The 141,896-nt window shown below is 45.9% G+C and overlaps 3 protein-coding genes across 9 annotated transcripts; 2 read left to right on the top strand and 1 right to left on the bottom strand.

Moving 5' to 3' along the window:
- Positions 1-22,063: 22,063 nt before the first annotated feature.
- Positions 22,064-77,018, top strand: BOC (BOC cell adhesion associated, oncogene regulated). 7 transcript variants are annotated; one of them, XM_042031820.1, is made up of 22 exons: positions 22,064-22,531; positions 32,259-32,364; positions 32,480-32,576; positions 33,279-33,447; positions 53,452-53,619; positions 53,994-54,272; positions 61,978-62,124; positions 62,396-62,539; positions 62,954-63,247; positions 64,056-64,328; positions 64,870-65,171; positions 67,858-68,020; positions 68,910-69,020; positions 70,234-70,440; positions 71,256-71,437; positions 72,568-72,673; positions 72,859-72,981; positions 73,639-73,860; positions 74,265-74,491; positions 75,073-75,152; positions 75,789-75,982; positions 76,316-77,018. In XM_042031820.1, exons 5-22 carry the CDS (start codon positions 53,535-53,537, stop codon positions 76,498-76,500), a joined length of 3,324 nt encoding a protein of 1,107 aa, XP_041887754.1. In that variant the 5' UTR covers positions 22,064-22,531; positions 32,259-32,364; positions 32,480-32,576; positions 33,279-33,447; positions 53,452-53,534; the 3' UTR covers positions 76,501-77,018. The 7 variants fall into 7 exon arrangements, with proteins under 7 accessions (XP_041887754.1, XP_041887753.1, XP_041887755.1 ...); XM_042031819.1 differs by having other exon boundaries at positions 32,480-32,590; XM_042031821.1 differs by lacking the exons at positions 32,259-32,364; positions 32,480-32,576 and adding an exon at positions 32,383-32,479.
- A 1,090-nt stretch (positions 77,019-78,108) lies between these two features.
- CFAP44 (cilia and flagella associated protein 44) lies at positions 78,109-120,327 on the bottom strand. The gene is given in 35 exon segments (XM_042031817.1): positions 78,109-78,406; positions 78,409-78,516; positions 79,013-79,147; positions 79,930-80,090; positions 80,780-80,981; positions 81,581-81,697; positions 82,843-82,973; positions 84,443-84,553; positions 85,546-85,741; positions 86,140-86,343; positions 87,761-88,246; positions 89,326-89,503; positions 90,801-90,966; positions 91,359-91,573; positions 92,506-92,636; positions 92,962-93,124; positions 93,552-93,607; positions 95,534-95,828; positions 96,699-96,841; positions 97,760-97,978; positions 99,737-99,889; positions 101,545-101,655; positions 102,586-102,792; positions 104,432-104,526; positions 105,790-105,889; positions 106,651-106,698; positions 107,350-107,505; positions 108,602-108,766; positions 109,301-109,415; positions 110,910-111,126; positions 111,439-111,541; positions 112,566-112,728; positions 113,747-113,924; positions 115,580-115,662; positions 120,244-120,327. Coding segments are annotated over 34 exon segments (5,436 nt in total). The 5' UTR covers positions 115,638-115,662; positions 120,244-120,327; the 3' UTR covers positions 78,109-78,256.
- An 818-nt stretch (positions 120,328-121,145) lies between these two features.
- Positions 121,146-139,426, top strand: ILDR1 (immunoglobulin like domain containing receptor 1). The gene is made up of 8 exons (XM_042031816.1): positions 121,146-121,250; positions 124,157-124,327; positions 126,418-126,567; positions 127,175-127,294; positions 127,440-127,586; positions 131,820-131,951; positions 132,959-133,764; positions 135,245-139,426. Exons 1-8 carry the CDS (start codon positions 121,196-121,198, stop codon positions 135,284-135,286), a joined length of 1,623 nt encoding a protein of 540 aa, XP_041887750.1. The 5' UTR covers positions 121,146-121,195; the 3' UTR covers positions 135,287-139,426.
- The last annotated feature ends 2,470 nt before the right edge of the window (positions 139,427-141,896 follow it).

Here is a 141,896-nt window from a genome sequence, read left to right as displayed (position 1 = left end):
TTCCTGGCTCTGAGCCGTGCCACTGCCAAAAAGGCAAAGGACTCTAGTGTCTGAAGGGGAGGGAGAAGGAAAAGAGGAGGTGCAAGTGTGCGCGCGCGTGTGTGTGTGTGTGTTGGGGGGAGATGGAGACATCGGGTAAGAACAGCCCAGCTTTCAGAGTTTGGCTAACACCCTCTCCAGCCTCTCACTCAGCGTACACGGGGTCCCATGATCTGAGTAGCAGCCCCTCTCAAGCCATTGTGTGCCTGACCTGCTTAAATAAACGGTGTTATTTTAAGCAAGGGCAGTCGAGCATTTGCCGAAGGTCCTTCTCTTTCTTGCTCCCTTTCTCCCATCCTCCTTCCCCCCCTTTCCCGCTGCTTCAGTTTCCCCTCCCACCCCACTTTCCTTTACACAGCACGATTAATCCATCAAACCGAATGGGGGGGAGGAGGAGGGGCAATGAGCCCGCACTCCACTGAGCACTGAAGAGGCCCCCATTCATGGGTCAACAAAACCAGGGAGGACTCTTGGACTTAATCAGCCAAGGAGCGCTCCAGCCCTGGAGACAATTAACATCAAAGCAATGCAGGAGAAAGAGGAGACGGGACAGCCAGGAAGCCTGGAAACCCACATACAAATCCCGATTAAAAAGGGAGGGAGGTTAGGGAGGAAGTGGAGAGAGGGAGGATGCTCGGCAGCATGCGAGAGGAACTGATCCATGTCTGCCTCCAGGAGTGGGAAACTGAGGTGCGAGGAGGAGGCAAGACTTGCCCGAGGCCGATGTGCAGGGCAGCAGCATGGGCTTGCTGAGGGCAGGGTCCTCATCTCCTAAATTCTGCAAAAGCCCCTTGCTGAGGCTGCCCTGGGGTAGGAACCCGCATCCTCAGCAGCTATGGCACGTATCCCTTACACCAGCTGAAGTTTCATGAATGTCAGTGGGACTAGGATTAAGAAGCAACATGTGGCCGGGTGTTGCTAGCCTCCCACACCTCATTTTGAAGGTTGTTTCCAACAGTCTTGTCATAGTATTGTCACAATCCACATAATTGAAAAAACTTAATAATACTTTATTGTTACCTTTGGGCACTACATCAAAGACTGCATGCACCTAAACACAATAATCATATTTTGCCTTTGTACCAGATGGTCACTTGGCTGCTAATGTAAACTGGCAGTGGTCCCACTCAGTCCCAGGGAGCAGCAGGGGCTCCGTGGCAAGAGCCTGGCACGCAGGCTGCATTGCCTATGGGGAGGGACAGCCGAGCCTGGAAACTCTCCTTGCACTGAAGCTCGGGGTTTAATTGCGGCTTCCTTTGGAAATAAAAGCGGCAGATGAAGTTATAGGTGAAGAAGGAGCAGCTCCTGCCCCTGTGGCTGCGGGCCCCTACGCACACGAGTGCGCTGAACCGAAAAGAAGGGGTTGCACACTGCTGAGAGGAAGGGTAATGGCAAAGGAGGCTGCAGGGCAATTTTCCAAAACTTTTGCTGCACGCTTCCCCCCTTCGTGGGCCTCACTCTGCAGAGATCTTTCCACACCTCAGGAGCACCATGAGGAAATGTTAGGCTGCTAGTGAGCTGTTGCAGTTGCAATTTACCATCTTCTTAAGTTACTGTGGGATTATTGAGTGGAAAATCAGATCTGTGCCACAGCTTGCTAGCACATTCTCTCTTCTCAGCCCCAGACTGTTACAGTCTCCTACCCAGAGCTCTGCAACAGGTAGTGCTGTCACCAGCCTGCAGCTGCAGCTACGGCTGTGCTGAGATCTTACAGTCTGTGTGAAAGCATCAGCTGTGATGGGGTTTGCATTACCTCCCTACCATCACCCTGACAAAGCACCACAGAGGTGCCGGAGCCCTCCTGGAGGGGAGCAGGGTCTGTGGGCATTGTCTCGTTAAACCCTAGCAGCTCAGGTGTTCAGAGAGCAGAACACATGGTACACGTGGAAATGCCACCTCTCTTCCTGGTGATTCCATTGGCATTTTCCCTGATTGTACTTGCCTGTTTCGACCAGTAAAATCTCCAGGACTGGGACTTTCTCCTGTGGTGGGAAAGTATAAATCCTTAGAGCTCAAAAGGTGGCACAAAACCACTTGATTAAAATATATAGGGGGGAGTCCATGGTGCTTCATGATGGTTAGGCTTCTGATTTGGGGGTACAGGGCATTCTGGTTCATGGCTTTTGAGGAAACTCTTAAGAGGTACAATTCCATTGAAGGCTGTGAGCAGAAATCATGGAAAACAGAGTATAGAGACCAGGAAAAGCTCGGCAAAAACACTGCCAAGAGGACCTACCTCTTCTAGCTGAAAGATGACTTTCATATAATGAATTGCTAGGTGGCCCAATGAACCACTATGTTTCCATACCAGTATTTACCTCAGAGTCCATCACCCAATTCATACTATGTTTCTCAGTGTGTAAATGTTTGCTCCGTCCTTCTGTACACTTGAAGCCCTGATCTACACAAGTGTCACTGTTCAGGGGCAGGCAACTGACAAGCTTTCCTGATGCTGATCTCCATAGCTTTGAACTGCGAGTGAATATCCCTGCGTACAGGGATAGAGCTAAGTGAATCCCTCAAAAATTGGGACCCTGAACAATGGGCTTGGGTCAAGATCAGGGCCCTGGGCCAGTTGCAAGTGGTGCACCAGATTCTGCAGGAGTAAGGGCTCTTTCCAGAAGGGTCGGGGCCACAGAGGGAGCAGGACATGAGTTGGGTCCCACCACCTCATGAACACATAGGTGGCAGCATGGGCAGGTTCATGCAGATAGTTATTCCCCACAGGAGAAAGGGGAACTTGGAAGCAGCCCACATTTCACACCACTAAAATTCGTTGTTCTGTGGGTTGCTCTGGCAAGGTTTGGCTGCTCTGGCTGAGTTTGGTAGCCATGCAGTAGCTCTGCACAGCTGGCTTCATGCCTGGCATTGTTGCCACCATGGGCAGACAGGCGAGGAGGAGGTGAGGGAGCACCGGCATGGGGGACCAGCTCTCAGTGTATCAGTTACATCTTAATTGCAGCTGTCTGGTTGCAAGGAAGAACAGGAAGGGGAGCAGAGAGCCACCTTTGGCTTTTGTTTCATGCACTGAACTTTTGGGCTCCTCTTTCCTTTCTTCCACCCACCCTCTTTTGCTCAGATACAGCCACCCACAGGCTTGCACTACACTCACTCATGCTTTCTTGTTTTGTCCTGTCATGGCTCTTCTCCAAGAGCTCGGAGAGTCTCTTGAAGAAAAGGAAAGGGGGAGACAGGGTTGTGTGGAGGTAAAACACTATGCAGCACATTCCTTCACCTTCCTCCTCCTCTGCGCTGTCTCCTGAGCATCCCTCCCTTTTCCTCAGCAGGTACCTATGGAAAGTGACACTGTCAACAAACCCCCAGCAGGATCAGCCTTTGATCTTGCTCAGGCAGCTGGTTCCCATTAAATGTTCTCAATCATGGAGAATTCTTTCTCTCTCATCTGAAATATTTTATTATTGCTTTTCCTTTCTTTCAGTTTCCTAAAGAGAAGGGAGGGAATTTGCATGTGCGCATGCAGTGAACTAAAGAAAGGGAATTTAGAACTCAGTCTTACCATGCTCATGTGAAAGGGTATGTATTAACCAGCTGCTGTAACATTTATTCTTTCTTACACACCCACTGAACTATTGCTCAGGTTTTCATTCCCCCACTACCTCAGGTGGAGTCCCCAAGGATGAGAAAGGTGCTGTTTCTTGAGCACGAGCCCCTCCATTTTCTTGGCTGCAACTAAAGGAGGCCAAGATTTAAACTGGGTTGGGTTGCCTGCAAGGCTGAGAGGTTTCATAGAAGCAGCTGAGAGCTGTGGCATTCCCATTTTGCCCAGGTGCCACTGGTTTTGGGGTATAAGAGGAATTACTTGGCTGAACAGTTTGTCAGCACCCTCTCTCCTGAGCTGACACATCTAAGACCACTGTCTGGTGATGCACATAAGACCAGTGTCTGGGCTCTGCCTAAATCTGGTGAGGACAGGTCAGCCCAGCCAGGTGGGGACTGGTCCCAAGGTTGCTCCTCCAGCGAAAGGCACCCGGGGAAGCTGAACACGTGGGTTGGGCACTGCGTGTAGCTTCCCTGAGCTGTGTTGGGCAGAGGCTGTGCTGAGGCTCCCCTGAGGCAGAGCAGGGACTGTCCCTTGCTCTATGGCTGCTTCTAACACTGGGTTTAACACATGTAGGCCTGCTGAGGACTTGGAGACACAGTCGTGGGAGAGCACAACAGGACTGAGAGGCAAAGCACCCCAGGTGCAAGAGAAGACATATACCTCAGTCTTTGCCCAGGGCACCCCAGTCTTACCCCTCTGCCTTGCACAGTGATTCTTTTGGCCAGCAAGTTTTCCTGTTCACACTGAGCACAGACAAGTGTTTTCAAGCCTGGGGCACCTACTTGCTAGGTGATTCCTCCATGCCTGTAACTCCCAGAGCTGTCCCTTCTTGCTGTGGAGCTACCGCGTTCTGGGACCTCCCCCAGGTCAGGGGCCCCCTCGCTCCATACCTCAGACCCTGCGTGGGGTGGATCATGCAAGATTGCCAAAGTTTGCCACAGGCTTCCAGCACTGTTTCCATGGGGAGATGCTGAAAGGAGCAGTAGGCTCTAACAAGGAGGACCATGGATGTGAGTGGTTAGGAGACAAAGAAGAGCTCCTTAAGAAGAGAAAAATGTATATGATTGCATAAAACCACGGTTTTGTTGAGACTGACTCATGGCCTGAGCAGCATAGCTGATCCTAGGGCTTGCTGCAGAGCTGTCTCGGCTCCAAATGACAGAATGGGTAATGCAAATTTTCCCTGGTAATTGTTCAACCTCTATTGCCTTTGAAAAGACAAAGAACACATGAAACCCCCTGCTCTCTAATGAGAAAATGCCTGCACTTGGTTTTCTCCTCTGAAATTTCAACTCTTTCTCTCTGCTGTTTGTTTCTGCCCTGCTGCCTGGCTGTGGCCTGGTGTGATGCCTGCAATCTTCCTCCTGGGACCAGAGACATGTTTCTCCTCACAGCTCATTAGCAGCAACCACCATATCATCTTCAGCCATCTGAGAAAGTATCCTCATCTCCTTGCTTGCAACTGGCTTGCCAACAATTTCCCCGCAGGGCTGGATGGCAAAGGATCCTGCAGCTCTCCTGCCTTAACATGGACACATGAGAAGCAAATCAATCCCAAGTGCTTCGCAGTAGGGATGTAGCGCTGGAAGGGATCTCCTGTTTTACTATGTCTTGCCCCTTGCTATTGTCAGCAATCACTTCGTGCAATCTTCCGCACAAATGTGAAGATCCAAACAATCCTAATAAGTTTTAAGATTCTCCCACTACCCCAATTAGTAGACTCTTCCAGAACTTGACAGCTCTGAGGCTTAAACCATTCTGGTATTTCCAGTCTCAATTTATTCCTGGCTGGAGCATGCCCACTTGTTCTTGCGCCAACATTGTTCCAAGGCTTAAATAGCTCTGCTCCCTCCCTGGTGCTTATCCCTCTGATGTGTTTACCAAGAACAATCATATCCATTCTCAGCCTGCATTTCACTGGGCAAAATAAATCAACAGTCTCCTGCCTCACGATAGGCACTCTCTTCCCCTGACCACGCTGCTAGCCTTTGTCTGCATCCCCTATCAATGTTTCTCTTTCCAGTGCAAATGGCAAGAAGTGGAAACCATTCTCCATCACCTGTGCCCTGAATAGGGTCCTGAGCATCACTCCAGTTTTTACTGGTGCCTCAGTGGCCTAAGAAGGTCTGAGTGTGGTGATTTTTATAGGCACAAAGTGCTTCTCCCAACGGATTCTGGTTTTGACCCTTGAATGCTGAGTAAAGTAGTGCCTCATGGCAGTATTTTGACACCACTTAGGAGCCAGCAGCCTTGCTATGCTCTGAAGCTGTCATGCATGCTTTTGGTAAAGCACGCAAGACTTGCTCGCAGAACTGTAGGGATAAAGTTACTCTCGAGGTTTTGACTCATTTGGTGGCACTGGCTGTTGAAGTTGGGTCTCTGATTTCCCAGCGTAGGGAGGCACCCTGGGCTGTATCACTGGATGGGCTTAGCTGAAGGTTTTGTTACCTGGTGGTTTTCTTACAGTGCAAGAGGTCCACATAGGTTTTGTCAGTGATGCTTTCCTGGACATTTGGAATTCCTGTGAACACGATAGTGAAAGGCCGAAATAAAATTATCTGGGTGTGAGTGTGCTTTTTTCATAATTTAGCATGTTATCTAATCACTTCATTTTTCACTTGTAAAAGGTGTACAAAGTGCAGACGACAGATTTTCAGGCTAGGATATGCTGCAGTAGAAAGAAACAAAAGGTCTACTTTTCAGTTAAGCCAAACCTGGACTTCAGGGAAAAAAACAATCACTTTTGGCTTCTCAAAGTATAGGAACTCAGCCATGCTCTTAACTTTCTCTTACTGACAGCTGTCCTTCAGTTTCATTCAGTTCTGTTCGGTAGATCTGTAACAGCATTTCTTGTATCTTGGTGAAAATCCTGTTCTGATTTTGCTCGGTTCCAAGATCTCAGCAGACACGTTGTATAGAAGCAGCTCAGCAGAGTGATCTCCCTCTTGATGGATTGACTCCCTGCTTGAGAAAATGTTATTCTGACAGAGCACCTGTGGCCCAGACTGATTTGGGTCCTTCTCAGCACCAGACAAGTGTTGGTGTTGTACCATGGCATGCTTTGTGTCCATACAGAGAGGCTGAGGTGTAACAGGGAAAAAATACTCAAAAACTTAAATGGTTTCTTCCCCCCATTAAAGTCTTTTGTTTCTGAAACCAAAGCACAGTAAATCAAGGGGTTCTGCCTTAAAAGAACTTCACGTGCTCTTTATTTTTAAAAGAACAACCCCCAAACCAACCAAATCCCCAAGTCCCCAAAAGGAAGAGGAGGAGGAAAAAGATGGGACCTCAGAGAGGATTCATAAATCACATTGCAATGGACCTGGTTCCTTCATTCAGCCCACCAGGCAAAGCGCAGCACATAATGGGACTGGTGGGCCACGTGTGCAAGCAGACAGAACGCAGCTGACTTGGAGGAGACGTGCTCTCTCTGGCACATATAACACATGCTCAGTCCCTGCCGTGGCCTCACTCAGTCCCTCCTGCCAAAAAATAAACAAGCTGGATCAAACCTGTCATGGTCTGGAAGCCTTCAGCTCTCCCTTTATTTTAACATGGTGAGCATGGTCTGGTTTCCCAGCATTAATGCTTTGGCATAGTGCTGAAAACCTGTTCATTCTCCAGTTCTTGGACTGTGGCTTCCCACCTGGTCATCCAGGGTGTGCCCAGACCCCAGGCAGCAAGAAATTGGAAGGAGGGGAAGAAAAGGGCCACGCATTTCCCCAAAGCCAGACCTTTCCAAGATTTTTCCTGGGGGACTTCTTGCGGAGTTGCCCAGGAAGCCCCAGGAGGACAGCACCTGAAGTCCAGAACACCACTGCATGACCCCCACGCCCTGACACAAGCAGCCAGGGGCTGAGGCAGCATTTTGGGCACACAGAGCCAGTGAGGAGCCCTGCAGGCTGTGGGGTGGGGCATGCCCATTCCCACACGGATCCAGAGGCACGTCAGGCTGTGCGCCCACCTCCTGGGGCACAGGCTGCTGGGTGCTGCCACTGCTTTGCCCGCATACCGACCACAGGTGCAAAAGCATGGTCTGCCCCCAGATCCTCAATCCCAAAGCGTCCACATTCACATCCAAGCGTTTTGAGGCTCCTTCTCCAGTTATCCAAGCAACCAAAAGGTCACAGATGATAGAAGGTAACAGCTCATGTGTCACCCAGCAGCCGTGCCCTCTATCTGGGAACAAGGGCAGTAGGTGGCAGATGAAATTAAAGGCCAGGTTTCTCTTTAGCTTCCTTCAAAATACAACTTCTCCTATTGCTCTGCTGAAGCCTGAAATGCTTCTGTTATCAGAAATGGCCTCAGGATGTTCACAAGGCTTTCCTTCAGTGTCCTTTGGTGGATACCCACAACAAGAAGATTGGAAAGAAGCTAAATCTAAGTCCTAACTGTTCTGCAACAAGCTGCAGTATGCAAGTATGATTTTGTTTCATGTGCATCTGGGTACTGACCTGACAGTATCCCAGGGAACTGATGAGTTCAGAGGGTTACTCACCTTGCCTTTGGCACCCCAGAGGCACAGAAACAGGCAAGTGTGATGTGATTTGGGCATTGCAGCATGGGATACATTGTTTTTCTTTTCTTTTTTTCTTCTTTTCTTAATTTGTCCTTTTTTCAAATAAAGGAGGAGGAAGGAATCACTCTCATTGGGACTGTTTCATCCTTTGTGTAAGGAAAGGGAAAGACAAATAGGGAATTCCAATGGCTTTTGGGACAGCCAACACCTGGGTGGTTCATTGTGCTTAAAATGGTCTCCAAAAATAACTAGGACCACAAAGGGGGAAAACTTAATAAGGATAATTAACTGGTTTCCATCTCCAAATGCTTTGGAGACATGAGCTAATCAGTCTGTAGGCGCATCCAAGCACACACAATGTCTGTAATTAGTTTGCTCTTCTACTTCCTTACCTCTTGCCCCAGAAGATTGCCCACCAAGATTCCTATCAGACAGAACAGGTCTCTTTCTGCCCTTTCTGCAGAGGCCTGACAGTCTTGCCTCCTCTCCTCAAAGTACACTGTCTCTCTGTCAGTCTGTCTGTCTACTTCCCTCCCCTGCTGGCCATGATCAAATTTCACTCAATGAATCACAGTCTACTGGAAACTCCCTCCGATCTTTGCCAAGAATTGCAAAGTTGATGAAAATGGGACTTGGAGCCAAAGGCATTTTAGCACAGTGTCTCACCAGTTCCAACCAACTGCATTCCCATTGCAGTTGGTTGCTTCTGGTTGTCCTGTTTCCGCTTTCAGCTTGGCACCTCTCCACCTGGAGCATCTTTCCCAGGATTATCATGATGATTACTTGATGCTGCAATACACCTCCAGGGCCCTGCTGGCAGATTCAGGCTTCCTTCCACCCCAGTGTTCCCTGGTTTGGGTTGGGTTTTTTTTCAAGGAAGAGGACTTGTTGAGACCAAGTGCCCATCTATCCAGATCACTTGTGTGAGTTTAAACATCTTCTCTGTTCCCAGTTATCTGGTACAGTTCTGCCCTTGAACCTTCCTTCCCTCTCTGACAATTTCATGGCTCTGCTGGTTCTTCATGCTAGACCTTCACAGTCTAGCAGAGCAGGTACCCCTTGACTGACAACCACAAGTCCTCTCCCAGGTGGGACCTGGATTCTTTGTGGAACCCAAGGCAATGTTACTTCACTTTTCTCCACCACTAAAATGAGCATAATAAACTCCATTAGGGGAAGACACTGGATTTAATGCTGGAGAGGTATCTCAAAATGGAGAGGAACCACTCTGAGTTCTCCTGGGGCTCTCCAGCACACAGAAAGGAGGTTTCTTCATGCCACCCTTAAGCTAACTCCCAAGGACTTAGCAACAACCTCTTCCTCAGGCCCAGGCTGAGATGCTGAAGCAAAGTCTCTTTGTGTTGATGTCGTCCCCATGTCCAGAAACAGACCTGTCCTTGGGCAGTTAAGCCTGGTGAGACACTGAGGAATAGTCCCTAGACATTTATGTGTTGATAGGAAGATTTTCATCCCTGAGGCTCTGCAGTGAGGTCCCAGGGCTCCCAGGCAGGACAGCATGCACAGTTCCCTTTGGGGCTCTCAGAGAGGCTGAAGCCCTGTCTGGCTGCTAGCACAGCCTCCCCAGGCCACAGTGTGGCTGTTGCAAGCTGTACAGGAGCACCATCTCCTTATTCTCCAGCCTTCACTTCTCCCTCTTGCTTTTCCACTTCTGCCCCTTGCTTTTGCTGTTTGTCGTACTTCCTATTCTATTTCCTCTCCAGGGCTCTTTTCTTATCCTGCCTGCCATCACCTCCCCCACCCCCTTCCCTCTTGTTTTCTCTCCTCTCCACCTCTGATCCACATCCAATCACCCCAGCTGGCTCCTCTTCTCCTGGAAGCCACCAGGGATGTGAGACAGATGCCCTGGATCAACAGGGAGCCACAGTTCAGTCCCAGCCCCCAGCTGGCTCCCAGCTCTCATGTCCCAGCTTCCCATCAGGAAAGCTCAAGCCCTGACCAGTCTGGGAAGTGATAAAGTGCCTTGCTGCCCCCATGCAAGGTTAAGTCCTCCCACAGGAGTAAGGAGCAGTACCCCAGCACAGGCGTGGGCTCTCTGACAGGAGAATGCAACGCGCCTCTGCCGCCTGCCATCCCGCACACGACCACCTAGCCTTGGGGGACAGCCACAAGCACTTATCAGTATTCGGCCCCTTGCCGTGAGAAGGAGGGATCGTTTTCCTTTCTGGGTCTCCCTGCTCCCCCTCTAGCCCTCTGCTCTCTCCTTGCCTCTCATCCATTTCCTTTGACACTGGTCCCAGGCCCACTGCCAAGTCTCAGATCCATTAGCGAGGTGCCTTGCTGACTGAAGCACAAATCAGGATGGATCCGGGTGCAATTAGCAGCTTCTAGCACCTCATCTGGAAGGCATTAGCTTGGCGTTTGGGAGAAGGGGTTATGGGTTGGGAGGAGAAGAGGGAATGGATATAGATGCCAAACAGAATAAATAAGCTATTTCTACCACTCCTAGGAACAGCCATCGAGAATCCAACAGCAACACATCCATGCAATAACCATCTGTGGGGGACACAGTTACTGTACCAAGCTGGCGTGACCCATAGACCTTTCCTCCTGGAGGATGTGGTTATCATGTACAAGAAGGTACCGAGATGGCATGAAGGTATGCACTTAGCTAACAGCTTGTGGGTGATAGCTCTCCTGGAGCTAACAGCTTGTGGGTGATAGCTCTCCTGGTTTTCCCTCACAAACCAAGGCTTGTGGTTATGGTGTCTGTAAGTGGACTTGGTCTACTTTGCCTTCCATCTGGCTCCCAGTGCACTAAAATCCCTGATAACATGATGGCATGGTGTCTGTCTGACGTGTGATGAGCCAAGACAGACTACCAGGTATTAGTTATCACAGCCCATTTGTGTGGTAGACACAATCCCCAATTAAACAGTTCTCATCAAGCCAGGGTTCTATATAAAATATATTGGCCTTAGTTTTCCTCACCTAGCCTTGTAGATACTTTTTAGGAAAACCTTGGCACTGCTCTCAGCAGAGACCCAAGCCATCCCCTGCTCTCTTATCAGCTTGCTCCAGGCTACAGCCAGGGTGCATGGATGCACAGGAGGCTGTGACTCCTGGGCAATCTCAGTCCCAAACAACAGGACAGAGCAAACATACTCAAAGCCTTTGTAGTCCCAGAAAGGTTCTGCTCTTTCACAGGCACAACGATGCTGTCACAGAACATGTCTCTGAGGGATTCCAGTATTACTGACCATTAGAAAAGGTGACTGCAAGAGTGAGAGAACCAAAGCCAGCCTGTTCATTATCTTTGCTTTTCCTTTCCCCTGGATCTCAGCTTTGGGGAGAAGGCAGGGTGGGAGTGGGGGACCTGGGGGCTGTCCTGGGCCCCTCTGTGGTAACAGAGCAGTCTGAAGGGAAGTTGGACCCAGAGGGAGACAGGGGGCCGCCAGCGGCAGGTGACTGGCATGGCTCTGAAACAGTGCGTGTTGAACTGGGAGCATTCCAGGGAAAAACCAAACACCGAAACCCAGTCATCTCTGGAAGGAGAGCCCACCAGCCAGCAAAGCAAGGGGGCTGGCTTTTATTTGTTCATCTGTGTATTCATCTGTGATCCCCGTGCCCATACGCCAGATCCCCCTTGCCATAGCATGCACAGGCCATTCCACTTCCTGGGGCCACCTGCTGATGGCCAGGGGCTGGGGAAGCCAAGGCTTCCTCTGAGCCAGTGATCTCATGTTATTTCTGTGCAGGCAGCAGCTGGAAGTAGCTGGAAACATCTCTAACAATAATTTTTCCTACACCGGCTGTTGCCAGACGATGGTCTGTGAAGCCCTGCTGGTTAATGAGCTCATGGAAAGTGAGCTGCACCTGGGCTCCAGGGCCAGCCATATTCTGAAGACATCCAGCCCTGAAACTGTGGTGACATAGGTGTGAGAGTGCCTTGTAGAAATGTTGAGGACTGATGATATTTATTGGTTCAAAGAGTTTGGCACATGTTGTTACATTCTCTGTTCTCTGCTGGTTACCCTGGTAGGTACAAGGTAAAGTTGGTGATGGTTTATGCTGTCAAGAGAATGGAGACTGGCAATGCATGATGCTGGACTAGCTTAGAAGGACAGTGGCTGGAAGGACCCTGTGACTGTTCTCTCTGGTTTTGGTACAAAGAGGCAAAATTGCAAGGCATGAGAGAAAGCCTGCACCTCCTCCTGCCCCATCTATGCCTCTTGCTAGCAAGCGGTGGCCAAAGCCAGGGATGGTAGAAACTGGGACATTCATCCTTTCAGCATCCTTGTTCACTGACCCAACGTGACAAGGAGGCAGCCCTGTGGTACTCAGTGTTTTCCAAAGAGCAGATGCACAATGCCTGGAGTACAACAGAATGTGGGAGCCTCCTCCGGGTGAAAAACACCAAGTAAATGTGAGAGGGGCAGAAAGGGGGGAGCGGATGTGCAATGAAGGGTGTGAGTGCCAGGGTGGCGGGAAGTGCACCCGTGCTGTGCTCTGGGGGTGCCACATGAGCAATTGTCTGCCCTCCCTCTGGCTGTGAGTGGCTGTGCCTTGCCTGCATCCTTGGAGGCAGAGAAGGACACCCGTGCACGCTCTGCCGGTGGCTGCCTGCACGTACTCTCTCGTTTTCCTGGCTGAGGCAGAGAGAGAAGGCCTGGTTTCAGTTAAGCCTCGGTCACACAAAGATGCCTTTCCTATTACTCTTTTGTTTTTCATTCTAAGCAATGTTCCTATTTAACTCTTGCAACTCTCCCCTGTTAGTGTAGCCTGCCCTGCCTGAGGGCTAGCCCAGGTCAGAGATAATTCAGGAACAAAGAGGAGTTGTTGGACTGTGGGGCTGGAAAACCCTCAGCCCCACCGAGAAGCTTTGGGAACCTCAGTATGTAAGAGGGATAATGCTGTTGAGAAGATCCGGGAGGCCAGGATGAAGATACTCCAGTGGTGTAGTGCTGAGCATGATAGAAATACCTAAAGAATCAGTCATGGCATTATCATGACTGAATTTGGCACCAAACTTCAAATCCACAGAGGGGGAGTGGGGGAGGCGGAAAAGAAAACATGCAAAGGCCTTTTCAAAACCCAAGACCACAAGAAAAAACTTCCTATAAACAAATCAAATGGAAATATTTTTTTAGTTCTATAAACATTTCCCCTTGAAGCGTTCAACCCAAATATTGCATCACTGTGCTAAGACATAAACAAATCTTGCAGTGAAAGAGATGCGCACCAACAATAGACTGCCCTGTTTGCCTTGTCCGGGCTGTGAGAAGTGCAAAAAACAAACAAACAGGGCAAAGAGTGACAAGCAGAAGAGAGATGTCTGAGGAGTACTTGTTTGAATATTCAAGGGAGAGAAGAAACACCACCCCACCCCCCCAAATCCCACTGAGCTTCAAGAAGGAAATTCATCTCCTTCAGGGTCCTTAGAAAGTCACAGCTCTGGCAGGTCAAGGACACCAGCCAAACTTGTCTTTCAGAAAGCAAGGTAGCTTCTGATTTTCCCCAAATATATTATTTAAAAATATATATTCTTTGACATAAGTATCTCTTGGGTAAAGATGTATTTATTTTGCAGCGATTGTAATGGTGGTGTCAAGAACTAAACTGGCCAAACCGTGCTGTGATTTACACCAGTGTTGTACTTCCTATACAAGGAGCCCAGTCACACACCTATGGGAGGGTTGTCCTCTGAGAAGCATTTAGCAGGACTTCAGCAGGAGGCAGGGGTCTGGGGCCTGGCTTTTAGTTGGTAAAAATCTTTAGAGGCAGTCCAGGAAGAAGAGTTTGGCACCAGATTAGAAAATGTGAAGTACCCCACAAGAAACACACCCCCAAGGAACAGCAGCAAAAGGTGATGCTGGGACACTCAGGACTGCCTTTTGCTCTGTCTTCCTCATGTGTAGGAACCTCTAATCCAGCTCTACCTCCTCCATTTCTCACGTTTTTTGGAATGCAGTTTGACCCTGTAGACATCATACTTCTGAAAGCAAACAAAGAGATTTGCCTCCAGTCCCTCCTCCTGCTCCTGTGCCAGGGAGAGCACTGTCCCTGCGTGGGAAAGGAGAGTGGACAAGGACATGCTGAGTGGCAGCAGCAGTGAGGGACATGGTGTATTCACCATGGCACCATTGCACTCAGCAATTTTGGTGCTGCCTGGTGTCGTGTGTTTCAAGTCATAGTACCGTGCTGGGATCAGTGTTTGGCTCATACCTCAAACAGACACTGTAGGAGCTGCCAGGGACCTACTGGCTTTGTCTCTCTCATCATGAGACACAGGCGAGGAGCTGCACAAGTCACTTGGGTGGGAGGGAATTTCATTCTTGTTCCAGCTCACACAAGAGACACTGTAGAAAGGGCCACCAAAAAAAAGCTGCTTGGTTTGGTCTAATGGGAAAGTTTCACTACCAAAAAGCTAGCATCAATTGAAAACTCTTGGGCAGGTAAACTGGCTCCATATTCAGCTGAGATGAGACAGAAACACAGTTATCCATGATTCTTCGGCTGGGATCACACTACAACAAGCAGAAACAACCACAATTTCTCTGGTGGCTTAATGCCCTCCTTCCACAAGCCCTCCTGGCGCTGAGCAATGCTGTGCGGGGTCCTCACGCTCAGCAGCCCTGGCCGAGCTGCCTGCAGCACTGCAGGGAACAGTAAACCTTCTGAGACCATTTGATCTCCCTAGACTCTTGACAAAACCTTCTCCATGCATGCTTTCTTTGGTCTTGAGAAAATGACTTCAGGTGCTGCTGTGGGAGCTGATTTATGAGGGGAGGCTGACAGAATAAAGGGCCTCACACACTTCTCATGTTACATTGCATCTAGCTGGTGTGAATTCAGAGACATTTACACCCAGCTAACCGAGGGAGAATTGGGCCCAGACCCAGTTTATCTGTCTGACAACAGAGAGAATTAAAGACCTGTAAATGCTAAGCAGGGGTGGTCCAAAAATATTAGAATCAGAAGTAATGGAATGAAGTATACAGGAGTAAAATTTAAGTTGAAGAGAAAAGATTACAGCTGACATACATTCCCTAAGCCGAGTGTTCTGCCTTCCACAAGATGCTTCTAGGTATGGCTTACATCAGTCAGAAAAAGGGATTAAATGGGTTTTGGGTTCAGCGTGGTCTGGCACGCAGCAGGCAGACTAGATTGGGAGTATTTTGAGTACTGGTGTCTTGCAAGACATCAGAAGGCAGCCTGCAAGTGGATTACAGCATCCTTCTCCAAATTCCCACCCATACAGTCATGCTTCATGCAATATCTAACACATGCAGTCAAATGAAATGGCGACAAATAAAAGCAGCTGGTAGAAATGAAAAACGAAGAATTTCAAAGCTTTGCCTGATTTTTATTTGTCTATAACCGCTGGCTGCTGCTTCGTATCACGCCACGAAAGAATGTGTGGATTTCTTTTTTTCTTCCCTGAAAGATTAGTTTGTTCTTTGGCTTAAAAAAGGATCAGAAACACTAAGTTATATAACCTTTTAAAGTTCACCTAACCCTTGTTCTCAGAGACTGTAAATTCCTGAGCACCATGGCCTTAGCATCAGCCATGATTCTTTTTTCTAAGAGAAGACCTAGTTCCTAAAGTTTCAAAGAAATGACTGGTAGGTGCTTTGCTGTCCTGCTCTTAAAAATGCAGTAGAAGTGTATTTGTGCACAGCCTAATGAAAAGACAAAGCAGGGCATATATGCCCAGAGGCATGGAGCTGTAAGACCAGCTCTTTCTTTTTTTGCCTTTTACTGAGTGTCCAGATTGCAGTGGAGTGATGGTATCCAGTGGACACCATATAAAATAGAGAGGAGAGTATTAGGAGGACACTGCAGATAGGCAATGCATAGCCTGGCTGACCAGAAGGACAGGGACTCATAATGGTTCAAACATAAGCGTCTGCAAGGCTTAACACCAGAGAGTTGAAGATACTGAGGAAGATGATATTAAAGGTCCATATGAAGAATAAGGAACAAATAATGGAAAAGTGCAGGTTGGTAAAATAATGCTGTTCTGAGAGACATGTCCTCCAAGTCAAACAAGAGCAGCCTCCTTAAGGCTCCCCTAGCTGGGCTAGCCACTGGGACAGAGCAGGGGAAGGTAGGTCTAAGGAGAGTGACCCCTCTGACATTGCTTGGGGTGTCAGGAATGTCCTTTGGCCAGCTGGTCCCTCTGAGGAGAGGGAGGTTATCCCAGGGTGCATCCTCACAACTTAGGGGCTTAGCCCTCCTTGGGCTCCATGAGCTCTTGGATGACCCCAAGAAGCAGCAGCTCATGCCTGGGACCAGGGGCTTCCCCACAGGCTGAGCCCAGAGTGGGACCTGCCAGTGCCGCGGGGGCTTCCCCGCGCTCCCTTCGGTGCCTGGCTGTCTCCAGGCTGCGGCTGCCAGGCTGGGATGTGGGTTAGCAGATTTTTTCCACGCTGTTTCTCCGGGATCCCTGACAGAGCCCATCAGAGCTGCCTTTTATCAGCACTGCACGCCTTAGTGAGCCTGTCATGACTCACACACAATGTGCTCTGTGCCGGATTAATCCGGCTGGCTTTCATGCTCAGGATGTGGGCGCCGGATGGGAGGGGGGCATTGGGGGCACAGGGACAGATGTAGGGCTAGTGGGGGCCCGGGAGACTGGGGATCCCCAGCCTTTTCACTTCCTGAAGTTAAGGACTTGTTTGAGGCTGTTCCAGAGGACAGGGTAAGCACAAGCCTTAAGCAATGAAAAAGAAAGATGGAAAGGCAACAGGTGGGAAAGAGCTACGGGAAGAGAGATTATAGGTGAATAATAGGTGAATAAATGGACTACAACAAAGAGAGAATGTGATGCAAAGGGAGATCTGTGTGCCTTAAAAGGTAAGCTCCCTTGTTGATAGACATGACAGGCAGCTATTTCCCACAGGTGTAATTACCCAGGGACTGCGCTCCATCTAAAGGGATCTTTTCAGTTTTCAGCATTAACCTGGAACACCTTTAAGATGCCTCCCCATCTTCACAGTTGTGGTCTGTAAACCACAATGACCTACTACAGATTAAGGGAATCATAAAAAGTGTGAAACCCTAAACCCAGTGGAGTCTGTACTAATAGGAATAAGCTTCCCATCAACTACTGTAGCACCAGGTTTCCATGCAGAGTCTCCAAAGAGAAAACAAATCTCACATGAGAAGAAAAAACCTGCTCTTTCCAACAAACTTCTACAAAACTAAAAATGGATAGCAGGGGAAAAGGATGAATCAAAGCTACCTAAGCCAACACCACTGAAACATCTTGGACTCTGCCATGATTTCCAGGTGAAGGGGTGCACACACACAGAAAAAAAAACCAAACTGATTTTTGAAGAGGTGGTGATGTTGCAGTTTTATGTACATACATATAATTTGAATGCATATGCTAAAACATTATATATATAATCTCCTCCAATGTGAGATTCACAATGTTCACTTGAAATTATCTGTTCTATCTAATGCATTTCACCCATGAGAGTCCTACTTTCAGCACCTACTGCCCAAGTTCCCATCTCCACTTGGAAAGGTGAACTATTTTATAGACCGCTGTACTGTCTATCCATTGTACATGCATCCAAGAGTTTCCAGATAATTTCCTACTCAAGAATGAGAATAAGCTTGCCTGCCACTGAAATATCACTGTCTCTGGGTAAAATACAACAGCTACTTAACAGCACAGAGCAATATTGTCACTGCAAAAGATGACATGCATGGTCTTGTTTTTACATCCTGTCCATCAGGGGAGCATTTCTTATCATTATTCTGAGACGGATTTTGGCAGTGAACCCAAAGGCAGGAGGGCATGTCCTACCTCTTTCTGCACACAGCAGGTTCCTGGTGCTCTTGTATCCAGTCTCAGGACTTCCCACATCCAGCACTGGCAGTGAGGTGTTTGGTCATGATCACAAACGTGGTTATATTTGCTTTCACTGCAAGAGAAGTTTTAAACTGTAGGAGAGTAGTTGCTGAGTTCTGAGGAAGGAAAGCACGATTCTAGGGTGGGGGAAGCTATTTATTTAGTGCATTTGTCTGATCTCCTTGCTCATGCAAAAAGCTTTACCAATTACCTTTGATAATTTCCCATTAACAAAACATTTTCTTAAAGACCCTGTCCTCTACTCAAAATGTTCAGTGACGTTGTAAAACACTTGCCAAACACAACGGGATCTCTCTGACTGCTGATCCCTGAACACTTTAAGACAAGGAAACAAATGGACCTGAACCAAATCTTCTCATAGACTCACTGATTCTCCAAATATTTCCTATCAATGACCTGACTACAAACAGAATAGTAGTTCTTTACAACATCCCCTGTGGGTATGTGGCACAGAACATAGGCACAGCTGTACCCACCATATATAAAAGATGTAACACCTTTTATACCCATATACGTACCACTGCAAAAAAAGAGAATGATACCTATGCGGGACTGTGTTTCTTACATACTGTTTTTACCATGTCTGAAACAGGAACAGTACTAATAAAACTATCTTGCTGCCAACCCCTCTCTCAAGAAGGAAAAGCTAGCACTGGTTCACCGCGGGTTTTTTTTATTTCAAAATACATATGTTATCCCTTGTGTGTGCTTTGTTCATGCATGAGGGGTAACATATATTCTGAAATGAAGGAAACGCCAGTGAATGTATGATATTTCTGTCTGACATCAGGATGAGCTGGTCACAACCCAAGTCTATGTCCCTGACTTGGACCCTAGTGGTAAAACTAAACTGACATCAAGCTGGTTTAGTTTATGCCAGCAGAGATTTCCTAATATAGACAGGTCCTATCTCTTGTCCTTTCATCCCACCCCCCCTCTTTAATTTGGCTGAGTTCTGATGACTGAATCACTTCCCCCTTTGTTTCTCTGATTTCTTTCCTAATCTGCTCCTGAAAGATGCTTAGTTCCTGAATCCCTATACAAATACACTTTCCTTTCTAAGCTTCTCACCAGCCAAACAAGGTTTTATTTGTTTATCTAATTTGACATGCCAAGAGAGAAATGATCCCATTTCCTATGGATTATCAAAGTAAAAAATAGCTTTACAAGAGGGTAAACAAAGTAAAACTCATGCTGAAACTCTTTTGAACTGGGGGCTTCCCAGTTCACAGCCCTTCGTAATGTGAGTCTTTCCCCTCTCCTCTACACTGTACACAAGATGACTTTCTGGTCACTTCGGACCATGGCCATTCCTAGAACTTAGCTAGTCATCACTGCCTCATCCCTCCTTCCACAAACTTACCTTGAATTTCCAACAACATGGCCAGACAGCTTTGAACTCGCTCTATGATGGAGCATTTTATCCACCTTGTCTTTGCTTCCACAGCCTAATTCCCCCCATCAATTTTTCATTTTTGCAAAAATGCAGAGCTGGAAGAACCTGGTGGTGAGCTAAGAGCCTCCATGGAGGCAGGGATGCAGAACTGATTTTTGTTGGGAGTTTTGCCTAACTCAGGCGGCAGACATGGTACACCTAAAGCAGCACTCTGCAACACACCTCCTGCAATGTACATTTCTGGAGAATAATAGACAAAAGGACAAAACTCAGGCACGAATCTGGGCTAAAATTCGTAAGGACTCAGAGTCAGAGCTGCTGATGAGCTCCTCCCAGGACGGCAGACCCCAGCAGTGCGCAGCTTACATTTTTTCAGGGCACTTAGGTTTGGTGGCTGGGGCCTGGCTGGCTCCCCCCCCACCCCCAACATCCCTTTCTGTTTATTACTCCTGCCGTAATTGGAAGGCATGTGTGGATGAATTAAACATAGCAGGACAGATGAGAAAACTCTCCCTCTTAGCTGGCTGAATGAGCAAATTTAACTGAGCCTGTTACCCACTGAGTATCGTGCCGACATGCCAGGGTCCGGTTTCCTTTGAGCTCGCCCTTTCATGCGGAGTCCCTCTGTGCCCCCTGCCTTGCTCCTCACAATATCAAACAGCTGGAGTTTCAGCGGCCCCGAGGAGAAGCCTTTGCATCCGACAGCAGCAGCAGTGGGAATTTTGTCTGGGATCAGAGAGGGACAGGGCCAATACGGGCAAATTGGTAGCTGAGGATCAGGGGGGCCCTGGCATCTCCAGAAGGAGATGGGACCCCCCCACCCCCCAGCCATGGGGCTGTGCTTGGTCAATGCCCAGAGTAAAAGTTTCCTTGTGCCTAAGGAACTGGGGTTAATGAGGGGGTTTCAGCTTTCATACTGCTTCAAGCTTCAGACAGGCCAGTGGCATCCAGAAGTCAGTTCTGGTGGGGAGTTTGAAACAAATGCGTGCCAGCCTAGAGCAGGCATCCCCATACAGCAACAAGAGAGCTTCCTGAAAGCAGGACTGCCACTGGCTTGTCCAGGGATGCCAAGGGGACATGGTTGCACAAACCAGCACCCTGCTTTGTCCCAAGGCATTTCTTTTGGGAAGCAGGTGGGAAGAACAGCACAGGGAGGGCACTGCTGCATCCATCTATTCCCTCAGCCGCAGGGATAAACAGGGAATGTAATCCTGCAGGGCTGCAATCTTTTTTTCAAACTCTTTAACAAGCCCTGGGGCACTTCTTCGCACAAGGTAGCTCTAATTGTGCTCCCTCGCCTTTTTCTTCCCACCTCTGTAAGCCTAAAATCAGTTGGGGCTAATTCAATTCCGGCTTTAATTTAGGAGAGTTTACGACTGCTTTAAATTAGGAAAGCAGTGTTTTTCAGACAAGGCAGGTGCTAGAGGTCTTAGCACTTGCAAAAATTAGGCCACTTAGAGGGTGTCTACATATGGATTTAGCACCTGAGGGGTGTGTTACTGAGCAATATAAGGAAAAACTTGAAATCTTCGAGACAATTCTTTAAAAGATAATTAGACAACAAAGTTACCGTTTCAGAGGAAGGAAGTTTGTGTTTAACCTGATAAGTCTTTGTGTTCAACCTGATAAGCTTACCCATTGAAATGAAAGGTGAAGAAGCCATCAACACACATTCCCTTGGAACTCAAAAAATCCTACAGAAAAATCAGTTTTAATCTTTTCAGCACCCACGTAATAAAGCAAGGAAGAACCCCAAATCCAAATACAAAAACACCAAATCCTTTGCATCATCCTTATGTTCTCTTATGTGTGAGAAATGAGTAAGCCAAGAGATCAGAACTCTCCTACAGTGCCACTAAGCAGGAGTAACTCTGAAACCCAGTGGTGACATGATGAAAAATTTCAACTCTTTCACCTTCTTTGAAGACTGAAGGACTTCACGTTTAGAAACTACAGATCATGTTTGTCATCTATGCTCTTTTGTACATGGCAAAAAGGTGAGAAACCTATCCTGACCTTTCAGTGACAGGTTTGTTTCAAGATAGTCTTTACTGAAGGGCCTTGAAAGACCAAAGATTTCCCTGCACTTCTAGCTAAATTTAAGTTTTGAGGCAGGATTGATGCAGGGAAATGCAGTTAGGAGGAACTGGTTTGGTTTAATCTTAGGGAGTGCTGTCATTGCTTCTCCTGAAAATTTGTGCCCGAGACACCTTCCGTGAGAGCAAGCACCTGCCAGGAAGAGATGGTTGGAAGAAAAGACCTTTCCATCCTTCTGGTATTTATTACAACTGAGGACCGCCGAGGATGGGGCGGGATGGCCGCCCAGGAGGGGCGCCCGGGGAGCTCCGGGAGCCGCTGGTGCCACTCCGGTGTGCGGTGCCAGCCCCGGAGCCCCGCGCCCGGGCGCCCCGGACCCGCACCCCTCACCCCGCACCCCGGGCCGGCGGGGCCGCCTCCCCCGCCCACAACAAACTTTTCGTCCCAACTTTCCCGCTTCCGCCGGACGGGGAGCGTGGGGCGGCGGGGAGCGGCCCTGGGGGTCCGCGGCTCCCGGTTCGCCGTACCGGGGGGACGGGGATGGTGCGAGGAGGGGTACGGCGCTCCACCGCTATCCGCCTTTGGGGAAGGGGTTTTACTTTGAGTTTTCTCCCTCCTCTGGCTCCTCCTCTTCTTCCCTCCTCCTCAGGGGGAGGGGAAGGAGGGAGGCTCTTGGGGCAGGAGTAGCTAGAGCAGGGAATTGTTTGGGAGTTCAGTCATCCAAAAGCCGTCTCCCGTATGGAGGGTCTGGCTTCCCGCATCCCGGCGCCTCTTCCCTCCTCCTCCTCCTTCTCCTCCTCCTCCTCCTCCTCCTCCTCCTCCCGCCGCGTCTGAGCTCAGCGCGGCCCCCCATCCCCAGCGCTAACCCGCAGAAAAAGCACAACCACTACCCCCAAACCAAGGGCCCCCCCACTTTCCCCTTCCTCCAAAATAGGCTTTTCCCCCCTCTTTTTCTCCCTTTTTTTTTTTTTTTTTTCTCTCTCTCTGTGTGTGTGTGTGTGTGTGTGTGTGTGTAGTGAATTCCCCGCAGATCCGGCCTGGAAGTTCCCAGCTCCTGGAGTTAAGCCTCTTTGTTGCTTCCCTTCGTTTGGGGCATCTTTGTGTTTCCCCCCGCCTGCTCCACTGGAGACTGCGGTGAGTGAAAGAGAAGGGGGCCCGGGCCTGGTGGCCCTGGCGAGGGGCTGGGAGGACGCACGGTGGTGGCGGGCGATGGGGCGCAGGGCTTTCGCCCCATCCATCTTCAGGCAGCGGCAGAGTTCGGGAAGTTGGTGTGGGGATGTGAGGAAGGGGGTCTGCCTAGGGATGTAGGAGACATGACAGGGGAATAGTGGAGACCCGCTGGTCCCCACCGGGACGGGGCTTGTTTTCGCGCAGGCAGGTGAGATGTGGGGGGCTCGGATGTTTCCCTCCAGCTCTTCCTCCTCGGCGGGTCGGCCAGAACTAATGGTGGGCCCATGGAACGCACACGCTCCGCGGTGCTCCAGGGCTCGCCTGGAACTTCTCCCGCAGCCTGGTCCACGACCTTGCCCCGTCCTCACTGCCGGCTGGGCGAGGAGGGACGGTGAGCAGTGGAGAGAGGGAGAAGCTGTGCAAAATAAGCCGCAGATCCATCCTCCATTGCTCGAACTCTTGTCAAAAGCTGCTGGGAGTTACAGGCAAGAGCTGTCTCTGGCAGATGCGAAAGCATTTTGGTTTGTGCTCTGTGAAGGGGCTGCTGCTGCTGCAAAGAAAAGCAGGGATGGGTAGTTTGTTAGTAGAACTTTTGTCCTGTTCTGTGACCGTAGAGTTTGTAACCCTGGTGCAAGGATTAGGAGCGATTTGGGTCAGGGGAAGTAATTTTCTGCCTGGCAGTGGGATGTTGTAGAATTTGTGCACGCGTGCTTCCCTGCTTGGACTGCAACTTTGGCAGGTCGTCTGGATGGTGACTGTAAATAGAACATGTGCTGGGGAGAAAGCGGGGTGCTGAATCTGTAGCCATGTCCGAACCAGACTTTTTGAAGTGCTCTGAACATACTAATACTTACTTTGAAAAATAATAATAGACTTTAACCAATACCCCTGGCTGGCAAAAGGTACTTAATACAAATCTATCTTTGGGCATTTCCCCAACTAATTCTGGTATCCCAAGTGTTATTTCACTGGCATTGTGTGAAAGGCAGTTCACGTCTATTAAAGTTGGGCTTTTTTGTCCTTGTTTGTTTTATAGAAACTCTCTTGACCTCTCTGCAGCATTATGTGAGTGGGATAACAGGAATCCATACACACACTCAGCACCCGCATGTAATTCCCAGCATGTCTTAAATGTTTTTCTTGGTGCCCAATTCTCTTAATTTCTACATTGCTACCATAGTGTCTTTTTGATATGTTCATTTGCAATCTGTCATTAAAGTTTCTTTTCCCATGGGCTAAAAAACTACCATGGAAAATATTAGAAGAATGTGGGCGTTTTGTAAGTAGAATTTTATCTCAGTTTTCTTTTGAAACTAACTGACTCAGTGTGCCTACAATTAAGAGGAGGGTTCCTCCATATTTATGCCTATGTACTTATATGGCAGACACTTCAATTTAATGGGTTGAATATTGACGTTCATGGCTCAGGGAAGGATTTCAGCAGAAACACATCATGGGTTTGCAGTGAAGATTTGTTCTGTTTATTTAAGTGACCTAAAGAAATGAAGGTGAAATAACTTCCCATGCTACTAGGAGTCACGTGGGGATCTCCTGAAGTAAATAGGACAACTAGGAAGAGCTGTGAGCTCCCTGCAGGGTGCATGGTATTCTCACAAGAAATAAATGGAGTTTTTTCCCATGTCCTTTTCTTAATCCTCCCCTTCAGATACCGTTACAGGGACTCATCCTGCATATCCCAAGCAGAAGAGGTCCCAGTAGGTGTTTGCTGTGAGGGTTGAAGTCAGACACAGTGCAGTCCTCCCTGCTTCCTGCTGGGGAATGTGAGGCAGGTTCATCAGAATGGTGCACAGAGGTCCTGTGCAGATGGGAAAGGCAAGTTCATTTTTCTCCCACTCATACACACACACCCCCACAGGACCTTTATTTGAGAGGTAGCACAGTACAAGTAACTACCACACATTTCTTCTCTGCTTGGCACAATGAAGAAGTATTAGAGCTGCATAATTGTGCATGTGTGTGCTCCAAACTAGTGTGTAAGGTGTATGAGTTCTGTGTATCCCTGCAGTCTGGAGAAGGCAGCTTTTCTGTACTTTGTACTGGCATGATACAGAAGCACAGAGCGAGAGGTTCTTTGAGATTGCAAAGTGAAACCCAGTGCCTGGTGTTTGCAGAGGTCTTTCCAGCCTGCAGGGTGTGAGACTCCTGGCTTGGAGTTTTGCTCCCTTGAAGGACAGGTGAATCATTGCTCAGTCCACTTCACTCCATGAAATTCTTCTATATCCTCAAAACTAGCAGCAGACAGGTCCCTCCAAATCTTCACTACCAAACTGGCAGCCCTGCAATGCCTTCAGGATGCTGATACAGCTCCTGCTGTCTGACTGGGGCCAGCAGAATTGCCTCTTTGGGAGCCAGCTGGAGCCTCCTGCAGAGCAAGAAGCATCTCAGGAGGGGCTATGAAGCAGGCAGCCTGCTGTCCCCACGCTCCACAGTGCTGCAGAGGAGAAACTTCCTTTCCAGAGTTAGGAAAAGTTACTCATTTACGGCAGACCTGAATTTTTGTAGTTTCTTGTCATTGTTAGTGAAACACTTGACTGAAACACCACCAGATCTACCTGCCAGTGTTTCCTAGCCTCTTCCTGAACAATTATTGCTGCTTCTACCTGGGCTGTGGGAGGGAACATGGATGACAGGACAGGAAAGGCACTTCAGTTGGAAGGATGTATTCGGATGTGGAGGTGTTTGAGCTGGGTCTTCAGCCCATGCACATGCCTTGTGTGACCTCACGTTTTCTCCACAGCCCTGTGCCTTACTGTTCCCATGCAGAAAATGGAACTGGACCCTGTGCTGGTGGGTTGAGCACTGGGAGGAGGGGCAGATATTGCTGTCTGTGTTGACTCTTAGTAGCTGACCTGTACCCACCCTCCTGTCTCTCAGAGCAGAACTCAGGTGCACTGGTGGGGACCCTCTCTGTTGTGCTCACCCTCCTAAGGACTGCCACAGGGGCTGGAGAGGCACCTCTGTGCCTCCAAAATCGCTCTCTTCCCAGGCAAAGGCAGACTGTCTTCCAGCACCCCACCTTGTGTGCCTCATGAAGCAGGGGAGCAGTGACAGGGAAGAGTGTATTGGGAACCATGCTTTTTGTTTTAGCCCAGTTTGGCCTGCAGGTGGATTTTCAGAGACTTGGGCTCAGCTGGGCTCAGTTTAGTCACTCAGCCTGCATGATGTTACAACAGCAGTAGGCCAAGGTAACTCCAGGTTAACAAAAGTTCCTTTGGTAGTAAATAGTGGTGGGTTGTTCATTTTAATATCCAATGCTGAGTGCCTCAGAGACATGAGGCACAATTCCCTTGGACTTCTTTAATGGGCAAAGGTGACTTTGATGTATTACTGCTGGTGTGTTACAGACCAAGGCTTGCAAATTTCTTGGTTTAAACCGTTACCTTCCAGGCTAAAAATTTGCAGTGTGAATTCTGCTGTTAGGCTGGGATATCCCACAAGGAAAAAGTTCTCTTGCTAAATCTTTGGAGACTTCCTGTTTCTGGTTAGACTGAAAACATCCCGAGGGAAAAAACCTGCTGCTGTGTATTTTGGTGCTCCTGTGGTCAGTCTCAGTTTAAGAGGCTGTTATGTATTCCAGTTCCTAGGCCACAAGAACAGTTTAAGGTGAATAATGACTAAATGAATTGCAGGTCCTTAGGTAGAATGGGGGTGAATATCGTCTTTCAGGTTTCTAAATGTACTTTGGGTAATTGTTCAACAAAGGTATTGCAAGCATCTTTGTCTGTTTCTTGATACTGGGTTTAGTTCCTCTTGGCTCCAAATCATACAGCATCATGTCTGCTGCTTCATTGGCTGAACGTAGTGCTTGAGGCTGGTTTTCTGGAGGGAATGCTTGCAGAATGGGAAGCTTTCAAAATTTGCTTTGTATGCATATTTGTGCATAAGTCTTCTAAAATCTCTCCACAGGAGCATGTGCTCCAGCAACACAGCTGTTTGAGTGTCCATGGGAAGCTAAGACAAAAGGAGTATGGAGCTGTAGAAGCAAGTTGGCTGAAAAGCTCAGAAAGATATTTATTGCAGGGAAAAGAAACCACTTGGTGCTTACACAGTCCCAGAGCTGCTGCAGGCGGTGCGGAGCTTTCAGCTTAAACAGGGAGAAACAGATCCCTGCCCTGAGGATGTTACATGCTCCTTTTATTAAAATGGCCTCTCTTCCCTGCAAAAGGACAAATGGGACGGGAGGCTCAGCTCTGCCTGATGGAGTTGGTAGCAGAGCACCTGGACTGGGTGCCTGTGAGGGCCTCTGAGGGCTGCCATTGTGTGTTGTAGGAGCTTTTGAGTAAGAGGCAGTGCCAATTTATTTTGGCTCTAGTGGCATTGATGGAGAGAGATGTGCGTCAGGGAGCGTGTGGGACGTGCTTGAGCTTCTTTGCCCTCCTTGTGGGCAGTGTGCCAGCACAGAGGTGAGAGCCAAACTTTATCCTTGCTTTCTGCTCAGCTGCTCTTGAGCTGTGTCCAGTCATCTTCCGTGAGCAGCCATTAGATGTGAGGATGGCAACTGCGCCTTGTGCCTGTGCAGAGTGTTGGAGGATTGCTGGGCAAAGTCCAAACCACACCACAGAGTGTTACCCCTATGGAAACCTACCGTTGTCAGGTTCGCAGAGGTTTTGGGCTGTGGTGTCTCTGTATTTGTGTGTGAAAGCCAGATGGTGTTTTGGAAAGAGGTCATTTTTCATTAACTTCTGTGCCTGGCATAGGCAGTGAATCTTTCACCCCGAGCCCTGCAGTGGCAGTGCTGTTTTGGCTCTCTCAGGTCCACTCTGGCAAAGAGATTAGCCAGCAGGTTGTACTTTTATGCACAGCCATAGACCCAGGGCCCTGCCAAATGCGAGGATGTGTTCACTGGTTGTAATGTCAGCGAGTCTGAACAAGCTTTTATATCTGAAGACTGTGCATCAGGCCCTTCTGCTGCTCTTTAAATCACAAGTGCAGGGGAAAAGGGTGTAAAGATCCCTGTCAGAACTGTGTCGTCAGCTTTTGAATACCAGAATGAGGTTACTTTTTATTTTTCTTTTAGTTGACAAAAGGACAGGTTAGACAGTGCCCTGTGAATTAATGTGTTGAGTTTAGTGTGGTTTAGAAAGCCTGTGGTAATACGAACATATTGAAGTAGCCTTTGAGAAATATACTGCAAATATGGATACATTGGCCTGGAATACAGCATTTATTTCTAAAATTCAGCTTCTTCTGATAATGTCACTATAATTTATCCTGGTACTTTTAGGGAGAGCAGCCACCTTGCTTAGTGATGCCAGTGTTTCAGGGTGCAAGCCTGGGATGTGAGGGCAGCTGCATTTGATTCTCTACACCACAGATTTCCCCCCAGGCTGGGGCAAGCTGCTCTTTGCCTCAGTGCTCCACCTGCAAAGCTAAGTGGGACTTCCCTGCCTCCTTGTGGTGTTGAGGATAGCTCTGCTGGAGATCAGGAGAGACCATAGATTTGCTGGCCCTCAAAAAACCTCTTGGATAAGGACCACAGTTGGTTTCAGCAAAGAGCCTCCTGCAGCACTGACAGCCCAGTGGGAGGCTCCTGTGGTTGCCTCTGGGGACGTGTGCCCCTGCTCGCTGGGTGGATGTGGGCTCTGTAGGGGCTGCAGGATGCTTTTGGTTTGGAGGGCAGGCTGGATGTGCAGCTATAGCAAAGGCCCCCTCTGAGCGTGACCCTTGGGGAGCCTCGCGTAGGTAGCAGCAGTGCAGCTGCAGCGAACTTCTGGCTCCAGCCAGTGGTGGTACAGAGAGGCCATTGTAATCCTCTGTGCTGTACAGTGTACATCTCAACAGGCAAAGTGGCTCCAGGGTTGGTTGTTTCCCCCCACCTCCCCCTTCTCCATCCCTTCAAATCTACTTTATGAAGTTCCTCCCCTTAAATTGAAAATTTGGCCTTATCTTCAAAGAAGCCTTTTAGTGCCAAGCTTTTAAAGGTGGGGAGGAGGCGAGAGCAAAAACATCACATCCATTAACAGCCCAGTTGCCAGAGAAAATGTTTTTTAAATCATAATCTGAAACCTTAGTGTTTGGGAGCCAAAGCTGAGATTGAATACAAGTATGGGCCTTGTCCCTAGAGAGTCGCAGCGCTGGGAACATGCTGGCACAAAGACAGACCGTGGAGCGCGGATTCTTGTGCATGCACGCACACAAATAGACAATTATTTGGAAGCCAATAGTGGCCTGGATGCTGAAGAAATTTAATCTAGTGCCTTCTGCCCCAAGTTGCTCCCTGAGCTGTAGCTGATGTGGAGAGCATTCTCATTACTCCAGTGCTCCTCTGGATGGCAGCCCCCTCTGGAGCAGGAAGATTCCTGCTATTTGTTGGCCATGGGTGGTAAAAAGGACTGGCTGGTCCAGCTTCTTTAGAGCCTGGTGCTGTCCGTGAGAGATTTCTTTGGGGCCCCTGAATGGTGATGGGCATATGATTTTTATGTTTTATTTCCCCAGAAGAAAGCTGCTTGTGTAACAAACCCAACCAAGCACTGTCAGATTGAAGGGTTAGGTCTGAGTCCCAGTGTCAAGAGATATTCTCAGAAACATGCTGGGTGGGATATTTCAAAAACACCTGGGCTGACTTCGATGATGTGGTGAAGAGCCAATGAGACTTGGGCATTGAGAGACCAGACAGCTCCCCTCCTCACTTTTCAGTACAGGCTCACACTTGGTGGGTGTGCAGGACGGTCCCACTGTCACCACTGTAACAGCTGCCCACTGTAGTAGATTAGTCCTGACCATCTACTCCTGCATGGAAGTGGACCCTATTTCATAAGTGGCTATCAGGCAGATCTTGGCTTGTGAGCAATTGAAGTGCAGCTTCTAAGCCAGAGTCATCTGGGCAGAAGGAGAGCAAGATGGCCCAATTACCCAGTTGTAATGGGGTTTGAATCCCATGAGGAGCACCCCATGACTGACTTCTTCTGGGACCTTATGGCATGGCCAGCCAGACCTTGCAGGAGGAGGGCTTGATATCTACTAGCTCTTGAGTACCTGTGGGGACTTCCTTACCCCTCAGCTGGCCAAGCAGGATATCAGGCTTATAGCTTACAGGCATTTCTGGAGGCTTTGTAGAGTGAGACAAGCCTGTGAGAAGCTGGTGCTCAGAGAGCACCTCAGAGAGGCATGCCAGCTGCTTTAGATGTGTCCATCATCACTTCCTCACTCTGACTTTGCCCTTGAGGTGTCTGGGACTGGCCTGAAGGGAAAAGATGTTTGCTTTCCAGCAGATGAAGAGCTGAGCTCCTGGTTCCATGCAGCTTGTGCCTGAACACCTCTGTAATGCTGTAGAGAAAGAGTCCAGGGCCACGCAAGGACTGGTTGCCTTTGAGGACCTTGCTGCTCTGGGTGCCTGAGGTACTGTAAATGTTGCAAGAGTAGTTCAGCTAATGTCACCCCAGCTCCAGATCCTGTCAGAGGTGGCTGCCCAGGCAGCAGAGAGGAAGAAGTCTTGGGGTCATGATCAGCTATGCTGGATGACCATGCAGCCCATTGGTTTGATGATGGATGCTGAGAAAGGGAGGTCAGTACCAAGGTACAGAGCTGGAGCTGCTGGAGCCTGGGTGTGTTTGCTGACCCTACTCACCTCTTGGTAGGGAGGTATGGAGCCAGTTTCAGGAAGCCTTAGGGAGGAGTGATCTGGTTTACATGGCTGCAGCAAGACAAGCCAGCCCTGTGTCTTAGGACAGGTACCAGTCCTGCAATACTCCTGCTCCCACTAGAGTTGGCTGTCCTTGCCTGGTATGAAATGTGCTGTGGAAAATAAGAAATACGGGCTGTGGGATCCTGCTGATGGCATCATGAACCCTGTGGTCTTTTGTGGAAGGAAGAGTCTGCTACTTATATCATGTAGCAATTTAAGCTGGAACATAGTTGCTAAATATACAGTTGTCCTGTTTTCCTCCCAATTGCCTGGGCTGCAGATTTGGGGAGAAGGGAATAGGAGCACAAAGAGAACAACATCAAGAGCAAGTGGCAGGCTGTGTTTATCATTGAGGCCTGACCCTATAATCTCCCTGGGGATAGCTTTGGACATCCCTAACCTCTGAGCCACTTGAAAGAACCACCTTTAAAAAAATTTCCCAAACTAGTGACCAAGCAAATGAGTGCAAATTTCCTCAGCCACAAAAATGTGACTATAACCCAGTTTTTGCATAGCTTCAGCACTGGAGATAAGTACAGGTTTCTTGACTCTCTGGATGAAGGCCTGAGAAAGGCCTGCTGTGCCATCTTCCTCCATCACCATATTCCAAAACCTAAATTATTATTTGTATTACAGTTGTGTCTACAAGTTTTAACCAAGGCTGGGACACATCTATGATAGACACTATGTTAACTTGTAGTGAGAGACTGTTCCTACATCCCCATTCAAAACAGTGAAGCAAATGCGGAAGAGGAGATAAAAATAGAGCATGAGAAGGACACGTGTGCCTTGGAGTGACTTGGCAGGTCAGGACTGGAGCTAAGTACAGGTCCCATGTTGCCTGGTACTCAGTCCCATGCTCCATCCTCCACCTTGCCCTGCTCCTCAGAAGAGGTCGAAGTCAAGCATCACTAGATCTTGGTTGAAAGTTGTCTGCCTTGAAGCTGGGAGTTGTCCATAGCAGAGTCTGATCTTCCTCAGCCCTTAGCTCACATCAGTGGCTACATGAGCTCCAGTGAGTGGCTTCCCAGAGGGGCACTTGGCACTGCAGCTGGTGTTGGTAGCATCCTGCTGCTGTGCATGCCTTACATTGGAGTAGGCAGCGGGTCTTGCAGAGCTGGGGAGCTGCAGGGGGAGAGCAAGAGCTTGTGGCTGCAAGGAAAGAAAAGGAGCCAGTTACGTCTTTAATTCTCTCCTGTCAGCCAGTTTTCATTTGTGGCATCATGCTTTGAAAGATAGCTGGAAGAGGAGAGTGCCAGTGTAATAACAGTGTTTTGCTTGCAGCGTGCAATCTCAAGTAGAACAGTATCATTACATAAATATTTTGTGCCTTCTTTCTACAGGGGGTCTGGGACTGTGCTTCTCCTGCTCTGGAGGCATTGCCTTTCAGTGCACAAGCCAAGAATAAACTCTAACAGATGCTGCTAAGGCCAAGTCCATGGCTTGTGTTGTGCCCAGGTGCAAGAGGAGATGTTCAGATCTCCATGGTCAGCAGAGGTACCTTACACTGTAAGGAGGTGCAGGAACAGCAGGGAGGGACAGCAGGGTTAAAGAGAGTTGCTCTTCCTGAGCACGTTGAGCATGTGTCTGGGGACATGCAGGGGTACCTGAATGCTAATCTGACCCCTGCAGGCACAGGCAGCCCAGCAGGGAGCAGCTGTGTGGACACCAATGGCAGGATACGAGCAAAACCGGGCTTGATGCATTAACTGGGAACTATCTGTCAAGGAGGATAGGATTGCTTCAGTGAAACCTGGGTAGGTTCCTTCCCCCATCCTTTCTGGTCTGCCTTGGAACACTGTTCGGGACAGCAAGTGACAGCTCAGATGCATCCTCTTCTGGTATCTATTTGCAAAAAGCTGTAGGCAAACTGTCTTGGGGGGCTGCTCAGGGCCATGCCCTACTGCTGTCTGAGTAACAGCCTAAACTGCAGTCAGAGGCTTTTTGCTCAGAGGAATGCTTTGAAATATATTGGTTTTAATGGCACTATGTTACCAAGGGCTCTTTGTGTCTTTAGTGAAGAGATGACTTTGCTTTACTCTGCAGGAAGAGGAGCCTATCTGCAGTAGGACTCCTCCATTTTGCAAGTGGTTTGATGTGCTCTCTGCAAGCAAAGTAATTGAATTCGAACTGAGAAGAGATCTCAGATGAGGTATTTGTGTCCTTGCAGTTTCTTGCTGGCTCAGTCAGTGCCTTGGGAGTGGAAGAGTGGTGGGAGACTTCAGACAGCTGCACAGTTACGGCTTTTTCTTCTCTGTCGATCCCAGGTGACTCCCTGTGCGTGAAAGACTGTGAAGAGGCCCCAACATAGCTGCTGCCTTCGCTTCTGTCCAGCTGAATTAGACAGGGCATGGGATGGAAAAGGTGTTAAAAAATGGGTTTGTGCCACTCATCCATCCTCATGCTTACTAAGAATAATCTCTTCCTCTCTCCCAGCACACAGCCCCCTTTCAGTTTTGCCTCAGACCTCACAATGGGAACAGGATTGAAGCTGAGGCCTCTAGCATGCCCCTGGTCCCTGCATGTGTGCTGCCTCCCAAAGGATGTGGGTGCCTCTGCCAGGTCCTCGCACCCTCTTTTCTCCCTGTTTTCTGTCTTTAACTTCCCCTCCTCTGCCTGAGGTCCCTGTGCTGCCAGCAGCAGTTGCCGGGGCTGAGAAGGGCTTGTTGGGCCATATCCTGGGTACCCCTGCCCTTACTTGTTTTGGGGAAGGCTGATAAGGAACAACTGGGGGTGCCTCCCCAGGCACCAGCCCACTGCTGCAGAGGTGTTCCCAGCCCTCACCAACCCGAGGCAAGTGCCGAGCACTGGCGTGTCAGAGCGGGTCTGGGGAGCCCTTGCCCGGGCACGGTGGCTGCCTGCAGACACAGGCAGGGCTGCTGCCTCCCCACAGGTTATTCTGGAGAAACACCGGCCTCGAAATGAGATCTGTGTCTCTCCTTCCCTTCTTTTCCCTCAGCTGGTGCATTGGGGCTTGAGGCAACATTTTCAAGTCCCCACCAGCATTTCCGATCTCGCAGCGTTCTGCAGGCTGGGAGGGTTTGATGCTGATCTGTCTCCTTACAGGCAGGCAGAGAAGCAGCGGACATGGCGTGTGCTGAGGTGCCAGCATCTGCAAGGGGCATGTAGGAACCAGGCCAAAAAGGCTCAGTGAGCTGTTAATGAGCCACAGATGGTCAGCTTTATCTTGGAGCCTGCCGATTTGGCCTTCTAGAGCTTTCTGCTGAAGAAATATGTGAGTAAAAGCGGGTGGTAGGTAAGAGTTGGGAAGGAAGACCCTAAATTAAAGATCCTTAGACATATATGGGGTCCTCAAGAGATCATCTCTGCTGGAGGCTCATTGTGTTTTTTCTGAAGGTCTCCGTAACTGCTTGTGGGCTGCAAAAAAGAGACTAATTTTCCATGGAAGAATTTTATAGTTGATAGGTAAGAACAAGCAGAGGTTTATCTGTGGCTGTTACATAGGAGGATCTCCAGAGGCTTTGCTGGAGTACCAAGCCCCAAAGGCTGCAGTGGATGTGTTCCCCTCTTGCACAGGGCAGGATGCTCCCAACAGATGTTTGTTATCGGCAAAGTAAAGCAGAGAAACAGAAAAACTTCAGCTGGCAAGAAATGCAAGGGGAAATTATAATTGTTTCCCTGTTGGGCTTGCAGAGAGAATTCTTGAAGCTGCTTCCTGTCCCACTGTAACATTTTATGTTTATATATCTCTTTCATGAGGAACTATTAAATCCTGCAGCATGTTGTGCATGTGACTATATGAGAACAGCTAGTTTTACCCATCCTATGGGAGAGTGTGCCAGCTGCACAACTGGATCTAAAATCATGGAGCAGCATTTTCACAAAACTGAGTGCTTTTCTTCCTAAAAGAGTTCATAGTATTTTCCAAGTTAGGAAGTGGTCAATAATTTCCCTAACGGTAATTCTGAGATTGTATTTCCCTTAGATAGGTGAGTTTTCACAGTTGCTAGAGGGAGGGGAAAGACCTTATTCCTTTCCACTTCTAATGCTGCATTTGTGGTCTGTAGCAAGTGACAGTATTTAATGTAATGTAGAGGGTAGGTACTGCCTGAGCTGATCTACAGATGACTTTGCACTGAACAGTGAAAGGTTTTTTGGGGGGTATTTAGTGCTATGGGACAGTCACAGATTTCCCTTCTCAAAGAAAGCAATTAGAGATAAATGTCCTTGAGACAGAGGATGGCTTTTGTAGAGCACCTAATACTGGCTTCTTAAAGGAGTCTCTGTAAAATAAAGGAATCTAATACTCCTTATGGTCCTTTACTGGACAGTAATATAGGATTTTTGGAAGATCCAAAGAGTTCTAGATTTTCTTTTTTTCCCCTGGTAGACAAGCAAATGTCAGGGGTTTGCTGTGTCCTCCCAGAACACTGCTGGGTGAGTCTTTGGAGAAGACAATCTGATCTTTTCTGTGAAACATTTGCTAATACCTCTCAAGCAAAGGTGCTTTCTGCATTAAAAAGGCTTTCTAAAATGATAAGGCAATTCACAACACAAAAGCTTCCTAGTCCTTAGAAGAAGAGGTAGACTTCTTCAGTTAGATTATTAGCATTTTAGACTTAGGTTTTAAAAATGTCTTAGGCTGAGCAGAATACGTTGATAGATGGAGAACAGATTAGAATCTCCTGTTCTCACCCCCAAAGCCTAGGAGCTGGTGTCACTGTTTATTCCTGGTCTCTTTACTGCTTACAGTTTTCTCCAAAAATTACTAAATATATAAAACAAGGATTGGGTTTGGGGTTTGAGGTTTCTTTTTTTTTTTTCCTTCCCATATTCTAGGCCAGACTCTGACCACAGTCATGTATTTGTTTTTTTTTTTCTCCCTTAATTCCAAATGGAGTCACATAACAATAGCCTGGAAAAAAAGTACTGGAAATGATTTGTTCACGAATTTATTTCCTTTTTTGGGCTACAAGGAGTGGGTTAGCATTTGGGTAAGGAGGCTGGGAGCTCCAAGCCATCTCTTTCAAGGTTGAAGAGGGTTTAAATGGGAACCATCCTGGTAAAATGAGAAGTACTGTGGAAAGGCAGCCTTTCTGGGGCAAGCATTTCCATTGCTCCATGTGCAGAGCCTCATGCTTGGGGCACCTTTTCTCAGCTGAACTTTATTTGCTATTTATGTAACAAGGTCTAAACAGGCTTTGTCTGCCACGGGCGGGCAGGGACTGACTGGAAGAGAAATGCTCCTCCCGTCTTGGGCTTCTTCAGAAGTGGGTGATTGTTTTCTTTCCTTAACAGTCTGCTAATAGGAGGTAGTGGGTGGTGTTGTCTTTCTTATTTATTTTATGTAGGATGTCATGACAGATGGTGATTTTGACTGTTGTCCACAGCTGCAGAAACTGATTGCTTTCTCAACCAAGCTATCAGCTATGATGGAGGCATCAGAGCAGGATGATCTGTGAAGGAGGAAAGCCTATCAGAGACATCAGAGTCCCAGCTGACCGTGTTCTGTCATTTCTGTCCTGAAGAGCAGGAGAAGTATTTTGCAGACAGGGTTAGGAGATACGTTTTCAGTATCAGGATCTTTGGGTCTTGGGAGGTGACACCTCTGATTACAAGGAAAATTAAAAGTCACCAGGTGGGACAGCAATGAATATGTGATTGCTGTGCTGGTCAGGACGGTGGTTGTTAAAATATCAAACAGTACAGGCAGTGAAATCTTGATATTTTACTGATGGTTCAATGTGTTTGGTCCTTATGGGAGAGAAAGCAGAAGCAAGTGGAACTTATGCATACTGGAGAGGGAGAACATAATCTGATAAAGGCTAGACCAGTCAGTAAAGTTTTCAGATCACAGGAAATTTCCTCGAAGTATTTATTTATTTATGGCTTTGCTGAAAAATTTTCAACCAGCTGTGTTTAAAAATATAACAGTAATGAGATACTTAAAAAAGGAGTTAATCTCTCCCTCTCTTTGACATGCTGCAGAGCACCAGCTGTAGCACAAGCAAGCCCTGGGGAATCCAAGTGGCCTAGCTGTTCAGCCTTCGAGCCAAAGTCACACCTTGGGAAGCCAAACCCCAAGGAAAGCACTGGCCTGTGGCAGGTCATGAGGATGCTGGAGGGTGACCATTTGCTCATCTTCAAGGGGCAGCAGGTTTAACCTGCGGAGCTCTTCAGCTGCCCAAATCTTCTCAGTTCTTATGGACCCCAGCCACTTGTTCTCAGGGCAACAAGACCCAGTTTTGTCTGAAATATGGGGAGGCCTTGAACTGTCTCTGACACCCCTGATGGGAAAATGCTGGAAGGAGGAGGAGGGGAAATCAAGGGCTTTTGTACTGAGGGAACAAAAAACATGCTCTGTGTGTCCCTGGGTTCAGCTATTACAGACTACAAACCAGACTGGGTTTTTCGTTTTGCTTTTAAATGCTTCTTTAGCCAATGCGATTTTTTTAAATTATTTTTTTGTCTGTCTCTTCAGGAGACAGAGCCAGTCTGGGACTCTTCATTTGGCCCATCCAGCCTATCCACAAAGCATGCACAAGCCGTCTTTCCAGGCTCATTTCCTCTAGGATTCCCTATGGCTTTGCAATGGCCAAACCTTTGTGTTTGATGTCAAAGGTGGAAAGGGCAAGCTAGCTGTGCTGTGTCCTCCGGTCCTGTGCCAGTGGAGCTTAGTGCTGGGTGCAGGAACTCCATGAGAGTAGTGAAAAATGTGTGTGGTGATTGGCAGAAATTGTTTTGAGGAAGCACGTGCCTCCTCCTCTGATGATGGCATGGCACATGGTGGACTGGAAAAGCAAAGCATGTTAGTTTTGGTCCTGGGTGGAGGATTGTGGGGAGAAGTCTTGTCTCCTCTGGGCCCACTGGTTTCAGCTTCAAGATGCATATCACAGCAGAAAAAATCTCCTCTCCCCTGTTTCCTTTTTCCACCGCTGGTAGCTAATCAAGATTTGGTTTTAATGACTTCCCTCTACTCTCTCTGCTTCCTCTCCCCCTGCCCCACACATGCCTTTTTTATATTTTTTTATGCATTTCTTTTTGGCAGAAGTTGAAACACAAGAAGCATTTGGACCAAGATGAAAACAGTGGAGGAGCATGTTGGGCAGTGCAGTGCTTTGTTCTGAGTTCAGGGGGAGACGAGGGGAAGTGAGCGGGGACGGGATGTCATTTCCCAGATGGGGACCCTGCCAAAGATGTTCTTGCTTCAGAAAGCAAGGAGTGATTTTTGAGGCTGTACCACGTTTAACCCTTCGTTGACCCGCTTCTGCCATCCAGGGAAACAGCAAAGGCCTGGACCAGAAGTGGGATGGTGTTGTGTTATGTGGCCCAGGTGATGTGAATGGTCTCAAGCCAAAGTCTGCTGTTGTGTCTAAATGCTGTCAACAGTTGGAGGTGCTTGTTCTCCTGTTGGAAACCCTAATGAGTGGATTAGCAATCTGCAGTTGTTTGAGTGAGGGTCCAACACTACTGCAATTGCTATTGGAAAAACAAGATCAGCATGTTCCTTAGAGGTGTTAGGACTGCTATGCTATCTCCTGCCCTGCCAGAAGCACCTGGTCAGATTTGGGATGCTGCTGAACTCTGCTTCAGCTCTTCACATTCCAGGGCAGGGAGCACTTTTGCCTTGTGATACTTGGGAAACACCTTGTCCTGTGACCAAAGGAGCCCTGCACTGCTGGGACCACAGCAGCAGCAAGCCCCAGCCCTAGGTAGTTTGTGGTTGTGCTGGGGACCACTGGCTGGTCATAGCACTGGTTCCTTCTCTCTGTTTTGAGCCAGCCTCCCATGTGAGAAAATTGTAAGTTTGGAGGATATGGGGGGTGTAAAACCTCTATAGGCATGTATTTACTGCCATATTTGTAGCTCCTTGGGCCTTAAATATTGCATTGTGTGTAGGCTGCTGATTTAACTTCCCAAGGGCTGTTGCACAGTAGGAAATGGAGGGTGAGGATACAGGAGGGGAGCAGAGAAGGAAAAGTTAAAGCAACTCTGCCTCTTCATTACTATTTCTTCCAGGTTATAAATACTTGGAGCACTTATGTCAGGACTCTAGAGGAGCTCATTTATCTCCTGATGAAAAAACCTCAAGGGTTTTTGTCTATGGTACTGGACTGTTTCTTGGTATGGAGGTTTGGCCTTTTAAATCTGGATGGGGTTCTCCTGTGGAAGGCTGCCCTCTTTCCTCAGAGTTGGAGTAGACCAATGCTGTATGCATAAAATGCATCAAGTCCCTTTTTGTCAACTCAGACAGAGTCACTATTCAGCACAACTAAAACTGCAAGCCTCTTCTTCATTAGGACCAGCAACCTCTCTGGCCCTTTGATCTCTCACAGTCTTTTTTTTCTAGCTAGGAGGATGACAGCTTTCCTAATCCCCCCATGAATCTCCTGAACATAAACACAGTCTAGGTACAAAGGTGTCAGTAATTTTGGGCTGCAGAACCACAAGCTTCCTCTTCCCATCACCTTTGGCTGCGGCATGAGAGTTTTGGATCACTTGTGCAGAATGCAGCTGGCTGCAAACACATCAAGGGATGGTTATACCAACATTACTGTGGGTGCATCCATGGCCAGTGACTAACAGAGAAGGGATGCATCCAGTGCTGGCCTTGAAACGTGCCCTGTATCTCTCACACTTCTTTTAGACAGCCAAGAGAGGTCTGATCTATAGGAAATGAGTATAATGCCACTCTGGTATCCTCTGTTGGGATGAGGCGTGGAAGAACAGGGGCGTGTGGACAAAAGATGCATGTGTAGGATTGCCTGTGATGGGTTTCAGCTTTATTTTTGACATGTGCAATCTTGATTGCTTTCCCATGGAGGTCAGCAGACCTTGTTGGAAATTCCATGTGCATGTCTTACTGCACAGCATGTCTAAACTTGCATATTTTTAATCCATTTTCTTGGATCCTTTAAGTCATCCAGGTACCCTTTCCAGCAGTCTTGTGAACCAGGGGAGGGAAGCACTGACCGATGAATAGGGACCTGGGTGGGAAGCAGAGAGCAGCGTTTCCCCTCACTTGCCCAGTGCCACTGAGCACCCTTGGCTTCAGGGCTGGGATCAGCTGGCTTGCCCTCAGGTCTTTGGCCCTGGTCTCTGCCTCCTCATAAGCACAGTAAATACCACCGCAGGCTTCTAGGTAAAGTGGGACTAAAATGCATGGTACCAATAGCTGTTGGGTGTTGCTCATTATCTTGGAGGACTCTTTTCCACCTGGACTTTGGCTTTATTTCACTTGCCCAGGTGATTGCATGTGTGTGGTGCAGGAAGGTGTCCACTGAACCCACACAGACTGCTGTACCCACAGCTGCCCAGGTCTGCAAATCTTATCCTGGATGAAAACATTTTGAAGGTGTGAATTGCTCATTGTTTGTCCATCCCGGTGGTGGGTCTTCCTGAAGTAGTTCATCCTTTTGGCTGCACTAGTGCCTGCTGATGGGCTCAGCTGGCCTGTGACTGCTGATCATGGGGTATTTGCAAATGGCGCCACACTGGCTCTGCTACTTCTCCTTCTCTGTTTACTAAGTTCTTGGCAGCTGGATGTTTGAATATTTGCTTGACAAACACTTTCCCTGCAGTCTCTGATTACAGAAAGTTTAGTCTGACAAACCCCCCAAAATGAATTATCCTGTTGTCTGTTGTCAATGGTATCTCGCAGTCTCCCTTAACCACAATATTTTGTGTGTGGTGCAAACTCATATTTTCCCCTTGTTGCAATCAGCATGCCCCTCCCTGCTCTGTTCAGTTACCGAGGCAGTATCCCCAAGATGCTGACATCTGTATTTTACTAATCCAAAAATCCTGGGGCTACCAGGAAGCAGTATGGATAATAACACTGCATACCTGTCTAGCACCTTTCATCTGAGAATCTGAAATTGTCTGACTCACATTCATCTCGTTACTGCTTGTACCAGCTGGAGTTTGCTATTCCAGTTTTTGCAGCCTGGAAAGCTGAGACACAGGGTAAGGGTATGTTTTGTCCGATAGAGGAGGCAATTCCAGAAATGTGGCATCATAACCTCCAAGACTATGAGTTTCTATCCCTCTCTGTCTTGCTAATTTGCCTCTGAAAGGGAAAGAGATCAGTGGGATGGTTGGTTTTGAGCAATGCTTTTTTGCAGGGATCCATGGCTTTATTTAGTGTCTCAGTAAATTCCACCCAAGAACAAAAAAGCAATTGCAGAATTTTTCCAAGGTAAGTTACCTTCCTTGGCTGTGATCAGGGGTCCATAATGTAGTTCTCAGGAAGAAAACTATCCAAATATTGTCTCTTGTTGTCAGTTTGGTGGTTTGGAGCGATGCTGAGGGACAAGTGTTCATGGTTGGCCTGGATGGGTAAAGTTCTTACTGTGTTTCAGGGGTGGTAATGAGACTTGTGAAAACATGTCTGCAGGTGTCTGGGTGGTCAGGCTGGGCTGTTAATCCATCCAGCTGCTGGCCTGTTTTGGACAGGGTCCAAGACCAGGTAGGACACTGCTGCTTTTCTTACAGCCTCCAAACACAGCTGAGGACCTTCCAAGCAGACCTGGGCTGGTTTATGGTTTTGGGTGGAAACCACAAACAAACCACGTCAAATTGCTGGATTCTGCCCCAAACCAGGCAGAGTGCATAGGCTTCTATTTCATTTTGCTTGGAGATGACTGGAAGAGGTGGGAGAGGGAGGAAAACCTGCATGGATCCAGTGTTGATGTAAGGCTGTAGGTGATCCATTCCTAAAGCCTTCAAGTGCCAATTCCCATGGCTAGACCAGACTGATGAGGGAAGAATAATAAATAATACCCGAGCTGACATCTCCTGGGAGCTTGGGTTTAAGAGGAGGGATATTTTGTCTGAAACCCTTCCAGAAAGGGACAGTTGGGAGGGGGATTAGTGTAAATGTGGGCCTTCAACATATGTAATCTCAGCTGAGGTGATGGGGCAGTTGGGTCAGGGTTTCCTGTGCTGTGGGGCCCTGAAGCATAGTGTTCACAGGAAATAAGAAACCCTAAGAAAGGGGGAGAATTGCGTGCCTCGGGGTGTAAAAGTGCATTTATTTTTCACGTGCTGCATCAGAACACGCTAATTTTTGCCTGGGAGGGAGGGCAAGTGGATGCAAAAACAGTCCAGTTCGCAAGGAAAGGGGTGGGGAAGTTCGATGCCAGATAGCTCAGAAAAGGTGGCTGTAGGACTGTCCCCCCCTCCACTTTGGCGCAGGGCACGAGATGGGCGCCCAGCCGTGCAGACCCTCCAGCGGGCATGTGCCGCGGCTTTGTAAGGGAGTCACGCTCTCCCCTTGAGCCCAGGGCACCCCCGGCTCCCCACTCTATCCCCCTTCTCACATTCCCTCTTCTCCCATGTGCTTTTATTCATTTTGCAAACAGTGTATGCCAAATCCGACTTCACAGCTGGCTCTGCTCCACGTGTTTGTTTTCTATGCCTGCGCGGCGCTCGCCAGCTCTGCTTGCGCCACGGCTCAGAGGTGGAGGCGGCGGGGGGAGAGCAGGGCTGGTGGGGAGGGAAACGGGAGCAGGCTGCTGCCTGCCAAGCCCTTATTTGTTTAAAGCTTAAGCCTGTTTGAGAGAGCCTTTTTGGAGTGAGGGGTAAGTGGCAGGGGTGGGATGCGGGGGAATGGAGAAAGTAAACTGTGCGTCAAGGAAAGCAAACTTTACAGCTGGAATTGCTGCTGATGCTTGTTGTGTGAAAGGCCTGGGGAGGGGCCTTTGCCTCTGTGCTCGGGCTTTTAGCGTGGGTGCGACTGTGAATGGGCAGAGGTGAGAAGCGGGGAGCCAGTGGCCGGTCTGTGCTGTGCCCGTCATCACGGGCGCTGCTGCTTGAGGAGCACTGGCTGTGGCACTTGGCAGCGTGTCCTAAGAGCTGGCTGGGGTGCAGGCAGGTGAGTCTCCCTTGCCAGGCTCTGAGGCAGCAGCATTTTGCCATCCTTTTGTTGTGGAGCATCCCCTTGTTGACAGAGAAACCATATGCCGGCCCTGCCCATCTGTCTGTGCAGGGCTACGTGAGGTCTTGCTTCATCCCCTGCCATGTTTGGCTGACTGTCCTCAACAGGACCATCATTCTTGGAAAGGCGTGTTTATTGTTGTGATGATAAATGGGGCAAATCACATGCAAACACAATCTTTAAAAAAGCCTAAACAATGCAACCTTCTCCTGTTTCATCTCTGGGAAGAGGGGAGATCTGTCACCCATCCTGAGACCCCACTGCAAGTGTCTCACCCAAGATTTTTCACCTCGGGGTGGGCCCTGTGGGACTTTGGAGCAGTGTGGCAGCTGCTGATCATGGCACAATGAGGGCTCTGGCTCAGCCCATCTGGGTTCTGGCACTCGGTGCTAGTCCCCACACCCCACCTTAGGCATTTGGCACCAGAGTATTTTCTATGGACAGTCATTTCTGTCCCTTTGTTTTGCTAGCCTTGAGCTTCCTCTTGTGTTTTTTGGAGTAGTGACATGTCTTCCAGGGGAAACCTGCTCCCATAACGAAAATGATTATTGTTAGTGAAAAGCAATTTAGTGACAGCTATGGAGAGTAAAAACTCCCATTTATTCCCAAATTTATGAAAGAAAAAAGATCCTCAACTTTTAAATATCATCTTCAAAGGACAAGAAAAATGGGCTTGTGCTCTTTTGCATCCCAGCAACAAGTCATTGCTGAAAAGAGTGCAAACTAGAAGGCAGTTTCTCTTTATGGTGGTGATGGGGATGTCTCTAAAGCCAGCCATCTGGGGATTAAACTTTGTATTGACGTTACTGGCAAGTACTTTGTCCTGTCTCTTTTGTGTGCTCTTCTGGATTTTGATGTCAACTGTGTTAAACTAGCCTTGTGCTTGTTAATGCAGTTTCTGGGCCCGCTCCCATTGAAGTCATGGCAAAGATCAGGCTGATTTTGGTGCCAGTAGAATCAAGTCCTCTGTTATAATCCAGAGCTTGTGTTGTTTTAGCAGGTATTTCTGCTGTGCCACTGGCTTATGTTTATGATAAGCTTGGTTGTTTTTTTACTGCAACAGTGGTAGGCACCCTTGCTCTTCAAGTACACACTGGAAGAAGGTTCAGAGCCTAGGAAAGCTACCTGAATCTTTGCTCTGCCAACAGGAAAATATCCCCATAGCAGCTTTCCTCAAGGAAGGCTTAACAGTGTCACTGGCAGTTCCTGTGGACTTCTCTGGTTTGTGGTTTGGTTTTTTTGTTCGTGTATTTGTTTCACTCTATTACTGTTTCTAATTGGACATGGAAAAGATTTTTCTATTGTTCCTAGACAAAGATGATTTGAGTAGGTTTTTTTTTTTAGTTTGGTACTTAAAGGTAGGCTCATGTTTAAGCATATGAAGATGTGGACTGCTCTTAAAAAGCATCCATAGCTGCTTTCTCTCTGGCTTGTGATCTCCTCTGTGAACAAGAGCTTCTGAGTCTCAGTTTGCAGGTGGCCATGGCTGTCAGACACTGAAATGTGCTCGTTCCCTCAGCACTCCTGCTGTGCTCCATGCAGATGCTGACTGGTGGGGTTTGTCCACCACTCCTCTGTGCTTTGGTTTATATTATACAGAGAGAGGAGTGTTTCAGCTGGTGGTTACCAGCATGAATGGATGCTGGGATATTTATTGTCTGTCCTGTTGCAAGCTTGACCCCATCACGTGACAGAAACAATAAAATGGAGATGGGTCTTTTCAGAGCAGCTCAATGTCACACCTTTGCCATGATTTATGGTCTTCTTTCCCATTATTGACCACTGGTCTGGCTGCAGAGAGGCCGTAGGGTGATATTAGGTAGCCTAGGATTTGGGGTTTTTTAGCGTTGCTGCCATATCAGTGGCAAAATTGTTGTTCTGGTCAACATCTTGGTGTCTTGTAGTTGGGGAGTGAGAGTTGGCTGTGTGTGTTCCCCAGGAGCTGCTGGGGAAGTGATGCAGAGTGAAAACAGCTTTGGAGAACATCCTGCTCGGGATCCTCACGGAAAAATGCTGTTTCACTGGAACCAGAGCATACTGTGGAAGTGTATCTGTTGATTAAGCTTTTGTCTTAAAGCAGCAAGGAGATTCTGGTGGAGAGCAGGAGTGGTTTTCCTGCTATTCTGGGTAGGCCACATTTAAATTAAGTGGAAGTGTGTCAGCTGGGGAGAGAGATTTGCTTGAGAGGTGATGGTGTGAGGTGACAGCCCCTTCTCAGAGGAAAACGGGACAAGGATTTGAGCCTGGATATACATGTGGCAGGTGAGCTGTGGCATTGCCATGTCCTTGCCCTGAAGCAGTGGGGACAAATGCAACATAAGGAAATCTGCCAAAATCCCAACTCCTCTATTTCTTCTTTCTTGACCCTCTCATCTAAATTTAATTTTATTGCTTTTTCTTTTCTGTCACCTTTATTCCACGCTTCCCTTTAGTATCTCTGAGAGCTTTTGCCCAACATCACTTTCCCTGGGTCTGCCAGGCCTGCCTTCTCTCTGACCTCTCCCTAACCCAAGAAGCAATTAGACTCTCAACATCAGATTTCAAGGTTTGGGGTTTTTTTGTTTGCAAAGGATGAGAAGGGGAAAACAAAAGCAGTGCCCGAGTAATGTAAACTACCCACAGGCACATCTGTGCCTGTGTGATGACAGCTCCTGGTGGGAACTGCTCATGGCTCCCTGCGCCCTCCTCCACTGCAGCTGCTGACAGGGAGGGAACAACCTAAGGCCCGGCTCATGTTGATGTAGGATTCGGCATGGGGGAGCCCAGACCAGAGCCAGCTGCATCAACTGGCACTCACCACCCATCCTGTGGGTCCCACAGCATCAGTTGCCAGCAGAGCCATCCCCTGGGCTTTTCTTGCCCAGATGCACACTCTCACTTGTTCCCAGCTCTTTGTTACATGCTTTGCTTCTTTGTCCAAACAGCAAAAAGGTGTAGACAGGTAACTTTTGTTAGTGCTTGTATCAAGCATCCTAAAATAAGTAACTTTTCTACCCAATGGTGTGAAGTCTAGAGGACATGGGATTGTTTTTCCTGTGTTTAGTACAGCATCTGCCTGCAGCTCTGACTGCATTGACACTGATCTCTGGCTTTAGTTGTGATGGGAATGATAAAGTGAGTATTGTTTTCATATGGCAAGATAGAATGCTTCAGGCAAGTATTACAGTGCAGTAAATCCCTTGCTTCTAAGACTCAAGGTGTGTTTTCTCATCACACTGGCGTGCGTGGATGACCCCTTCCCTGCTGCCTCTTCTGAAATATTTCTTACCATAAAGATTCAGTATTGTCCCATAGTAAAGCCTCAGAAAAGCAAGACTTTGTTGCTGCATGGTCAGATGAGTTTGTAGCAGCTGTGGGGAAAACTGAAAACACTCCAGAGCAGGTAACTCATCTCAGGTGTGTGACTACATTGACGTGGTTTTCAAGGGGATCCTGACCCTTTTTTTTCTGACACCTGCCTTGGCAATAGAGTAGGTTGAGCTGCACCTCTGTGGGGCCTTGGTCTCGTAAGACCTTGATAGCAGCAATTCTGCTGATTTTCTGACATTTGAAGGTCAAGACCCTGAATGCAGGACCTGCACCCTTCTGTAAGTGCTGCAGATATACACCCCCTTCAGGATTCCTCAGCTCTTTAAACTGGGACCTTAGCTGTGAGGCAGGAGAGTCTACAGGTGGATCAAGGATGAGAAGGATGGAGAGTACAGAGGAAAAGTTGGTCTAAAACTGTGGCAGCTCTCCCAGTTTGGAGTGAAGTTGGACTGAAAGGTTTTGATTGGAGAGGCAGCCTGTCCCAGCCACGGGGGCAGCCCCGACAGCTGCTCCAGGGCCACTTTCTCCCTGCGTGCACTTGGGAGAAGGAGCCAGAGAGCAGCCAGTAGTTCCAGGCTTGTTGCAGCAACAACATCTGTTTCCTAGGTGCACTTTGTTTCTGAAGAGGCTGTGCAGCACGCTCCATCTGCGCCCTTCTCTTTTTTCCCCCTTTTTTTTTTTTGCCGCTTGTGCCGCGATGGGCAGCAGACAAGGACGGCGGCTCCTAGGGGAGGCAGGCGCTTCCCGGGAGGACCCTGCGCCAGCTCCGTGCCAGCGCTGGCTGTCGGGCTCTTTGCACCCGGAGCAGTATTGTCAGCATCTTGACAGCTGGCCGGCTGCATGCTTATTAGTTACTACTTTCCTCTTGCCTTCCACCTCTCCTTCGCCTCCGTAACCACCTCCACCTTCTCCCTTCCCCCTTCCCGCTCCTGCCCCATCGGCTGGCCAGCCCTTGGGGAGCCCCCAGCCTCTCCAGATTAGAGCTCTCCAGGGACTTCGTCCTTTTGAAAGGAAGAAAGAAGGAAAAAAAAAAAAAGGGGGGGGGGGGGGGGGGGAGGGAGGGGGGAGGGGAGAAGGAGGGGAGGAAAAAAATTTATTAAAAAAAAAAAAAGAGAGAGAGAAAAGAAAGAGGGGGAACAGAAGAATGAAAACAGACCCAAGGGGCAATAGTCCCTCGAGCCATTTCACTGCATTACAATGAATATGGACTCTATTAAGCTCCGTTCTGCCTGTTAGTGTTTCCCAGGGCAACACAGCTCCCATATGGCAAGCATGCAGCAGATTAGGGTAGGCCTCTGGGCTTCATTGAGGGCCCGAGGCTTGACTGGCAGTTGAACCCCATCCTTCCCCCCCCCTCCTCACACTTGACACTGCCTGTGTTTATCTAAAGCAAAAAGGGCCAGGGTGGGAGAAGGGGGCATTTGGGGGGTTATTGTCCCGGGCAATGGGAGAGGGCAGGGAGAGGGATGGGGGGGTGATGAGGGAGGGAGGTGGGATGGAGGAGAAAGGGGGTGGGGGGGGCACAGCCCCTCATACATATTCAGGAGGGGTCTTGAATGGGCAGAGGAGAAATAAAGCAGATGGAATTCATGTTAAAGAACAGCCACAATCGCCCTCCAAAAACAAGGAGAGAAAAGCGGGCAGCCTTAAAGGAGCGTAGGGAGCAGCGTTTATCCAATTAGCAGGGTTGTCAAATTGAATTTACTCAGAATGGAGGGGGAAGCCGGGGGGGAAGGAGGGAAATTAAGTGTCTAGGGCATGGGGGGAGCATGATATTGAAGAAAGGACGTGGGTTTTCTTTTTTTCTTACGCTTTAGCCTTGTCTTTTCAAGGACTGGAGCTGCTTTCAGGGCACGCCAAGGGGCAGCAGAAGCCAGTGTGTATACTCTGTTTTAGCACAGGGCTCCTCTCCTGATAACTGTGGAAAAAAGGACGTGTATCCTGTGGGACAAGGCCATCTTTGCATTCCTGGCCCGCCTGCACTAGGGCTGTCCCAGGCTGGCGGGTCCAGCCACCCTGGGACCACCATGCCACAGGCAGCGCCCAAAGCGAGCCACACTCACGGTGCCTCTGCCATGGTGACGCTGGGGAGCCCGTAGTGGGTATGAGGGTGGCATTTCGTTCTTCAAGCGGCCTCACACTTGCTGGCTGATGAAATGCCAACGTGAAGGGGTTTGCTGGAGCTCAGCAAAGTCAGCCTGATCAATGCCAGCTGGAAAGTGGCGCTCAGTTCAGAGGAGCCGTTGGATGGAGAGGTGCCAGAAACTGCAGGCATTGGGTCCTCAGGGATATGTGCAAAAGTCAGACAGGCTATGAGAAGGCTTTGCATCCTGTTGCTAATTCAAAGCCAGCATGCCCAGTCCTCTCCCTGGTGAGGCTGCAGGCTGTTGTGGAAAACTGCTCGGGGAACTGCTCAGGGAAGTAACTTCATCCTGAGGAAGACAGAAGAAAGTTACGAAGGTTGTTGCACGTTTGGTTTGTTGCTGGTTTGGTTTGCATGAGCAGTTCTGCTCAAAGAAAAGAGATGTTTTACTTACAAGTTAAGTTTATTTTTAAAGAGGTGTCTGTTGCTCAGGACTTGCTTGAATTAAAACTGTGGTTCTTCTTTAGGGTCACCTAGTTGCAGTTTGGAGGCAAACCCACTGATCTGTGGTGGTTGTGCCATGCCAGGTTTTACTCAGGATATTTTCCTTCTGCCTATAAGCATGAATTTATTCCAGACACTTTCTCTGTTGTGGCTTTTTGATGGACTCTCTGAGCTCACAAGCAGACAGTAAGAGAATCTTTTTTTGCCTAATCACTTTTAAAAAGGGAGGAGGGGACCTCCTCATACAGTTAGTCAAGGGCTATGTTAAAAGAGCTAATGCACTCTTAAATCAGCTCTCAGTGCTACAGAGGGAAAAAACAGGCAAGCTTTTCTCCCTGTTTCCACATACACTGTGCTACCACCTTGATAAGGTGGTGTAACATTGGGTTCTGCCTTTCTGCCCTCTCCTGATACCAACCACTTCCCATTTGGGATCCTGCCACTTCCTATGGCACCTGCACACCCATCCCCATCAGCTGCCCATGCTGTTACATGGGAGCTTCTGTCCTACTCCAACCTGTCCTTTTCCAAACCCTTGCAGAGAAAATGAGCATAATTTAACAGTGTGAAATTAATACTTTGGAATGGGGACAGGGGTTGGGTAGAGGTTAATTTTGCCCTGCAGGATGTTACTGTTTGATGGGTTGGGGAGAAGCAGTCAGGGATGCCCAGATTGCTGTCCATGCCCAGGAATCATGCAGGGACTTTGCAGCTGATCTGCTCAGGTATGTCACCTGGACAGTATTTTTGCAGCTAGAGGATTATACAGTTGTACCATGTGATTTTTCAGGTGGGATGGAAAAGATTGGGGGTCCGAGAGCAGCTTGCTTGATGGGATGGAGGTCCCAGTGAGAGAGCTTTTGATTTCTAGCCCTGCCTGGCACTGCTTTACTGTATAACCTTGGGCCAGGTTGGCTTCCTCTTCTAGCCCTCAGATTCCTAAATTTGTAAAACAAAGGGATACTGTTGCTCTTTTCTCTTTCACATTTTGTTTTTCAGTGGTTTGTGCTTAATGGGGGAAAAATACTGTATTGTATTAAAAACCAATGATTACAAGTAAAATTGGCTCATAGTACTGTGTAAGACATTGCTTTTTCTGAAAAGCTAAGGTCTCAATGTATGAAACAGAGAGCTGGGAGTACCATTGTCCCTACTTGACTTGCTGGAAACAGAGAGCAGCTGCAGTGAATTCTCCAGAGTCACCCAGGGTGTCCCCAGCTGTTAGCTGGACTGAAGTTGCTGCAGCCTTACCCTCGGTGCAAAGCAGTGCCTACTCCTTCCCACAGTTGATCCCTTGCAGGAAGATGTGCCCAAGGCCTGTTCTGCCTGACACAGCCCCAGACCAATGTCATGTGCATGGGTGACTTTCCCAGCTCCCGGTCTGCCTGTGCATTCCCTCAGCCTGCCGGCGGAGCTGGGATGTGTGGTGCAGGGATGCTGCCCCGGAGCTGGGGCAGAGGCTGGTTCCTATTTGGGAACCTTGTAAATTACAGGCAGTGTGGCAGTAACGAGGGCTGCTTGGCTGGCCCTTGTTAAGCAGGAGGGGGCTTGGGGCTGTGAGCAGCATTTCCTCAGTAAAACCTTCAGTTTCTAATCAGCAAACACCTCTCCTGCTGCCTGTGCTTAATTCAAATCCCCTTTTCCTTTCGAGTTTTGTCACCCCCCTGCACAGGCACGGGCCTTTCTTCCCTTTTATATCTTCACCTCTGGTTTTCCTTTCTTGCTCCGCTGCCTTTGCAGTGCCCTCCGTCGCCGCGGCACAGCTGGGGCAGGGTTAGGTGTGTGGTGGGAAGCCGAGCCGACAGATTTTACACCCCCACCACCCCTCCTTAGCTGATGAAGCTCTCGTTAATTTTTTTCTCTTAATGGCCCCTTCTTTGATTTACTGGGCTGTCTGAAAGGGACTTAGAGCTCCACAGACAGGAAATTGTTATTTTAACCTGTCAGGAAAGAATTTAAAATAAATAAACAAATAATTTTTTTGTTTGCCCTCACTCTTGAACGTCTTTAAATTATTTTAACTCTTTCTTTTCCTAGATAACAATTAAGCAGGAGCTGTCAAGGCTGGTGTTGGTGGCTGCAGAAGTGCTGGCAACCAGGGGCAGCTCACAAGGTACCTGCCTTGGGGAATGGAGGCAGCAGAGCAGGACGCTGTCATGCAGCAGCCCTGCAGCCCCTGCCTGGGACCACCACCTCTGGGAAGTCAACTGGAATGCCTGGGGCCTCCTCCACTCCCCACCTCTGCCTCCTCTCCCACTGCAGTCTGCTCTGGTGCTGCTGGCAGGGACATGAGGCAGATCGAAAGCTGCCTGATTAATAAAGTTCCTTGCTTTGCACTATTGCAGACTGCTTAAGGGCAGCATTTTCAAAAGAGGTCAGCTCCCATTTAGGCATCAAAATAAGTTGGTTGCCTATTCAGGAGAGCTCAGCATGTCAAGAACTGAATGCTTTTGAAAATCTGGCTTCAATTGTGGAAGCTGAGAATTTCAAAATCTGGCCCTGGATCCTAATAGTTCTTTTGGAATTGATGTTTTCATTCATTTTCCTCATTATTTTTATGCTGGCCATTTACTTTTTGTACTTCACTCAGCTGTGAAAGAAATGGCCACATGTCCCTATTTAGAGCTCATACCCTTGCCTGGAGGTTTGGGGAGTGTCATGGTTTTAGGTACCATACACTTGCTGCAACACACCTTCCCTCCTCACTCTCTGCTCAATACTGTTCAATCTGCCCAGTGCCGTAGCCAAATTTTTTGAGCTCCTCTTTTTTTTCTCCCCATGTATTGCTCTTCATCTTTTCACAGACCTGGGGGCAGCCAGTTCAGTCATTGCATCGATGTGCCTGGGTGGTCTCCTAGCTCGTGAAGGGGCTCATGCTCAGTTCTGCGCCTTTGGCTTTGCCTTTCTGGCCAGAGGCTCTGTGCAACGCAGAGCTGCAGGGAGGTCTGGTTGGGAATGTCTTTGCCTACCCCCTCCCTCAGCCTGGGCTCCAAGGAACAACTCCTCTCCGTCCAATATTTTTCCATTCTGCTGCCAAACCCATCCAGATAGGGGGAATGAGTCAGCTTTGCTCCATAGGCTTCCAGCACTGAGGAACCAGACAGTAGGTCCTGCCCCAAAATGTTTCTTCCACATCAGTGTAAGGCTTTCCATCTCCAGGAAACCTTAGGGTGTGAGGTGTTTTAAAGCCAGACCTAACTCAAAGTCTTTTCCAGATGAGTGTACTTAGTGGGACATTAACTTGAGCATCAGCAGTGGTGTCAATGCTGCGTGTTCTGGTATGGACAGACCCAGGGCACTTTTACAGCCATCATCAGTGGTGACTTGCCCTAGTGGCTGTGGCCTAATGAAGGGTGCTTTGGTGGCTGTCTTACGTGGAGAAATAAACTCGAGCAACTCAGGTGGGTCTCCAGGTCAATCACTGAAGTATCGTGTACGACACTATGTGCTGGTTGGTGGGGGAAATGTTGAGACTCTCCTCAGGTGAGGAGAGTGAATACCAAGAAGGATGAGGTGTGTGGGAGGGAAGTTGCTGTCTTGTCTCTTTGGCACTGGAGGTTACCCACAGGGATTTTCACATGTAATGGGGCTGTGGCGTGCAGTAGCTGGAGTATGGCCTAGCTGGTCTCTCTGGGTGCCTTCAGGATATGCCCGATATCTGAGCTCTGTCCATGCTCCTGCATGCCTGGAAGCCACATTGGGCTATGCCAAGCTTGACTTAATTTACCCTGCCTCTTAGCAGGGCCTGTCATCTTGGCCTCACAGCCACTCTTCCCATGACTGTGTAACTCCTGGAAAGAGCTGCCTTGTGTAGAGCCTGCTGGGCCAGCCAGTGCACTGGACTCATACTGGCCTGCAAAGTGCCATGTAAAGATGCTCTTTGTGGCCTTCTCAAAACTCCAGCCGCACGTTGCATTACTTGCTGTTTTTTTCCTTTTGAAATCACCAGCTCAGAGGAGGCTTTTCTTCTCTCTTTTCAACTTTATATGAATGTCTCTTCCATTATTTCTCGTTCAAGCAGGGCTCTGGGACATGGTGGGGGGAAAAGGGACAGCCCAATTTGCAGAGATGCATGCAAGCGAGCTTGCTGGATTCTTGCTGTCATGATGGGGACCTCAGTGTGGCTGGCCATGGACATTGCCCTGTGCTGCACTCTTGCACCTTTGCTGTCCCCAAAGGCCAAGCAAAGTCATTTAAGAGTAGCTTGGTGGTATTTCCCCAAATGCTGTGGTTCCTTGCTAGCAGTAATCAGCCTTGCTTTGAGCAACTCACCAAGCCTCTCAGGGGGAGCCTGTGTCAGTCGTTACTTCTGGAGTTAGGAAGTTTAATTTTGGGGGATTATGCTTGGAGGGACTCGTGCCCTCTTTTTGACTGGGATGGTTATGGAGAGCGCATGTTCCAGCAGGTGATGGCTCAAGCAGTGACCATGGTGGAAGTAGGAAGTAAGGACCCTGCAGAGTCAGGTGCTCTTGAGGATGGTGCTTGTGGCTAATGAGCTGATTGCTAATCAGCTGCTGCTTGGGCTGTCTGCCATGGCTGCTTTGGGTTCGGTCTTGGGCTTCTTCCCTATAGACATACCACAGGAGCAATTCTGCAGTGCCTTAGGACTTGCAGGTCATCCTAGTGCTGCAGCTGAAGGGAGCTCAAAATCCTATAGCTGCATTATGAGGCCAGTAGAGGGAAATCTCCTCTTGATTTCAGCCTGTTGCCTTTGATTAAAGATGAATTCATTCTGACATCTGAGGTGTCTCTTGGGGGAGCTACTGAGGTCTTTAATCCCTCTGACCTGACTTGTCTGCTTTAATATTCGTTCATGAGTCTCCAAAGCAGCTGCTGCAGTGTGCAGCTCTTCACAGCAACCTGGGTTGTGACAGGTGGCCTTACATTTCTAGTTTTTTGGGGGCTAGTTGGTACTTTCAAATATGAACCTGGTGGTTTGTGTAGACTCAAAACAGGTGGTGTGTTTCAGGCAGAACAGTTAAACTGAAGTGTTTTCATAGGTTGAGTCTCTCAGAATGGACTTGTAGTGCTCATTTACTTTAGTGTTTAGAGTAGAATATATTCCAGACATAGCCAAGAAGTGGCAGCAACACTCAGTGGATCTTCAGTGACACTTTGTTGAAAATGTTTGTGTTTTGCTCCTGAAAATTGCCTGGTGTGCATCACTGTCATTCACTGTGCCAAGTATGAAATGGGGAAAGGGAGTGTGTGTCTGTGTGTGCTCGTGTACTGAGGGCTGAGGATGGGATGTCTTGGGAGACTCCCAACCATGTCTGGGGGAGAGGCTGGAGAAGAGAAATGCTTGCATCAGTGTCTGTAGCCTCCTCAGGCCACTGGCTCGGTGAATCTGTGGCAGTTTAGGGATGTTGGTGGAGAAGCCAGGCAGGGCTGGAAAGCAGAGAGAAGCTGAGGGTTTCATCCATCGTGTCTCTTGTCATCCGCAGGAATCCACTGCCGCACATCCACTGCATCCCCTGAGGCAGCTTATGGGACCCTTCCCTGGGCGCCCCAGGTCACACCGCATGGGATGGCAATGACACGTGGAAGGAAGAGGCCCATGTCCCCCATCCCTTGCCTCGTGCTTGCGGCCGCCAGCTGTTTTGCCAAACTGAGTGAGTGTCTGTTCTGACCCATTTTGGTTTGCCTTGATGCTGTTTTGCATAGCCATGCCTCAAGTACAAAGTGGTTTTCTCTCTCTCTGCTGTTCCGTGAGTAGCCTTGACCAAAGGTCTAGGTTCAAACCCTCCTCCAGAGGAGGAGATACATTTGGAGTGGGACAATTCTCTCTGGCAGTGTCAAGAAGAAATGGGGCTGATGTACATCTCCAAACATCTCAGGGTGGGTGTGTGTGGAGTCAAGGGGAAGGTGCAGCGCAAGCAGGGGCGATGGGGAATGCAAAATGTACAGCACCACAGCTTTTTTCTGCATCCTTTCTATTGCTGAGTCTCACAGAGCTTTCTTATTCCCATTTTTTCCCTCTGTGCAGGTGAATCTCTGCAGGTCACAGTGCAGCCTGCTTCCATTGTCCAAAAACTTGGGGGTCCAGTCAGCCTGGGGTGTGTGGTGGACCCGCCCCGAGTGAACCTCACCTGGAGACTGAACGGGAAGGAGCTGGCTGGATCAGACGAGGTGCTGGGTATCCACGTGGAGCGAGGGAAGCTCGTCATCACGGCTCTCAACAACCGCACCGTGGGGCGATACCAGTGCATCGCTCGTGTGCCCGAAGGAGTCATTGCCAGTGTCCCTGCAGTGGTCACCTTAGCTAGTGAGTAGCTTCAGTTCTCTGCCAGCCCCTGCTTTGCTTGGGCCATCTCTCACGCATCTTGAGAGGCTCATCTATTCTTGCTTGTCCATGTTGGCATCAAGGGATGACTCCTTTGGTGTAGGCCATTTTGTAGCGTTTGTGATTGTGGACTGGCTGACATGTTGTGGCCCAGCCTCACCCAAGCTGTCCTCCTTCTGTGTGGTAGGCTGCAGACCTGCCCTGCAGGGAGAAGTTTTTGCAAGACCAGGGAATACCCGAGCTATGGGGTTTGTGTGCCTGGTCAGTTTCCTGACAGTCATGCTGCCTCCTCTGGTTCCTGACGTGTTGAGTGTACAAATAGTACCTGCTGGTGCTGATGGCCAAACTGCTGCTGGGGCTGCTGCAGGACTGCTGCCAGCACAGGGTCAGTGTGTGCTAAGTTTTACTGCCTTCCTGAGACACAGCTCTGAGTGAGGGACTTTGCTCCTATCCCTGAGCTTACGTGCTCCTCACTGCTGCCCTCTGGCATTTGGAGATGTGTGCATGGCCAGAGGTGTCTTAGGTGGGGAACTCTTCTTACAAGTGCCTGGTTTTGGCCAGATGTTGTGTGTATTTGGCCAGAAAGTGCTGTGTTTGGATGCATCTGAGAAAGAGCAGTGGAAAGCCCCACCTTCTCAGAAGCCCACACAGTGTTTGGTGGAGGTTGCCATTGCCTTGCAGTGACAGTCCCTGAGCGTAGAAAGGGCTTCATCTTTCCGAGCAAAAGGGAGTTTGGGGCTAAGTCTTAAGAAAATGAAGAAGTGAAGATGTTTGTGCAAAGTGGGGCCTGACTTTGCTTTAAAGCCAAGAGCTATTGGCTTGTCACTGATACATTAATCAGCAGTGAAATGTTTAGGCCAGGCTGGGTGGGAGGAGGAGGAGGCCAGGGAAAGCAAGGAGAGAGTTGCTGAACTCTGAGGCAGGGTGGGAGGGGGTTGTCACAGGGCCGAATCTGTCAGGGGATTTGGCCTGAGCCCCATGCTGAGATTAAGTTTCGGAGAACACATTCCAGAGCAGAAAGGGGGCTGTGTGTGCTGGTGGCCTGATAGAAAGAAGGAGAGGAGGGGAGAGGTGGATGGGATTACCAAGGGCATGGTTTGCATTTAGGAGAGTAGGGTGTGCACAGCTCCTCAGCCTGATCAGTTCCTGCTTAGCTGATCCCCTTTTCTTTTTTTACTCGCACCCCAACCCACCCCCACCAGCTCTATCTCTCCTCGGAAAAGTATGTCTGACCTATCTGCTTTGGTCTAGCATCAGTGGTGGATGGAGACAGGTCCTAAAGCACCAGAAGGCCCCACCATGTCCTTCAGGCCAAATCAAAGCCACAACTGAGTAGTGCATCAGCCCTCTCCAGGTGCCAAGTCACCTTCGCCTGCTGGGGGTATGTGTGCAGAAGAGAAGGACTTGGCCATTGCTGTGGTCCCTGTCATGACAAATGGACTTCTGAGAGGAAGTCAGGAGCACCATTCAGTGGAGCTCACAGAACTGGAGCCAGAGGTTGGATGATCAGGCAACTAATCCATTGTGGAAAACCCCTGTGCTGCGCTGCACTGCGCTGCATGGGTCCCTCGTCCTCTGGGGAAGCTGGGGATGGCAGAGGCTGTATCCCACACACCTGGACAGCCTTGGGTGATAGAGAGCACTCAGGTGGGGAAGATTTAGCAGTCAGCGAGTGAAGAAAGAGAGAGTGTCCAAGTAAAGATGTGGGACTGAGGGTGTAGGAGGAAGACCTCTTCTGAATGGGTTCAAATAACCAGTCTCATGTTCATGAGCTGAAGGCTGCTTGCAACAGTGGCACTGCAGTGGTCTGAAATAACAGGAAGCACCAGTTGGTGGTGGGACTGAGTTTGAAAGCTGTGGTAGCAGGTGTGCCCCAGGCTCTGTCTCCTGCTCCAGACCTCCTCTGCAGGACCTTGCTCAGAGCTGATTCAGTGGCGACCATGGTCCTGGGAGGGAGAGGAAAGCCCCTGGCAGGTCAGCATTGCAGTTGATACATCTTCTCCAGATAACCTTCAGGGCTGAAAGAGAACCATCTGAAATTCTTAGTTTCCATCCAGAAGTTATTTTGGAGTAGCAGGGGGAAGGTGAAACTGGAATGTGAATGAAAGCAGGGGGGCGGGGGGAGCAATGGAAATATTTTCAAGGCTTAGGTTTATTTTGGAAGAGGACCTGGAGTCATTGAAAGAAGTGACTTGCTAGGTTTCAAGGAGTGTGGGTAACATTGTCTGGCAAGCTTTTAGGCTATTTCCCCTCCTTTCTTTTTGCCTTCTTTGAAGGAAACAGTCTTGACTGCCCCAGGCTCTGTGTGCCCGGTCCCCCAGGGCCTCCCTGTGCTTTGCTGACAGTCAGCAGGTAGATAACCATCACTGCAGTGCTGGCAGCCACAGCGTAGCCCTGGGACTGATACCTCCTGCTCTCATCTGCAGCACAGTGACGCCGAGTCCATCTCTCTGCCCCCTGGCTCAGAGAGCTGGTTGAAACTTGCATTTAATTTCTCCAGCAGAGATAAAATAGCTGTTGTATATCCAGGAGGTGGAGGGTGGAGGGATTTGCAGAAGGGAGAGCTTTCATAAAGTGACAAAGGGAGTAGCACTTCAGGCATTACTTGGGCACCTTTGAGTCCAGTTAGAGCTGACCTGGTGCTCCACACAACCTTGGCAGCCTGTGGCATGTCAGTGCAGGTCACTGCAGGTCGCACCTGCTGATCACTGCTGGCCTGGCCATGGTGCACAAGATCAGCGCTGCAGGCCCCAGGGCAGCACTGCAGTCTGGGACTGTGTATGGATAAAACAGGAGTATTCCTGGTTTTCCAAGCCCAGCCTTAAGCCTTCATATGGATGACAGCTGCAAAGAAGACAGATACTTTCCGTGCCTGATTCTAGGGAGCAAAGTTGCCATCCTGCCAGCAAGCCCTGCCCCGGCCCCTCTCCTGAATAGAGGTGCTGTATGTAAAAGGCATGGCTGCAGTGGGATCTGGTGGCGCCAAGTAATTCCACCAGGGACTTGTACATGGTGCTGAGGGCTGGTTCTGTAACAACCAAAGGTTTGGAAGGTCAAGAGCTCTTCGTGGAGCTCACAGGGGCAACTGAAGTGCGGGGCTGGAGCAAAGCTGATGCACAGAGGTGGCAAGAGCTGTGTAATTCCCAGCACTCATCTGCACACAAGGAAAATCAGTGTAGCAAACAGCAGCAAGCCTGACCTGGATAGACATGACATTTAAATACAAAACAGAAAAATAGATGAGGGGTGCAACAAAGAAACTCCACCCATTCCAGTGTCCTGTGGCCAGGGATGTGGGAGTGCAGGTACCTGTGTCCCAGGGAGGCTCACTGCCCTGTTCCCTCCATCGGTGCCACGGGTGAGGTCAGTCCTCGGTCTTGTGGCAGCACGTGTGGGAAGCTGGACCTCAGCATGTGGTGCTTGTGGGCAGTGACCCTGCACGGGGTCGGGCTGGGCATCCCCCAGGAATTTGCAGCTGCTTTCTGAAGACAGCCCCATTCATTTTCCTTCACGGGGGCCTCTCCTCTGATACTCCCCAGAGAAATGGCAAGAGGGAGGGAGGGAAGGGGATGGCTGCCTGTTGGAAAAGCATTTGCAGAGCAGGCATGGGGGCTCTGGCCCCGGGGCAGAGGCGGTGTGAGAAGGGGAGAGAAGGAAAACACAGGTGGTGTTTTGTGAGCCAGCAGAGTTGTGGCATGAGGACCGTGAGATGGGCCCAGGGTCGGGGAGTGGGGCTGAGGCATGGTGGGGGAGATGTGCTGGGGCGGTGTGAGTAGGCAGGAGTCTGTGGGGCTGTGCCTGTCTCAGCAGGGTGGGAGGAATCTGGTGGTGACAGCACCAGTGCCCAGGCTCCTGCGGTGCTGGCTGGATGGGGAGCGAGAGCCATAGCCCTAGGCTGCTCTCACAGCTGAGGGGGGAAATGTGGAGGGTGCCTGCCCCCAGGATGGAGAACTCCATTCCTGCCTATTCCCCTTCTCAGGCTCCTTCCCCTTCCCTCTTTCACCCTTCCCTATGGCAGGGAGGACTTTTACCTTGGGGGTCATAATTTTATTTACTATTGCTTCTTCTCCAAAGTTATTTATGGTCTCCCATTCATTTAATCGGGTCTGTCTCGCCTGCCTCGTTGCTTGGCCCCCAGCCCTGGGATTCAGCTGGTTTCCCTCCCCAGTGACAGCAGCACAGTTGGCTGCAGGGCTGACCCTCCCCGCACCCCAGCTCGCCCCATCGCGCCTCGGAGCTGGCTGCAGATGGACACAAGCAATGGCCTTTGGTTGCACTCCCTCCTAAACAAAAAAAGGGGAAAAAAAGGGAAAAAAAAAAAAGCCCTGTTGTCCCAGCAGGGCTGGGATTGGCAGCGCTCAGTCTGCCTGTCCGCAGCACCTCCTGGACAATGGCTGGTAGATGAGGACTTGCTTCACTGTGGTCAGGCATGTCTTTTAAGGACAAGAACATGGGCTGGCACGCTGGGTGCTGCCATATGAGAAGGAAAACACAGCCAATGAGAAGGGATGTGGTTTCTCCCAGCTGCAGTGAATGTTAGACTCTGGTGCAAATTGCATGTTAGATGTGGGACCTGGCTGCTGCTGCTGAAGGGGCAAGTGCTGCATATCCCCTGGCAAGTCCTGGCATGGACCCTCTCCTCCACCCCTCCCTGCCCTGCCCTGCCTGCTGGGGGGGAGCATATATGGTCCCTCCACAACTTGGGGGCAGCTTGTCTGAACCCCTCAGGGTGAAGCCGGTTGTCCCAGCTTGGCACTGCACCCTCTGTTTTGCTGTGCTGGGGCCAAATGCAACAGGATGTGTGTGGGGGAGCTTGTCCCATGCACAGAGGGGGACGGGGTGACCCTGACCACCCCTCACCATCTCTGGCTGACGCATCAGTGCTAAAGGATGGCTGTACATGCCCATACCAGTGGCGAGCAGGGCAGTTGAGATCGCCCGTGGCCAAAATCCACTGGTAAATAAATCAGTCTTGTTCTCTGTGGGGAAGCAGGAATTTAGGGGAGTAGTTTGGCAGGAAGCTCATACACTTGGCATATGAGAAAGTAGTTTGTCCCAGTTCTGCTGTTTTTCCCCTCTCTCCTGCCAGTTTCACTGTGCTTCTCCAGAGGATCCTGGTTCTTGCTCCCCCAGCCACCCCAGGATCCCTTTCCTCTGTTCTCTCCCCCTCTGTCCAAAGTTTCACTCCTTCATGCCTCGCTTCTGGGCTGAGGGGAAGCCAGGAAGAGCTGCAGGTCCTGCTCCCTATTGTGGGGCTGCAACACCTACAGCTGTGAGATGTGGGCTGAGCCACCATCTGGGGGGCTGCATGTGAGAGGTCCCCCTGTCTGCCCAGCCCCCAGTCGTCCCAGGAGGTGCCCTGGTCATCATTTTCCATCTTCAAGATGGCTCTGCTGTGCCAGGACCTTGGGTCTGCTCTTTTTCCAGGCTCCTGGGCCCCTTCTTCTCTTCAGGGTGTGTGTGTATGTACACGTGCTCGTGTAAGTGTGTGTGTGCAGATCCCTGCCAGCATTGCTGGAGCCTGTGCCTTGGCTCTAAAATCTTAATTTGGCTGTGATGAATCCAGACCACCAAGGCGCACATTAATTTTCCTGATGCTCGTTTATATTTTGTTGATCGGAGAAACATGCGCAATGTGGGCAGGCAGACACTGAGCTTTTGCCACTTCTCCACCTCTTTCCATTTCTGTGGCTCTTACTATTTTATTCCTTGATCAAATATAAAAAGCAAAGAGGAGAAAATATCCATCATCATTCCCCTCCCCAGCAGTAACTTTCGTTGGAGGAGGAGCGTGAGGTGCTGCCAGCTTTTCACAAGTTGAGTTAACTTTCATCTGGCTTTAATATCCAGTGGAAACATGGCTCCCCTCCTTAGCTTGTCTTAAAGGATTAATCACATTTCTGAAGTTCACCCATATTCCTTCTTTTTATTTTTTTTTTTTAATTGAACAATGCCAAGAAATTCCAGAAGTATTAAGCATGTTCATTGCAAATCATTTTTATGACATTGCAAAACCTCCCTTTCTTTTCAACCTCCTCCCCTTCCCTCAGATCTGGGCCCGGGACCGCTGGCTCCCCCAGCAGCCGCCCAACAGCCCCTCCGCACCGCGCTCAGGGAGGCTTTCTCGACGCCTTGCCAAGAGAGCTGGTTTTTATTTAAACTCCATAAAGGATCTTGCTTTAATCAGAAAGTCTGCTTGAGAAATTTCATGTCACTTTTCCATGACTGTGGGTGGGAGAAGCTTGGAGCCAGAGTTGTCTTTTGCTCTTGGAGCGCTGCTGCATTTCCCAGAGAACAAACCCCACATTTTTCTGCTGGCTGGGGCTGCCAAGGAAGGCTGCCTGCCGCCCGCCCGCCGCCAGCCCTCCTGCTTCCCCCGCTCCCCAAACTGCCCGAGGTCGCTGGTGCCACGTCCTGCGATGGATTTCTAGGGGTGAGGGAGCTGTCGACAGCACGTGGCCATGCCGTGGCTGCAGATGCAACACATTGCCTTAGAGTGGGGTTTTGCAAAGGAAGTGTGGTCTCATCCAGATTTAGTGGCATGCCACTCAGGAGATCTGTTAGCCCTGGGTCCTGGGAAGAGGCACCAACCTGAGCCTTGATGTGACAGCGTGACCTGCGACCAACTGCGGGATGTGCCATTGTCACTAGTGGTCGCCTGGGCTGGTGTACAGCATTGTAAAAATGCATGTGAGAGACTTTCTTCCTGGCACAAAACCTCCTCCCTCACACCACAGACTGTCTGAGACAAACTTCAAGCTTGCAGTGCCTCAGTAAGATTTGCCATCACACCCAGAGAGAATGGAAACCAGTTTTGTCTCTGGAAAGTTTTGTGGGGCCAGGTTGGCATGCTCCCTTGCCCTGCCAGATGTAGGGTTTTACTGCAGTCCTCTCCTCCTGCTTTACAAAAACAGGGAAAATAAAACAAAAAGCACTTCCTGTGCTTCCAGTCCTGCTGCCCACATCAGCCCAGCCAGGGCAGGAATCCCCAGCACAGCCTGGCAGGGGGATGTGGTGGGACAGGGTTTTCACAGATGCTTTAGGGAAGGATCAGCTGTGCCATGTAGAAGAGGAGCTGGTTTTCCTCTCAAGTCCCTGTTCTTTTAACTGGAGCGTGGGCACTGCTTGGGCACATGTGAAGCATTGTGGTTAACCACAACTTTCAGCTGTGAGATATTTGATGGGAGCAAGAGTGCCCAGAGCACAGATGCCAATTTCTCAGGTGTTGGAGGAGCTCAGGGAGCATCACAAACTTTCTCCCACCTGGCATCTGTACTCTCTTGAAGCAGGCTGGGCTCTCTGAGTTACAACTACAAAGTCAGCTTCTCGGTAGCATGACAGCAGTGTGTGAAATAGCAGGAGGCAGAAGGACCTTTTTTGGCCTCCTTTCAGTGCTGCAGTAAGTTGGCTCATTTTTTACTCCCAGGCCAGGATTTTTCGCACCTGGTTTCCCAGCACTGGAGCAGGCGGTCTCTGCAGAAGCTGTGTTTTAAGTTACTCATTTTGTAGGAAGAAGGCGAAAAAAAATAAAAGTGTGAAAGCAGGCCAGTTTCCCTAGCTGCTGGGGTCAGAGCAGTCCTCTGCTGGCACCATGATGGAACAGCCCTGAGTCCATGGGGAGAGGATGAGCTGACACTGAGATGTCCAGCCAGCCACTGAGATGCCTTGTCCTTTGCTCTTTTTGCAGATCTCAAAGATTTCAAGTTTGATGGCCAGCACGTGATTGAGGTGGATGAAGGGAACACAGCCGTGATTGCCTGTGACCTGCCTGAAAGTCACCCCAAGGCTCAGGTCCGCTACAGTGTGAAGCAGGAGTGGCTGGAGGCCTCCCGAGGTGAGTGCACCTGTCTGTCCCGACAGGTTCCCTCACAGGACGCTCAGTTTCACCCTTCCTTACCAGCAGTAGCTGTCTCTGCCTGCTGCGTCCTCGTCCCTTTGCCACCTGTCTGAGCACAAGTTAGTTCAGGGTCCCTGGCGTGGTCTCCCTGATGTCCATGCTGCCTGGGACATCATGTGGTTTTTCTTCAGGACACTGCATGTCTTCCAGGAGGCTGGACAGGAACATATCTTGTGACCATGTGCCATCTTCTTTTCTCTCTCTACAGACAATTACCTTATTATGCCATCTGGGAACCTTCAGATTGTTAATGCCAGCCAAGAGGATGAGGGGACTTATAAATGTGCTGCCTACAACCCCGTGACACAGGAGGTGAAAACTTCAGTCTCCAGTGAGAGGCTCCGTGTGAGACGTAAGCCACTCTCCCTTCACTGCACATCTCCAGCTTTTGGAGCACAGACCAGTGCTATGGCAGCTGGTTTTCTGTGTGAACCATTACCAGTGCTGAGAAAACTCCTTTCCAGCAGCAGAAGGCCCCAGGGTCTGCTCCTGGAGTGTGTGTATGCAGCCCTGGCATTGCTGTGCTTCCTTAGGATTTGTTCTTGGTAGTGGGCAAGCAAAGGCCCTTAGCCCTTTGGCAAGGTGGCTTTGCTGTGTGTGTGAAACCCTTAGAGAATGTCCCTCTTGTCCTGCATTGCCATTTACCTGCCCCAGCACAGGGAAACAGTGTGCCCTACCACTAACCCTACCTACCCAATGCACAGGGTGCTCTCCCACCATCCACCTTCCTTCCCACCCATCTCCTTCCTCTCTCTCTCCTCCCCAGGCTCCACAGCAGAGGCAGCCCGGATAATCTACCCTCCTGAGGCTCAGACCATCATTGTCACCAAGGGCCAGAGCCTCATTCTGGAGTGTGTGGCCAGCGGGATCCCCCCACCGCGGGTCACCTGGGCCAAGGATGGCTCTGGCGTCTCCGCTTACAACAAGACGCGCTTCCTGCTCAGCAACCTCCTGATCGACCCCACAAGCGAGGAGGACTCGGGCACCTACAGCTGCACGGCTGACAATGGCGTTGGGGAGGCCGGAGCCGCCTTCATCTTCTACAACGTGCAGGTGTTTGGTGAGTGCTGCTGGAGCTGCTGTTTCAGAAAGGACTTGGACCCTCATCGCTGCTTTTAGGGGAAAAGACTAGCACCGATGCACTCTCCTCTTCCTGGACAAACCCTAATGTAACGCAAACCCCTGCTTGTGGTTCCAGTTTCCAGGAGACTAGACATTCTTTCTTGAGGGTAGTGGTTTCTCCTTCTTGGCTCCCTTGGATCCCTTGGATCCTCCCTTCCTCTGCAGAAGCTCTTCTCCTGTCATTTGTGGCACTGCTTTTGTTCTAATACTTTCTAGTGGAGGACTGGTTGCTTCTTAGACGTATTTGACATTGGCATAAGGAAGAGACATTGGAGTGCCTTGGTTTTTGTTCTGTTTTGTAGGGAAGCTCTCTATGGGGTGGAAAATGTAAGGGATACTACACCTTAGGTATTTCTACCATGCACACTTCCCCTTCTCACAGTTGTTAGGGAGACTAAGCCTGTGTTTCACAGATTGCATTTCATCAGGTGCCAGTGTGTTGTGGCACAAGCACAATCTTTGCAGAGTAGCATTTCAGCTCAGAAAAATGGGACTTGTAGATGTCTGATGTCATGTGAGAGGGCAGATGGCCTTGGACTACGTCTGTTTGCAGTTTGTGTGGATGCTGAAGGGGAGGAGCATTGAAGCAGACCCATGTGGGCCCCCACAAAGGAAGTGGGAGTTTAGGGTAGGAAAGGATCCATCACTCTGCTCTCATCCCTGCCAGAGAGGGAAGTGCAAAGCCATGACCATGCCGTGCTCCCAGCCAAGTGGCACTCAGCAATCTGTGGTTTTTCCTCACACAGAACCCCCAGAGGTCACCGTGGAGCTGTCCCAGCAGATCATTCCCTGGGGCCAGAGCGCCAAGTTCACGTGCGAGGTGCGAGGGAACCCGCAGCCCTCGGTGATGTGGCTGCGCAACGCGGTGCCGCTGTCGGGCAGCCACCGGCTGCGGCTGTCGCGCCGGGCGCTGCGGCTGCTCAGCGTGGGGCCCGAGGACGAGGGCATCTACCAGTGCATGGCCGAGAACGAGGTGGGCAGTGCCCAAGCCATGGTGCAGCTGAGGACAGCCCGCCCGGGTAAGCCACTCTCTCCAAACTCGTGGCTGTTCAGTCACAGCCTAACACACAGAACAAGGACAGGGGAAGAAAGTTGGTGTGTTGCTCCTGCCTCCCGTTTAACCTATGCTGCGAGTGCTGTTCTGCCTGGGGTCTCCATATCTCCCTGTGGGAACACATGACAGCAGTTTCACTTCTAAGGGCAGGGCCATGTGTGCACGTTGGGCGATCGCTACACAAGAGACATGGGACATCTGGGTGTGGTGCCTCACCCCATGGCTTAGCTCTGCCTCTGAGCTTGCACTGAGCAAGAGCCTAAAAGCTGAATTCACCTGGGGTAAGAGAGGTACCACCTGATTCCTTGGACCCTGTTGAACTTACACAGGGTAAGAGGGACTTCAGAGAGGCAGGGAGCCCTGTGGTTTATAGCAGGGGAAGGAGGGATTGTTGCCAACACCTTTTTGAGTGGCACAGCAGGCAGCACCACACAAGGGGCTCACAGCTCTGCCTTCACTGCAGCCTGGGATGGGCATTTACCCTGCCATGACACCTTGTCTTCCAGGAGCTCCACTCAACCCTGGGCGAGATGCCCAGCTGGACTCGGCTCAACCTCCAACACCACCTTCCAGGGACAGTGCCTTAAAGCTGCTGCCCTTGGATAAAGCTAGACTGCCAAAGCCTGGAACAACCCCGCTAGCAGCATCTCCACAGTGTGCAGCCAACAAGGAGCTGGTGACTCCAGCCGAAGCCCCCATCATCCTCAGTTCTCCACGGACATCCAAGACAGACAGCTATGACCTCGTGTGGAGACCCCGGCCTGACAGCAGAGCGCCCATCCTCTATTACGTGGTGAAGCATCGCAAGGTATCACTGTTTTGCCCTGCTCCCATCTTCCCTCTGTGCTGTTCCCAGGCAGGCTGGTGGCCTCACCACACATTTGACACCTTGTGAGCAGGCGTGTTGGGGCAGGGGCACCCATCACTCACTGGTGGCACTGGTTAGTGGGACCTCCTGTGCTGCAGCTCAGCCTGTTGAGGTGTGATGAGTACAGGCTGTGAGAGGAGGTTTGCTGAGCTGTCCAGGAAGAGCCCAATGGCAGAGCCTGTCTGCTGAAGTATGCAGAAGGCACATGCACGCATTTTTCCGGTAGCTTCCACTTCCAATTCTCAGTTGTGTCCTTGCACAAGTAGGAAGTCCTGAGGGCAGGTTGCACGATGACTTGCTCTGGAATGCTTTTGTCTTGGCACAAGCCACGGGGACACCTCTGCCTTGACCGGCTTGGGCTGCAGGACACAGAGCAGCAGCCTCTCCACTGCATGTGCCTGCCCTGCCCAGCAGCACTGAAGTGCTCATGCTCAGTGAGTGTGAGGAGCCAGCAGAGAGTTGCCATAGCCATGCTAAATCCTCTGGGAAGGTCCTTATCCACTGGTTTTATTCTAGAAGCTGGAAGGCAGTGCACTGTTGGGTACATCTCTTGCAGGTGGCACAATCTGAGCACATGGTGTATGGCCGAGTCCTGCTGGGGCCCAAGGGCTCCTCCCTCTGGGGTGCTTCACAGCACCGTGGGCACAGTGTGGGCACAGCTGTAGCCCAGCAGTTTCTTTAAATGGCGAAGCATTGTCGATGGAAAAATTCTGCTTTTGAGGTCTAAGGTATCTCTTTCCATTTTGCTGGAGATAAATGGGAAAAAAGAGCTTGAATTTATTTGTCTGCTGCTTTTCTTTCCTTTGAGTAGGCAGGGAGTTGCAGTAGAGAGGCAGGTGTTTGAGTATATTCCAAAAACTTGCTAGAGCACATGTTTGGGATTCACAGCCACTGCAAGGCACTATTTTCACGTACATGTGAATATATGTATCTATTTTCCTGGAACTGTGTGATTTTGTGAAAATACAGTGTAACAGAAGACTGTTACAATCTTTGATTTCTTTCTAAACAAAACTTAAGATGAGGATTTCAGCTAACCATCTCTGTAAAGAGCCCTTTAAAACAAAGGCAGAAGATGCCAGCACAGGAACACAATAGGGTGAGCTTAAATAAAAAAACAAAGATGCCAAAAGCATCCCCAGACTATTGGCTCTGGTTGTCTGCCAAGAAGAGATTTATTCCCCAATGGTGTATCATGTAACTACCAATTCTGCTTGCGATCTGAACTCACAGCCTTGGAGTTTGTCCATATTTGTTTTGTTTTTCAGCGCTTCACCTGGAAGGGGCCGTGGGGCAGTGAAGGTCACCGTGGGTCACTGCAGTTTGCAGTAATATGTTCTCAGTGTAGTCCAAATTCTCAGCTGGAGACTCTTTCTTGGGATGCTTAAGGATTGTGTGGAATGGAATTAGTCCCAATAACCCTTAAACTTGTTTAGAAAGAGTCTCTTTCTATCCAAGATCCTTAGGATCAAGTTATATAATGATCTGGTTTTGACACTTCTGACTGGAAAAGCATGTGTGTGGAGAGGGAAGGAATCAATTCAGCGACAAAAGAAAAGGCTCTTTGTGTAGAAGATGGCTGTAAGGAAAGTTAGACCTACTAACAGGAGACCTACATTTGAACTGGGCAAGGTTCTGCTTCTTCTCTAGAAAATATCTATGAATGTCTCTTTTTACCCTGTTCATACACTGCCCCTAAACTCTCAGCAGCCTGCAAGCAATCAGATGCCATGCAGAACTTACTTTTTTTTCTTAAGAGTTTCTCTTTTTCTTTCCTGGATATTAGCAGCCTTTAGGGCTCCCCTCCCTGGCCTCACAATTTTGCAGGCTCAGGAATAAAAATAAAACGAGGCAGGCATTAATCAGTCAGTGTCAAATGCTTGGAGAAGATGAATGATACAGCAGAGTCTTGGCATTTCCGTTCTGTTGCGTTGCCTGCATTACTAATGCTCCTTTCGGCACCAGGTCACTTCAGTGTCCTGCCTATTTGCCTGCAAAAATATTATCTTTGCAGCTGGGGAGAAGGAGGAAGGTCCCACCTTCCCTCCCCCTCTGCATGGGGCATCAGGGTAGCACCAAAAAACAAACTGTGTTTCCAAGCCTTTCTGAGGGCTGTGGCCATACATGGTCTCCTCCCTGCAGAAACTTGTGCTCCAGCATTATGGTTCTTCATTTCAGCCCCAAAGTGCCAGGGGTGAGGCTGGATAAAACTCAGTAAAACAAACTTCTGTCTGGGTACCTCATCCCATGTAAATGGCCAGCATCTAAATGAGCAGCTCAGCAGCTGGGCTGCAGGACAGGTTTGGCTCCTAAAGCAGCTCAGTCCTGTGGCTAATGCTGCATCTTGAGGGGCACACCCACTCCAGAGACTTACACACATTGAGGTGTGGTGGTATCAGAGGGACCCAGAGGACAGAACAGGGCTGACTGAACCCTGGGGTCAAGAAAACACTCTGGGGCTTAGGTGACTTGTCCTGCTTATACCTGAATTGCTTGCTGCAATTCCTTTGCAGAGAGGGAAGGTAGACGTGATTAGTACACAGCTTACTAATAAAGCTTCTGAGCTCAGTGCCCACAAGAAGCCCAGCCTGCCCCCAGCTCTGCAACGCCTGCATTGGTCTCTCAGCAGGTCACCAACGCCTCGGACAGCTGGGCAGTGAGGGATGTCCCAGCCTCGCAGCACCGCCTGACCCTCACCAGGCTGGACCCTGGGAGCCTCTACGAGGTGGAGATGGCTGCTCACAACTGTGCCGGCGAGGGACAGACGGCCATGGTCACCTTCCGCACCGGTAAAGGGCAAACCTTCCCCTGGGTTCCCCTCTGCTCTGAGTCGGGGGGGGGGGGGCCTCTGAAACATCCTGTCCCAGCCCTGAGCACAAGGCACCAGCCTAAGGACAATGGGTGTGTGTCTGCTCTGGAAACCCATCTGCCCTCAGTTTAGAGCAACTGTCAGAAGGGACAGTGGAGGGTAGGATGGGGAAAATTCCAACCCATCCTCTATGTGGGTTGGAACGAGTCCCTTCTTCCCTTGGTGTTGCAGTTGAACACTTCCAGAACCGTAGAAAATGGGTCTATCATAAATGTCAAGAGGTTGTTTAATCCATCCTCTGCCTGGAGACAGGATCACCCTGGGGAGGTTTCCCATCAGGTGTTCATCTTAGCTGTCTCTGAAAGCCTCTCCTGCACTAAAGGAAACTCCAAGCCTTCCCACACGGTCTGCTGGGTGCTGAGCGGTCTTTGCCAATAAAAGGATGTTCCAAACATCTATGCTAAGTGCCCCTGTCCCCTGGCTGGTTTGCATTTCTCCAGAAGGTGTGGGGAATGGTGTTCCCTTCATAGCACCCTTCCCCACGGTGTTGAGCTTGCTCACATCTCCCCCCAGGCTCCTGTCTTGTGATAATCACTACCTTCTCAGGCAGAATCTAGCAACATTTCAAGAAAACCAATATAAGTTGTGGAAAATTAAATATGAAGGGGATCTATTAACAAATCTGCCCCTTTAGCTTTAGTTCCTGCCAGCAGGCTGAGTGCTTTGAGCCCCTAGGGCTGTTAGAATCCAGGAAGTACTTACCTCCGCATCCTGTCTGGGAATATTTGCTTTCCTCATCACAGCACAAGCTAGTTCAGAGAGCGCATCTCTGCTCTCTTTTACTGATGCCACCTCTCCCTTCTGCACAGGCCGGCGCCCAAAACCAGAGATTGTTGCCAGCAAAGAGCAGCAGATCCAGAGGGATGACCCAGGCACGAGCACTCAGAGCAGTAACCAGGCCGACAACAGCCGTCTGTCCCGTAAGGCCCTCCCTGAACTGGCAGCGGCGAGGGTGAAGGGTGCTGGGTCTCTTATGGGTGGCAGTGGCCAGGCCATGCTGGGGTTGAAGTCTCTGCTGGGTAAATCAAGACTGCAATGCTGGATGGGTGGTTTCTACTTCCTGACAAGGAGAGGTCCTTGTGGGACACCCCTGCTACTGCCCTTGGCAGACAGTTCTGGAGAGCAGGCAAATCCCACTGCCTGGCCCCACCTTTAATGCAAGGACTTCTCAGCAACGCTCTGCCTCTTGCTGAGTTCCACACGGAGGGTTCGGAAAGCCTTGTCTTGGAGTCTGTATGTGTGGGCACAGGAACAACAAACTCTGCTGCACCAAGGGTGCTGATGGAATGTGAGGGAGGAATGGGGACCAAGTCCCTGCATGTCCTGGCATCCTCCTCTCTTAGCCAAGCCCTGGCAAGGGGCAATTAGTTCTCATTATAGGGGTGCAGAGTGCTCCATTTGGGTATCTTGCTGCACTGGAGAAACATCAGATCCTTACTGGTCAATCCAATTTGTTGTTTCCCACCTTGCCTCTACCATTACTATTGCCATTATCATTTCTCTGAAATTCTCTCCTTCAATCCTAATCCTCCTGTGAAGTCCCATCCTTCAGTCTGCCCCATACTCATTCATTTGTTGCCTTTATTTTCATATCCATAGCTCCGTTCATCTCTTTCCCTCCCATCTTTTGACTGTTTTCCTGTCAAGTTGCATTTCCACAGTTCAGAACTTTTCCTTATTTCCTTCCCAGCTGTTTCTTCTCAATCTCTTCTGTTTCCATCTCCTACACTTGGCTGTCCCCAGCATCACTCTCCCCCTGCTCACAGCTTCCACATCACCCAGGCTTTTTGCTCCATCTCCAGCCCTGCATCCACCCCTCTCACTGCTCTCCCTCCCATGATGGGTGATCACACCTCAAACCTTGTCTTGTCTTACTTGAGCTGGGAGTGGAAAAGGAGCAGGATGCAAGCAGGAGTAAAAGGTGCTTGCGGGCACAAACTGAAAGGAGTGAGGATTTAGGGGTGCCAGCTCTAATGAAGACACAGAAGGAAGAGAGCATTCAAGATTTACAGAGCATGTGGGTGGGTGCAGTGCAGGTAGTCCTTCACCCACATACCTCTGAGCTACTGGATCCTCCAGACAGGTGGGGCAGAATACGTTTCATGTCCTGATCTCCTTCTGGGTCCCTTGCAGCTCCAGAGGCACCGGACCGTCCAACCATCTCCATGGCATCAGAGACATCTGTGTACGTGACCTGGATCCCCCGAGGGAATGGCGGGTTCCCCATCCAGTCTTTCCGTGTGGAGTATAAGAAATTGAAGAAGCTGGGAGACTGGGTCCTGGCCACCAGTGACATTCCTCCCTCTCGCCTCTCTGTGGAAATCCCAGGCCTGGAGAAAGGTAGGCAGGTGCTCTCCTCCCTGCTTCCTGGAGGTCTGTAGGAAAGCTGCAGGGTCCCTGGAGGATGGTTAACCATCTGTCACATCCTGCTCAGCCCTGGCATGTGTGATCAAAACAAAGCTTCCCTGACTCCCACCTTAGGTGCGTGGGGAAAAAGCTGTAGATGCTTCTCCAGTTTCTCCAGCTGCAAAGACCAGCATAGGTTTGACCTCCCCTGGGGAGGCTCAGGCATGCTTCTCTGTATTACAGGATACAGTTACTAAAGGCATTTGGTTTTGCTGTTTACCAGACAGGACAAAACTTTCCTTAGCCACAGGCAAGACAGATGGGCACACAAATCCCATTGCACTTCACATGAGAAAAGATCTTATCACTGAGCTGGACAGCTTAAAAGGGGAACATAACTACCCCAAACTAAAGACCAATAAAATGAAATTTGGGTAAAAATAACTTAAGCTTTGAACTGACGTTTATGTACTTAATTCCCATGGAGTAGAGGAAGAATGCCTTTCCATACCTGCTTTCAGGTCAGGATATCCTTTCAGGCATTTCTTAACCCCCTACACACCTTCCAAAACTGCTATCTGACCTTTGGACCATCCAGACAGGAACTGGGGAAGGTAAATAAAAGCAGGCTCCACCTAGGACATAGCTGAAATGTGGCCATTCGGTGTTTGTACTTCCATGACAAACTCCCTGTAGGCTCTCTGCTTTCTGGAGATGTAGCCCCTCTTCATGCTCAGGGCCGTGCTGACAGTAGAAATCTTGGAAGACTCCAATCCCTGCAACGCTTTTACTTTGCATTTTCCCCATAGGCACATCCTATAAGTTCCGTGTGCGGGCGCTGAACATCCTGGGAGAGAGCGAGCCCAGCGCGGCGTCCCGGCCGTACGTGGTGTCCGGCTACAGCAACCGCGTCTACGAGCGCCCTGTGGCCGGGCCCTACATCACCTTCACGGACGCTATCAACGAGACCACCATCATGCTCAAGTGGATGGTAAGGTTTGTAGGGGTGGGGAGCACTGCAGGGGCAGGAACCAGGTGTGTGGGTGCTCCTTGCCCACTTACACCTCCTCCAGGTTACCACACTGGAGCCTGCCACCAGCACAAATGGAGCTGGGATACAAAAGCTGTCTCTGCCAAAGGACGACTGGGCTTGGAACACATAGAAGGGCAGGAAGTCAGAGAGCCTAGGAAACCCTTTCCATCTGAATCTAACATTGCATACAGGAAGATTTCAGTGGGTAACCTTGGGGTCTTGACCATTTTGTTCAACAAGCACAGTTCAGTAATGCATGGGGTGGCTGCTTGCTCTCCTGGTCACATTCCTGGAATTCATTAGCACCGCTCTCTGTCCTAGTATTTTCCAGCAGATACGTTCTTCACATTCGTTTGCTGGGTAACAATCCTAAATGCTGATAATCATTTACAGCAGTCCACTCCAAAGGATTTTTAGGAGTGGGTAGGATCTTCTGGATCACAAGCCCAGATCCAAGTGTTTTCAGCAGCTTAGAGTTTATTTGGAGGGATGCTTTGCTCTCCTCTCCTAGCTGCTTCTAGCCAGAAATTGCCACAAGGCAGGGTGGGCACTGCTGTTCATTTAAACTCAAGCAGTACCTTGATAAAATACTGGGTGAAAGACAGCAAGAACACACAGAGCTGGGACAGTACTGCCCTGGGTGTGGGGGAGGAAGAGAGCTGTCTTCAGAAACACAAGGCTCCTGCAGTGACCAGTTCATGGCAAACCTAGTTGGTCTGGAAGCCATGAGCCTACCGGAGTCAAGGTGATGGTGTGCTTGCCCATGCCCAGCTGAGTCACTGTTGTTGAGGAGTTTTTTTTCTCTGAGTCATTGGCTGTGGCTGCTGTGAGAGGTAGCAGAGCCTGGAGTGACAGGCCCAGATTCACAGCTTGTCTGTTACCTGAGAGAAGCAAAGCTTGAGAGTAGAAAGTAGCACTCGGCTTTTGCAGGGAAGCCCTTATTGTGCAAACCAGTGGCAACATGAGGAAGATCCCTCTGCTAGGTTTTGTTCCTGTCCCATCCCATTTATCCCACCTGCTCCTCACCTAGTACAATACAGAGCATTGACATCTCTGCTAATTTCTGCTCTCCCTCCCATTCTCTGCAGTACATCCCAGCCAGCAACAACAACACTCCCATCCATGGATTTTACATCTACTACCGCCCCACTGACAGTGACAATGACAGTGACTACAAGAAGGACGTGGTGGAAGGTAGGAGAAGTTGAGAGACTGGTCCCAGCCGCTGGTTCCTACTGGAAGACAGCACAGCCAAAAGGAGCCCTGTGCACAAAAGGCAGCAGCTGTCCAGGCTACATTACCTGGCACTGCTGCAGAGCTGGGCCAGCTGCCTGTTCCCTGAGGAAGCTACGAGCTCCCTGTGCTTGTTCCCTCCTCAGGAGATCGGTACTGGCACTCCATCAGCCACCTGCAGCCAGAGACCTCGTATGACATTAAGATGCAGTGCTTCAACGAGGGAGGCGAAAGCGAGTTCAGCAACGTGATGATCTGTGAAACCAAAGGTAAGCGGCTTCCCCGGGCAGCTCTGGGAGCAGAGCCTGCTGCCTTCCCTGCCTGCAGCTGTCAGAGCACAGCAGGGCAGGAACCATCCCTGCCTGGCAGTGCGTCACCCAAGCTCCAGCGAAGTGGTGGAGGCAGCGCTGGGGAGAAGAGAGACACAGGCTCATCCATGCCGTTGATCAGTATGTGACCTGTCTGTGTACTTAGCCTTGTGCAGAGTCCATCGCTGCCCCTCAGAGTAGCAGTTTCACCTTTTGTTTTCCTATCACATAGGTAGCGACTGGAAGCAGAAGGGCTAACTTCCCCTTGCTGTGCTGAACTCCGGTGTTGTGTTAGAAGCAGGCCCCATGTTGTCTTCCAAGCAGCTGCACTGTCATGACAGGAACAGCATTAAGTCCAAGTGTGTGCTTTGGAGAAGCTCTTTTGGTTTTGCTTTTGCTTGAGCAGTCCAAGAGCAGATCTGGCAGAGCTGTGAGCCAAGCACAGAGGCCTTGTCTGTACTGCCGTATGCATCAGCCTAGGAATCCTGTCATCCAGGAGTGCTTCTTTAAAGCCACCATAGATCTCTGGCCACTCCACAGCAGTGTAAACGTTCCTGGATTGGGCTGCTATGCCATCTGCCATGTCTCTGTCTAATGTTCTCTCTCTTCTTTCCACAGCTCGGAAGTCTCTTGGTCTGCCAGGTCGTCTTCCACCCGCCACAGTGCCCCCTCAGCAGCGTCCTCCACTCAGTGGTGGGCACAGTGGCCTGGGGACAGGAGCCATGGTGGCCCGTTCCAGCGACTTGCCGTACTTGATTGTAGGCGTTGTGCTGGGCTCCATTGTACTCCTCATCGTGGCTTTCATCCCCTTTTGCCTTTGGAGAGCTTGGTCCAAGCAGAGTAAGGGTTGTTTCTTGAGGGCTGATTTACAGGATGTGGTTTGCCTGTGGATTAAATCTGACCCGGGGTATAGTTGCATCAAACACCCAAAATGTGAGGGAATTGTGGGAAGCAGGGAAGGGGTGGGTCGAGGGCAAATCTCAGATGGAATCCCATAAAGACAAAGGCCACTGTTTGTCTCCTGTCCTGCTTGCCTTGTTGCAAAGGAACCTCTGGGACTAGGGGCAAAGGGGCACTACATTTGCAGCTGTGTAGGGCCCCTTTCTGCCATTGGTCTCCAAGAATACTTTGCGTGCCAAAATAGCTGCCTGATAGGACAGCCTAACCCTATACAAGCTGAGCTTCAACAAGCTTCACTTTACCTCTCATTTTTGCCTCAGACTTTCTTTCCCTTGCCTCTGCAGAGCAAACCATCGACATGAGCTTCCCGGGAGCTGGGCTGCTGGTGTCATCCTGCCAGTACACCATGGTGCCTCTGAGAGGCATCTCTGCTCCTCGTGCCAGCGGACATCCCTTTGTTAATGGGCAGCCCTATGCCAGCAGGGCACATCTGAATGGCATCTGCCCCTCTGCAGGAGTGGGGTATGCAAGCACTAAGCCCCGAGATTACAGCCCCGATGAAGTGCCACAGGTGAGTCCACACCTGGGATCAAGAGCTGGTTTGTCATGAGCTGGAGGCCACACTTGCAGTGAGAGGACTTCTCCAGATGTGGCTGGCACACTTTGCAGCATGTAGAAGTGGCAAGACTGCCTTCCCAAAAGAGGTTTCCCCTTTGCAGTGAAGTCTGAGACATGGGGGGAACAGGAAGGTCTCCAAAACACTGCTGAAGGGGTAGTTTCTTGGGCCAGTGGCTCTGAGTATGGAGGAGGCAGTGAGAAAAGGCTACTCTGATGGGAACAGTTCCTGTTTCCCCTGAGCAAAGCTCAACAGGGACTGACAGTGCTGAGAACTCTGTAAAGGGTAACAGGCAGTGCCAGAGCTGAGACTATAAATTGCTTATCCCCCACTGATTCAGCAGTAAGTGTGCAGTGAGCTTTTCAGTGCTCAGTTCCACTGCCCTCAGAAACAAAAGAAACAATTTCAGCTTTTTCTGCCTTCTCCTGTAAGAGTTTCAGCAGTGTGCCCCAGGGCTCTGACTCACAGATCAGCACCTGCTTCTTAATGCTGCCATGTGCCATTGCTCTGCTAAGAATCCTTCTCTCTCCTTCCAGTCACACGAGGAGACCAACGCCTTGCTGCAGGCAAGAGTGCTACAGAATGGGAGTGCCCAGCAAGACTACCAGCCCTCCAGGTTAGAACTGGTGTGTGGAGAGGGAGGGTGCAACTCCACTGGGACCCACAAGACTACATGCTCACAAAAGCCTGCCCTCAATACACTCCCATCCGTCCCAGCTCTCTTGGGAAAAAAATCCATGCTCCAGCACTAAGCTGCCTTGGTCTAAATTCTCTTGGCACAACTCATTCCTCTGAGGATTTCAGGAAGGAATAATTTAATTGTAGAGATGACCAAGACCTACTCCACTCTGTCCCCTTTTCCTTCTCCTGTTCCTAAGTGGGAGATTTAAAAGGAGGATGAGAGAAGCAAACATCTGAGATTGATGGTGATAAACAACTGCTCCAGACTCTGCCTGGTGTCCAGCTGTGAGTGCTTTGTGTCTCTCTGTTCAGACATCTTCCGTACCATGCTCCCTGTGAGGCACTACTCCTCCCAGCTCCTGTGGCACTCACCAGCTGTTGGATCATGGATACCAGGTCCCACATCACCTCATTCCCCTCCCACAAGTACATCCCAATTTCTGCTCTTCCCCTCATCTAGGAATGTTCTGTGTCATAGCATTGATGAGCTGGCTGAGACATGACACAAGTAATATCTTTCAGGGAGGAAAGATCTGTTAACAGCACTGAACCTCTTTGCCTGCTTCCCCAGATTGCTCAGCTCCAGAACAGAAGACAGCTCTTTCCTCTACAGTCTCCCAGATGACTCCACCCACCAGCTTCTTCAGCCACAAGATGACTGTCCTCACCTTCAAGAGCACTTTGTTGGCCTCCATCATCCAGTGATGGGAAGCAAAGTGGGAGGCCCTAGCCTGGATGCTCGACGGGATACCCTCTTCCACCAAGGTCAGTAGTTTGGAAAACTCCATGCCTCCTTCATCTCATCACTTTAGGCTGAGCTTGAAGGGAAATCTCACTGCAGAGCCTTTCTGATGGCTCATGTTCAAATGCTGTGAATCATCTCCCTAAGGCCTGATCCACTGATGCACCCCTGTAGTTCAGATCAAACTTGTTTTGCATAATCATGGCATCACATTCCCACATGGACTTTCAGAATGCAGATCTTCCTCTTTGATCAGACTACCCCTCCTCAAAAAGTGAGCTGTTCACTAGAAGCCTCCCTCAGCATCTCTCATTCCAGTGTGCACTGTAATCACTTCTTGCTCCTTTCCCCCTCAGGAAGCCCTTGCTGCTTAGGCCTAGTGCCTGTTGAAGAGGTAGAAAGACTAGATTACTGCCAGTCCAGAGGAGATCTCCATGTCCAGAATCCGGTGATCTCATCTTTGGGTCAAGACCTACCAAGACATCTGAACAGCAGCCCTCCACCACTGAGACCCTTAGAGACTCATCCTCCCACCAGCTAGGGACCAAGCTGCCTTTTGCAAAAGACTTATTCTAAAGAGAAAAAGAGAAAGGGTATTTATTTTTGTATAACACCCCTATTTATATATTTATGCACTTGTATATAGATGTATATGTGCCTTTTGTAATGCTATGGAGACAGAAGGCATCCTCAGCAAGGTCACAGGAGGACCCAGGAAACAAGGCAGCAGCTCTCGGTGGCACCTGCTGTCCATCAGAGCACACAATGGAAAACAGCTGGACAAGAGACACTGCAGGACATGGATCCAAACAGAGCTGCCACCACCAAGATCCAGCACCCTCTTGCAGTGAGGGCTTCACAAGAGATAATGCTGTCACAAAGGCCTTTTCCTCTCCCCCACAGGAAGGTTTGTTCCAGGAACACATTCCTGTGAATGGACTGGAGTTATGCACTCTGCCTGATCAACTTAAACAACCTTTCACATACACGCCATCTGCAGCCGCCTATCTGTAAAGACAAATCCACGCTTTAACATCTAAAATAAAGGCTTTAGTCTTTGCTGTGCCTGGCTCTATGCTAATTCCTCACACAGAATGAGCCTTCTCTTTTTTACCTGCAGACATACAGCAAGCAGGACACCTGGGGAAAGGTGACATTTTCCTGCAGTTAGAGTTTTCCAAATAGTCACTGGTGATATTTAGTCTGAGCTCTTCTTGTTTCCTGTCTCCAGCTGAGTCTCTGGTTACCCAGCTGGCAGTATATGTCTTGTGCCCTTGGTTAGGCCAGGGGTTCGTGCCAGACAGCCCCTCGCCTGGGGCTCCAGCCATTTCCCACCACCCAGGGCACAACCTGCAGCTGCACAAGAGCTCCCTGCACCAGGGGTGTTGCTCAGCAGGGACCCCCTGTAAAGGCAGGCTGCACAAGCCCCAGTCACACGCTTGTGCTGGGACCAGCAGGAAGTTCTTGTGCCTGGCTGGAATATGGCTAGAGCCCAGCTGAGCATACACCAGACAGAGACGCAAAGACCAGTGGCAAAAGGTGGGCAGTGGGGAGGACCAGCAAGAGCAGCTGCAGTTGTTTAATTTGTTCAACTAAAAATTAGCACCTCAGAAGCCTTGCACTGGAAGAACACAACCCCTCCACCCTGGGGCTGAAGGAAGGTAAGTGCTGTAAATGATCATATGCTGCCACCACACCAAATAAGAGAGGCAAAAAAAGAGCAACACCTGAAAACACACAGGGCTTGGCCCTCTCTCACTCATCAGGCATATGCAAGCCAGTGGAGTTACAGGCTGACTTTGCATTGTTACACCCTCCTCCTGCTAGGTAAATTGCGACGTCCTGCCCTGAGGACAAAGGCCCCTTTGCTTTCTCCAGGCAAGTAGCACCACCCTTGACTCTAGCCCAGGTAGCAGAGCAGGGCCATCGCTGCTCAGCAGTAACAAATGCTCACTTGAGGCAGACCTCTTCTACCATTCTTGAGAACAAGGTACCAAAGCGGTATTTGCCCCTGTGAAACTTCAAATCAGCTTTCCACAGCCACTTGTTTGAAGAGTAGACACAGACATAATGCACGCACAGACACAATGCACACACAGACACACACAGGGCACCTTGTCCAGTGTAAGCCTCTGCAATGGACTGATAGCAGTATTTAGTAGTTTTATTTGCAATTTTTTATTCCCTATCAGTTGCTACAGTCGTATTTTGATAGAAAAAACAAATATAACCCTTTACAACTAAACCCCTGTATAGCCAAAACAATTTTGCACTTCCAGGCATGACTGCTGCCAGAGTTAATTGTAAGGGTGACAAGGATTGTTAGGTAGCATTTCTGAACAGGGAGTTGGAGTCTCAGAGTCCTGTGGTAAAGGTTGTAGAAAGAGGCACCCACCTTTTCTGCTAAGGGAAGAGAGTTCTTTCACTTCCTCTCTATTCTGACCCGCTTGATTTCCTCTCTCAGAAAGACCACGTCACGAGTCGTGTGTATGAGCCGTGACTCCAGCCTGGCTCTCTCTTTGATGTCAGTAGTTTGGGAGTCCTGAAAATCTCTGCCCTGTATGGAGAAGAAAAAAATGGCTCCTATAAAACATGGAGAATGAACAGTAGAAATTCATTTCAAGCAGGGAAAGTGAAGCTTTGCAAGAAGCAGGACAGCTCCATGACTCCTCCACTCCTTAGTCAGAACTACATGAAAGTCAGAGTGAAGGTTCACAGACTTACTCCCTAGAAGAGAGCAATAAATCCACTTTCCATTGTAATGCTTTGCTAAATGACCGTTTCCATGTAACAAAGGAATATTTCTTTAATTCCTGCAAGACATATTTTAATTAGAAGTAAGATGAGTTTGTTTCAGTCTTAGAAAGCAGCTAAGTAAGAAATTGCAGAGTTGCTAAGGTATGGAGCAGCCACTCAGCCTGTCCCACTCATAGCCCAAACTGCTGACTGCAGAGCAGGATGTGAGACCAGGGAGCTGGTGAGGGCCAGATGATCCCTTACCCATTTCTGAACAGTCCCAAACCTGCAAGCATTGCAGTGGCTAAAAGACTCACCAGATCAGTCGTCAGCGATTCCAGCTCAGTTTCAAGCTGATGCTTTTCACAGCAAAACTTGTTCAGCTGGTGCAGCTTGCTGGTGTTTTCCCTTGTCAGCTTTGTTAGCTGATGCTGCAGGACTACAATTCTTTTCTAGAAAGATGTAAAAAGTTGATCTGGGATGAGAGAGGACAAAGAGTGTGGAGTGGGAAAGAAGTGCTAGGCACAACGTAAATGTCAAAAAAGACAGGTAAACAACAGACTTATCCTACACACACCACCTGATCTCACAGTACCTTTAGTGGAATGTCATCTTCTTGTTTTTAACCTATATATATATACTGCAAATGCCTAAGTAAGTAAAGCAGTTAAGCAAAAAGTAGGGGAAAAAGAAAGCCATTAGGTACATAGTACTTCTGTACCCTCCTGTGCTTTTCTGTAAGGGCAGCATAAGCGTGTTGCCTGCTTGCACCACAGTAGCTGAGCCTTAGGCCCCCTCAAATGGAGACATGAACTTTCAGACTGCACAGACTGGCACTCCAGGCATGACCTGGAGCCTGCCCTGTACTCAGTTTGTCACCAAAGGCACTGGGAGAAGGCAGTAGGTGCCTAATGCCACCCGAGAACCAGAGAAAAGCATTCTGCAAGAGCTTCTCATAGGGAATGAAGTAGGACGATGAGGTTTTGGAAAGCGAAACAAAGAGATCAACTACTTCCATGAAAAATAGGATGTGCATCAGCAACTGGAGCAGAGGTAGGAATGATGATGGGAAATTGGAGTTGAACATTATGGTCTATTAATGACAAGTGAAAAAAAAAAAAATCAAACATGAGCACGTTCACAAAAGATTTTAGTGTAACTATTCAGCCCCCAGGGAAATGAAGCCATAATGGATCATCATAACACACGTCTTCCTCCTCTTCCTGCTGCTTACCTCCCATTCTCTGAGCTCCACAAAATGCTCATATTCTTTCTCCATTATTCTCACTTTCATCTTCTCCATGGGTATGTTAACAGAGTGTGCTTGAACTGCTTCAAAATCAACCAGCCGACCAAATTTCTCCATCATCAGATGATTGCACCTCTCCTCCAGTCCTAACATGGCACAAATGGCAGCACTGTCATTCATTTCTTAATAAGAATTTCTGCCTTACCCCAGCTTTTTGTGTGAGCTCTTTGGTATTTGCTCTGTAAAAAATAATTCACACAAAACCACACAGAGCTCACAGCTAAGTAATGCCATTTGTCCTTGCCCATGATCCCGCCTGTGTAGTCACTAAGCCACACTCTAAGCCAGTCCTAGTAAGGCACTCCCACACCACAGGCTGTACAGGGCCTCTGCAAGTCTGGTGGTGCTAGACACAGCTTTGGGTTTGGCTCTTGGGAAAGTATTTTGAATAGGGCTTGTTTAATTCTTCAGATTACAAGAGGAGGAAATTGCCAGAAAAAGCTTATGTATCTTTGGGGAAACTACTTTTTTCCTAGGAGTTCTGGTTTACAACCAGAAATAGCAAACACGTATCCAGACTTCCAGTGTCTCATCTTAGTCAGCTCTACTTATACTAAGTTCCCAAATTATTTCACACAGCCTGGTGACTCTGCAGTGCTAGAGAACTACAGCTACTCCATCAAAACAGTCCATTTGATCTGTTCTATTTTCTGCAGTAACCCTCTGTGACATCTGTGCAAGTATAGAGACCAGACATGGAGAGTTACCCGCACCCAGTGAGGGGGACAGAAGGAGCATTGGCAATGCTGTGTTGTCCAGAGTCTCTGTCACTCACGTTGAATCTCTGCCTCCATCTCCTTTTTGTCCTGGAGAAGCTGCTTATGCTGCTCCCGGGCCTTCTTATGGATCTCTCTTTGCATTATCTTTTCATTACGTAGGTCCACAATTCTCTTCTGCAGGTACTGCAAGGACTGGTTGGTAAATACCAAAGTCTGAGAGAAGTCATGGGGCATCTGCCCATCAACCAAGCACTGCACCTGCAAAAGCAGCCAGAAATAAGCAAGGCTGGCTTTACTTATTAAGGATGCTGGAGATGTCTGTATATCAAATGTGATATATACAAATGTGATAAATACAGAACCAGTGAGTGAGGTAATAGTAAGCATGGGCACAACTCTTTTTTTGGGCCAGAAAATTGTGTAAATGAACGCATTGTATCCAACGTGGCATTATTGAATTGGGCAGAACTCCCATTAGTTTCAATAGTTTTCGGTCTTTTTTCGGGTTTTTTTTTTTTTTTTTGAGGGGGTGTTTTGGGGTTTTTTTCCCAGGAGAATATCAGTAAGTATGGACCTGAAGGAAAATACCATGCTGAACCTATAAAGCACTTGAAGACTATGCACATTTCAGCCATGGGCCAGCCTGCCTGTCCTTACCTTGTTTCTGTCAGCACAGGAGAAGGCAAAACAAAAAACGGAATTCTAGAGGAAATAGTAGCATCAAGTTCAATTAAGGGCACTTCCCTCCCAGGAGACCAGAGTGGATGGGGAACTAAAGGCCCCAAAGAACAGTAACACTATTGTTTAGATGTACACAGGCCATTCTGCACGCACAGATGCACAACATCTTGAATTACCTGATGGAGTCTCAAAGGCACAACTACATACAGCTCATTCAGTCTCTGCAGCTTTTCCCACTGAAAGGCCTCCAGTTCCCTGTTTGTTGTGTCCAGACTGGCTTCTACTTCTTTTTCCTGTAGAAAGACAAATTGTGGACAAACAAAATCCTGTAGTACTTAAAATACGTAAGGCAGCAAAGCTCTGTTAGAGTTCCTGATCCAAAGGGAAAGAAGTATATGAAAAATGTGCTTTTTTAAAATTACATGTGATAGGTAAGTTTCACAGGCAAACCCAAGGCTCATCGACATATATGCAAGCAAGATTCCAACCTGAATACCTCTGCACACATGTGCACTCCTAAATGTCTCCTTAGAGAAGACCAGTATGTATCAAGAGACAGCTGCTTTGTTTAGCATCTAAAGCACTTGTAGATCTACAGAGCCTGCAAGATAATTTTTATTGTGCTATGCCTGGAAATGCTTATTGATTCTGCATGAGAAAGAAACAATTCAGACTCAAATATCATGCCCCAGGGTGAATATGTGGCAGCTGGCACTTAGGAAAGCCTTTAAAAACTAAAAAAATGTTCTAAGTTAAGCACACTTGATGGAACATTTTTGAGACAATAAAAGTGCAAGACTTGCATAACGTTATTTTGGTAGCACTCTCTCTCTTCCAGATAACTCTTCAAATTAAGATATTTTTGAATTAATACAAATCAAATTTCTTAATGAATGCAGGCGTTCAAAGAAGCTAAACAGAAAATTTGTACCAAAAGACTTTATTCAGTGGTTACCTGTGACAAAGAGCAAAGGAAAATAACTAAAAGCAAAAGAAATAGATGGAAGAATAGAATTATAAAATGTTTTTAATAAAAAGCGTTTATTTTAACCTGGATTTGTGTTAGGGTAAGTATTCTTCAATCTCTCTCTGCTCCTTTACACACACACAGAGGATAGGCCAGGCCACACCATGTATTTCATCTGAACCAGAGAATCCAGTTCCTGCTGCTGCACGAGGCTAGACAGCTGGGAAGGAACCGGACCTAAAGCCTCCATCCAGCCCCATGAAAGCTAAGGTTGGACCAACTTGATTTACCCTTTTCAGGAGAAGAGGTGACCCATGTTGAGTTGCCTCCTGCCTCTGTGCTACCATAGATACCTCTTCCTAAAGAAAGGCCTCTCAAAGAGTTAGGATTTTGTTTTTAAATCTTAGACTAGCACTAATCACTAGCACTACATTTAACATGCTGATGCTTGCTGAGAAAACATTACAGTACCTTTCTGGCCAAGGTATTATATTCCTTTTTGAGATCAGCAGCAACTTTCTTTTCCTCTTCTAAAGCCTTCTCAATGCCTATCCGCTGCTGCTGCAGCTGGATGGTGTTCCAGAAGAGGTCCTCACTGCAGCCTGAGAGGGAAAGGGTCAAAGAATAGCTTACTTTCACTGTGACTGCACTGGAGTTACTGGGTAGAGCTGGTACCTTCTCCTATTGTGCACAATCCCAGCACTCCCCATAATAACATTGTGGGTTTGGTTTCCTAGAACTTCCTTAAACATGAACCCATGGACCACGTGCCTCCATGACCAGGTGAATGTCTTGGATGGATCTTCTTTTTCTTTACATTCAGTCAAGTCCGTTTGTTTCCAGAAGTCAGATTAAATGCATCAAAGCCAGCATTAAAGCCAAATGCTCAAAAAGTTAGCTTTTGTAAGCAATGCAGTCCCAGTAATTAATACATGTTGCAGTAAAATCTTCAATTTTGTGAGCACACAGTTGTTTCTCCATAGCACCCTTCCCTACAAATTATGAATTTGCTGTTGGGATCATTTAAAGCTCTGTTTGTAAACAAAGCTGTATTTCATAGAACCTGTGTGATGGTAAGGAAGATCTGTGAATTTCTGTCTAATACTGTGATTTCAGTAACGCTAAACAAGGGCACAATTATGCCCAAATCAGCAGGCATAATACGAAAAAAGAGGGTTCAATAAAGGCAAAGAAAATTACACATAAAGATTAAAATATGAAGAGGCTAATGCAACACGTAATTTCCCTATTAAATTAGCAATTTGGACTTTCTGAATAAGAAGTAAAAATCTTTATTTCTTCCCAACATTCCATTGAAAAATGAGATGAATGAGGAGTTAATAAAAAAATTCCATTTGTGGAAATGATATTAAAATCCAATTTTAAAAAAAGGGGAAGGTGAATTGTTGGTAAGCTCGAACTTGAAAATGGTCACTGACACACCACTCACAGATTTTTTTTAAAAAACATCCTAAATTAGTTAAACTTGTACAAAAGAAATGGAAGGAGAGAGGTTGCCTGCCTTTTTTGAATGCCCAAATGAAGAGGATTTTGCAAAGTAAAGCTCCTAACTTTTCAGAGCAGCCTAGCAACAGGCAATTGCTGCATAAATCCACGAGGTGGTAACAAAGAGCTTAAATTAACACCATGAGGATCTCCCTCAGAACGTCCCTGAACAGGGAGGGATCCAGCCAGGCCAGGCAGCCGGTTTCCAGAGAGCAGCTAAAGCCTTACCACTGCTCCACTCCAGAGAGGAGCCTTTTCTCTCCAGAAAATGGCCGTGAAATGGTGAATGCGTCTTTACACAAAATAATTAATCCTTAGTGCTTAGCTAAGTTTTATTTTTCCAAACTTCTTTAATTAGGGTAGTCTACACTACCAGCAGTTTTATTATCTTGACCAAAGTTTCCTGGGGAAAAATGCTGCGCACAGGAGGGGTACACACATTCCAGCCCTTCATGGCTTTAACATGCAGTGAATAATTAAAAATTCTGTGTTTTCTTTTCAAACACATAATATTGCCCCTAAAGCTAAACAACTAGTTAACACAAGGAAATAACAGCTTAGGTACCTTCTGGGCAAACAGAGCCATCAAAGGCTACATCTTCAGATCCACAATTTTCTTCATCAGTCTTTAAGTCAGGCTTTTCACCATCCTCCTCTTTGTTCTCCTTTTCTTCATCTGAAAGAAACAGATAGGCTGCTTGCAAAACACTCCAGACCCACCAGCTATGCATTATGCCAATGTGCTGGTGAACACAAGCCCAGTAACCCATGAAAGATCATTCTGGTAGTATGTGAATCCAGGCACCTTGTGCCTATTGCATTGATCTGATGTGATGTTTTCACAGAAAGGAAAAAAAAAAAAGAGGAGGGAAAAAAAGAGGGAGAGAGATCACCTAGTAGTGGAAAAGGCACAGGTGCAGCCCATGTTTTTGGGACTTACTTCAACAATATTTCCTCTCTTTATATGTGTTAGGAATTCAAACAGTGTGGGTTTACCATTATACTACAGAGATTAATCTACCAAGCAGAGTATGGAAACATAACTCTGTCATAAAAGCATCACCATTGTCTGCACTTTTTGCTAATCATGTCCCACTTGAAACCGAAAGCCAAGTCAGAGAGAGCACAAGTATTTTAGCTCAGTAAGACTGCCTAGCTTTAACAGCTTAAAACTGAGTCACTAAGACAAATTAAATCCTTTCCATATTATGTTTAGTCCTGTGACTAATAGATGATTGCAGATTAGGTTTATGATCTCTCATTAGTCAATGGACAGATTAGAGCAGAATGTCACGAATGTGGCAGACTAATCACTTATCCATAGCTCCCATTGGTGCAGCATAGGAAGCACCTATTTAAGGCTGTGCCTCTTCCTCTTACCAGTTATCAGTCCTCAGTATTGACTAACAGGACGTAAATTGCAGGAGCTCTTATCAGACCAACTGCAGTCATGTTAGAAACTGGATTACATCATTGTTATCATTCATGATGACTGCCACAGAACATGCTGTCAGTCTATAAACAAATCTGGATAGGGCTGATCTATGGGGTTTTGAACTGACTGAAGTGTTGTGTGTACTCAGGGCTCCAGCTAGACAGAGACATGTACTTGACCACATGGAAATATGTGCAACAAATCCATAAAGCAGAAAGAACAAAATCTCCAACCTGCTTCTCTTCCTACTTCTTTTTTTCCCACAAACTCAACTTCCTTCTTCAAAATATCAGTCAGAAAATCAGCAAATTCGTTGTTTTCTCCAAGGGATGCTTCGAAGCTGGCATAAAGAGCTTTCTCACGTTCTTGAAGCATTACAATCTCGCACTTTCTATCCTCCATTTGTGCAATGTAGCTCTTCAATTTTGACTAAGCAAACAAAAAACTACTTCAGTTAAAAGGTACGACCCATGTGTATGTAAATAAGATGCATCTGTGAAGACGTGGAAATGCAAAACTTGTCTTTCTCCCTTTAAACCCATGTTTCAATTAAGCATCACCTAGAAGTATGTTCTTAAAATATGTGATTAGTCACGTTGCATCATGAAGGACCTATTAAAATACAAATGTTAAGATTATTTCAAAAATAAGTATTGGAAGTTAGAAGTGACCATCCTAGTAGGCTGATCATCACGAGTTTCCTGTTTTTCAAAGTTTAGCATTAGTCACCGGATCAGTGCTCAAACAAAGTCAAGGGATGCCACCATTTACTTTATGGTTTGCTTTTGTCTCAAGCCATGCATTAATGGTACACGTGGTCTACTTACTTGTATGTCCTCTTGTTCATTGATGAGGGTACAGATTTGCTCCTCAAGAAGGTTCTCATGTACCTCAAGTTTCTTCAGGATAATCAGCTCATCACAGCATGTGATGCAGCGCAGATCAGCACTTTTCATCTGCATATCCATCTTCAGTTTCTTGTGCCGCAAAAGGCGAAGTTCAGCATCGAAGTTGATGACCAGTGTGTTGATCTGGAGCACAGGAGAGTTGAATCAAGAACAGGAAAAGTATTACCAGTGCAGTCAAACATGCAAAGCTAGAGAAAGGAGCAGAAGGGGAAAATTCTCTCTGCCAAATCAACAACTCAGACTTTCTATTTCCTAGACAGTATTTAAGCACTTAGAAAGACAAAGTTAATCCCAAATGTGTCTTTGTTCTCAGCACAATAATAAAAGAATCACCAGGGCTTCACAGGAATCTTTCACTACATCCCCTCCATCCTTGAAGTATTTTACTCTTCCTAGAATGTTTTAGAGTAGTCTGTAGTTTACAGTAGTTTATGTAACATTCCCAGATGCAGCAATAAATAAGTCTTCTGCCTTGACAGACTTCTTTCGAAATAGCTGCCAGCTCTTCCCTTAGACATTTACAGCTAAATCAGTACTAGCAGCTGCTAACATTAACTTATAGATGTGTGATGTTTACAGCAGAATTTGGGTATTCCCTAAAAACCTTCATACACATAGACACAAGGGTGTCTGTGTTGAGGCAGACCAAAGAATCAATGGCCAGCAGCAGAAAATAAAGAAAAGGTGCTAAGAAATGAAGCGAACAAGTGAACAGTGGCACACCTCTGGTATACTGCTCTCTGTACCCTCCTAAACTGGCTTAGGAGCATCCTGAGCTTGAAGTGGTATGCTTCTGTTCAACAGCTTTGAGTGGATTTTTCTTCCAGACTTTATCAAATTATAGCTTCCCCCACATCCTAGCACTGAGTTTCCACAGCTTAGCTATTGTTGGATAGGAAAAACTACTTTCATTTGCATGCTTCAAGCTTTCTATGTGACCGTTTCATTTAATATCTCTCCTTCTTTAAAAAGATTATTCCCACTCTCCTTTTCTAAGCTATTCAGAATTTTATCGCATCTCTACAACCATTTCAGTTGGTCTTTTTGCAGGCCAAAGATACTTTATCCCCTTAGATGTACCTTTGAAAGAATCTTTTCCATGACTAAGCATTTTGGTTACTCTCTTTTGTAGCTTTTCTAATCCTACAAAGTAGTTATTGAGACCAAAAAGTTGACATTACAGTTGCTTAAGAGCTGAGATCATCATGAATCTACTAAGTTGTAGTGATGCTCCTTTTTTAACTCTGTAATTTTTCAAGTTTTTCAAGTTATGTCTAACATTTTACTTGTCTTTTTTTTTTTTTTTTTTTTGGCCACTAAGATCATAGTTTCATGGAACAATCAATAAGAAATCTAAGATCTGTTTTTCAAGTGATAATAGAACACAGGTCATAGTTATGGATTTATACTGATTAACACTGCAAATTTGCAACAGTTAGCATTTTAGAGTAGCTGCAATCCTGAGACAGAAAGGGTTTTGGATTCATTTATGATCCAGTGGGATTTTTTAATCTGACAAAAACAACTTTCAATTTCCTACCTTTTTAATCAAGGTCTCCTGCAAGTATAGATTTTTTATCTTCTCCCTCTTTAAAATTTCCAGTTCCATTTCTGTTGGCTCTGCTTTCTCCATGTCGAAAGCCTTCTGCTCCTCTGTGACCACCGCTGATGCATCTCCAGCCTGTGCCATGGGGTCACCCTCTTCCACTGGAGGACTTCGGAGAAACACGTGCCTAAATGCACGAGATGAGGGACACCCTTCCAGTGGTTCCTTGAGCTTTGCCTTGGCCTCCTGCTCCTCTTTGAACTTTAGGAGGACGTCACTGTTGTACTCAATTACTTTTTCAGGAACCTCATCTGGGTGCAACCGAGGAATCGGGGGAAGAGGGAGATGTTCTGATAAATCTAAGCTTGCCTGTATGGATTTCAATTCCTTCACTAAACCCTTGATTTCCTCAATAATAGAAACCTTGAGATCCCGCAAAGACACAATCTCTTTGTTCATATTCATTTTCATCTTATGGATCTGCAAAGAAAAAACAATTTTAGTAGGATTCTCCAACAGAGGAAGTAGTCTTCCCCAACACAAGAAGGCTAACATTAGGATTATTAATCATTCTGTGATACGGGGATATTGTATTAGTTGACTCTTTTTACATGAAGTAATGATTGAATGTGATCTATCATTAATATACTTGTCAGAAACTTCTCTGATCTTTATAAAAGAAAATAACACACCACCCACCTGAAGCAACTGGAATTCCTCATCTGTATAAGCCCAGAATCTATGACAAGAACTATTCCCTTTCTTTGTCCTAATGAGTTGTGTTAATCACTGGGTATCTGGTAGCATCAGCACTACAGCAAAGTGCTGAAGCTCAAGTGTGAGACTAAAATGATCCAACAAATCCCCTGAGACTGTAGCATTGCTTCTATAATGCTTAGACCTCACTGTCAAAGTTATCCAGTGTCACTCTTTTGCACTCCAGCCAAATACAATGAAAGGCCATTCCTGTGAGAAGGATGAGGGGACAGAAGTCACAAGGAAAGCAACAAAGATACTGTACAACATTTGGACTTAGTATGTCTTCATGGTTAAAAGATATGTGGCAGCTGTAGGAGTCCTACCACAGCAAGGTGACTCCAAAAGATCTGGTTTCTCAGCAGAATTCCAACTCCAGAAGCAATGATTGCCAAAGTGCAAATACAGAGAGGCCACACTAGAATACTTGTCCTTGCTCACATCCCTGTATTTGTAAAGTTATTTCACGGCAGGTGTTATTTAGCTCACTGTTTTAGTAGATTATAAGACTTTCTTATAATTCAAAAAGACAGGTGTTCCTGCTGAAGCACTAGTAAAGGTAAATTCTCTTTCTCATTTATAAAGTGCCACCCTAGATTGATTCTGGTTTGGGTTTGGTGAAGCACAAGACAGTTCACAAGAGAAGGGCTCATTTGTAACTAAAACTTACTCAAAACAGCATTCTGTCCTTCAAGGCCTATTCCCACACTCACTTTGAATTCCTTTCAAAAAATTTCTTTAGTGATTAATACACTATCCTCGCTTCCCCCCAGAAATGGGGCAATATACACAGTTTTACATACCAACTCTTCCAGGGATACAAGCTGCATCATCTTCTTCTCAGTGTTCATTCGCTCGTGTTCGGTGAGTGTGTCGTTAGTGGCAGTCTTCAGCCTGTAACATCCAATATTTGCCCGTTCTTCTTTGATCTCCTCAGCATCTTCAGAATTCTCATAGTTATCTCTAGGTTTGCTCTTGTATCTGGTAGGTACAAAATAAAGCTGAACTTTCAGACAGAAGCATAAAAATGAACAGTTATTTCATACCCTCATGTTGCACATCACTTGTGCAACAAAATTTGGGAGGTGAAAGAGTGATACATCTCTTTCAGAAAAGAATGGCTACCTTGGAAAGAATATCCTTGCACATTTAAATGAAAATCCCAGATTTTTTTTTCCCCTAAGAACTCTTAAAACACAGCTCTGCCATGGAAAAGTTTAAATCTTCACACTTGGACTGAGTTCTGGATTAAGTGAGTACATGCCGCTATCAATTTCAGGGAGCTGCACATCAACAATCTACCAGCCTGCAGCTCACAACACCTACTCTACATTGTTGAACACTCAATAACCTCAAAAGCTTTGTATTCTGACTCTACATTGGTCCCATTCCTTGTCATTCGTCTCCTAAGGAAGAACTTCTGTACTGCCATGAGCACAGAATGGTTTGGGTTAGAAGGGGCCTTAAAGATCATCTCGTTCCAATGCCCCTGCTATGGACAGGGGCACCTTCCACTAGACCAGGTCACTCAAAACCCCATCTAACCCGGCCTTGAAAAAGAGGTTATTCGAAGATATGACTTAGGTTAGATATTTGGAAAAGGTTCTCCACCCAGAGGGTGGTTGGGTACTGGAACAGGCTCCCCAGGGAAGTGGTCACAGCACCAAGCCTCACAGAGTTCAAGAAGCATTTGGACAATGCTCTCAGGCACATGGTGTGACTCTTGAGGCCGCTACGTGCAGGGACAGGAGTTGGACTTCGATGATCTTTGTGGCTCCCTTCCAACTCAAGATATTCTATGATTCTGTGGAAGATGTCCTGTCCCCCTTTCTTGCCTCTCAAGATAAAGACCAGCATGGAGCATGAAGGCATATCACACTCACATAATGGCTGAGATGCTAACACTGCTGACCTCACCCAGCTGTTACAGTGTCTGCTCCACATGGTGCTGGCAGGATTCACTAAAAGTTGACTGTAACGGCATAGGTGTCTCTCAGTCATGATCAATTTAGACACATTTTACTCCCTATCTGAAAATGTAGCTACCTAGCTAAATTAACATTTGATAATATTTTAGATGAACCATAGAAACTAAATATATTCTAACGCTCTCTCAAGACTTAGTGATACGTGAAAATTCATCTGTTTTAATTACAGCCCTTAGGATTATAAAAACCTAAGCAGAGAGATTATAATGCCATAGGACAGCTAAATAGTATTACTTGACCTCAGACAAGAAGCAGAACTAAAAGGGAACAGAATCCAGTTCAAGACTCACAATTCATGCCACTCTGCCCTCCTCTTCATGATCTTGGCTTTCAGTGCATCATATTTCTCAACAATTCTTCTGATTTTCTCACGTTTGCTTTCTATATAACGCGTGGTTGGCTTTCGGTCCTCTGGCGTCTCCAGCTTTTCAGCCTCATTCTCAAAAACTACACTTTCTGAAACAAAAAATAACCATCTGAAGATGTAAATACCACGCAGCACAGTGCAGTCCCAGCTACTGGAAACTCCTCCGGACAGCTCCTGTAGAGCTGATGTAAATCAGGATAGTTCTGTTGTAGTGGATGTTCTGAAAATATTCAGGGTCTTTGACTTGACTTTTAGTCACATTCTACCCATGGGGCTGACAGACAATTGCTGGCATTGACCTAAACATGAAAAACATACTATGTATGAGTGTTACTTTGTATGTAGGTACAAAAAAAACATACCACAGCTATATTTCTTTACCTGTACTTACACATCTATTTCTTTATCTTGGACTCGGGAAAACAAACTGAGATGAAAGACAGAAACCCTATTACTGAAAGATTTAAATGGTTGTCATTACCTCTATGCACAGAACTTGTCTCCCTGGGGATTTCTTCTGCTCGTTCTGCCTGTTTAAGTGCTGTCCACTTCTCTTTAAGTACTGCCCACTTGCTGTCCCCGTGTTTCTTATCTGGGGCATATTTCTCGGACATTGTTAGAAGGCTGTAGGTGGAAATCTGATGATTGCTTTGGATAGCATGAACAATAAGAGTAAATTCCAGAGAGTCCCGAAACCTGGAATGCCAAATTAGACAAAACTGTCTGATGGCAGTGGGCACAACATACCATTTTGCCTGGACCAAAAGGGCATGAATAGTGTAGTTTACTCATTGCACATGCAATCATTATATGTAAATCCACAAGTCAGTAAGTAATTGCATAGCATGGTAACATCTGACACTATCTATTGGCTTTTATCCAATCTAGGAATGGAGATGCTCAAGAATAAACACATTAATATCTTCACCAATATTGAAACTTACACTAGGCTTTTCATGGGAATAACCCTCCTCTTCCATTAAGGACTGATTAAAAATATGCTCATTCAAGCCTTTTTCCCAGTCACATACTGTGTGTGCCTAAGGTGTTTTTGTTATTGTGTATTTCTTTTATTAATTCATCTTTTGCTCTTACCTGGATCTATGAAAACCAACGCAAAATGCACCTCATGCTTAAACTTGTGTTCTTGAGAAAGTTTTGTTTCATAACTTCAAATTGTATAGAGGACATTGTATTAGCAATGACACTAAAATATCTGACAGATATGCAAGATGTCTTAAAAACAGGCATTCATTTCACAGGTTTTTTTCAATGTTTCAGTAAGAGTTCTTGGTTCTTACTGAATGTACAGGCAAAACCCCAGGCAAACAGTCTCAACCAGCTTTCTTCATATAGAAGTGAATCAGAATTAAGTAATTTCCTTCATTTGACTATCTGCATTTTTACCAAAGATTCAGTAGAAGTAATTACACATAAATATTAATATATACTCACATGTATGTTCCAAGTAAAATAAGAAGTGAATCATAACAGAACAGATGAAATATTGATTACATGAGAAAGAGAAAAAAAAAATCACATTCTTTTTCCTTGTGGGAGGTACAGCTTCATAGACAATAAGCTCTATGGAAGGACAGGGAGAGAAGTAGAAGAAAAGTGGTAATTACTGTGTTTGTAGTTTCTGCAGTCCAATCAATTGTTTCTCGTGCTCCCAAGCCAGCTCCTTTTGCACTAATTGGATTCTCTGTAGTTTCTGCCTATCCAGCTCCTCAAAGATCCTACGGTCCATCTCAAACTCCTGCAGGAAGATGCAAAACTCAACATCACATTATTTTGGCTACTAGGTCTTGATAATAAATATTTTTACCTAGGTGCCATAGTTCCATGCACATCAACACTAACCTTTATTTCAGAGGCTATCTCCACAGAGAACCACATTTTTCTCCTATGCTTCTTAATTGGCACAAATCAACAGCTGTGATTCAGAAGTCCCAGCAATTTATATATTCCTAAAACTACCTTAATCCAAAATATTGGACATCTTTGGCCCCAACATGATATGTAGCAACATTTTAGAAGAAGGTCCCTCTAAGGTAAATGACCCTCATAAAAGCCAGGTGTACCTCTCTGTGCAACTGCATGTGCTTGGGCAACTCCTGATTCTTTTGAAGGAGAAAAGCAAAGTCATGTCTCAGCGCACTTAACTCCTCTCTCTTCTTATTTTTCTTTTCTTCAGCTTCCTCCATTTTCCGTTCAAACTCCTTTTTCTGCTTGTATTCCTCAATACTGAAAATGCATAAAAAGAAAATGGCATTATCTCAATGGAAGAGAGGAAAGATTACAGTTTACATGACCTTTCAGACTTCCCTGACAGTCTTAAATTCCCAGTGAACTCAACGGTTCTTAAGGTAACTTACAAAGGAATCATCTTCCTGTATTTTTGTACATTCCTAACATCAAGGGGCTTTGACTTTTTGTTGTCTCTGTAGTCTGAAGTTAAGTGTCTCATAGTACAATATTTGAATTACTGCCAGAGAAAAGCAGATGAAATGGACAGAAAGGCTGAGAAAACTGTGTGTTTAACAAAGAGATGACCTAAATTCAGGGTGATCAACTTCTTCCTCCTCTTTGTAAGCAAAAAGAAATACATGGACTGAGGAAAGAGCTACCAACAGTTCAAAGTCCCTTTCATCATTATCTAAGTATCTCTTACGTGTAGGCATCAGGATCCTTAATATCTTCAGTAGCCTTCTCCTTCTCAAGACCACTCTGGAATAAAAACATTGTCTTGTCTTTAAACAAGCAGTTATAGTTTCAACAGACAATAAAACTTCTAGAAACAGTAAGAGAGAGCTCCCACCACCTCTTACAAAATCAAAAGAAATCTTCATTTTCAATATTACTATCTGGGCCTTAAATATCAGGTTGCAGTGTTTCAAGCAGAAAAAGGAATGAAGCTGGTTTATATGTAAAAGAACTAATGAAACATAGTTCTTAGGGACAGAGAATACAAATCCTGTAACCTCTCCATTGGCATAAATCATTGCTTGTCCTAACTTCACTCTGTCCCACAACATCTTTGGTTCTCTACCCCCCTAGACCCAATTCTCTTGTCTCCCCTCACTGCCACATTGACAAGATCAGTGTGTCCTGGATTAATTCCAAGTTACATGTGTAATTAATCTGGTTGGCTTCTGCTGACTGCATAATGGATTCACAATTATCAGCTGTGAAGAATGACAGATGGATGGACATTGCAGTAGCACAAGCCTCATTTCCCTAGGCAATCATGCTCTGAAAAAAGAGGGGGGACCATCACCCAACAATTTAGTTGTACTTAATTGAACTTTAATTTAACTCAATTAGTTTCAGATGATTTGTATTTGATTCTCTAAGAATCTCATTAAGTTTAATGAAGATAGAATTTTTAAAATCTTCCACATGACTTAAAACTAGAATAGATAGCAATGAAGATATACTTTGAAAAGGGAAAAACTCTCTTAGGATGGTCATTAAGCAATGTTGTTAGCTCGAACAATAGAACTGACCATAAAGGTCTTTATACAGAGCTACTTAACTATTCAAAACTATAAATCTGTATATATATTTTATAATTGTATATTAATCACTTCTTGTAATGCTGGAGCTAGCAAGGCTCTGATATCAAAGGTTCTAATCATTCACTTATAGAAAATAACTCTGACTCTATTCTCAATGCTATATATTCTTGTCATGCTGGTAAAGAATTCCAACTAGCTGAATGACCAAAATCACAATTTCCTCTGTCCCTGTTATCAAGCATCCTTCAAAATGTAGTTACCAAGCAGTATTAAAATATATTTAAAAGTTTTATTTGTTTTATGTTGACACTTTCAAGATTTTTAAACTCTACTGAATGTATGTCTACTGTAATATTTATTGTGCACAATGGCACTTCTTTACTCAATAGCTCTCGCTGCTTCTTTCAAGTGATATTTATTTAATTCAGACACCCTTAAGACTTTTTAAAAATTTAATAAAGTCGGAACATTTTCAGTGGAGGAGTTGACATCCCTCCTCTTGTGCATTGTCAGTAGAACTGTTTCTGAGTTCCACTGTCATCTGTTCAAGCATGCTAGAGGTGAGCAGCTCTACAGTGAGTACAGGACACTGGTAAATTCATTACTACTAATGCTGTCCAAGAGTGAAAGAGCAACAGGATCAGCATCCTGTTGTGCTATTTTGCAAAGGTAAAAAATCCATTGTGAATTTTAGATGAATGGTACTATATGTATGGAGAAACTACACATTTGATATTCTCCAACAGTATTTCTAGAATCCCCATCCAGAGCAGAATCAAACTTTACTGGAATTAAACCCAAGGAAGGCATGAAGTATGATAAATCCTTGCAATTCTTTCATTCTAGGAATATGCATGACTATACCTTTGAGTGGGAAAACACTGGTAGAATATTACATCTGAACAATACATACTGTGTTTATTTGGAGAAAACCACAAAACACCAAGACCAAACAGTGCACTCACAGAGCCCATTTATTAGGGAATGTTTTGCAGGAGTTGATCTTCTAAATTGTTTCGGAAACTTCAGCTTTTGCTATGAAAAATCTTTTAAAAAAATAATTGAACTGTGTTTGTCCACCTGGGTACTTTCATACCAAATAGGCCTAATTCAGTGAGAGAGGGTACCAGCTTACCCTAGGAGGGGGGATTATGACTTTTAGCTCTTTGGGAAGCTCTTCAGGAAGCGCTTGCGGAAGCTCTTCCTCTGAACAGATGTCGAATGTAAAAATGTTTCCATCTCCACCACAGGTAACCAGACACCGATCATCACGACTACAGCAGATGCCCCGGATCTGCCCATAATCATTGTCATGTACGTTCAGGTACCAGTAGTCCTTCAGGGCATCCACGGACAGGTCTTTGTCATTGAGAGGATAAGCACGCAGTGAGCCATCCTGCATCCCACAGAACAGCAAGCGGCTGCTGGTACTGTTAAATAAAGAACAAGAAACAGTAACAGCAGCAACTTCTAACAAGCAAGCTCAAAATATGAAGAGAGCTTATCTAGCTTAATAGCAGTCACTTTCCCAAGTTTGGAACCTGGGAGCAAAATATTTGGACCATTTCAAGTATGTGTGATTTTACTACAAAATGTTTTTCAGCTAACTGGCTGCTCAGGAACATTCCAGCACTTGTGAGGTACCATAGAACTATCTCAGCTCTGAGTTGAGCAGTGTGGCAGACACCAAATTAAAAGCTAGAAAAGCAGTTTTTTCTCCCTGCTCCCCATTTAGTACAGATGGTGGTGAATGCAGCAGTAGATTAAAGCCTGAATTAAACCTGTCTCCTTTTGATGCAGAACATGCCTACTCTTACAGGGAACCCAGTACTGGGAGTCTGAAAAGAATCCACCTTTTTCATTCATACATATCACAGAACATCCCAAGAAGCCTATATTCTTAGCACAAGAGGGATGGACTGACCTCTCCAAGTTGGTCTAATTCTCTTTGGTAACTATGATAAAGAACTGCTCTTCTGCTGATCACTATATGCAGGGACTTCTAAGGGTTCTCCTAGAGTTCTACAATGTAGGGTGGTTGAGTCCTAATCAGTACTTACTTAGAAATCAGACTTTTTCATCTTTGAAGGTCTTTTCAATTTATTCTGTCAGACACATAGCCCAGCTATGTCCATTAGGAATTTTAAGTGAAACTCAGTTCCAGGAAATCCAGAGAGAGTTCCTGTACACTAGAGTTGAGCCACAATTGAAAAGAGACAAAGGAGCACGCACTCCTCCCTTCCAAGTTCAATTTTATCAAGCTTTATCCCAGAGGTATTTGTTACATTACAGTGTTTTACCAGAAGGAGATTTGGTGAATGGGATTGTCATCGGTGTCCTCCATAGGAATCACTTCAAAGGGCTCATCTTTCCTCTTCTCAGGGTCTTCTTCATCATCATGTGAGAATTCGCAATGATAGAGAAACCCTGAGTCGTACCCACCCTGAAGAAGAGAAGGACCATAAAGAAATGGTGATAAAAGAAAACTGAAGCAGCTGACCAGGTAAATATAAATTTCAGAATAATTCTTCCTTTCTTAAGGATCTAAGATAGGTTAGAAAATGTTACTTCCAAACACCTAGAGATCCTATTTATCCACAGACAGAAGTCTGCCACGATCACTGGCATTACAAGCCATTCTACCACTGATGCCATGATGATTTTTGCCTTTTCTTTTATACTCCTGTTATACCTTTTTACAACTTCTGTATTCTTAGTGCTTTTTGCCTACATTCTTGGACTTGTTTGTTCAGCTAAGAGACAAAATATTTTAGAAGCTCCGCAGTTAGGGATCAGTGTGCCCCAGACCCCAAGGTCCTCTCCAGAACACATTCTGTAAACTAAGATAGAACCATCCAGGGGAAGGTTCCTTGGGGAGGGGGGCTCACTCAAGCCTCTCATTGGGGAATTTTTGATAGATATGCTAATTAGAAAGACCTATAATGTTACACCAGATCTTTTGAGGGGTGCACTGTGGTGTGCATTTCAGTGCATTCGACCTGGACGTGTGTACCCAAGGATCCTTAAAATAAATACCAAGGTAAAATCCCTTTTTCCTTTCTAACCATGTTTGACTCTTGATTTTAAGACCAGGAAAAGGCATCACTACTTTGTTAAAATTCTACCTTCTGCTTGTGAGGGAACAGCTCAGTCTTTGTGCCCATTCAGGCACCACCAAGAGGGGTACCTACCAGAAACATACCAAACAATCTGAATTGGAGTGACACTACTGGTTTACTTCACAAAAACCACTGAAATTGTCAAGGATGAAAGGAATTCAATGTCCTAGGGATGGCAGGTTTCAAAGGGAAAGGTTGTGACATCATGCAATCCCATCAGCATGAAGTAAAAACTGATTTACCAAGGAAAGCCAAAATTTTCCTGGTGCTGAATAAAAGCCACAGAGGATGGGACTGGGCTCCTCTGGTATGTAGAGAGGTGGCAATGGTTCTTCTTCGGGTTCTTCCTCTTTAGTTTCTTCTATCTCAAGTCCCATCTCCTTTTGTTGCTTTATCCATTCAAGCTTTGCTTTCTCTTTCTCCTGCTTTTCTTTCTCTCTCCGTGCAATCTCCTCCGCCAGCTATTACAACAAGCAGAGAAACACTGAGACATGAAACCAACGCACTCCCCACATCACTGACTGAAGGAGTGTCATAAATGAAATCCAAGGTGGTCCTGGCATTATACATACAGAATATCTACAGAAATCTCTTTCCTGTCAACTAGGCAGAGATCAACCAGACTTCAAGGGGCTCTCCAGTGAAATGCCCCCTTTTCCCTCCTCTGAAGTATTTGCTCTTGGTCCTTTGAAACAGAAATAATTCTGAATGACAAGCAGACTTCAACATTTCCTCAGAGAGATTATTCCAAATCTTTACCATTATGCTTACTCCTACATAAATCCTAAGTCCTGTCCCCTGCCTGCCCTGGAGAAAGAAAAGCACTGGCAAGCTGAACTCAAACAAGTTCTAGTGCATCATTGGTATAGAGCAAAAGAGAGAAGCTGTAATGGACTTTATGTTTTCTGAACAATGAAGGAAAGATTCATCAAACCTTTAAAACTCCCTTCCATTCAAGCCTACTGTAGCATAAAAAAGTATCAAACATTCTCTAAAATATCTAAGAAGATATTAGATTGCTGAATCAGCAAATCTTTAAATATTATCAGTGGATCTTTGTCTGATTTATCTTTTAAAAATCTCCTGTTCTAGGGACTCTACAGACTATAAAAAACAATTTTAGTGCTTCACCACCCTAACTGTGAGAAATCTTTCCTTGCATTAAAACTTCCTTGTTGTAACTTATTAATTATTGATCTATTTCCAGAGGAAAAAGAGAGCAATTAATATCCTTTCTCTCTGTAGAAACATTTTTTATTTTTAGCATTGAGTGTTTCTCAACATTATTTGACTAAAAAAAACCAAAACAAAACAAGACCAACCAACAAACAAAAAAGAAAACCAACAAAACTCTACACACAATCTTTTAATCGCTCCTTCAATATGCATGCTTTGTGATCATTCTTATGGGTATTGCTGTGAAAAAACACGTAAAGATCTTTCTCCTGAGTACTGACTTCCTCCAAGTTATAACATGAAATGAAGCTTTGCCTGACATTGAGTAATACAGGAGCAGTTAACAGAGAAGGCACAGAAATCACAAGTTAACAACAGAGCCAGAGAGGCTGTTCGTGGTGGATTGAATATGGAACTGAGAGCCTGCTCATTGGAGTTCCCCTCCTGAGCTTAACATCAGCTTGCATTTTAGTTTAACAAAGTTAACTATAGCTGTGAATTGGCACAACTCTTTTCCTTTGGCCCCACATATTCTTTTTAAATACTGAGTTGTTCAGAAATGAAACGCACACCTTTAAACTTAAAACATTTTTTAAAAAACAGAAATACTGCTAAATAAAGAGAGATGTTTCATGTTTGGCTCAAGGTGACTACATGGGGGTTTTGTAACTGTTCAAAGGAATTTCCTATAGGGGCAACATCAACCACAAGAAATATTCTGTTTGTGAAAATTACAAAAATTAAAATATTTTGAGAACTAGTGCACTACCTTTCCCTTTCTCTAATGCTGTCTTCTAATTATAATCAAAATTTACATCGTGCTTTCAGTGCCATGTAGGTTTTATTTGAATAAAACAAAACCAACTTGTAATTTCAAGCTACAAATGGCACTGTAATTTCAAGCCACAAACTACCTGGCATTCCCTTTCAAGGAGCTTAGCAAAAACCCTGTGATGAAATATAGGGACTAAAAACTCTTTTGGGTAGTTTTGTCACCTGGCACAATGAAGAAGATTAAATTCTGCCACAGAAGGGTTTTTTACCTTGATTCGGGATTTAATGCTATAAAAATGGAAGTACTGTGTTGGCAGGTTTTTTATGTGATAGGTGGTCACTGTATCCTGCTTCCCAGGGAGAGGGGCAGGAACCTGGACAGCAAAGCCATTCTCACAAAGGATGAGCAATGTGCTCTTGTCCTGTATAAAAACACAAATACAAATATAGGGCAGATGTATAAATGGAATTGAGACAAATGGGAGGAAAAGTTAGTCAGCAGATGCACAGGCACATAGCCAAACTCCAGCCACACTTACCTGTGCTCTTATTTCAATGGACACTTTTAAATGGACATCAGAAATCAGTGAGCTTCTTTTATGCTAGGCAAAGCTAAGGAATTGAAATCCTTGCTGTGTCCAAACCAGCTAAAATTCTGACACTCCTGAGCTTGAAAGAAGCATGATGATGTTTTGGAAATTTGGTTAAATTAAAAGACGGATTTGACCCAAGAGTTAGGAGGTTTGGGGTTGATAATTTCATACATTCTCATACTAATAAATCTTTTATATCATCAAGACTTGGCTCAGAGTCTTGCCAAATGCTACTTACCTCTCAGCTTGTTTTTTGCTGGTACCTGACAAGCCCCTTAAAATGCAAAGTTAGGAAGAATAGATGAGGTGAGGGTAATAATTATTCAGTGTTTTGAGATTTTAAAAGACAAGTCCGTATTTAGTTTCAGTTTACATAAGCTATCTGGAGAAAAGAAAGAGGGTTATTTTATCTGACCATCACTAAAAATGTGCAAAGAGGGCATATTAGAGTTGCTATGGAAACCCTAACTAAGAATGATACGGTTCCTGTGTCTATAGGATCTCAGTTTAAAAATGTGTTCATTAAATGTAACGTATTTAATCACCAAAGTGCTTCTTTAAAACAAGAAAAAAAGACGTAGTGTGACACTCAGATTCTGGCACTGTGTTAAGCAAGTGTTTCCATCAGGCAGTGGAGGCCAGATACTGGTAGACAAAATTACTCAGGCAGAATCTAACACATCCAAGACACAATGAGTGCTTTTTTAGTAAGAGGGAGTACCTTGTCTTCAAGGAAAGGACTCCAAAAGCAACGGTCAGATCAAGATCTGTTGTTTCTGCAGTAAGATAGAACACATACCAGCAAGACTTCTTTTGCTAGCATGGTTTTTAGCAGTTCCAATTAATAAGTAAAAATACCAACACTTTGCCACTATGCACGTGTAAAATGTATCTTGTCAGCATCTAAATATAATGAATAGTCTCTCCTCTAAATAAGGATACTGGACCAAACAAAATGTCAGATGTTACCCTAACCCTAGAACACTTTTAAATATTAGCAAGAATCTATTTCGATATGTCCTGACACATTTCAAACACAGAATGTGAATTTCAAGAAGCACCCAAAATCTTGCTTAATGTGGTCAAAATGCTTTGCAAAAGCCTGTCTTAATATGGGCAAGAGTCCCAGGCAATAATGCCCAAATAACTTCTTTGTCAAAGAGAATAAGACCTTCCAAAAGCTAAGGAATAAGATTGTTTCTTCAGGTCAAGGGCTCAAAAAGCAAACCAAAATCTTGTGGTTTTCATTATCCAAAACCCAAAATATGTCCATAGTGACTGAGCCAGAGATACAGCTACACAGAACCTGTTAGAAGCTCTCATGCTGAAGCAGCATGAAGAACAAAGTAGCAAAACATTGTTTGTATTGTCTATAGAGAAAAGGGCTAGAGTTATGGATCTTCATCTATTTTCATTGGAAGTTCTTTTCAAAATGATATTTTAACCCTGCATGGAAGGAAAGAAAACAAATGTGCATTACTCACATGAGAAGGTGGAGACCACTGTAATGCCTGTACAGGCCCAGGGACACAGATGAATCCAATTGGCTTGTATTCATCCTCAATAGCAAAAAAGAAAACTGTTTTGTCTTTACTCTGAGGAAAAACAAACAAACAAACAAAGATGATAACTGAATCAAAGCTGACCAAAAAATTCAAAAGACTCTAAGCACTTTATGACATAAGCACATACTTCCAATTTTTTTTTTTTTTTGTGGTTAAACAGGGGAACTTAGGACTGGATTTCCATGATGATTACTGGGAGGAAATAAAAATCCTACCCATGTTGCTCCAAGAAACATGTTGCACCCAATAACTGTTAATTGCTCTCATGGGCCTCCTCTGGCATCCCCAACCACATGCTTTCTGCCCATTGCCCCAGGAGCTCCTTTAAATCTCAGGCTCAGGCCTGATTTTTCAGATAAGACAGCACAAGCTGATTTCCCCAGATAACAAGAAAATCCAGAACTGGTACACAACATGATCCATTGTAGCTTAAATCCTACATTAAGTGAAATGCGTGGCAGTTCAGCTCAAGGAACATGTAACTGCAAATGCACTGATCAGGGCTAAGGACTAGCTTTTAAAAAGAGACACCACATTTACTGGAAATCATCTCAAAGACTACCAGGCATAATGACAAACTGACTGACTGACCCTGTGGTAAGGCTGAGTAGCAGCTGGATTGCTGCCAATGTGGTGTATCAACAGACTTGCTTTTACTAATTCCAAGATCCTACTAAACTAATTCCAAAATGAACTAAATCCACCTTCAAAGGGGATTACAGAATTCACACTAAACAGTCCAGTAATTCACAAAATGAATTGTGTGAATTGCATGGTTGCTTTCCTACAGAAAAACAGATGTGTGTGCAAACAGACCCTTCTCCCAGCACAGAGAACTACAACAAGCAATCAACAGCAGCAACAGAAGTAAAACTGTGTTGTCAGTAAACAAACTTTATCTCTTTAAATAGGCTTTACATTTGTGGCTTAATAAAAATAACCAAACTAAATGATACATACCCCTGTGGCAAACACACGTCCCTTTCGTTCATATGCCAAGGCTGTAACTGCAGCAGCATGAGGTTTGAAGACTTGTTTCAGATTTATCTCTGCACTCTGACTGGCCTGTCTGGCATGACCAGGCAGCAGTCTGGGATCATAAACCTCAATTATGCGGACAACACCATCTTCAAACCCCACAGCAATCAGACCTCCTTCAGGATTTACCTTTAAGTGAAATGAAGAAAAACAATCACAGTGTACATCTGAGAGCTTAGAAGAATAATCCATATGGCACCTGCTCTGGTGTTTACCTGCAACTCACCTTATGTGGAAGCGTTGCTCAAGCACAAAGAATATTTCATACATGGGAAATGTTATTTATTCTCTCTAACACCATGAAGGAAGAGAGAGAACTGGGGCCTATTTTTTGGGTTGGATTGTGCTTTGTTTTTTTTAGTGATAACATGCCATTGAGACTGAAAATGCTAATGAGGATGTGCTTGTAATGTCTCAGGAAGAGAATTCATACTGACATTAAGATATATCAGTAGCTTCTTAAGGAGAAGAGTTGGAACTCAAAAAAGGAGTTATATTACCCTGAATATAATATGGGGTACCAAATGTAAGTATGATTTTTGAAGAGGTCAGGGCACAGGCTTGGGTCTGGCTGACTCCGTGTAAAGCACAGGAGTCAACAGGGACAGCTACTTGAGATGGAAAGTAAGAGTCTTTACCATAAGTCCTGTAGGTAAGCCAATTGCTAACAATTAAGAGAGGCTTGAACTGTGATAAAGGTTAGCAGAAACAGGTCTGTGTTTTAGCTGGATATAGCTGAACTTGTGGATTTAGCTGATATTTGCCCTACATGATAGTGTCTTGATGTCAATTACAAGCTGACTTCAGTGTTCACTTATCTAACAAGTATACTGTTAGGCTTGCCTATGAGGAGATTATGGCATACAGATGCTTTAAAGTATGTTGGATTAATTTTTCTCAGACTAGTAGCACAGATTTTCAATTACATTTGCACACTTTGAATTGTATCTGAGTATCTAATGTGATTTCAAATGCAGCTAGATAGACTAAGTACCCTTTGTTTTTCAAATTGGGTTTAGTAACAATTTTCATAAAACTGAACTGAGTCAGTTTTGTGATGCTGCACAATTTATTGTGGCAGACAGCTTACCTCATGAATTCACAGGTCACCACTTAACAACATCTCTGAAAGCCTGCATGGCCAGAATTATATTTTTATAAAATATTTCTTTTTATAAAATGAAGGCATTGTCCCAGTGGAACCCTCACCTTGAACATTCAAGTAATTATTTTTCTCCTAAATTTGCTTATAATTAACCCATCGGGCTTGCTGTGTTTTCTCAAGAACATAACTAGACACTATTTTAATTAAAATTAGCAAATATGTCTAAAAGTGATAGACTCCACACTCCACAAATGATCAGTTCTGGCAACACTTTTTTATGATTTATCTCCAAATGTTTGTCATTTGTCTGGGCTGTCATTTCAAAATGTGTTAACTAACTCATGTTAATTGCTCTGCGTGGGTTAAATAGAAGCTGTTAGTCTACAAACTCAGACTACTTCCCATACTGCACACTAAGATCTGATTTTAAAATCTTAGGAAGGCACAAAGTAGGATACCTGATAATCCATAATAAAGTTAAACTGTACCCATACTGTATGCAACACACTACTCCACAAACTTATATATACATCCTGCTATGGTAAATTGCACTGGGGCCTAACAAATGACCTCTAATGTCTTGTTTGGTGAGCAGCTTTCTGGATGCTGGCAGTCTCATAGGCTCCTCGATGAATTTTTGCTAACATGCTAGGAAAAACTCACAACAGCCGGTGCCCATGTCAGCGCTGTTCCTCCCTGTTTAAACTTGATTACACTCAGTTGGCTGTTGCTGCCAAAATCATAGATGCGCACTGACCCTGTGGGGAAATGAGACAGTAAGAATTTATTTCTTGCAATAGCACTTACAGGTTAGGATTTATGCAGAAATGTCTATTTATTTGAATTAAATAAAATCTGGATAAAATGTATGTTTTCTCTTTTGAGTAATAAAATGCCTGCCTGGAAAGATGACTGATGGTTACAGAGTACCACAGCTAGCATGGTGCTCGTGAACAAAATATATGATTTCTTCACTCTTCAACTTATACAGAACCAAGAGCTGTCGAGGCTGAGGGTTGTAATAAGAAGTCCCATGCTTACAATCCACATGTAATTTTCAAGAGAGCACAGAACTGTGGCATACTGTAAGGAAAATCTTTACTGACAACATAGGAAAATATGATAGGCTACTACTTGGGACTGCCTAGGGACGAAAGCATTTAAAGGGAGGAAAATATAGGAGATTGTCCACAAAAGATCCAATTTCACCAGAGGGAAATTTAACAGATTTGTAGGCACACATAGAATTCCATTCCAACTGGCATACATCTGAAATGTCATTGCTCAACCGGTAGGAGTTTGTCTTCGGGCTAAAAGAATATGTCCATTGTATAACACAGACAAATTACATGATAGTACTGACAAGAACTGAGTTAAAAGACCTTGCAGTGTTTTCTGTGCAGGTAAATGACATTGTTAATGTTCTGGCCAGTAGTTCTTCTTTCAAAGCACAATAAAGCTAACAGTGAGAGGCCTAAACAGCAATATTTATACAAGTTAAATGAATATGTCTGTAATTACATGTTTTCTGTTGTTGAGAGCATAATAGCTATAGTATTTTCTAAGAAAAGCACAAACATTAATATTTGCAATGGCTTACACTATGCTGGAGGTGTACGTAATTCCTTACAAAACAAAAATCCCAACACTTATTAATCCCCAGCCCTGAATACAAGTGCTGCTACCCAAACCAGATGTCTCTTTTGTCTCAGAATATCTTTTCAGCCATTCCTTCAGAACAGTGTACAAAGTTTCCCATTAAAAACTTCTGTGAAGTTTAATAATTAATTAATAATAAATAATTAATACTGATGAAGCAGTATTAATGCGTTGTTTCAAATATATATATTAATGATTTGCCTCAACTATTCAAGAACTGATCCCAGGAATAACAACTGTGTGTGAAATGACTTTGCAAGAGCAAATGCACAAATGCAAAACACAGTAGCTGCAAACTGAGCATCATTGCCCTTCAAAACCAATAATGGCAGTGCATGAGAGGAAAGGAACACTGTACTTACGGTCAAGAGCCGTGGTGGCCATCAGGCATGTAAAGGGAGAGACACCAATGGCCTCAATCCTCCCCGAGTGGAAGGTACACACGCGCTCTGGGTCATGGGTCTGCGGTGCAAAACAGAAGAGAAATTCTGCTGCATGCTACTCTTGTGCTCTCCAGTTTGGGTTTATGCTGCCTGGGAAATCATTTCATCATCCAAGGAATTACAGGCTTTGCTACTCTTTCTTTACATTAGTTTGTATAGTATGTGTCTTTTATTCATTATAAAATTCTTGGATCATATTTTACTTTTCACATCAGAATTTTATTCCCTGCAAGGGATTGTTCCAGAGCAAAAATTAAATGCCCCCTTTTTTACCTCTGCCATCTACTTCTCCACCAAAAACATCTCCAGCAGCAACACTAGTTACTAGTAGGATAAAACATGACAAGTGGGTTTCATCTTCGCCTTGTTTTTTTCTAGTTCTTTCTGTCATTTAAAGACTACAGTAAGGATTGGTTCAAACACCTATCTATAGAGGATATATCGACACTCCTTGAACTCATTTCCTGCATCCATGTAACTTTCATTACCAGTTTATCAGAATCAAACTCCTTTAAAGTAACTTGAATTTGGCAGCTGAAATTTCAGGAATCAAAAATCAAATTCCTCTTTGTCACCCTGCACAATCATTATAATCAATTACATTTGAAAATTTTTATAAAACAAAATATCTGTTCCGATGCTAAAATTTTCTACTGTGCAACTTCATAAAACACGAATTCCATTGCAGGTGCAACCAGAATCCTGTTACAGAATGTAATAGGATATGGTTCCTTTTGCAAATGAACTGAAGAAATCAGAAGAAAGAAAAAATAAAACTACCATATTTGAAAAAGTCAAATCCAGCTTCCATATTGCTCCACTTGTATCCTGAAGAAGAAAAAAACATTTATTGAGTATTTTCAGACTCAATTTGGAAATAAAGCTGCACATGGTGACTTCTTAAAAACTCCTTAATGATTATCATTGTGAAACAGAAATTACTAAATGCAATGATGTTGGTCTTATGAAACCCATCCATCAATTCACGGCAATAGAACTTGGACAATACCTTTTGTCATTCTCCTATCCTTATGCCAGTCTCACACATTACTGTACACTAAAAACACAGCACAGCATAACATAGCTTAATGCAGTTGGAAAGGACTTGCAAGGATCATCTTGTCCAACTCCCTGATCACTTCAGGCCTGACCAAAACTTAACTCATATTATTAAGGGTCTCTATTAAATGCCTCTTAAACATTGACAGGCTTGGAACTTAAATCACCTCTCTAGGAAGCCTGTTCCAGTGTTTGAAATAATAATAACTAATAACAAAAATAATAATTTTTAAAATAATAATAATAATATAGGTAGGTAGGTAGGTAGATAGATAAGATGATTTTCTATATATCCAGAGGAAGATTGAATTCCACCAAAAATAAACACACTGGTTTGTAATGGACTCCTACTGTTACTTACCATCACCTCCCTCATCTTGTGTTTCTCTGCAGGGATGTATGTATCTGAGTATGTCTTACCTGAGCATACCAAAAGGGCTGTCCATGGTCATGAATTTTTGTCATGAAATTCAGGCTGACATTCTTGCCAACCCAAAGTTCACTCATAGGCTCCACCTCCACTAACCCTGTGTCATCCACAGGATCAGCAGTATCTATTACCTCGAAGTTCCACACCTTCATGGCATTGGAAGAATTAAAAACAAAAGAAAAAAAAAAAAAGCAGGTTTTTTTTTATAAGACTGAGTTGTTTTCATACACGATAAATACAGAAATTCAAAATTTTAAGAAAGCAAAATCACTGCTTTGAATATAACCTAGAACAATGACAGGAGCTTCAATTCAGCCCTGGCATTAGCACATGGCAGCTTCAGAACTATGCAGACCAAATGATATCTGTGGGCTCCCTGCATGGCTCATACTGAGGCAGCACAAACTAATGGGAAGTCTAACCCTTCCGTGTTCTGCTCTGTGGGATAAGGACAAGATATAAGTTAGCATGCTTATAATCAAGTGAATTTTCCTAAGGGGATAGCACCAACCTATAAAACACAGAAACAACAACAGTGTCTGAAACCTTCCACTGTCTACAGATCAGTTTCCCATTGATTATCTGGATCATTTCACACATCAACAGAAGACACATCATGTCCTCCCTTAAAGAGCAGGGAAATAAGATTACAAAATTCTTGATCATTGGCAGTTGAGATCAGAAACTGGTGTTATACATAAGGAAGACATCTTGACCTTAATTTATAAAATTATATGTTAGCTTCAGGATGATTTTTCTTGTAATTGTTCCCCTATTTCAGGATACCTATCTCTGAGATGCTCATTAATTTCTGTGTCATTTTAGCATTAATAATCTGAGCTTTTAAATACTCAGAAAATTAATTTCAAATATTCCTGTAGTTTATTATTTATCTTTGAAATAATACTATGCATTAATAGGCCTGAAAATTATAAAGACGAACAAATGTTAGAAAGCAGTCAAGAACAAAGCTGTTAGAAGACCACTGAAGATTATTTTGATTTACTAAAGTAAAATCTGACTTATTTATTACTATTAAACAAGGGACACTGCGTGCCATGCTGTCCAATTCAAACACATACACTGTGGAGACGTGCTCTTATTTTCTTTGTCCTAAAAATCAATTTTCAGAAAGAAACTGCACTCCAAAATTTCCTCCAAAAACCTGGTAAATGAGATACATAGTATTTACCTGCTGCCATACATTTGCACACCTAAAGGCAGAGCAAAAGAAAAACTCACCCGAATGACACCATCTTTTCCAACAGAGTAAAGATCTCCTTCATCAAGAACTAACTGGGTGATAGGGCCCTCGTGACAGGGCTTGTGTCCAACTTGACAGAGCTCTACTTTAATGAGGCCAGCTTCCCAAAGCAGAAAATTGCCCCACTCAGTTCCTGAGACAACCTTCAATGCAAATGCAGATAAATATATTAGCACCTGCATGCAATCGTGCAGAAATACAGGCAAGAACCCAGTTAACATTTGTGGCTTCCTTCCATGAATGCATTAAATCAATAGCAAAGTACAGACTTTTGCAAGAGAAGATGTAAAGGGTGAGGAGGCTCAACTTTTTAGCAGTGTGACATAATTTGCAAATGGTTGTAGATTAGGACCAACAGTCTCTTTGTATTTCTGTACACTGACGTTTTCGCTACCCCATTAGAAGACACTCAGCTCTGAGCCAACAGAGACCTTTTCTCTGTGAACTACAACACTAACTGTATTTTCCAATTACTACAAAGCAAGCCAGGTTTTGGGCAGATTGATGGCAACAATTCTCAGAACTGTTCTGATTCTGATTCTCAGAACAGCACATCACGGGCCTGATTCAAAACATTTTGAAGCAAATAGTAACTCTCCAACTTACAAAGCAGACTTTATATCAAAGCCTAAAGGGGTACATAATATTTTTTCTTTTTGTCACTTTTCCTTACTTACCTTCCCATCGGGCAGCTCCACAAAACCCGTAATGTCGGACACTGCTGTTTTTCCAAACCTGCCTAAAGCTCCTTGTAACTTGAGACCAGTTAATGTGAGAGCCATCTTCCAGAACCTGAGTATAGAAAAAACATCCCTGTCTGATACAAGGTTTCTTAAACACTCTTCAGTCTCTCTCAGACACTGCAATACCCTTACCAGGCATGCCTCCGAGGTAAGGGCTGCTCATTTATTACTCTTTTTCACAGGAGAACCTGGGCTTTTTTTCTTTTGAAAATGAGATAAAGCTTTATAACTACACAAACATTTCCCTATGCTACTCCTATGAAAAAGCTAGGAAAAGGATTTGGAATAGGCAGAATGAAGATTAAACTACTATTTAAGAAGTGTAAAATGCACAGCTACATCTTTCCAGCTACAACCCATACACATAGTTAGGGATACCTATTTTATTCTTGCTGTCTCCAGTGTATGATGCTCAGCTTTGTAAATCCAAGGGACTGAGGTCTTCACTGAATGTCATCCAAGCCCTCTTGCAGAATTGAACTGTACTATAAAATCTCACTGAGCCAAAGGTTTTATCCTAAATATTAATAGTTATTTCTATTTGATCATTAGTACAACATAACTTGAAATTGCTGCATTGCAGAAAAATTAACATCTACTGCAATTAGGGATGGTTCAGGGTGTGCAGGAGTCATTACATTTAAGAGAGCTGTTGAAAATTGTAATTTGAGTCAACATTTGGGTGAAAGGTCACATTTATCCTGTTATAAAAGCTATGACAGAGTTTATTTGTAGTATTTTAGCTCAAAAGAAAGCTTATAAGAGGGTTTGTTCTTTCAGATTTCCATAAATAATGCATTCTACACCACATTTGTTCTGTGTCTAAATAAGTCATTTGCTATTTCAGACCTACTTTGCAACCAAACTATAAAGCACATCTCAGATTTTGATCTGATTCCCCTGTTAAAATTCAAAGAAACTTTAGATGCATTGTAATTTTAAAGGTATCATTTTTATTACGATAGGATCGCACTCATATCTTAAGTCTCTGTCGTGTTAACATTTAAGTACTGGATAAACCCAGAACACAAAATGAAAGTTTAAAGTCATTTGGTGTTTGGTCCTTTTTTACAAAAGGACCCATGAGCTTAGCAGAGAAGGGAGTATATGGAAGTGTATCTTTTGTAGGCTTTTGGTGGGATTAGAGGGTTTCTGATCCATGACTTGGCAATCACCTCTAATAGCTGTCCAAAGAGCAGATGAGCTCAAGAAATCAAAGGTAGAAGGCACAGAAGGCATATATCCTATGTTAGGCCAGCTAGAGGACATGTATCTATAAGTATTTTTCATTACTTCTTCCCAGTGTTTGTTGAAATTACAAGAATGGAGCCAGCGGTACTGACATTTAACATCAAGCATCATCCTTTTTGGACAGCAAAGGCGTTGAAAGATTTGTTTGACTGGCTGAAGGTCCTGAAATTCCTCCTTTTTGTAAGAGCTAAGTAAAATAGCATTCCTCATTAGTACATGTTTGCTAAGGATACATTCTTGTTTGTCATCTCCTATGTATTTTGACTGCAGAGGTGTTACGTATTAAACCTACCTGATGTGTCCTGATCCACCTGTAGTTAGATGCTCTTCATTCTCAGCAGAAAACATGACCTTGTAAACATCCTGTGCAAAAGCTTTTGACCTCAACAGAGTCTCTTCTTGTTTCCAGTCCCATATAGTCAACATGTAGTCAGGGTTGCTCCCAACACTGGCCAGCAAAGTGCCAGCACGGTTGAAATCACCAAAAACATAAGCTGTCTCTGTTCCACCTGAAGAAATGTACAAGCCCCAGTACACATGCACAGGAAAGATAGAAACAATACAAAAATCTACTCAGAAGGAGCTCAACTTTCACTGAGGTTTTTTTTCAATAGGCAACGGCTCTAGGTTGGCTATTGATCAAACAAAAGTTTCTTCCCATGCAATAATAAAAAACTTGAAACCAGTGTTTTCTATTTTTGCTGTGAAGGACCAAAAGATTCTATTTCCTTCTAAACTAAAAATGATCCACTACTCCATCTGCTGGGATCTTTAAACACTAGTCCATCTGTATAAAATGAAAATAGAACTTTTTACACTACCTTTCAGTATTCTGTAGGGCCTCACTGAAGGATATGTGTAGATGACAATGTTTGGCTTCCCTCCTTTTTCTCCTACGGCAAAGTACTCCTTACTAGGGTGTGCCTTGAAAAAGCAGAAGTCCTGTTGCATGCTGTAATGACACCTTTGTCTTTATCCTGCTAGTTTTTGAGTTACTGTATTCACTCACTCATTAGTCAAAACACACTGCCATAAATACTAGATTGCATTTTTCTGTGTGTTTATTCTGAACAACTGCCAACCTGTTGCTCAAGATCAGAATGAAGCCACTTTGCCCACAAAATGGTATATCACACATACACTGCAGAATCACGACAAATGGTGAAATAACCTGCTTTGTGATCCATTCTTTTACTATTCCTGCCTCACTCAACCCACTAGCTAATCTTTCCATAGCAGCATTTGTGTCAGCAGCTATCTACTTCAGCAGACAGCTGCAGAAAAGCCATCCTGAGCGACAGTATTCTGAAGGTGTAAAAATGTACATCGATTCCCCAGAAAAGGCTGCTTACAATGAAGCAGGACAGTCTGAGGCTGGTAGTCTGAAAGCCTGGCTCATGTGCAATAAAACTGAGAGATGGCAGAGCTTTCACAGGGTAAGGTGCTTCAAATTCAGGGACAGCACTTGAGACTCCAAGCTCTTGATAAGTTTAATAGAAAGTTTAATAGAGTGAAACCAGATACTTTTTCTCTCCATTTGTGTAAGAGCTTGATTTTCTAAATTTTAATTGCAAGTAAGACTCTATATTAGTGTCAGTTGTGAATAGGACAGATGAAGTGTCGAAAAAAAATAAGAGTTTCTATGAGCCAGAAGATTTAAGTAAGAATGTCACAGTGCTAAAAATTAATCCCAGCTGGACTTGTCAATCTTTTTAGGTACCTGAGCCTGGGACTAAGGTGTGCAAATACTTGTTCTCTGCCAATTACATTAATGGGATGAGAAGCCCATGCTGCATGGTCCACACATTCCCTTAATCAATACCATAGTTTCTTATGTATATGCATGTGCAGCTGTAGAAATCTCCCATATCTGCAAACCACAACCAAGCAAACAGTTTTTTTTCTTAGATAGTGACTAAGGTTCTTAAACAAGAAACAAGAGCCATACTGTGATAAACCCAATTCCACCACCACGGCTGCTCCGGACATATCTCTGATGTTTAGTTCTCAGGTTCTGGAGCACCACCTGGTTGCCTGCTATATACACCACAGTATGGCTATCCATTACCATCAGATTTACAGGTCTGGTACAGTCATATCCAAAAGAATGTCTGGGAACAGCCCAATAAGGAAAAGATTAGACACTGTCTTTCTAGAAAGTTTACTAAGTGGATAGAAATGCTTAAACTGAAACTGAAATGGGAATACTGAAACTAGTGACTAAGCCTGAAGGCAGGAGATAGTTTTCTTCAGTATACAGTGAAAGTAAAATATATGACTCTGAGAGGAAGGCACAAGTAAAGGCCTTCTAAAGTTCATATTCCATCTTTTCATCTCCAGTAGGGGTACACCTCTTGCTTCTACTGGATCATTTGGAGCTGTAAGGAATTCATACTTTATCTGTGTTCCCTTTTCAAATAAAATGTAAAAGATGTGCACCAGATTACCAGGAACTGTCCTACAGACAAGAGATCAAACCAAGCAAGTTTTCAAGCTTACTTCTTAATTGTGTACAGGCAGATGTAGAGAAGGGAAAATCCAGTCTTCAATAGCAATTGAACTGTGTCTGCAGAGAAAACCACCAGCATATATGAAAGTCACATATCCTATCTTACCCTACTTGACCATACCTATCAAAGAGTTTATTGTAGCTCGTAACTGATGGGCATCACTTCCTTTATTCTATCAGTTTAGATCTTCTGAGCACCAGAATACAAATCTACTTGGTTCCTTTCCCACTTCTCCCTTATGAGCTACACAGCAGCCCTTCTGCCCTCCCCTCAGCTTCTTGGGGAACACCAGTGTGGCTGCAGAGAAAGGGAGAGCTTTGCAGGGCATATTCTTATGCTAGTCTTCTGCCTGGTCACATTAGCTTCTCTATGATCTAGTTCTACATGAGTACTTATAATAGTAAGCATTATGCCCAGTAAGAAACGTTTATGAGGTCAAGACAACATTTAAGATTAAAGTCACCCAGAACCATAACTGGTCAGGATTTTTCCCCATGTCTCAACCAAAGGTATCCCACTAATGCCACATAGGCTACTCCAAATTTGACAAATACAATTTTAAGAACATATATTAAATATCATTAGCTTTGAATTTGCACCAGCTCAACAGAAAGGATACTTAAAGGTAAGAAGGTCAGTGGGTATCTCAGTGTCGTCAGTGGCATATGGGCCTGAATATACATCTTCATACGTATAGAAGAAGTTTTCCGGGATTTCCTTTTTTACCTCCTCAGGCCTTTTTTGTGATTCTGAGGATACTTGACTACTGCCTTGTTCTTCCAAATTGCCTTCTGCACCTCAGAAGTGGGAACATAACAGAAATTTATATTCACCATACGTTTTGGGTTAGTTGCTGATATTTGCACCTAACCATTAAAGGGAAGGGGTCACAATTGTTAGCCTCCTTTGACAGAGCAATAAATACTTCATAGCTCAAAACAGGGGTCCCATGTCTTAGTAGCTACTTGTTCTGGGACAGCCTGTAACAAACATTCCCTCAAGCTTTTAAAAACTTTACTGTAAATATTCAAAACTGAAGAGTTGAAACAAGAAAAATTTTGAGACCATTTGAAAAATACTGATTTTAAAACTTGAAGACTTACCAAAGCAGTTCAGTTGAGGTTTGCTTGATGTTTAGGTCTGCACTTTAGAAACCAAACAAATTTTAAAGTGTCTCGTTTCAGTAGCTATTGAATGCACATTGTTACACAAAACAATTAGTAAAACCACATATAATGAATCACCAGAAGACACCATTGTCCTCAAGAAAGAAAGCTGCTAATGTGTGATCCAGAGTAGTTCTTCACTGTATTGCAATGCATAATACTGTCAACTTGACTTCCAACTAGTCATAAGCACTTGTTAAAAGTAGTTTCCAGTGGAATACATCAGGTTAAATATATTCTGTAAGCATTTCATGCTGTCCTGACTGTTTTGTCTCCTAGGTGTGCCACAAAAAACAAGCAAAGGGGTCAGAGACCAGCCAGGCAAAGAGCAAAGTTAAGGCAATTGGAAGGGAGCAGAAATACTCAATCACTGTAACTGATTACAGCCTGAGGTGCTGTTCCAAATAATAACAGTGAAAAATAATGAAAACTAGAAAGTACCGGGGGTTTTAAGTTTGTGCCAACATGTCCTCAATAATACTTTCAGTATCTGATTCCACTTGGTCCCCTTCTTCCTCCTGTTCCTCTGCTTTGGTGATTCCTTTGAAACACTAGTTTTGTCTTCTTTTGCAAAGTATAATTGGGATCACCCTCTTAGGTATTAATTCCTTGGACTAATTTGCTCATACATGCCATATTAAATAAATATATAGTTCTGTAATAGTAGAAGAATCTCCTCTGTCCAACAGCATACTTCCTGCTGTTTAGCATTAAGTGTAAGGAGAAGTTTGCTTCCAAAAAACAGTAATTTAAAACTCACTCCGGGGAAGGAAAGAAACCCGTCCTATAACAGGAAAAAGGTGGAATAGGAAGATCAAACAAATGCCAAAAGTAATGTAGCAATGCATCAAAAAGTCCTTCTAAAGTGGATTTGTTATTCATGCTACCTGGATCTAGTGTGTTAGATGACATGCAGGACAGTTGAAATAGACACTGGACAGGCATTTCAAGATGAAAAATATGTTAAAAAGAAAAACACAGGCCTCTGACTGAAAGAGTCCGGTGGAGTTAAAAACCTGATTTCAGTATTATCTACAAAGAGAGGTCTAAGCAGCAAAAATTTTCAGGGGAGAGACTTTGTGAGCTGAGGCAGAACAGGAACAGCAGGCACAGTGCTTAGTTCAGAACTTCACTATGAACAGAGTAAAAATAAAATTTGGCAACACCAAGAGCAGGAACTGGAGATGAACACTTACTAGTAAGTAAGAAAGGGGTGAGTGGTGGAAGAAGCCAGAAGTTACTGTAGGTTCAGTACTGAAATCACGATACAACGGGGAAATACTCACCACTGGGATCTGCCTGTGCATCTTCTCCTGGTTCCTCATTGTTTCCCTCCTGTTCCATTGGAAAAGATGGATGTCCTCTCTCCCTGGAGGTGGTAAGGAGGAACGTTTAGTATTGTTGCCTTTATTTGCCATTTAGACCATTTTCATTTCCTCTCAAATGCTTTGAGATTCCCAAAGATGGTATTTGTCTTCTGCCTGCACACAAGTACATATTATCCAAAGATATGTCCTACTTTGTAGAGTGAATTAATTGGCCCAGGTTTTAGGACTCCAGGCTCTGAATAAATTGCTACAGCAAGACTTTCATCTAAATACTGGGTAACAGGGGGAACTGACAACTGATTTAAATGTTTTGAGCTTCTCTTTAATATACTGGGAGGAGATGTGCTTTTGAGACGAGGCTATTCCTCCACCCTTCTGGTGGGCTTCACAAAAACATCAGGACATAGACATTCTGAGATCATCTAATATCTTGAATGGAAAAGCAAGAGAGATGAATCTTTAAGGAAAAGGGACTTTATCCAAAACATTTTATAATAATGGAAAACAAATTTTAAAAGTTAACACAATTAAAAAAAAATAAAACAGCTTAATAATATTCCTCCCTTGTGTGATTTTCATCTTTCAGACTATCTTTTTCAGAGTTCTACAATTTTCACTAGTTACTACAGTCCTCTGGAGTGGAAAAGGTCCAAATTTGTCATATAAAAACCAAACACATTGACCATTTTTAGAAAAGTCTCAAAAAGAAGCAAAAAATCATAAGCATTGTTCTTACTTTAATTTTTTTCTGCTTTTTGATTTCAAATGTGTTCTCCATCTGAACACAAATGAAACACCTTAAACTGCACATTGGAGCAACTTTGTATCAATATTACAGCACAAAAAAACCTATCAGAAATCAGAAAATTCAGAAGTTGAATAAAAAGAAACATGAATACTCAGAATAAGAAATATGGGCAGGATGCAAGCAAATCTCTCTTCATTTGTAATCATGACTCTGATACCACTAAAAAATCCCTAAAAATGCATTTCCTGTTTCCAGCTTTGGGTCAGAATCCATTTGGAAAAAATATTTTGAGGAATTTCAGGCTTTTCCGATATTTCAGGAAAGGCAAAGTGTCCTAACATAATGGCACCCATGAGAAGGACAAGAAGGACAAAGAAATATTTCAGACATGTCATTCTTGTTGTTATATAGCCAATCTTCATCCAAAGGTTCTGAGTATCTGCCACAATCTGACCTTCCTGCATAATTTCACATAAGAATTACAAATGAGCTTTTATCCCTTAGGAGTGCTGAGGAAAACTTGAAAACAGACAAGCAGAAAGTTTTACATTTAGAAAACAAATGAAAATAAAACAATTGCAATATATCTCAATATATTTAAATGAAATTCATGAGTTTTTAATGGGGTAACACCACTGATATCACTGAAGTTGAAGAAATAGTTATAGACTATTTGCATAAATAGATAGTGGAGTGTTCAGAGACCTGAATTCTAATTCCAAACCCAGTAATGACGTGTACAATTTGTATCAGCCATTTCACCTCTGGCTGTCTCAGTTATCTCCTGTGAAAAATTAGATAGTAATACTTACCCATCTTAGCGAAGTGTTTTCATATCCACAGAGAAAAGAGCAATGAATTTTCAAATTATTTTAACTAATTAGCAATCATTTGTCTTCTAAAAATTAAGACTATGATAGTTTTCATTATAAATTAATTCCTATCTGGAAAATGCTTTAGGCTGAAAGAGGATATGAACATTTCCGCCTGCGTTGACATCTAGTTAAAGAAAGATACTGCAGTGTCCACTGTGCACATTTTTGTGATGGCATTCAAGCACTGTGCCTAAGAAGATTTTGAATTTAAGGACTCAGAAGAGGCTCATGGGGGGTAACGTGTCTACTTTGGCTGCAGACTCTGGGATTCCTGAGTTGGCTGATCCAAAAAACTCCAGTGCAGGCTCACCATGACAAAGGCATTCATCTCTCTGAATGTTGATTTTATTTTCCTGGGGGAAACCTGGGGGGTTTTGGCAGGTTTTTTTGAGGCAGATTTGCTAAATCAGAAGGATTTAAGCCTTTTGATATTGAAAACTGAGATGGTGACAAGTAGAACCGGTGTGACAAGTCTAGCGGGAAAAAAACGCTCATAATTTTTCTACCAATGCCTGACCAGGGCAGCCTATTTTCTCCCTAGTCCTAGTAAAGCAAAACACTGACTTGAAATAACTGTACCAGATCCACATCAGTGTCGTCATTTCCAAGAACTCCATCAGGACTGAATTCAGGTTATCCTTGTTTCAGTGGACAGTGCAGCAAGTTGTGAATTTCAGCAAAGTTCCATTTTCTTTCAAATTGTGTTCATTCAGGTGTATGTCTTCAGTTATTTCAAAACTAAAATGTTCTTTATCAATTTTGCTGCCACACAGAATCTTTACATATGGGAGCCTCTCAAAAATTCTCAGTAAATTTGGACATTAAGTGATTTCTCATCTCAGACAATTGTCTCATTTATTCAAAATACAGCATAATTAAATCAAATGGGCGTTTTTTTGCTAACACGTAAACAAATTCAGTGAGATGACACCACTTTCTTTCTATTTTGTCATCCTACACTTTTCTTCTTTCCAAAAAAAAAAGATGTTCAAATGTGTAAGCCTCATAAATGCAGTTCTTGCCTTCATAAACCCTGTGACTGACACTTCAACTGCATAAAATACATGAAATTAAATAATGATCAAAAGGCAGCCTACAGTTTTACTTTAGAAAACAGAACATATCTAACAGTTATTTTAAGCTGTCTCTGCCCCACACCATTAACTCTTTAGGTGTGCTTAAATGACAGCACCTATCAGCTTTTACATCCACAGAAGAGTGATAATCAGTTCTGTCCACTAATTCAGTTTATGTAGAAATAGGGAACTATTACTGTAGAATAAAACTGCAGTGCTATTAGTACCAGCAATAAGCAAGAGATTTAAAAAATATCTCTACATTGTGCTACTTCTGAAGGATTTTATTTCTTGGTTCATTCCAAAATGTGCTAATATTTTTGTAGAAAAGCTTTACCCACTGATGGACTTTGGAGAGAAAAAAAAAAAGGACACTTGGTCTTTCCTTCAGGAGAGATTGTATGTTATTCCTTTAGCTGTTTTCATTCCACATGAAGGAACTCAAGTTTGTCCCAAGACTTCCAATCCTGACTCCTCCTAGCACTGCATTATGAGCTCTCCATGCTACTCTCTCTGCTCTTTCTGACCTGGGCTAGCACTGGTCTAAACACAGCTGCAGCATTTGGGTATCGTGAGGGATGTCTGCCACGAGGAACTCCATACTGATCATCTCTTCCAGGGTGAGGCATCTTCTTCGAGTCTAGCCCTGCTTTGGATGTGTCAGGTTTCTTGCCATCTGCCAAGTCCTGTTTCTTTAACTCATTTTCAAATATGGTCTCCTCAGCACTTCTTTCTGAGTCTTTCATTTCCTTTTGAAAAACAGCAGACCATCGACCAACTCTCTCAGTACTCCTTTTAGCTTTCAGACCACATCAGAGTACATCAGCAATTTACGGGGCTGCTCCTGAGTGCAAAACGTGCAAACAGGAAAGTCTTGTGAAACTTACTTTCATTAAAAAAAAAAATTAAAGTCTTTTAGTACTTATATATGGAAAGAAAAATATCCAAGTGTAAATCAGGCATAGAAACCAGTGCTATCTGTATACCATTATCCATCAGCATTACTAGAAAATTAGTAATAAAAGTCAGTTTAGGCAATCAACCCAAGATCCCAAGGAAAAAAAAATGTACTAGAGAATATGGCTGCTCTTACAACAGCTAGAAGACTTGAGAGCAAGGAGAATAACAGAGGATATAAATTCTGACAGCAGTTAGGTATATAAATTATTTACTAGTCAGAGATGGAGACAGCAAGGATAAAGCTACAAAGCAGGATCTAGACACACCATGTTTATCACAGCTCCATTGTCTCTCTTCTCCCTCATCAGAGAGAGAAAAGACATGGACCGGAGCCCTGCTATTGTTCTCCTCACTATGTTACACACATGCGGAGTATTTTCCTATTTAATTAGGAGAAATAAATCTAATTTCTTTCCAATCTAATTTCCAGTCTTGTACCTAAAGTAGCCCTCTGTATGATCCACATATCCTAGCTCTGCCACATGCAAGTAAGTTTCTTAAAGCCTGCCCTGCGAATAAAGGTTACCAGGTTTTTACTAAGCAGAAACAAGAGCAGGTGACATCACCAGTTACTTATTAACTTAGAGCGTAAAGAAAAATCATAAAAATGAGTATGAGAGCAGTGCCACAAATGGAACGAGCAATGAAATCAACTGCCTCACACATGGTGAAGAAAACCCAACAAGTCCCACATTTCAGTGGTCTATCCCTGCTGAAGGACACTCACTGCTGTTTAGCGGGGATAGCAGAGGGCAGGCAGGGGACACCTGGCGCTCCGCAGGGCGGGCAGGGGAGGGAGCCTCAACAGGGCCTTGGGGAGGGTGCGGGCACAGAGGGGCCCCGAGGTCGCAGAAGCTGCGGGGGCGTGAGGAGCGGGGCTACCGGGGACAGCCCACGGCACTCGCGGGCCCGCCGGGGGTGGCTGTGTCCGGAGCTGCCGCGGCCTCCCCACAGCCCCGGTACCTGGGCCCGGAGCTGCCGCGGCCTCCCCACAGCCCCGGTACCTGGGCCCGCTCTGCCGGCGCGGTTCTGTCTCCAGGCAACCGCGGCGGCGGCGCAGCGCCCCGGGAGCGCGGCCAGCGGGCGGGTCCGCGGCGCTACCGGGCCAATTACAGGGGATAGTGGGTGTTTTACTTTGGGTTGTTGGGGTTTTTTCTTTAAAGTAATCTCTGCTTTGGCTACGGTTGCGGACTTTTCAGAACTCAGCGGGAAAATTAAATTAGCGACAGGACGAGAGGACATAGTGTTGAGCTGCGCCAGGGAAGGTTTAGGTTGGACATTAGGAAGAATTTCTCCACAGAAGGGATGATTAGATATTGGAATGGACTGCCAGGGAGGTAGTGGGGTCACTGTCCCCGGTGGTGTTTAAGAAGAAACTGGACGTGGCACTCAGTGCCCTGGTCCAGTTGACATGGCGGTGTTCGGTCACAGGCTGGACTGGATGATCTCGGAGGTCTTTTCCAACCGAGCCGATTCTGTGATTCTGTGAATTCCCCAGACGTTCTTCCCACCCGCAGTTCGAAGCGTGCGCTCCCGTGCGCCCCTCGCTTAGGGCGCGCTGCCCCGGGCGGCGCAGCTCGGGCGAAACCTCGTGTGTGTGCCCGTAACTTCCCATACACCTGTGTCCTCAGGATAGATAGATAGATAGATAGATAGATAGATAGATAGAAGTTTTATATCGATACAATAAATATATGTTGTGGGATATATATTTTTCATTCTACATATATATATTTAAAGCAGTTTCTGAAGTTGGCGGCGGGCATTTTGTCCGGCGTTCCGGCGAAGGGTGCAGGTACAGGGGGAGGGGACTGCAGCCGGCGGCAGCTCCCGGCCCAGGGACAGGTGCCACGGAAGGGGAGGGACAGTGGGCGCGACGTCCCCGGGCGGAGGAGGAGGAGGAGGAGAGCGCGCCATGGCCCCGCGCGGGCGCTGCCGGTGGCCGCTGCTGCTGGCCTGGCTGCCGGCCGGTGAGTGCGGCCCGGGGCTCGCTGCGCCCTCGGGGCCCCTGGCCCGCCCTGCCCCGGGACACCCCCGCGGCGCTGGGGCCGGGATTCGGGAGGCGCCCTCGGGTTTTGCCCGGGGTTAAGGTGGTGCGGAGTCGGGGGAGCGGCGGCGGCCCCGCGGGGAGGGAAAGGGGCGGCCCGGTCCGGGCGGGCGCTGTTCCCCCCGGTGCCCTTCCCCGCCCGCGGGGCTCTCCCGAGCTCGGTACAAAGTCGTGCGGAGACGAGTTTCGCTCCCCAAAGGTGCGGCTGACCTCTCTCCTAGGAGGAAGTGGCCTCCTGCTTCCTGGCAGCCTTCAGTATCGGTCGCGTGCGGCCAGCTCGGCTGGGACCTGGGCGCTGGGACACGGGGCCGATCCCTTTTGGCCTCTCGCAAGCGCCCACCCGAGCTTTTGCTGCCAGCTCAGCAGCCCCAACCTCTCGGGGATCTGGGGTAGCTGCAGTGCTGCTGCACCTGCTGGGCACCTGCTCGTGTGGGGAGCAGGAGCTCACCTCCGCGCCCACGGGCGGCCTTCAGCCAGCAGAGTTCTCTCTGCCAAGCTTTGCGGGTTGCCTGACAGCTTCTAACCTCCTCTTGGAAATAAAGTGAGCATTTTGCTTCTTGGATGCCTGGGTCTTGGATGATGATCTGGCTTTAAATAGTGAAGTTTGGTTTTTCACAGAGAACCAGTGAAGGAAACAAAATAGTATGGAGGGTATGCTTGTTTATTGTCTTTCTTGAAGCCATGTTCCTGGGAGATGCTCTAGCCAAGACTTGGCTACACTGGCTCCAGAGGTTCGTGTCTTCACTGCAAAGCCAAAGATGTAGCCAAAACTTGCTAGATTGGTAGTGTCCATATTTGTTCTTTCTAACCAGGATAAGAAAGATAGCATCCTGCAGTGGAGTAATGCAGTCCAAGTTTAGGAACCAGCCTGAATTTCACAACTTTTCCATTTTCTTGGAGGAGGTTAATAAGAAACATTGGACATGCAGTGACATCTGACTGTTCTCTGGGGGAAACAGTAGGTTTTCAACCTCTTTAGAAAATAAGGAACTTACCTTTCAACACTGGCTGTTTTGCAGAACAGAGGTAATGAGAAAGCATCCCTTCCATAAAGAGATGTGGGTTTTGTTAGTAAAAAGCACATAGTGATTTTGAGTGTTTTATTCTTGCCAGAGAGATGCTGTTGCAGGAAATCCATGGAAAGCGTTTTATTCCCATGAGCCTTGACAAGTCAGAATTCATATGGAGTTTCATTTAATTGACACTGAGATCAAGGTTTTGCCACTCTTGAGAATTTGAATTGGTTTCTTGTGATTTTCTGCATTAAGATCCCAGAGTCAGCTGTTTCACTATGAAAGCTGAAACAAGATGTGTTCAACTACAGTGCTTTTAAATAAGACTGTAACTACCTGTCAGCAGTCTGGACCTTGCTGTGCTACAGCATTGTATAAACTTGTTTTATCTAGAGGTTTGCACAGCTGCTGGTGTTTCTGTGTTTAAGTGCATGTGTGTCTATCTTCTTTTTGAGAAAAGCCCTGGATTCAGGGTTTGCCCTGGCCCTCTCTATGTTTGTGTGGTATTCTTAAGTCAAATGAGTTTGCTCTGCCTGTGCTTTCAGTTGGCTGACAGGGTGTCCCATTTCAAACCAGAAACTGAGCAAGTACTGCATTGACAATACCCTACTGCAGAACGACTTGTTGAGGCAGCATTGCACCTCTGCAGCATCTTTTCCACAGTGTGGAAACTGTGTGAGCTTGTATTTGCTGGGAATGTAGTGTGGAGGTGCAGCCTAAGAGGACATTGAATGATGCTTGACAAAGAATGATGTTTGCAGTTGTGGTCCAGATGTTACTACATAGTAGTAGCAACTTGTTCTCTTGCTCTCATCCTGAAAACATGGAGTAGAGGGAAAATCTTTGAATATGTGATAAAAACCAAGTGTTGGTTCATGGAGACCTGTTCAGTTGGTACCTTCAAGCCTCCCACTCTCGTTCCCATCCTTCCTGCTGTCATGCTCCCCAGTTAAGAAGCAACTAGCACAGCACTGCAATCCCTGCCTGGTTCTCTGGCATTTACTCCCAACAGGGCATCCCACACTTGCCCTGCACTGTTTATATTCCCTTATCAAAGGCAACTGGTGATAACTTTGCTATTGTTAATGACAAGCACAACTTACTGTACTATCAAAGTTTAAATAAGATAGAGATGTCTCTGGAATAGAGCTAAACTACAGCTTATGAGAAACTTTGTAAAACCTCCATGAGTGTGTGCAGCTGCTTGGATAGAAAGTGCTGTAGAGTTTGTTAGGATGAGTACATAACAAATACATAATAAGAGCTTAATTAAAAAGGAAAAAAGGGGGTAATTGATGTGTGCTGTTCTGAAGTGGTGATAAACAATTAACTACAGTGCTACAGCCTGAAAGTTTTATTGTCTTAATCCTGGTCACCACCAAGTAACATTCTGATGAGTGTCTTAGCAAGACCTTGATTAAATTGATTTGGTGTTTATACAAACATATGGCGCTGCAGAACTTTTCTGGTTAGGATTAAAAGCCAAGGGAGTCCCATCCCATGTGCTTCTGGGACAGTTTTCCCCATGTAGAAGGAGTACACAGAGTGATATGCTGCATGATGGCTACTCATGCTTTGGAGAGTATAATTCCATCCATAAGGCAGGCCAATGAAGCTTTCTTCTGTCAGGAAAAGATGGGACTCATGTTCTAACCAGGGTTTGTAACCCTGGATGACTTCACTGGAGGGCCTGGGAGGTGTATAGGTGCCGGTCCTGAGTGGAGCCAAAGGTGATGTACTTGGATCTGGTGCAGATGATGTGATGGGAGGCCTGAGGAGTCTGTGGGCTGATGGCCTCCTGTGTTCTTGTTTGCAGGTTGCCTCTCCCTCCTGGTGACAGTGCAGGATGTTGAGCGCTACACCACCTTATTTGCCACTGTCATCCTCAAGTGTGACTACAGCACCTCAGCGCAGCTGCAGGACGTGGTGGTGACCTGGCGCTTCAAATCCTTCTGCAAAGACCCCATCTTTGACTACTACTCAGCCTGTAAGTGTCAGGCTCGTCTTCCAAGGAGTCCCCCTTCAAATGGGAAGAAAGGGGAAGGTAGACTCACTGGGGTAGTACAGGCTTTTGACCACTTCCTATGCAAAAACCAGGTGGTGGCATTTCCCTGCACTCCAAGGAAATACAGGTCATGTCTGTGATTTCCTCTGAAATGTCAAGGCCTTATGAGATTGTAGAAATCCCATCCAAAGCAGCTGTTTTGTCCTCCTTGTCATCAACTCAGAATGTGGGGCAGTTCAGCCGTGGTTGACACAAGTCAATCTTGGCAGCCCCATCTTATGCTTCGGCATGTTTGAAAGCAAGGGCCCTGCAACAAGTGGGCCTTAGGGTTCCCTGGGGGACCTGTGGTTGGAGCTGGATACCTGTGACCAGATGTTACTGATTTTAGGAAGTAGAAGAAACACATGCATTTTGGAGAGCATGAAGACTTCTAAGTAATAAAATTTAGTAGTGGTGGGAGCACTTCATGTGCAGACATTCTGGTGCGGACAGCCTTAATTCAGGGGTGTTTAATAGGGTACACAAACTGCATCCCAGGATAACCACCTGGTCAAAAAAGGTGATGATCCCACTATATTTAGTGTTGATGTGGCCTCACCTGGAATACTGTGTGTGATTCTGGGTCCCAGGATTTAAGGGTATTAAGGTACTTGAATGCATCCAGAGGAGGGCAACAAAGCTGATAAAAGGCCTGGAAGCCACATCCTGTAAGGAGCAGCTAAGAACTTTGGGCTTGTCTAGTTCAGGAAAAAGGAGACTGAGGGGTGACATCATTGCTCTCTGCAGCTTCTTGAGAAGGGGAAGTAAAGAGGGAAGTGCTGATCTTTTCTCCCTGGTATCCAGTGATAGGATGTGCGGGAATGGCTCAAAACTACATGAGAGGAAGTTCAGACTGGACGCTAGTGAGCATTTCTTTGACAGAGCGGTCAAGCACTGGAACAGGCTTCTTAGGCTGGTGGTCGATGCCCCAAGCCTGTTGGTGTTTAAGAGGCATTTGGACGGTGCCCTTAATAGGATACTTTACATTTTAGTCAATCCTGAAGTGATCAGGCAGTTGGACTAGATAAGCTTTGTAGGTCCCTGCCAATTGAACTATTCTGTTCTGTTCTATTCTTTGTAAACCCTGCAGAATGTTTAAATGGCAGCCATAGCATAACTGTACACTTAGAACTGAGCTCACAGTGGGTGCTTGGTGCCCAAACTCTCCTTTAAGCAGTCTGGATGGGTTGGGTAGGCATGTTACTAAGTGCTCTACAACCTAGTCCCCAAGCAGGTGGGTCCCTGGCTCAGCTGATCCCAGCATAATGAGAGTGCTTTTAGCCCAGGCTCAAGCTAAGAGTCCCCAAAAGGGACTTTGTGCTCCGTTTTAGGTACAGCAGTGGAAGAGCCTTTGGCAAGATTTGTCCTCATCTCTCTTCACTGCAAGCCATTTACAGAAAATGCTGACTAAATCAGCTGTCTCCCCAAATCTCAGCTCCCAAATACTTGGAAATTCAGTGTTGGCTTATGATGTGAGTCTGTACAGAAATTGCCTCTACTCCTCCATTAATTCTGTTGGGTGTATTTACACTTAATCCTTAGCTGGATTCAGATGATGGATTATTTTCTGTCTTTATGAGCTCCACAACATTTAATGGGATACAGGAAGGAAAGGGAGACAATCCTTAGAGCAGTTCATGTATGCCTGGGGATTTTGTTTGGTAGATAAACACCCTTTGTTTTAGTTCTAGGACTCTTGGGTGTTTTATGACTTTTTCCTTTCAACTTCATACTGTGAGCTGCCTTCCAGCCTACCACCATTAGCTTCTTACTACTGTTGTTCTTTCAGCTGTGAGTACAGGAGGCATCTCCTCTGCAGTTCCTGCATTCTCAAAATCTCTGCCATTCCTGTGGCTCTACCTCTGTTTGTTTTTGAGTACTCCAAAGCAGCTTACTGGTTTGAAGCCATGGTTGGTATTGCTAAACCAAAGCAATTGCACACATGTACTCAAGAATTTCTCCACTGCTCACAAAAGGATAGAAATTGGTCTTTTGAAGTAACTTTTGACATCTCTTACAATGTGTGTTTGTAGCATACCAGGCTGGTTTAGCCCTTGGCCAGGACCCTTCTGACGACTGCAATGACAGCCAGCGGAAGGTGCGCATTGTCATCCAGAAATTCGGGCAGAAGGACCCTGTGCTGGGCATCGACTACCAGCAGCGAAAAATCACCATTCAGAACCGTGAGTGACCTCCCAGGCAGGCAGTGAACTCAGGAACTATCCAATGTCTGCCTCTGCTAAGCGAAGAGAAGCATAAACATGGCTAATGTAATATGTAGTTTACATAGTCCATATGGCAGTGCAATAGGAGCAGGGAACGGCCCTGTCCCCAGCTGGCCTCAGGGTGTTGGAGGCACTACAACTTAAGGCTGAGCTGAGGATGCCAGAGCATTTTGCTGAAGAGCACAGAGGCTAGAAAACAGTTCCTTATTCCAAGTACTGCATAATTGTCCAGGTGTATTATATGTTCCCTGCTGTCCATGAGCAATAGATATTGCTCCTGCCAGAAGAGCTGTTGGGATTGCTGACCTAACAGGGACAGTGATCTGTGTTCCAAAACCAGTAGGGTTGGCTTCCAGCGAGACAGAAAACACAGACTGGCAGTGAATGCTGTTTATAGGAGTTCTCAGTGGACTCAGGTGGGATTGTTTGAATGTGACGGCTATGCTTGGAAAGAGGGGAGATGCAGTACTCTGTGTCACCTGCAGGCAGAAGGCTCTTTTCAGGTGGAGCCTGAAAGTAGTGTCTTTCAGTCACAAATAGCCCACTGTCAGTCCCTCTCCCACAGGAGCAGACCTTGTCATCAGTGAGGTCATGTGGTGGGACCATGGCATGTACTACTGCACTGTGGAAGCACCAGGAGACACCTCAGGTGATGCGGACAAAGAAGTTAAGCTGATTGTTCTCCGTAAGTGCCTGTACTTTGTTGCCAAGATATCTCCTCCTCTTCCTCTCTACCCCAGGACATCTCCAGCAGTAGAGAGGTGCTCAGTAACTTACCATGGCCAGATAGATCAGGATCAATCCTTTTTCTCTCTCCTTTTTTCCCACAGACTGGCTCACAGTACTCCTTATCATTCTCGGTGGCCTCCTCCTCCTTCTGCTGTTTGGGATATGCTGGTGCCAGTGCTGCCCCCAGTATTGCTGCTGCCACATCCAGTGTGGCTGCTGTCCAACACGGTGCTGCTGTAATCAGAAAGGTGAGGTTCAAGCAAATGTGCTTCCATTTATGACTTCTGACAAGACAAAAGCTTGGCTGGGAGTTTGCTGAGCTCCACTTTCTCCCTTCTGCTCAGCACCCATATAAACTGAGACATTTCTTTGGCCAATGTGACCTCCATGACCAGCTAATCTGTAATGAGAGGAGGGGATTTCAGATACATGGAATCTATCTTGCTTCTCTGTGTCCAACTTTGACTAGTTTCTCCTCACTCACACCTTGTTACCAGCTTCTCACACCATCCAGGGCGCAATCAGTTCTCTTGTCTAAGTGACTCTGGACTTTCCTGTCTTGTGGTTCATATGCCTGTGCATGTGAGAAAGGCAAGCAACTCTCCAAACTAGCCTTACCTTTAAGTATGTTGTTCTGAATTACGTAAAAATTGGAAATTTTTTATCTGCATGTTATCTTCAGAGCTGTTCCTTGTACAAGAAAAAGATTTTGTTTGGTTTTCTTTAGGGAAGGAAGTGAGAAGAAAGCAGGGAAAGATGGTCTCTTGCTGATCAGCCTTGCAAGTGCATTCTGAAGTTTTGAGGGTCAAAAGAAACTTTGTTCTGTTTGCTTTTAGCAGTAATAAAGTTTCTGCAGCCAGACCCTGTTGTTAGTAAGGCTACTGTTTGAATTTTGGCTGTTAAGTTCATATAACCTCTGCATTCCTGTAACTGAAACTTGGTTAGACTAGTCCCCCTGAAGCTTACACAGTCTAACAGTAACAAAATACAACAAATACATTTATTTATCATTGAAATCACCAGATTCTTCCCCAGATGCTACAAGGAGAGGATTTATGAACAAGGAGCTCTGTTTCAGGTTTACCTTTACTTTCAAAACAGCTATTTGGTATACCTTGGGTGTTAAGCTGTGAGAATTTTAGACTTAAGCTTAATTTGTTTAGCCCTTGCAAAGAGTGGACAGAACATCCCTTTTATTGCTAAAAACAAAACAAAACATTGGAGGCTTTACAGGTTGTCACGTAAAATGTGTGGTTCTGAGGAGGCTGTGGAAATTTGGCAGAAAAATTAGTTTCTGTGGAAGGGGAGAGAGGTGATGGAGACGAGACACTCACGCCTCCAGAATTCCTACTTCTCAGCAAAAAGGGGATTCAGAGTTTGTGTGAGCTCCTTTCTGTTTTTCTGCGCTGCAGATTATAGCTCACTCCAGACTGCTGCTGTTATTTCCTGCCTCCTGCTAAAGAGGAGGGATTCTTGTAGGGTTCTCTAAGCCTCTCCGTGTTCATGAGAGAAGGTACAGACAAGTCCAGCCTCCTTAACAAGGATGCTGGATTCTGTGCCTGTAATTTCCATCCAAGCTGCCTGCCCTCTTTAGCCACCTTACAAGGGATCCCTGTGCCTGCTCCTCTCCCCTAATACACACCTTCACTTCATCCTGCCTTGACTTACTTTTTTTGCACTCCAAGAAATGAACTGGAGGCCTTAAAAAACACAAGAAGATAGATTCAGGGGACATCTTAAAAACAGTGCTGAAGAATAACATGTCACACAGCTCAAGAGAAGGCAGGAATCCTCACCTGCTGTACGAGCATAGTGTGAGTGTGGGTGCTTCCTTCCCCGTTGTTGGCCACTAGAGGACAGCGTGGACCTGCTGAACAGTCACAGGTGCCCGTGAAGCAGGATAATAATCCTGGGTGCTGTGAATCACGCCATTAACTAACATGGGTTTGAACCGAGCAATAGAAGAAGTACATTGTTTGAGTAATTCGGGATTGATGTGCAGAAATATTAGACATGCCCCAGGAGCAAGCCAATTACATTCCCCACGGAAAGCTCTGAGAAAAGCCCATCAGGGTAAATATACGTATGACCTCCTTCTGGTCCTATTAATTCCTTTTCTGCTGTGGACTTCTTCCAATAATGAATCCGGGAAAAATAGGATATACTTGCACCTGGGTCTCACTAAGTTGGAAAATACTTTATTTTTATAATTGGCCCAGCAGCTGTTAAAGTCTGTCAAAGATTTTTCTTTGAAGAACAGATTTTTCCAACAGAGAGTAAGTGGAGGGAACAACACAACATTCTGGCAAAACAGGTAGAGGTTTTAGAATTAGGGTGAATCTGACCTTCCTCAGATAAATATGTTCACTTTAAAAAGATCTGTAACTTGCATTTTGCAGATGGGGAATCAGACTAATGGATTCAAACTGGAAGGCAAAGTATCTGGGGAAGAAAGAAGGGCTGATGGTGGTGAAGGAAGACCAGGACTAATTCTGGATTTGTTCAGCTGTAGGGAGAGATCAGAAAGTGACAGGGACAGGATTACTTTGGTCCTAGTGACAGCCTTCCTACCTTAAGAGGGAGAATGCTAAGCAGGTATGCCCACAGATGCTGGATCTCTTACTCCTCATGCACTCAGCAGACTCTAGGACATTCTCAAGGTAATAACTGGAGGAATGGGAGAGGGAGAGATAAGGCCTTCCCCTTCTATTTATCCCTTTTCTTTGTATTCTTTCTCTCATCGTCTAAGTTTGAACATAAACTGGAAGAAAATCCCTTGGGACAAAAAAAAAAGAAGCAAGTTTGACATAAAGTTCTTGGAAGCTGCTACCTCAGACCACACAGCTTTGAAGATATCAGATTATACGGATTAAAACCCCTGCAGTTTCTAGCTTTGTAGTTCCCTCTGGTTGAAGCCAGACTGGGGAGGGGGAGAGAGTTTGCAGTGGAGAATGAAGTGGAGCTGCATGAACTGCAGTGAAAAGGAAGGATGTGTGGAGAGGCATCGTCAGTCCCTCTTTTGCTGCAAGTGGTGCTCTGGATAAATGCAGTGAAACAGCTGAAGGAGGACATGTTTAATAACTGGAGTGCTACCTAAAGTGGAGAGCTCAGTCCCAAAGAGCGTGCAGTCTAAATGCTGCTTACTGCAGTGAACCCAGGGGACAGAATTAATTGGAGCTTAGCTGTAGCCTGGTTTCTTAAAGAAGCAAATCTTATGCAGTCAACTTGTCTGTCTATCCCTTGTCTCTTTCCCTCCAATAGCTTTTAATTTCATCAGCCAACTTCAGCCAGATTTATCAAAGGGATGAAAGTCTCAAAGGCAATTATGTTCCTATCTGTTTCTTGAACTGTAATGTTCTGTTCGTGCCTGACCAGACAAGAGGCTGCAGTAAAAGTCTGTCACTTCTGAAACTCCAGGAAGGCCATAAAAGAGAAATTTTGCAAAGGCACTGTTGCTGAAAAGCTTCACCCAGGAATGACAGACAAACCAGGCTTTGTAAAGTCAGGGACTTGCAGAATTTACTTGCTTGTAAACTTAAGTTTTGGTTGGTTGTGGTAGAAGAAGTAAGTTTCTGTAAGATGTTTTTAGGTATTCCCCCAAAAGAAGCAGCAATGAGCTATGGTTTTGAAGGCAAGTATAGTGAGCTTGTCTGTGTAGAGGAGAGAGAAATGCTGAAAAAAGGGAAGTAAAATTGGAGTCTGACCCCACAAATAGGGGTCTGGAGTTAGCAGTAGTGGAAACCCTGTGAAAGAGAGAAATTTCCACTGTTTGCTCTTTTGGTGCCCTGGACATTGCTGTTGAGAACAGGAAATTTAGTTTGTTCACCAGTTTGACCACACTGTTCTTAGGGGATTTAATTTTAGCAGTCATTCCGAGGTAAACTATGGAGTGACAAGAAGAGTGGTCAAAAGACTAGAAAGGGAAAAGCTGGACAGTGCACCTCTGAGTGCCTTCTTTGTGAAACAGAGGAAATGATGGAGTATAGAGTGGAAAATATGATCTGGACAGAACCCACATAATGGTGGCAAGGAAAGGTCTCATTTAGCTGGAAATAGAAGCCAAAAGGAGAAAGGACCAATGATGAGCTGAAAGAATTTTGAGAGAGAGAAAACTTGCATGTCTTGCTGTGTGAAACATTATTTCCCACCTTTCTGTAACTATACTTACAATGACTGGGCAAGTAGAAGTCTTAACTTGGTTATGTGCTGCATACTTAATCATAGTGTTACTTGTTCCCAGTTGCTGGGACTGCAATCAGAATGTTAGGCAGTAAAGTTTTTCTTCTGTTTTAGGTACTTTTTTGAAGATGTACAACTTTGTATTGGAATTTTCTGTACTCTGTTTTACCTTTGTTGTAGGGTGGAGAGCGATTTTAATTGTGTGAACTTCCTGTATCCAAAGGCTACAGCCTGTGAAGCAAAATGGATCTGCAAGCTGTGCCCTCTGGACAGGTGCTGTAAGCTTTCTTTTTCTTTTCCAGTACTGGAACGGCACCGGTTCATGAAGCAGGCTCAGGCACTTGCACCCTGGTTATCACCCAACATGTTCTACGGAGGTGCCGACAGGAACTCAAAACTTTCCTCTTACCAGCTGAACCCTCTACTGCAACGAGGTGAGACCATGGGCATCATTTCAGAGGGAAATCAGGATGAGAAACAGGTAACTTCTTTGGGAAGTTCAGCATTGAGGCTTTAGCTTCTCTACCAGAACAGAGAGAAAGATGTTCCTAGCATGACTGCATGTCCTAGGATGACAGCTCTGCCACATCTGCAGTGCACCATAGACTTGTCTGGGTGCATAAAAACAGCCGGTTATCTTAAGTGTCTTTCTGGGCTCAGTGCTGGGTGAAGCAGTTTAACACTAACTAAGGTGTATCTGTGCTACACCCCAGCAACTGTAGGGTAAATATACCCAGCTTATCTTGCTTTGTGTGGCAGAGGAGGGTACTGTCTCTTTGTTCTGCTGTGCTGGTCACGGTCAACTCCTTATAGCCAAAGCTGACATGACAAGTGAGGTGCAGTTTGTTTGAGTTCTTATCAAATGTCTAGTCTTCAAATGATTAAGGGCAAACTGCCTTCTCTGCAACAGATCTAGCCTGCATGCAGCAAAACATGAAGGACTCTTTAATGAACCAGGAAGAATTTTCTTCTCCATTTGCTACTTATATCCATGCATACGTGTGTACATACGTATGCCTGCGTATAAAAATTTTCTTTTTTTATTTTCTTTTTCTTTTGCAGTATTTCTTCCAGTTCAATGAAATATAAAAGGAAACACTATGATCTTTCTCTGGTTATTTGTAAATAAAATATGGTATCAGTGCTGTAGGGAAAAAAGTTCCTCTAAATACACAGGCTGTATTTCCAGGTGTGCTGGACTTCCTACCTCTGCACTGCCTAAACCATGTTAGATCTTGCTGCAGCTTATTAGTTACTACTCTTTGCACCATACCTCATTTGGTCTGGATGTGCTGGTTGTGGTGCCTAAGACTTGTGCAGTTCTTGCAGTGAGGTGGAGCAGGAGAAGAGAAAGAACTCAGCCAGGATCATGAGTGCAGAAGGGCCCTCTCTTCAGTGTTTTCTCTTGACTTGCTGCGTTCTCCTGTGCTTTTATCCTTAGATGTATCTCTGCAGAACAGTCTTCCACTGGCGCAGCCACAAGCTCAGCTTTCCCATAACAACGGTGTTTTGGACTACCTGGAGTCTGAAATCCAAAACCTGAACATGTCCCAGCTGCGGCCGCCCTCCCACCAGCGGCAGGCTGTGCAGCCCAGCTTGCTGTCCTCGCTGGGCTCCGACATCGTGCCACCCCCTCTCGCCGACCACGTCTCCTCCAGCCACGGGAGCAGCCACTCCTCACGGCCACAAAGAGCTGCCCGCACCCCCAGGCCCTGGGACTCTGCAGCAGAGGACAGAAGGGAAAACCGGAGGTGGCCCTTGCCTTCCAGTGGGGATTCTCATTCCAGCTACAGTCAGGAGCCCTGGGACAGGCAGCGAGACGATCATCCTCAGAGGCAGAGGACAGGTGGCTACAATGGCAGGCCCCAGCAGTCCCGACGGGATGTATCTCCCCCGCGCCAGGCTGAGAGGGGCAGGAGCAGCAGCAGCAGTTTCTATCCGGAGGAGGCCAAGGAGCGCTCCAGCCACCATCGTGGTGGGCGGCAGGAGCCCGGGGGGAGGCGAGAATACGAGCACCATGCTGGGAGGAGCAATTACTCCGGCCAGCGGCGGCACAGCTACTCCCCCCCTTCTCGCAGGGGCTCGTGGAGCTCCTCAGAAGAGCGAGTCCATGTCCCGGTGTCAAACCGCAGGCAGAGGAATCGCAGGTCCCGGGAGTGGCCAGAAGATAAACCCCCCAGTTATCGCTCCTTAGAAATCATCCCAGCCCAGGACAAGAAGCACAAAGGCAGTGCAGGGACCCGCTCGGTGAGTCAGCTGCCTTTGTGCTTTGCCATCTAAGGGAAGAGGGGGGGTTTCGGGAGAGAGAGGGAATGCCTGCTACTTTCTGTAGCCTGTTGTCTTCCAAACAGAGGCCAAGGAGCAAGGGGTGCTCTGCACAGCTGGTTATGAAGAGGCTGCTGAGTACCCTCCTTTTGACATTCATTGCCTGGATGCAGTATGTTCAGGGGCAAAGTAAAAAGGCAAAGCCCTGGAAGTGTTCAATGCCAGGCTGGATGGGGCCCTAAGCAACTTGGTCTAGTGGAAGGTGTCCTGCCCAGGGGAGGGATGTTGGAACGAGGTGATCTTTAAAGTCCCTTCCAACCCAAACCATACGATGATTCTGTGATTCTGAAATAAATTAAGTTCCCTGTGGATACAAAAATGCTGTTAGCAAGAAATTTTCCTGCTTCTTTCTAAGCCCGTGAGATACTTTTCTCTCTCACAAAGATATTAGCAGAGTTCTATAAACTATGAACACCTGCGACCTTGCAGAGCTTTGTTTATGGTACAGTAGAAAAATATTTTGACAATGGATGTTTTAGGATTTTAGCCAATCACCCCCAAGGGGCGGCTGATCCTTTGTCCAATTAGACTATGAAGAAAAAAGTCTATAAAAGAGTTTGTAAAATAATTAAATAAATCAGTCTTGCTGCACAATTCCTGCCTGCTGGATCTCTCTCCTCTCCTCCCTACAGCTGCAGGATACCATAATAGTCCCCTGCAGGGTGACATGTTATATTCCTATCCCCATCCAGAGGCTTTTGGGGTTCTGTGTATATATTGGTGTTAAAATAGCTGTTCTGGTACTGACTGGGGAGAAAGCACTTCCAGACTAGGCAGCAGCATCCATGCCTCTATAACCCTCTCTGGTGTTGGTTTACTTCTAATTTCTTTTAAAATGTGCATGATATTTTTAAGATGGCTCATATGGGAAAACATCCAGGTAAGATGGCTAAAGCTATATGAAATAGGCTTTAAGATAATGGGTGGCATGGATGAGAAATGTGTCATTCTCCAGGCCAGGTGGAAGAGGATGACTCGCTTGTTGGGACTCTTGAGAACTGAACATACTTTATATGGACAGTGAACAGCTACTGTTCACAACTCTTGTCAGTTTGCACTGGGATTAGACTTCAGGTAGCAACCTAAGTGTGAAAAGCTTCATATCCAATTGCTAATCTCCAAATTAGACAGTGTATTCCCCCTGAAAAAATGAGGATTCTTTTAAATAAAGAAAATGTTAAGTGTCCCTTATCACACATACTCAGAATTTTACCAGGTGGGAGTATTCTGAAGGGCTCTGTGGTGCATATTACCATTTTCCCTTCTGTGTTGTGGAAGAAAGTGCAATTCTAGTTCCAGCTGGGATGTGTATATGTATGAATGGTTTTTGTTATGGTGCTCAGAGCAGGTAGGAAGACATAGGATTTTCATCCATCATTCCATCTTTTATTTTCTCTTGCAGGACAGAGGAAGTTCCCACAGTGGAAGAAGCATAGTCATTTAATGTCAGTACTGGAAGAACTAAGATTCCCGCTGGACTTCTCCTAGTTTTTCTACTATTCAGGTTGGGGTGGCTGCTTTTGATTGAACAGACAAACAGCAATAAAACAGATGAAGCAACTTCCCCTTAGACTTACAACTTGGAAGAATATGTGTCTAGAGCCATGAAAGCCATACATAACCTATTTTTATTGCTGTGATTTGGAAATTTAGGTTGGGCTAAGTTCTAATGGGCTGAGGTTCATTGAAAACTACTGGAAACAGCAGATTTTTTCAGTAAATAGTCTATTCCCAGTCTTTAAAGAGAGCTACCAGTTCTCTTTATCAAGTGCTGTGGCACTGCAAGGAGCCCAGTCTGTAGAATGCTGGTCCTTTGCAGACCAGTTACCAGAGAAAGGTTCCAATGTTCACAGAGTTGTAAAGTCACAAGACAGTAGAATAATTTAGATTGGAAGAGGACTCTGGAGGTCATCTGATCCAGTCTCCTGGGAGCCTTGTGGGGGGAGGCACAACATCTTTCTAAGGCCCTTTGTTGTGCTTCAGAATGTGTAATGTTTGTTGCTTCTGCCTGGCTGCTCAGCATAGCTGGGACAGTTGCTTCCTTTTGTCCCCACTAAGCCTCTCTCCCAAACAGGAGGATCATGGTGCTGGAAGAATGTTGACTGCCTTAATAAGGTCTCACTAGCATGTCTGCAAATTGCCAGCTTATCTGCTCTTTGCTGACTGAAACAACCTGCTCTACTTTGAGCTTAGACCTTAGTGCCTTAAAAGGTACTTGTTCAAGCCTTTTATGCAGACTTGAATTTATTTGTAAACTTAAAAGGCTAAATTTGCCAAGGTTTGTCCTTCCCTACAGGGACTGAGCAAAGTATGACTACTGTTCTTTACATGGGACCAGAATTTCCTTCAACTCTAGGAAGCATGGTTTTGGTGAATATATCTTGCCTAAGCCATGTACTCTTTTCCATACATTTTATATTCTCCCTTTCCTCTCTGTGCCATGTATCATATACATGGGGTGGGATAAAGGGCTCTGAAGAAGTTTTACAGTCATCATTTTTACTGCTGTCCTTGATCTTTACCCTGACACTTACACCAACCCTGCAAGTGTGGTGCATCTGATCAGAGCTGGATTATAGGGTTTCCTCAGTTCTCACCCTGCAACTAAAACACAGAATTTCTCTATGCCATTTCTCCTTGATGTGATTAATCCACTGTTTTAATTTAAAATGTGCTGGAGAAAGAGAAGCTCTCTGGATGCTGGCTGCTTCCACAGAAACTGTCTTGCCAGAGGCACTTCTTGGATTTAAGAGACTCCATGGTTGGCAAGGAGCTTCTGGAGAATCTTGTGAATTATTTTGTAACCCAGAGGCACTGGAGGTTGGCCAGTACCAATGACTGTCTTGCCTAGCTTATTTGCCAGCCAGTGCCTTATGGGACACTTGCTACTGTTTGTTCTTTAATGTCCTCATTACTCATGTGCTTATGCTTTTCCTGGAAGACTTGGAGAGACTTTCACTTTGTCCACCTCTTTTTTTTTCTTTTCTTTGGACAATGATGGGAAGCATCGCCCTTCGAACAAATGGTCTGAGTTGAATATGCAATGCAGTTGCTGGTCAACCCAGGGCTACTACAGAGTACTCATCTTCCTACTGTTTCTTGGCTGAATGAGCTTATTTGTAATACCTGCCTATGGAGATAAAGCAGGAGGACCAACGAGCTTCTCTGGTTGACTTTGTTTCAGAACTGGAGGCCTAGTTTTTGAAGACAGAGGGTCTCTTTGCCCACAGTTGATGGCTATCACAAAAATTAAAAAAAATAAAAGCTAAAAGACTAACTCCAAATTTGAACTCAAGAAAGAAGGGCTGTAATTAGCAGAGTGCTTGTCTGCATTAGGCCCAGACTGAACAAGGTGTATTGACCCATGAGTCACATTTGAAATACAGGGAATTGTGTTCACAGAACTTGCAAAGCTAGTATCACTCTTGAATCTGTTTATCAGCCCCTCTGTGGATCATTTTTTTCTTATTTTATGACACGCTGAGGATTTTATGAACCACCTTTTTGTATGATGGACTAGCATTTTTATTGTGTGTATGATGACTGCAATGACAGAAAATTATTTGGGGCTGCTTCTTCCAAAACTAGCAACCAGTTTTGACATTAGCTTTACCCTCTGCTGACTTTTAGCAGATACCAGGGCCTGGCAGATTCTACCCGTGGAAGCTGAATTGCTAACTTGGAATTTGACTCTCTCCTTGTGCTTCCAATAGGTTCATACATCATGCGAGACAACTTTTTCCTGTCCTAGCCCAAATGTCCAGGTTTCAGGAAAGGGCTGCCCCTTTCTCCATCAAAAGTAGAGGCTATTTGAGACATGTGGTGAGATCCCAAGACAGTTGCATGGAAGGAGTTCACTTTCCTTCACATTCAAGTGGGTACAAGCCAACACGTATCCAGCAAGTTTTCCCAAGAGCAAGAAGCCACTTGCACTGCAGGAAAACTGAGATTACTCTCTCTGTAACAGGAGCAGCTGTTGGAGCTGCTGGAGTATGAGCACACTAACTGCAGAGGTGGTGCTTTTTTATCTACATCCTAGGAAGGAGCCCTCCATCTTTATTTGTTCCTCTAGTCCCCATAATTGAGCTAGGGTGACTAATTGTAGATTTGTGAATGCAATTCATAAATTGTGAAGTCTGAAGAGTTTTATCTGTATCATACTTGATTTCTTCTTCAGTCACTTTGTTCATGTTTATAGAAACATAAACTAAAACTCTTCAGGGAAAATTGTATCTCCGTGTTAACTCTGCAACTTCTTAAATTGTGACAGAAGTAGATTGGGTGATCCATCAGGGAAGCAGAAATGATACCGGGCTTACTAGTCTGCAGGCCACTGCGGTTCATAAAGCACCAGCTGGTGGGCTGTGAAATAACGACAAAGGAAATCTATCTTTGCGTGCTTTACAACTGCAAGCAGACAGAAAAGTGGGAAGGAAATAGGCTCTGCTCTAGATGCTTATTTCTGATTTTAATTGGCTATAAATGAAGCCCGATGTAGCAGCATTGCACAATACAATGTGGACACTTTTCCAATAAGATCACAGGGTCTTTGACTTTTTAAGAGAGAGAAAGAACTGAACAGCTCCAATACAGCACACTGAAAGAAATAACAGTAGGAAGTATCCTAGCCTCATTCTTTCTACATTGCAATTTATTCATGCTTAATTTTTTAGCCATTCCAAAGAGCTGATGTTCCTATGTCCCATTCATGATGGTAAAAGTTGAATATTTCACATCTGGGAGTTACTGCTATTCTAGACTTTTGTTCTTCTGTTCATGCTGGAAGAACAAGAAATATACTTTACCCCCACAGAATGAATCTTCTGTCTCAGATAAAGTGCCTTCATAGCCACTGGTGTTACCCTAATTTAGAATAATGAAATGAGTAAGTGACCATGCCATGTAGGGCCAGATAAGGTCACCCATGCTACAGTCAGCTGCTGTCTACCTCAGACTGGAGATGCATAAGAGAGATAAAAAATCGTGTAATTTTTCTTTGATTAAGAAAGTACTTGCAATATCTGGCTTTCTTGCTTATTTGCAGAGCGCCCTGCCATTCTGGAATGCCATTCCAGGAATGGGAGGCAAGGGCTGCTTCTGTGCAATCATTGATCTGGTCTTGGCAAGTGCCTGTTTGGCACTAGAAAGTGCTGAAACCCCCAGTTGCTATCTCTGGGATTATATTCATGATAGCACTGCCTAAAGTTAGGCTGACTTCAGGGCTGGGGAAGTTGCCTTGTGTGACAACAGCCACAATGCAAAGCTCTTCAGCAGTATGAATTACCACACAGGGCAGCTAAGTCCCTTCTGTTACTACCTCCTGCAGCACATCAGTTTAAAACACCCACTTAGAGCCTCCCATTTGTTGACCTGACAGAAGGAAGAAATGACACTTGAGGTTATCTTAAATTAACCCCTACAAGTAATGACTGCTCATTCCTGTTTCTGCTAAGTTTAATGCCTATGATGTGCCTTGTGCTGGTCTTCTGAATGTTACTCCAGCTTTAAAAGAAGATAATAAATGTGTAGATTCTGTTCAATGACTGTCAAGTGTATAATTGAAATATAAGAGAACTTTCAACCAGTTGCTCTTGTGTGTTCTTCCTAGACCGTAAATTGCTTTTTAGTGTTTGCACCAGAAGTGGAACTGAAAAGTCTCTGTCCTTATTTCTTGAATTAACATTTTTACACGTCAGTAGGAATCTTCTGTTGTTATGTTTTGGACAAAAATGCAAAATGGTTTGCTTCTATGTGGGATTTTTTTTTGGGGGGGAAGTCTTTTTTTCTTTGTTCTTCTGAGAAAAAGGATCATTTGAATAAATACATAGCGAGTGGAAAAATGTCTGGAAACTATTGGCAGTCCTCTTCAATGATGAGACTCACTGTAGTTTGGCTGCCACGTCTGTAAAATGAGAACACTTACTGTTTGGTTCTGAAGTACTTGGAGCACCATGAGAGGAACAGTCTTCTAAAAATCTTGTTTGGTTGATAAATGAAGGTACTGGTTGAGCTTTTCACACTTCCCACATGTGACAGTCCCCTACTAAGTGGTTGACATAAGAATGGAAATGTGTTGGGTCTCACACAATAGGCTTAATTTCTGTCCTCCCATTCCCCCAGCTGATGCCCTTTGTAGCTCAGCGTTGTGGCCTGTCTCTTGCCCCCGGCTGCGTGTGCCGAACACAGGAGATTGGACCTACTGGGGACCCAAGGGGCACTTGGAACCCGAGCTATGGGAAAACATTCCCTACAGCAGCAATGCAGCCACTTTCTGACTGCAACTTGGGAGCCTTGGGAGATGTTACCATAGAATGGTAAAAATGGTTTGCTTTGGAAAGGACCTTACAAGATCATCTCATCCACCCTGCCCCTTCCACTAGACCAGGTTGCTCAAAGCCCCATCCAACCTGGCCACTTGTGAAGTGTCCACAGCTTCTCTGAACAACCTGTTCAACCAGTGTCTCACTGCCCTCACAGTAAAGAGTTCTTCCTTGCATCCAATCTAAATCTTTCCATTTAAACCTGTTTCCCTTTCTCCTGTCAATACAAGCCTTGGTAGAGTCTTTGTGTTTCTTATAAGAACCCTTTGAAGTACTGAAGAGCTGCAATAAGATCTCCCTGGAGCCTTCTCTCCAGGCTGAACAGCCCCAGTTCTTTCAGCCTTTCCCCACAGGAGAGGTGTTCCAGCCCCATGATCATTTTTCATGCCCCTCTGGACCCGCTCCAACTGCTCTATGTGTTTCTTGGGCTGGGGATCCCTTAGCTGGATGTTCCTCCTGGTAAGTTTTGACAGCTGTCTCAGGTGTATTCTCATCTATTCAGCCTGTGCAAAAAGACTTGGTCACAGGGAAAGAAGTGTGAGAGGGGTACACAGCTCTGTGCACCATCTGGTTAATGCATTTGCTGTAAGTGGAGGGGGAAATGCCAGCGGGTGTAACAGCAGCAGGTAAGTGCCAACTGCCAGAGCAGTGGGTTAGGGCACAGGAGGAGTAGGAGCAGGAGCAAAATTCAGCCCAGCTCTAGCTACTATTAATGTGGAATTTGGTCAGCTTATGAAAGGGGCCTCTGTGACATGGTTGCCTGCAAAAGTAGGGGACTCAGTGACCCAGAAGCTGCCTTCCACATCTCTTGGGCTCGGGTCAGACTGACCCTCCATTACCAAATCTCAGTAACAGGTCCAGAGTCCTCCACAGCTTCTTGCTTGTCCCACTGAGCTGGATGTGCTTGCAAAAGAGCAAATGGGGAAACAAAGCAGGACCTTTGACCCCTTGCTACCACTATATTAGCTCTGCATAAATGCTGGGGTCTCAGATGTGCACCTACCTCAGCTTTGGCCTGAGAAAGAGAGAAAGCAGGACAGGTAAGAGCTGAACTCTCTGTTCTGGGTGGCATGGACTTCGTGACTGGTCTGTCTAGACCATAGACAAGTGAGTGGAGGTCATCTTCTGTTTTGCCCCATCTCCTACTGCAAACCAAAGTGTGAGCCCTTCTCACGCTCCATGGCCAGGAATGGTGCTGAAATGGAGGAGGGTGGGAGTACCTGGGGTGACCTGGTCTGAATCTGAGTCATGGATGCTCCATAAGACACTCATAGGAGGGTAAAGCCCATGGTAGGAATTGCAGACTTTGTGTTGGGAGATACATAACCTTTTCCCAGGTGCCTTCTCCACAGCGACTACAGGTTCTAAAGGGGGTAAGAGCATCTGTTCATGCTCCTGGGAAGCAAATTTATGCCTTTTGTGAACATGGAGAGAAACTGGCTCTGGGATTAAAAATCAAGGAAGAGTGATAAAGGAGCAACTGTGCAAACATCTAGTGAACTGGGTGATAGCTTTTGGAGGTAATCTGTGCACAGAAGGAAATAAAAATGGATGGAGATCTCCTTACTGTGGGATAAGAAGAAACATTGACTTGTAACCACCTGCTACGGGATTTAGCAAAGCATTCACATATAATAGACTTTCAGCCTATTTTGCCATTGCAATTCCTATGTTCAATGTTTTCTTCATGTTGCTCTGAGTGATGCATCCCTCTAATTGGGGGCATAAACCAAT

This window comes from Corvus kubaryi, unplaced genomic scaffold (assembly GCF_017639235.1).
Source record: "Corvus kubaryi isolate FWS band 111438036 unplaced genomic scaffold, C.kubaryi_AGA036_p1.0 37341, whole genome shotgun sequence".
NCBI lineage: Eukaryota > Metazoa > Chordata > Aves > Passeriformes > Corvidae > Corvus > Corvus kubaryi.
Note: the sequence above shows the minus strand (reverse complement) of the source record. Positions and strands in the feature narration are given on the sequence as shown.

Bases quoted from the DNA above. Each gene is read 5' to 3' on its own strand.
- ILDR1 (XM_042031816.1), top strand. From the start codon at position 121,196: ATGGCCCCGCGCGGGCGCTGCCGGTGGCCGCTGCTGCTGGCCTGGCTG. The intron at 127,295-127,439 runs GTAAGTGCCTGT...TTTTTCCCACAG, and splicing joins AGTTAAGCTGATTGTTCTCC to ACTGGCTCACAGTACTCCTT. The intron at 127,587-131,819 runs GTGAGGTTCAAG...TTTCTTTTCCAG, and splicing joins GTGCTGCTGTAATCAGAAAG to TACTGGAACGGCACCGGTTC.
- BOC (XM_042031818.1), top strand. From the start codon at position 53,535: ATGGCAATGACACGTGGAAGGAAGAGGCCCATGTCCCCCATCCCTTGC. The intron at 54,273-61,977 runs GTGAGTAGCTTC...CTCTTTTTGCAG, and splicing joins TGCAGTGGTCACCTTAGCTA to ATCTCAAAGATTTCAAGTTT. The intron at 70,441-71,255 runs GTAGGCAGGTGC...TTTTCCCCATAG, and splicing joins AATCCCAGGCCTGGAGAAAG to GCACATCCTATAAGTTCCGT.